The sequence below is a fragment of the Rhynchophorus ferrugineus genome, unplaced genomic scaffold (assembly GCF_030347505.1).
Source record: "Rhynchophorus ferrugineus isolate W39M unplaced genomic scaffold, kcgeb_rfMv2 rfM1, whole genome shotgun sequence".
NCBI lineage: Eukaryota > Metazoa > Arthropoda > Insecta > Coleoptera > Curculionidae > Rhynchophorus > Rhynchophorus ferrugineus.
Window position 1 is genome coordinate 19,064,619 of NW_027472580.1, and position 116,186 is coordinate 19,180,804.

A 116,186-nucleotide genomic window follows, 5' to 3' on the forward strand; every position below is an offset into this window, starting at 1 on the left:
CGTTCAAGCGAAGCAATGGCCTGAAAAGTGTTATAAGGACTCCGCTCCATCAGAAACCACAATAAAACGTTGGTTTGCTGACTTTAAACGTGATCGTAGAGACACGGATTAGGCAGAACACATTTTCAAAATAAAAATTTTCCAAATTTATGAATTTACATAAATTGTTCAGAATAAATTCACATCCGTTGAGAAACAGTACTATGAATGTCTATGTATACTCAATAAATTAATGTTACTAAATGAAAAACTTATTTTATGTGCAGAGATGTCAAAGCCACCGAACAATTAGGTTAGGTTGTTTAACAGTTGTTTACATATATACTTCGCATATTAGTCAATAGATATCGCTATCTGGTAAAATCATCAGCCCCTGGTGTTCGAATCGGTGACTATGACAGCAGTAGGAGGACCTACTTATCCTTTTGACCACTGAGCCTACCAAGATAATTAGAGCGCCTCAAAAGATGTATGGTGATTTTACTAACGTAAAAATGAAAAAGTTGAATTTAAATTATTGTAAAAAGAAAAATTATTCCAGTTAACAACAGTTGAATTACGCAATAAGCATGGGACTATAGAACAAGTGCACAGACCTGTAAACAAAATAAACACTGGCCTAAATGCCAAAAGGTATTGTTCGGCTGCTCTTCTAGATATATCTGAGGCTTTTGACAAAGTATGGCATACGGGCTTGCAGGTTAAACTAAAGAAACTTCTCCCTCATCCGGACTATCAGTTACTAAAATCGTATCTCACTGATATTTTATTGTAAATCAAGGCGATGAACATACCGAATTAAATCCCATATATTCAGGAGTTCTGCAAGGTAGTGTACAGGGTCCAGTACTGTATCTTCTGTATACGGCCGATCTTCCCACCACAAAAATAACTACTGTGGCAATATACGCAGACGACACAGCAATATTGGCATCCCATGAAGATCCGGCCACAGCATCAATATATCTACAAACCCACCTGGATCAAATACAATTACGGTTGAAGACATGGCACATTAAAGTCAATGAAATAAAATCCACCCATGTAACGTTTACCCTGCGTAGAAAAACATATCCACCTGTGAATATCAATCATCGTCAACTCCCCCAAGCAGAGCAAGTTAAATATCTTGGTTTGTACTTAGATCGACGCCTAACCTGGAAGAAGCACATACTCTATAAACAAAAACAACTTCGTCTGAAATTATATAAAATAAAGTGATACAACGCGATATTCCTCTAGAACCTACAACGAGTGTAATTCAAAGTGTTTGTGTGAAGTATTTCGAAAGATTGTCAGTCCATCCCAATGTAGTCGCTAATCAGCTAAATATGCGACATGATAGTGAAGTGCGTAGACTAAAACGTTTTACACCACCTGATCTGATTACTGGACATATATAAACTTTAGAATAAGCTTTAGAATAAGACTAATTAATTAAGATAATATTTTATACAGAAGATAGCTTAATGAAGTGATTTTCTGCATGCCATGTAAATATAATATAGACATAAGAAATACTTATTGCCTATAGGGCAGATTGTGGAATCACAAAGAGTAAAAAAAAATAAAAATTATTGCGTACATACATTTTCAAAATAAAACTTTTACAAGTTTATGAGTTTACATAAATTCCTCAGAATTAATTCACATCCATTGAAAAACACTGCAATGAACTATTTAATATTTGAATGATAACCGATAATTTTTTGTTCGATAAAAAACATGTAAATTTATATTATTGTTACATAATGTTTACTAAAAATACTTACCATAGATATCTTTGTCTAAAATGTTTAACGGCCAACAACCTACCTCACTAAATTCCTTCTTTGGTTTACACAATATTTTCAGATCGACTGTTAATATAAAAATTATGCCGGGGTCGTACTAAATCACGATGGTAATATCACACGAACGACACGCACACAAATACACACACACATTTTGCCGTCCTCCACCATGGGGGGACACGTCAGTCCCAGCTTTATCGATTCGTGCCCTGCCCCCTCCTGAAATCTACACAAAATACCCTCCGGAATTAAATCGGGTGGGACGCGAAAAGTGGCGGGGCGTATGAGTTGGGGAGGGGGAGCGGGAGACTGCCGACTCGTGAAGGGGCTCTGCGTGGGTGGGCACCGTCAAATTTTCCACCTGCTTAATCAATTCCGTATAGTTTCTTTTTTTAAATATACATATAAGCAAGGTGTAGACTACAGTTGAGCAAATTGAATTAAAATATTGGAATATCGAGCCAAATTGTTGACAAGGAATATTATTTTCACGGATAGAAAAAATCTAATACCTGACTAAATGACCAGGTGCACACAATCACAGAAATTATTGATAACCACTATGAAGGAAAAAAAATGCTCAGCTAGTTATTTTCTAGGACGTAGTCTTCGATAAAGTCTGATATAAGGGATAATGTAAAACTCCATAATATATTACTGAAGCAACATATTGAACTTTTAAATCAACAACATCTCAGCTAGGATATTTAGAGTTAAATAACAAGAAGCTTATTCAATAGTGAAAGAAACAAAAGAAAGTGTACCGTAAAGAAGTGTTTTGAGTACTGTTAATTACCTACTCTATACATAAAATATCTCACAAACCATAATATATTATTGAAGCAACATATTGAACTTTTAAACCACTACATCTCAGCTAGGATGTTTAGAGTTATACAACAAGAAGCTTATTCAATAGTGAAAGAAACAAAAGAAAGTGTACAGCAAAGAAGTGTTTTGAGTACTGTTAATTACCTACTTCATACATATAATATCTCACAAATAGAAAATTTGACTAAGGCTACATTTGCTCATAACACTGCAATACTTTCTTCTGGAGACAATAGCGTAAAAACATCCAGAAAACTGCAACACGCGAGTAATAATAAAAATGGACCCAGACATGGAGAATAAAATTCAAGGAGATTCAAGGAGGATTAGTGCATATTAAATTCATCTACAATGAAAGTGTCCATATACCACTTAATATAAATAATACTATTATTCCATGTAGTAACAACGCTAAGTACTTTGGGATTAATCTTGACGCAAAACTTGCATGGAAGAAGCTTCTTCAGTGAAAAAGAAAAGAAAAGGACTCGAATAAAAATACAAAAAATAATATCGGTTATTTGAACGAAAATCTAAATTATCCGTACATAATAAGGTGCTGCTATACAAGCAAATACAAAACCTATATCGATCTGTGGAATTCAGTTAAGAAGATGTTCTGCGGAAAGTATATCAACATAAGTCCAAAGAAGTAAAAAAAGAAATTAAGAAGATTGGCACCGAGACATGAGGAAGGACTCCACTTCATGATAACACCAAATCTGCAAGTCTTGGATAATACTGATCCAGGAGGCAGGCTCGATAGAACCAAATAATAAATTGTAAATTTGTGTTTGTTTAATATTTGTCATTATCTTAGGTAAGAACACAAAATCCGACAAGAAAAATTATCCCAGTCACGCCGGTTATCAGGCCGGGTGAGATCGGATAACTTCTGGAACGATTTTTAAGTTGGTCACTCGTCAGTTAGTACGACTGATGTAGAGGACCGTGGTTCGGAGGCCACGTAAAAGAGTAGATCCAGTCCAGATAAACCTTAATTGGTAAAAAGGAGACTGGTAAGTCAACGTATTGGCCTACAGATCCCTATAAAATCTCAGATTTAATTGACCTCTTCATAGTACAAAATGTGCTTGTAAATTATATAAACGTATAATAATCCTTTTTACCCTCAGTGATAGTAAACAATAAAAAATGCCCCCTAGATTGGACAATAGGTAAACTGATGGCTGCAGTTTTATACTATAGCTTGAATCAACTATTAATTCATGAAGCATAGAACCAAATTTCTCTGAACAAAATCCAATTGTCTCAACATCTCCAGCAAGCAGAGAATGTTAATGTAAATGTACCAATTTGGATCGACGTTTAACTTGGAAGAAACATATATTAGTGTATAAATCAATTCTGAAGCCTAATTGGACTGCATTATATATGCTATAGAAATGTGTAGTATTATTAGGAAAACCAACGTCTATCCAATAAAACAGCCAATTCAGGTCATCGAAATTTATGACGTCAGCACGTACCAATGTTGACACATTAACTTAAAACTTTGGTTTATAACGTTTGCGGATTTATAACCTCTAATTATTATCACAAATTTTTTGAAGAATTTTGGAGATATTTGAAAACAGGGTCGACCAGTATCAAAACAAATCAAATTTTATAGACTGAATAGAATGGGTCTCTTTTTAAGAAAGGTAAAATGAGAATGAAAAATCCGATCCGAGTTTAAAATACATTTTTTATATTCTACAAACTTCATTTCATAGTATATTCGACCTCATCTATGATGTACATTAGCTGTTTTATTGGAGCACTGTATTACGTCTCTAACAAACTAATTCTACTATAACAGGTATGATCCAAAGTAGCAAAAATGTAAAGTATTCGGAAAAGTGTCACTGCACCCCAGTGAGGATCAGGTATCGATGAGTAACCAGAAGTAAGTACTAAGTATCATTACGCAGCTTAAAACTGTATCTCAAATGTTTTATTTTATAGGCTTTTTTAGAAACTAGCTCTTTCGAATTACGATTTACTTGAAAATTAGTGCAAACATTCTTTGTCAAATATCCCTTTGCCCGGGAGCATGCATTTCGCAAACAATACTTAATTAGTATCACAATCAAGAGATTGAAAAAAAAATCTTGAAACCCCAATAAATATATATAATATAATTTATTGACTATATTATATTTGATTAAAAAATAATATTAAGGCTTATTTCTTTTATCTTTACGTGTATCAACATGTGACCGGTTCCAGGTATCAAAAAATAAAAAGATGTTTTAGCGTAGCTTCGTTATCTGTAATTAACTATAATGTTTTCTTATTTTTTATATTTTAAACTCTCCTTCTTATCAACGAGGATTTATCTGGACAGGACCTATAGTTTAACGTGGGCTCCGAACCACGGTCCTCGGCATTAAGCCTACCGACTGGCGAATGACCAACTTAGAAATCATCCGGTCTTACCCAGCCTAGTTACTGGCGACCGCGATCATTTTTCTTGTCAGATTTTGCGCTTTTACCTAAGAACAATCACAAACATTTAAAACAACTAAGACAAAATAAAATTTACGACCATGCCCCAGCAGATTCGAACCCGCGACTATCGCAATAGTAGGAGGACCGTCTTGCCGCCTTTATCACTGCGTCAGCCAAGACGGCGATTATAATTTTAATGAATTAAATGTTATTTAAAGTAAGATGTCAATAATTTTCAGCATACATAATTAAATCTTAGGTCCCCCGCTACTTTATATTGGTACATAATCTACCTGACCTATAAATTGTATATTTATCTTGATAACCATATGTTGCAAATTATCAGTTATTTCAAATAGAAACAGAAAGTTTTTGGTTGCGTATTGTAACTAGCTATGAAAAGTGGATTTACTACGACAATTGAGAAGCGCAAAGAGTTATGAGCTTGTCCAGAATGACTATCCACAACTCAATAAAGTGTAATAGTTAGTTACTATTGATATCTACTGACGTCGATTGAACAAATCGAACATAATTCTGAGAACAAATTATTTGGAATGTGGAACAATTTGTTTGATCTCTTTTCAGCTAATTTATTTCACATAGAAAATAGACAACGAAGTTATTTAAAAAAAAATCGAAAGAACATTAAAGCCTTTAAAACGATAAATCCATCAGTCTAAAGTTAAAAAAACAATATATAGTCTATTCAAAGTTTTTTTAGTAATGCGTCATGGATATTTGTGACGTCGAAACATTGCAATGTTGCCGCATCAACTCTGAGTTTTAGTTTGGGTTTGACATACAAAAAAATTCTAATCTAAATAAAATAATTGAACAAAAATGTTATCAAATATAATTTATTTTAACATTATTGTATATCTGAAAACTACAGTTAATTATATAGCCACAATGATCTATAGGTAAGAGTTAAAACCTCTTAACACGATATTAACTTTAAATCGTTTTGACGTCACAAATTTAGATGACATGCGTACAAAGTAACTACAAAGTAACTTTGGATAGACTGTATGTGGTTCGTTCTGCACTTTGTTTATGTTCGTTATTTTGCTATTTCTGTGGTTATATTTTGAGTTGTTTACTTATATTAGTGAAAACCTGATGAAATTCAGGAAAAAAACAACAAATCATTCGTATTTTATTGGCAATGAATATTATAGATCTTATGGGGACAAATTTATGGAGTTAAAAATGCTAGAAACCAATGATTATCTTAAAGTAAAGTAACCTGATCAATTATGGTATATATTACTATTACTGTAATAGCAGCCTACTGAAAAATTTAAAATGTTAGGTATATTTTATACTGTTATCTATGAGAAACCACAATTATAAATATACGATATATTTATTTTTGGCGGGATTCGAACTCGCGATTATTGCAACAGCAGGAGGGCCATTCTCAGCAGGAGCATTGACAACTGCAGCTACGAAACCTACAGGAACCACTATATACAGCCATGGATAATAATTTGAGGGAATATTTTTTACAAAAAGATTATTTAAATATTATGTATGTTCCATTTTATATTAAAATATTTTATATCACAGAATACCCAAATTAGTTATTTGAAGTAAGTGTGTAACTGAAATATATTAGTTAGTGAACCATTTTTCCAGAATAAAGTGTTACGAATCATCGTCGATGCCCCATATTACGTGTCCAACAAACTAATTCAGCGTGATTCGCCATAGGACCCATAACGAGTGTGATTCGGCGAGTTAGTGCGAAGTACTCTGAAAGACTATTAGTGCATCCTAATGCACTCGCTAAACAGTTAAATGGGCGCGATGACAGTGAAGTGCGTAGGCTCAAACGTAAACTGCCATAAGAATTGATTAATAGACATAGAGTGAGATTTAATAATCTCTAGAATAAGCTAAAATAGTTTTTAGAAGTTGGGATTATTATTTTAAAATATAAGTTAGAATAGCATCTAGAATAAGATTTAGATTATAAGTTGTACAGTAGATCACTAACTGAAGTGATCTACTACATGTCAGGATAGTTATATTATATAACGGAAATCATATAATAATATTTATTGCCCAGGGGCAGATTGTTGACGTTCTAGGAGATTAATAAAAAAAGTAAAGCATTTATTAAGCCAAGAATATAAGATAAATTTGATATAACAGAATTAACAATGTCATGATAAATCTGTAAAATTTTACAATGAAGATTTAATATGTCTTGTCAGAAATATTCAACGGAAAACAGATTTGCAGATTCACGAAGTTGACAGCGTAATATTTTTTATGCAATTCCGCTTCTGATGTTTCAATGTTAGTTAATAATAGAACATTTTCAAAGGATATTACAAAGTTACTGAATAGCCAAAATATTCTAATACTTTGCCAACCTAACAGAATTTTATTAAATTATACATATTATAACATAAAACATTGTTTACATTAAGAATATTTTTAATTTCTTTTTTTTTAATTTAGATTCAACAAAAGATAGAATTCGTAAAAGTTAATTCCTTTAAAGACGTAAACAACAAAAAAGGGCATATTACCAATTAACAACTAATTAGTTAAATGAAGACAATGATTATGGTTCAGCAATTGATTAAAAGATATGGAAAATACATCTCTCACCAGATGAACTAGAAACAGTCAAAAGTAACTAATTGGACAGAGGCCCTTGAGAGGATATGTTTGATGTTAAGGGATGACTTCAAGAAAGTAGATATTACTGTAGAAGAAACTTGCCGATCACTAGGGTGTAACTCCACTGTAACAGGTCAATTGGAAAGTCCCCGGCCTACCATAGTAAAATACATTTTTTTGGCAAAATATTTTTTTTAATCAACACAATTCCCATCAAGGGTGATACACTGATTATAGGGACCCTCCAACTTTTCGATACTATTTTTGTAGTACGATTTGTCTTTTGCTTCAAAATAGGCCTCAGTTTCGGCGATCACCTCTTCATTCGACGAAAATTTCTTCCCAGCCAGCATTCTTTTGAGATCTGAGAACAGGAAATAGTCGCTGGGGGCCAGATATGGGGAATACGGTGGATGAGAATGCAATTCGAAGCCCAATTCATAGATTTTAGCCATCGTTTTCACTGACTTGTGACACGGTGCATTGTCTTGGTGAAGCAGCACTTTCTTTTTCTGCACCACGTTTTTCGGTGATTTCGTCCTTCAAACAACCCAATAAAGTTATGTAATTGTTGCTGTTGATGGTGCCTCCTTTTTCAAGGTAGTCAATGAAAATTATTCCATGCGCATCCCAAAATACAGACGCCTTAACCTTGCCAGCCGACTGTTGCGTTTTACCACGCTTTGGAGTGGGTTTATCGTGTGCAGTCTGCTCGGATGACTGTGGATTGGACTTCAGAGTGAAATGATTTATCCATGTTTCATCCATTGTCACATATCGACGCAAAAACTCATATTAGGATTTATCATATTCAAACACTCCTCCAAATCATCAACTCGTCGCTGTTTTTGGTCAAAAATGAGCTCGCGCGGCACTTTCTCTGCGCAGAGCTTTCTCATACCCAAATATTCGTGAATGATATGATGTACACATTTAGTTGATTTGTTTAGAGTGTCTGCTATTTCATTCAATTTCAATTTACGGTCATTCAAACTCATTTTGTGGGTTTTTTAATGCTTTCGTCGGTAACCTCTTTTGGGCGTCCACTGCGATCACCGTCTTCGGTGCTCATTTAACCACGTCTAAACTTAGCATACCAATCATTGATTGTTGATTTTCCTGGGACAGTGTCAGAAAACTCGGCATCAAGCCAAGTTTTTGCTTCAACTGTATTTTTTTCCCTTCAGAAAGCAATATTTTATCAACACGTGAAATTCCTTTTTATCGACTTTTTTCACAATAACAAAAGTTGCTTCACTCAAAATGCTATAATTCACAAACTAATGATCCACAGTTGTCAAATTTATACACGCATCTTTTGAGGGTTAGGGCGAACTAAAAAATATGTGGATTTATTTCTAATAGCGCCATCTATGTGTCGGGCCGGGGACTTTTCAATTGACCTGATAGTTTGATGGTAGACAGGTTGTACTCAATATCTATATATTAATCGCTTAGCTTAAAATTTTGCCTCCCTTTTTCAAGAGAAAGGGGACACCTAGAGATGTGAAATTTGGCATAGTTAAAACTTATATCGAGGAATAATTTTTAGACTTAATATATTTTTGTAATATGCGCTACAAATAAATATATTCCAATAAAACGAAAAACGCCCAAATCAAGCACCCTGGAATAGCCGTCAGATCAGTGACACAAAATATATAAACAAACACGGTGGGTAGCCGCGCGGGCTAAGAGTTTAGCACCCCGACCATAGCGTACTATCTGTACTAGGATCGAATCTCGCTGGGGAAAGAAATTTTTTTTAAACAGTTTATGAAATAAAATAAAGTATAGTGTTCGTTAAAATTAAGCGAATGTTTGTTTTTTACATTTTATTATTAATCAAATTTATATAATTTTAAGCAGTGCTTTGTGTTACTTTCTGTTATTCCAGTATTGTTGGAATTATTAAAGTGTTATGGAAAGTTGGGATTAGAAACGATTAAGAATAATATAGTTACATAAAGTTATATTTTACATGTTTGCAGAGAAAACAAATTAATGTTTCGCTTTATCAGAACTAACTTTGAAACACTAATATTGCAAGTAATAAATATGTCAATTTGTGTTTCAGGAGTTAAAATGAATATTTGATAGAATATTAACAGTTATAAAATAGTTCCATAGATTTTTAATTGAGACGGATAGGACATAAGACAATCAGCTTGGTGTAATGTTAATGATAATAAATGAAGGACAATATGAAATGTTAAAAGAATATAGCCATTAATGTATACACGGAATTAATGACAAAATATTGAGAATTTAAAAGAGTATCTTAAATGGACGCATGCAATACATTGTTTAAGTTTCCTAATTTGACGCTAGGTGGCTCGAGGTATAAATTTGGTAGCAAAGCTGAAATTTGGCAATTTCTGCTTTCAGAAGGCTATCCTAAAATATAAGCAGGCATAGTAACATACAGATTCGATGACGATTGAGTAATTTTAAAGATAAATTGATAGTTTTTATGTATTGATAAAAAGATATATTTCTTTCCTATATATTTTATTTTATCTTTTTCCTTTTAAAATTTACTATGTTAATACAATTTTGAATAACTATAAAATCAATAAATTTAAACAAAAGGCAATAAACCTAGTTAAATTTGAATTCTAGTTTCAAATGATATTTTAGGTTAACTTGTGAATTCGGGAAAATATATTATACTCTTCAAGTATACGAATAATTTACAAGAACTATAACTTCGTTTTGTTATTGTAATGTTTATATATTGATAATTAATTGCTTGTTGTTTTGTCTCTTTTGCACGTATAATTTGCAAGAACTGGCAACGTTGTTAAAATTTATATATTTATGCTCATACCATGATTCTCCAGAATTATCTTGTTTTCGACAACCATTACTCTTGTTAAGTGATTTGTAGAAATCTACTGCTGGAGCCCACCAGATATTTTTGGATTTTTCTGGTGATGTTGCTCCGTCATGTACCGTTCCTCGACCATTTAAAAGTGGTGATTTTGAAATCAATAATAAGGAACGGATCGGAAATCCAAAAAGTTCGAACGTAATGATTGAATTGCAAAACTTATTGTACGAAAACCCAGCTAAAACTCCCCAAAAGCCCCATTAACAGCTTAGTAATTGATGAAACATCATTTAAACATCGCCGTTTTATTGATTGTCGGAAAAAAAAAAGTTTCTGTGACATACTGTCACTGGAGATGAAAATTGTATCTACTTCAACAATCCCCAAATCTATAAAACACCCTTTATAAAGTATAATTTGTTTTCGCAAGAAGACAGAAACGTACTATACACAAGGCAAGACCTGATAAAGTTCGACCACCTGTTGCAAAAATTCTGTGAATATCTACTTGAAAACGTTTAAATAGGAATATTTCTAAACCATTTGCAGTATTCTGCAGATCTTCCTTCATTTGATTTCACCTGTTCCCAATATATAATAATAGCACCATGATGTTTGAAGAAACTCGAAGACGCCAAAAGACGTGTCGTTTTAAAAACGGAATTTAAATGTTGCCAGAAATTTGGGAAAAAATAGTGACTAGCTATTTATATTTGCAACGACATGTTTTGCGATTTTATTTTAATAAATCGTATAGGTCTATTAGGAAGTATTATCATGTTATTACATGGTGGAATATGTTAAAACGCTAAATGCAAATAAAAACTAAAATAATATTACATATGTGTCAATGCAAATCTAAATAATTTATTACAAGCAGCTGACAATGTTTAGTCATGAACTATTTTATTCTTAACGACTTCTGCCAATTGTTCTCATATAATTTATTGGAATTTTTTAAGTAGCAATAATGTTAAATTAATAAGAATCTAAAAAATGTTTAAAAATAATACTAACCTTTAGATCAAATCGAACGAAAACCGGTTTCCATTATTTTAAACGGCTTAATATTTCGGTTGAAAACTTTTGATTACATTATTTTATTGCCTCCGCCTCCAAAGCTCCCTGTATACTCGGAAGCGATACCGACTATAAAATAGTTACAATTTAGTTCAATATAACTTTAACATGTCTAAATTAATTTTCAAGGTTATATTTAATACGATATAAAACAATCCAGCACTAAAATTGTTTTGCTGACTTTCTCTTTTTACGTCTATTTATGTAAATTTTATTTTGTTATGTAGACCTGAGTCATTGCTGAATTCGGTAACAAAAGTAATTGTCAGATACAACTTCACTGGTCGCCTATACATGGGGGTAATGACCACTTTACTTTTTTTCTATTGTTTGACTTTATCTGACTTATCGGAAACATATTCAATTAAAAAAAATAAATTAGCTTAGGGACAGTATCTTTTAGATGTTAAAACTATATTATATCCATTTTATATAAACATATGCAACAGTTTATTCATTAAAAAAAGGTACATATAGTTACTCCAGGTGGAAAAATATGTTATATAGATTTAATATATATTCAAAATATTTAATAAAGGATTAACAAAAATATAATGTTTATTTTAATTAAATGCCTTATCACTTTTTTAATTTTTTATGCCTTTTAGGCCATGATTGTTAAATTAAACATTTATTTCATAGTATTCCAATATATACTTCAATTATATACATTCTCGTTACACCAACGCTTAGTGGAGATTTTATTTTTAAATTTTTATTAAAATAGTTTTAAAAAGTGCGACGTTGATATTTATATACTTTTTTTAATTTAATTATCAAAAAATGTCTCTATATATCCTAATAGCTAAATAAAATTACTTCGTTCGGGTGACCTTGAGATAGTTCAGGGCTATAAATAAAAACCAATAGCATTACGATTTTAATTTCCCTTTATTACAGTAAAATTCAAAGATTACCCCGCAATCGCATAGACGAAGGAGTCACGGTGACCTAAGGACTTTATTTTTATTTACAAGTCATAGAATTAGTAAAATTATGTTATATGGTTACTATTTGACAGTAAAGGGATACTAAAATTTGTTTATTTCAAACATTTTCTTATAAAAAAATGAGGGAAATGACAATATTCAACATTTCATAGATCGAACTGTCGTGTGATAATCACGTGATGCGAAATTCAACCAATGTACAGTTCGGATGGGCATCCATAGGCGTACATCATGGGGTTATCCTGGTATTACAAATTGTTAACAAAGGAATGTAAATGTTTAAATATTACTGTCTTCGGTAATGTAAAAATCATATTAAACATAGTTTTTAGATCTTTTTTGGCAGTGCATTAAGGTTAATGTAATATTGTTTAACATGTAATGCAACCTTTGATACTACATTATTATAAATTATGTGGTATACATAAGTGTTATTATATAGTTTGAAAGTATCTTTAGTTTATATTGAAGACCAAATAAACTATTTTAATAATTGAGATAATCAAAAATTGGCTTTATATATATATAATTTTTATTCCTGGCTTTAATATTAATCTATTAATTGGAAAGAACAACTCTTTTATTACTTTATTGTAATAGACTGCTTAGATTCTCTCTGAAAATTAGAAGCCTGGAATGAGACTTTTTTTTTCGATTATTATTTACTTTTTGTTTCTAATTTATTTATTAACGCGCTACTACGCATACGCATTATCGCAATCTTCATTTGATTATGTTTTTATTAGCTAATTCTATGGATTTGTTTTCACATTCTTTTTAATTTCGTATCTATGACTGCCAAAGTTTAATTAAATTAAGAAAAAATATTAATTAATAGATATTAATCCCAGTAAATATCTGGTAATATACTGTATATTATTGTACCAAATTTAATTCGAAAACGTAATTAAAATTAAACTATGAATAAAATTTATTATATTCTAGAATATATAGTGACAATATCAACAAAATTACCAAGACAAAGTAATTTTAAAAACTCACATAATGGGAGAGAAATCTAAAACTTACCTAGTTAACACTAGCAGGGAATATGTTAAATTTAATTATATTATATAATAAGCGTCTACATTAGATATGAGAATTTGTAAGAAATAGATAATGATACTATTGCACACAATATTTCACACGTTTGAACTATGAGAAGTACCACTAGATGAAAAATAAAATTACAAGAGAAAATATATATAGCTTGAAGAATAGCTTGTAAACAAGCAAAATGTCGTACATAACCAAACTAAATTGAAATTTTATTCATATAATTTAAGTGAGCACGCGCTCATTTAGCCAATCATATTGCCAATCAATTTGCTCAGTTCCCTCTGGTCTGTATGGAGGTACTTTATAATTATGATTGTCTATAGGCAATACTGTAAGTCTCCTACCGTCAACACCCGTCTTAATCACTTCAGTAACCATGTTGGGTAAGACTTTGAACCATGTTAAGCCACTCTAGGCTAACTTAACTTACTCTTAAGCTAACTCTAACGCATAAAAAGAAGATTCAAAAATATAACAAATAATAATAGCAAATATTACTAGAACCTTTATAAAAAAATCCCCTTTCGACAGTGATTACAATGTTGAATAATAGTTATTATGTAAAAAATATAAAATTATGGATTTTCTTTATGCATTCAAATTGTAATTGTCTTGTACACATTACGTTATGTTATATTTATAATCATTAACAAATTATATTTAATCATAATAACTTTGGCGTCAAATAATAATATATTTATATTAATGTATTTAATTTGATAATTAATATCTTTAATATAAACATTTTCTTATCAACGCATGTGAACGAAGACTATTAAGTCTATTAAGTAGAGTAAATAAACATTAAGTATCCATTACTGAAATTACCATTCATCTTTGTTCATTATTTATTTAGTATTTTGATTTTGATTTTTTATGTATGTTTGTATACTATGCTAATAATACATGGCAAATAAATTCAGATAATAATGAATCTAACTATTTTTTATATTTTAAATTGTGTACTCCAAAAATATATTTAATGCATTTTACTTTGTTAGGTAGATTATCGGAATTGCCGAAAATCTTTTTTTTTCTGTTGGGTACGCCAATGTTGGGGCCCGTTATTGAGCGATTTTTTCTAGAAACCGTCCAGAATTATTCCACACCAAATCGCTGAGTAGCGCGGCCCATACCCATCAGTTAACTAACCTAAGTTTAATACGTGTTGTCGGAGCTCCGCTTTACCGGCATAATTCTTTAAATCAATTGTCTTTATAGGTGAATAATTATTGGTAAGATTATCACGATTATTCCTATATTCTCGAAAAAAAATGGTACTGCTAAGTCAGTAATTCTCAATTTTGTTTGACATAATGGCTACATTTTTAGATACGTATTAAAAATTTATTTGTATTAGATTTATATCTATATAGTCTGTTAACGAGTGGATTATCCTAATTTATATAATTTTTAATAGGTGTTTAGGTGAATAGTCATAATGGAGTTGGTGGTAAACAGTCCTAATGTTAAATATACTGACCAATTCATTGAAGCTAAATATGATTATCAATACACTAAAGGCGTGGAAAATGGCAAAACCGTTGTGGTAAGTAATTTCATTTTATATTATCAAAAGCTTTATCTACATTCTTGTTTAGGTCAATAATATAACAGAAAAGCTGGTATTCCGAACTGACCGTAAAATACCAAAATTGGGAGTTATGTTGGTGGGCTGGGGTGGCAACAACGGAACTACCTTTACGGCAGCTGTTTTAGCGAATAAAATGGGGCTATCCTGGCCTGTCAAGAAGGGAATCCAAAAGGCCAACTGGTAATAAGATTAACGAGCAGGTTTTGATTCTCCAATATATTTATAATTATAGATACATCAATCATCATATACATATAAATTAAGTTACTCATAAACTTTTTGGTAAATACATTGTTTCTTCCACAAAGTGAATCAATAGCTCTATTCTTTAATAAGGTTTGGCTCCGTTACTCAAGCTTCTACGGTTCGAATATCAGATGGCATCTTCATACCACTAGCACATCTGCTTCCGACGGTAAATCCAAACGATATTGCCATTGACGGGTGGGACATCAGCGGCATGAATCTGGCCGAGGCCACTGAAAGGGCTCAGGTGCTCGAACCTTCGCTTCAACAGCAACTCAAACCTTATTTGATCAATATGAAACCAAGAGCTGCTATATTTAATCAGGGATTTATTGCTGAAAATCAGGTTAATATCTTTGTGTTTTTACTGAACGTGGTGCCACATCTGCCAGCAGAGAGTGTTAAACGAGTTTTTTTTTATATACATATATTTACTATTTATAATTATATCCTCCCTATATTTTTGCCCAAATCAGTCTATACATAAACAACCTACATAGCGTTAGATCGTGTAGACAAATGTTTTTGAACTATTATTTAAAATTGTACGTGTAGCGAGTAGTTGAGTAACTAGACTCACATATTACCTTCATATTCTAAAATTGATAATTGAAAAAATTAATGAAAAAAAAAACGTTTGTCGGTAGTTAATAAATTATTAGTGAAGTACTACTCACTAGCGATCTATCGTTTGAAATATTGTTGTATATATTTTCTATTGAAAATCCTTTTTTGTAATTTAGAAATCAAGAGTAGACAATGCCCTATCCGGAACTAAACTAGAACAGATCGAGCAAATTATGAAGGATATCGACGATTTTAAGTCTTCTTCTAAAGTTGACAAAGTCATCGTATTGTGGACCGCGAATACCGAGAGATTCAGCAGTGTTTTAGAGGGAGTGAATGATACTGCTGAACACTTAAAGCGGGCTATTAAGAAAAATCATGAGGAAATTTCGCCATCAACTCTTTTCGCATACGCCGCAATTTCAAAAGGATGTACATACATCAATGGATCACCACAGAACACTTTTGTTCCGGGATTGATCGAGTATGCCGAGCAAAACAATGTTTTCATTGCAGGTGAGTTATCTGTCATGGTATACTATGTATATTAAGATAATTTTTTTCAATGCCTTTTCACTATCATTTTGTTAATACCAGGGGATGATTTCAAGTCTGGTCAGACAAAAATAAAGAGCTTGTTGGTTGATTTTATGGTCAGCGCTGGTATTAAACCAGTGAGTATTGTCAGCTACAATCACCTTGGGAATAATGATGGTCGAAATCTCAGTGCACCTGAACAGTTTAGGTCAAAAGAGGTATTGTATTGTCAATGGCAGTATGTATATCTAAAAATTAAATAAAAATATTTTGTAGATATCTAAAAGTAATGTTGTTGATGACATGGTCGAGTCCAATGGGATTTTGTATAAACCTGGGGAGAAACCAGATCATATTGTAGTTATAAAATATGTACCTTATGTTGGTAATGACCTTTTTTTTAAATACATTTTTAATTTAAGATTTTTATCAATAATATTGCTAATGTGCATTTTTAATATCAAGGTGATTCCAAAAGAGCAATGGATGAATATACATCAGAGATAATGATGGGTGGACTGAACACTATAGTAATTCATAATACCTGTGAAGATTCTTTGCTAGCAACACCCATTATTTTGGATTTGATTATTTTGGGAGAGTTATTTTCCAGAATTCAAATTAAAAGACAGGAATGGTCTGATGATCAGTTTACTGGGTTGCATCCTGTGTTGTCTGTCCTTAGTTACCTGTGTAAAGCACCATTGGTAAGTAAAATTTTAGTTAAAAATTGTTCATAATTTTAAACATTTCTCTTAAAGGTCCCGAATGGCACCCCAGTGGTAAATGCACTATTTAAACAGAGGTGCTGCATAGAGAATATCATGAGAGCTTGTGTAGGACTTCCTCCAGATACAAATATGACTTTGGAGCATAAAATACCATTCCTCATATCTTCAGCATTGCCGCCTAAAGCAAAAAAACGAAAATTGGAAAATGGAAAGTAAAATGTTGACAAATGCAAACACTTGAAAGTATCCTTTATGTCTTAGAAGTATTGATAATGTATTATTATTGGTTTTAAATTTTAAATTGACCTAATATGTTGTAGTTCTAATATTTATCTGAACGATAAAAAACACAGTAAGATAGTACAATAAGATATATTTGACCTATACATTTACTGTTCAATTATCAGCCATGATACAGGAATAAATGGTTTATTGATCAGGATCTCTCAAATATATTGCAAAAAATTATGTGATAATGTTTTTAAAAGAGTTTATTATACGTTTTTTTTTAATTTTAATACTATTATTCTTTCAAAAGTATAAAGGCTAACACAAATTAAGTATATATTTACAGCTAGTTACTTAATTGTTCAGGTTTATTTTGTCAAAGTTTATGTACTAAAAATATTTATATTAAATAAATGTTTTATTTTATTGTGTTTGATTTTTTGTTTTGCCTTATTTTTCAAGTTTGTTTAACTGCATCTGTAATCTTTGAGCACAGCAGTTTATTTGATAGCTAAAAAATAATTTTATGAAAAATAGTGCCTTAACCAGATCATGCGAAGTTATTTGGAGAAGTTAGTGTAGAGTGTTATTTGATCAGTATGAAACCAAGAATTATTGTTTCTAATCATATATTAATTGGTAGAAATATGGTTAATATCTTGGTATTTTTATTGAACATTTATCAACAAAGAGTGTTAACTAAGTTTATATTTGCGATATACTTTCTGTTTTTTTTTTCGCAAATTAATATTTTTGCGTAACCACAATTTACAAAACTATATTGTGTTATCAAAAATAAGTGCTTTGAATTGATACGACAAAAATTACTATTTTAAATGATTCATGATTTACTCGTTCTTACCCAATCACTCTACAAATTGCGACCTAAACTAATATTGCCGGCTTGGTGGCGCAGTGGTAAAGGCAACATGATTTCTAAATTGGTCACTCGCCAGTCGGTAGGCTTAATGCCGAGGACCGTGGCTTGGAGTCCACGTTAAACTGTAGGTCCAGTCCAGATAAACCCCTAGTTGGTAAAAGGAGACTATAATATATATAAAAAAATAAACTAATATTTAAATGTATTTAAAATAATATGTTTTTCAGTGATTAGAAAATTATTAGCGAAATACCGCCTGAAACATTGTTATCTATATTTTTAATACAATAGCGTTTTTTTATAATATGGACAATTGCTTCTAAAATCGATAAAACCATAGATAACAGAGACGTGATTTAGATACATTGAACGGATTCACATAATTACCATATGCTATTATGAACAATATAGTTTTCTATATTTTGTGACCACTATTTGTTGAAGAGTCCCATTTTGCTATTCCTTTAATTATTTTATTTTGGAGTCAGTTATCCTAATTTCATGTTAGGATAAATCAAATAAATGATATGATAACTAATGATTGTAGTTTAAGATCTTATGTACGCCAATTTGATGTCATTTTATGTGGTGAGAATTTTGCTATATAAATGCACTTGAACAGGTAATAAAAGTAAGTAATTTTCAAGAGCTAGTTGCATTGCATTGAAAGAAAATATATACAAAATGTCAAAGTAAAAACATACTATAAAGCATGATTTAGTTATTGTTTAGAGGACAATATTATAATTTATATATTTAATTGACAACTTAAGATTACACTTGACTTCAAATATCAGCTCCTGTACCGTAAGTACCTGTAATATCAGCTCCAAATGTCGGCTCAAATATATATAAAAGTGGCAAATGTTAGAACCGTACTTAGAATCATGGGGTATCTATTAATTTGTGTCTAGAAGAAAGAATGCTTTTAAACAAAACTATTAATAATAGAAATGTATAATTGGCGATTAAGGTACTTTTATATTTTAAAATTATACGATAAATATTTCTATTAAATTTCTATAAACATTTTTATTGTTTCATTAGTGTTAAAAATATCTTGTTTAAGTTTAATGTGTTAGATGTTATGGGTCAGGCGTTTAAAATTGTATATACATTTTTTCCACTTAATAGTTTATATGTAGTTCACAGTTTTAAAATAATTTTGGAGAGCAAATGAAAAAAGAAAATTAGGAATAGGCCGTTCCAGTTCGATGACATATATTCACAATATAGTAGTTGTATGTTAAATATATATTTTAGATCTAAACAATATAGCATGTGTATGATTGGTTGCCAATGTTGTAAAACTTCTAATTTAGACCATTTCGAAAATGTAAAATAAAGGACACGAAATCTAATTTTAACTTACCGAAACTCAAATTACGGCTGTCAATAGAGGTTTTCAGTTCCGCATAGATAAAAATGGCCAACAAAACATATAAAATAGTAAAAAATGACTTATTGGGTCGGTAAGTAATAAATAATACTGCTTTTATTTTCTTGTTTAATTCATAATTGTTGTTAAAATGTTAGCGAACTCTGTTTCTTGACAAAAAATTTAAAAAATAGTAATTAGGTAATTTAAGCCAAATTCTGTAATCGTATTTTTTCTCTTTTAAATAGATACATGGTGGCTAATAAAAATTTGAAACAGGGCGAGTTAATATTCAAGGAAAATCCATTGTTTTTGGGTCCGCAACTGAACGGCCCTTCAAGATGTTTTAAGTGTTTGAAAATTATTGTTTTATCAAGATGTTGTTATTGTTCAGGATGCGATACAGCATTGATGTGCACAAATAATTGCGAAGGTAAGAGTCGTTTTATATATTTTAAGTGAAGAAGATAATTATATTAAATTAATTTAGTAAATAAATAAAATACAGTTAGACTTATTGGAGATCGGAATTATATTATTTAAGTTTATGGTAGATTTATTTACTCTACTTATTTTGTTCTTTTATATGTCAATTTATTGACATTTTGTTATATATAATTGATACTTATTTATTTGGTTTATAGTTAACAGTATATGTAAAGACGCCTGTTAAACTAATAAGTGTTAAACTAATCAACTTGCGAAACAATAACATAAAATGAGGTTTTCTTTAAAGAATTATGTTTTTATAGAGAAGAATAGTTTCTCTACAGTTATAAATTCCGATTACTTTTTACACAGAGTGTGCATTGGATTTTCTATTGATAATTTTAGGAAAATTTCACAAACAAGCAGAATGTGATGCTTTAAAAGTTGCGCGCATTAAAGGACAAGTTATTATGGAAAACAGTTCTTTAATATTTCCTTTGAGATGCCTCCTGATGCGCAAATATGATCCAGGAACTTATTATCGCATTATGAGCCTGGAGCCCCATTTAGAAACTAGACGCGACACGCCCATTTGGAGGCGTCACAGGATCTCGGTGGAGAACGTCATGAAGGAGATGAATTTGTTATCGCCAGCTGACTTAAATCAGGAAATTGTTCAGAAACTATGTGGCATCCTAGACGTGAATACCTTTGAGGTACGCCCCCCTGCGTCTCAAAGCATATCCATCATCAAACCGGAAACGCAATGCTTGAGAGGATTGTACCTTGAAGCTGCGATGATGGCTCATGATTGTCTAGCAAACGCTCATCTTTCGGTTGATGACCATTTTGTGATGGGTGTATATGCCAGTGTAGATATTGAGGAGAATGAACCAATATATTTCAACTATGCTAACACATTACAGGTAATTAAGATTCTCGACGCTCTATAGGTGATATCCTAGTGAATGTTTGAACATGATGATTGTCTGATCATGATTATTTTTATTTTGGTGAAGGAGTTTATATTTAAATTATTCTTTTAAGATAGTGTTACGGTCTTTTCATTTTAAATATTTTACAATAATAAATATTTTAAAGCTTATTAAAATTTAATCTGTAGTTTTCACTAATATAGTTTAAAATTTGTTTTTGTATTAATAATGACGTTTTGGTGATGGTTTTTTTTCTCTTTTTAAGATAATCAATTTGCTATGGTTCTCAATTTTCTTATATACTGGTATGGTTTAATTATAGGTTATAGAATATTGACCCTTACTCAGTTTGTTTAATTTAATTTAAATTATTAGCATGTTAGCTTTTTAATTACGTTTTGGCGAAGGACATATTATTTAATTTTTATATTATTTTTTATTTTATTTAGGGTACTCAAGAACGTCAACGGCACCTGATAGAAGGAAAATATTTTCGTTGTAGGTGTAAAAGATGTCAAGATCCAACCGAATTAGGGACTGAAATTAGTACCCTCGTGTGCCATAAATGCAGGAAGGGAGTTTTGAGAATGAAAGAACTGCAAGACGATTTCAAAATATGGCAATGCAATCAGTGTCAGATGGTATTCAAAGATTTTCTTATTAATTTAGCCATCGAAGAAGCCAGAAGTAGAATCGATGATATCAGTGAGTCTAAACTCCATTAGCCGCATCAGCAGTAGTTTTTAATTGTATTTTAATGTAGGCCAGGGAAATCTTTATGATATGGAAAGCTTGCACAACAACCTGGCACTGACTTTTCATCCTAATCATTATTTAATGTTGGAATTAAAACAAAACATGGTAGCTCTTTACGCTAAACTTCCCCCTACTAAGAATAATTTGACCAAGAAAATCGATTTGTGTGGTCGTCTGCTTTCAGTGTTTACAAAATTAGAACCAGGAATTTCGAGGATACGAGGTAAAATTATCTTACTAAGTGATACTATTAGAAGCTTGAATGTATTCTAACATTATTTTCTCTTTAAAAGGGCATTTATTGAGAAAAATTGGTACAATATTTTAGGGTAAATGATGTGGCTTGGTGAATGGAGGTAAAACGAAATGAAACAGTGGTGTTTACATTATGTGACCGTTATTTATAGACAATATAGAATATTAAGGAAATACAAATAAATGAAAGGTATCGGCGCTGCGTATACCTGTTGACGAGGCTTGGGTAGTCGATGATGGCACGTCTGGTCAGATACTGGATGATCGAAAGTACCCTTCAATAACATCCCAGATAAACGTATCGGGGTTGCCAGATAATCGTTATCATTATATTATTGGCGCTGCTAGCACCCCGCTCGTGTTATATATTATCTGAGATATCCAATATCTGAGATTATATTTCTAGGTATCTTGTAGACAGTTATTCCACGATGTAAAATTCGACATGCCTCAAGGTCGCTACAATACTCCCCTGTCAGAATTTTACATATAATTCATAACAAAAAATATATAAAAATGTATAAATATATAAAAAATAAATATGCTATATATAGAAAGCGAATATATTTGAAACATTTGGATATGATAAAACAAAACTGATTTATACGGCTGACAAAACGAAATATACGGTACGGTGGTTGTGCGCTAGTACGGCTGTTGATATATTTCGGTTCTACAGATACCGTCGCTTCATTGTTGCTTTGGCACTTGAACGTGGTCTATGAACGACGTTGAAAACAAAATATTTTTCGAACAGGGCTCACGTAATCGACGCTGTGGAAAGTTTGATGGTTCGACGACGTGATAACTTATTTTCTTCGACGACGAGACGTAGGCAATTCTGGTACCAGGGTGAAGACATGACGAGTCTACGATGACTGTAATCCGTACCTAGCTTCTGAGACTGCTCTGTGACTAATCCGTAGTCACATACGTTACGGTAATCGAGAGAAAACAAATAACGACGGTATCCGACCGAAGCTGCCCAAAGCCTTTCAAATTAAAATGTCTACCAATATGACTGAGATTGCGAACGAAGGAAGACATCATGATTTAAAAATAGTGCCGAAAGAAATGTCTAGTCGAGATGCTGATGTCTAGTCTAGATGGTAATGTCAAAAGCTCTAAGAATTCAAAAGATTGCCAAAGAAATCAAATTTGAAAAAAAAAATTAAAATAATAAAATTAAATTTTAAGTTCAATGTTCCGGTACTAAAATAAAATTTAATGAGGAACAAATTTTTGAAAGAATGTAATGTTGAAGGAACAAAAGTAAAATCGAAAAAGAATCGTAATAAAAATATTAAAACCCAAAATGTGAAAAATACAAAATAGATGAAACGGATGGCACCGGTGTTACCTGGAGACGGTAATAGTGGCACGTCTAAACCAAACGATGGTCGGTTACTCAATGATTGGAAATGCCCTTCAATAACATCCCAGATAAACGTCTCGGGGTTGCCAGCTATTCGTTATCGTGTTCTAGTTGGTGCTGCTGGCCCCGTCCTTGTTCAACATCTGAGATTATATTTCAAAGTATTTTGTAGACCGTTATTCCACGATGTAAAATTCGACATGCCTCAAGGTCGCTACAATACTCCCCTGCCAGAATTTTACATACAAATATTTTAAACAACAAAAAAAAAAAAGATGCATGAAAAGAGTTTTAAACATTTGGATATGTTAAACCAAAACGGTTGTGGTTGGTACGGCTGTTGATATCTTTCGGTCCTACAGATACCTTTGCTTCATCGTCGCTTTGGCACTTGAATGTGGTCCATCGACGACGTTGACAACAAGATATTTTTCGGACAGGGCTCCCGTAATCGACGCTGTGGGAGGATCGATTGTTCGACGACGTGGTAGCTTATTTTCTTCGACGACGAGACGTTGGCAATTCTGGTACCTCGGCGAAGACATGACGAGTCTACGGTGACTGCAATCGGTACCTAGCTTCTGGAGCTGCTCTGTGACTAATCCGTAGTCACATACGTTACGGTAATTCAGAAAAAAACAAATAACGACGGTATCCGACCGAAGCTGCCCAAAGCCTTTCAAATCAAAATGTCTGCCATTATGACGGAGACGGCGAGCGAATGAAGACATTATGATGATTAAGATGCTGAGACGCTGATGATTAAGCAATGATGTAAAAATATCTATGGGTTCAAAAGATTGTGAAAGAACATTTTGACATGAATAAAATGAAAAGGAATATTGAAGGTAAAATCGAAAACGAATCGAATTAAAAATATTGAAAGTTTTGAAACAAAAAATAACGGCCACGTAAAATACACCATGTTGCACGTACCCTCCATTCACGAGTCCAAACCCAATTTTGCGAAAGATCACGTCGGGATCACCACTTTAGGGTAAATGATGTGGCTCGGTGAATGGTGGTAAAACGAAATGAAACAGTGGTGTTTACATTATGTGATCGTTATTTATTGGCTGTATAAAAAAAATCTGAGATTATATTTCTGGGTATTTTGTAGACCGTTATTCCAGGATGTAAAATTCGACATGCCTCAAGGTCGCTACTATATATTTTGATCAAAATATTTTTCATAATTTTCTACAAATTTTCCTATTGCCTATCCAATAAAATAGTTAAAGCACGTTATTAAATTTTATGACGTCAGCAATGTTGCCACCAATTTGACTTTTGGTTTCCAACTGTTGTTGGTTTTTAACCTTTAATTCTTATTACTAATGTTAAGAATTTTGTAGACATTTAGCAATATGGCGCACCAATACCAATCCAAATTGAATTTTGTATACTGATGCGGTTACATGTTCCGACACATCAGACAGCTTTCGGTTTCGTTTTAACTAGGGTAAAATGAAAAGGACAAATCCGCTTCGATATTAAAATTAACTTCACATGTTTACAAACCGCATTTAGGAGTATATTCGACGCCATCTGTGACGTGCATTGGCTGTTTTATTGGAAGGACTATATTTCTGGCAATATGGCGATACTGTGCCGAAAGAACGATGTTAGTTTGCCAGCAATCCAATCATCGGTCAATTTGTTTATTTCTTCAGTGTGGTAATCTTCAAGTGTTAAAGTGGTAAGTACGCTGCAACAGCGTATCCTGTCATGCAAGAGGATGACTGTTACCAGAGTTGGGTAAAATACATGTTTTGCTTTAATTAAAATATAATTTATAGAATACTATCTCGCATGTATTCAAAATACGAAATACACAATATTTTAAGTGGATTATTTGAAATATAAAATACAAAATACAGTATTTTTTTAAAGCACCATTTTGATGTTTGTGGTTGTTCATCATATTTTTTACTAGTACTGCTGTTTCCGTGGCAGGTTTTTTATAATTTGGCGCTAAGGCATGAATTGCGAGATGTTGAATTACTTTCTCTCATCTCGTCTCTCATCTGTTGTTATGCTTTCTGTCAACCAACGCCTTTTATAACTGGGAAGGTAGCATGACGCCAATATGGCTCCATTTATTTTAGGTACCATTTTAAAAAACTTATTAAATCTTCTTTCTAAGCTCTCTTTTAGTTCTAATATAATAACATTAAAACTCCTCAAATTACAATCTTGCAGCCGATCTAATCTGGTTCTAATACATATTAAGGCAGGCAGACGGGTGCCATAGTAATAATTGTTTTCCTGAAATTAATCTAATGAACGATATAATGATATTTCAATGAATTCCTTAAAGTATTCTAGTTCTTTGGCCGAGAAAGTGTTATAAACACGACTTATCAAGTAAGTAATTTTTCATAAGCTGTACTAGGGATGGCGAAAATATATATATATATATAGAAATATATTTAAATATATATAAGATATTTTCAAAAATTATCGATATTTTTGGCTGATATTTTTTTTTATATGCATCATTGAAATTTGTCAGGTCAAAACGTCCCAATGTTGCCGCATCAACTCTGAGTTTTAGTTCAGCTTGGCTTTGACATACAACAACATTCTAATCTAAATAAAATAACTGAACAAAAATGTTATCAAATATATTTAGTTTATTTTAACATTATAGTATATTAAATTCTTTTCCACACCACCCATGAGGTAAAGTTCTAGGCACATATTTCTAAGTAGTGGTATTCCTCTGGAGGCCTAATCCACCCAATTAACAATTATATATCAAAGTAATGCATTTTACTTCCATTCGACAGCATATTTACCTTTTTACGTTCTTGTGTCTTTCGATGGTGTGTTTACTTGTCAAGTCATCTTGATATCACTGTATTTTTTATTTCTTCCACTACCTGTGTACACAATTCTTGATAAAATTAATCACTGAATTCTGTCTAATGCATTTACCATATCTACAAAACATTTAGTATTCATTCTCTCCTCATACATTCTGATCTAATGCTCATGTTTAATTCCGAACAATTATAATCATATCTCTGTACACAAATCTTTCACGCCCTACAATACCATTTTCTACAATTATATTCTATTAATTAGGTGCAGACCTTTAGTTGTTTCCACTCTCATCACTCTGTCTCAGGAATTTCCATCATTTCACAGCATTATCACGTATCCTGAAAGTTTCCTTTAGTCACTTTCACTTTCCGAGTCACTGTCCAAGTCGATCACTAAACTGTTTATTTCCAATCTGTCTAAACATGTTCACGATCCACCATTTATCAATTAATTCCTCTGTATGTCTTATCGAGTTCATCCAAACCGAAGGTGTTATGGTTGACAATGCTTCCTTCCACATATCCAAACAGTTCTTGATGGAATATCCTTCTCGACCAGCATGTCTTTTATAATAAGACTTTGCTACCTCCCATATCAACTCGATTATATTTAATATACGGTTATAGGAAGGATAGGGGGAAGTCATAATACTATGTGACCATATCGTTCAGCCATCTCATCTACTGTATATCTTTTTTCGGGCTTATATCTAAAAAAGTAAATTGCAAAAAATGCAATGAAACATTTCATTTATATTTACCTAGTAACAATTGGAAATAGCAGGTTAATTGAAAAGTTCACGGCCTGACAAATAGATGGCGCTACTAGAATTAAATCCATATGTTTTTACTTAGCCCTAACCCTCAAAAGATGCATGTATAAATTTGATTGCTATCGGATCATTAGTTTGTGAATTATAGCATTTTGAGTGAAGCAACTTTTGTTATTGTGAAAAAAATGTAATATAATATTGCTTTTTGAAGGGAAAAAATATAGTTGAAGCAAACTTGGCTTGATACCGAGTTTCCGGACTGCCCCAGTAAACCATCGAAGATTGTTATGCTAAGTTTAAACGTGGTGAAATGAGCATCAAAGACGGTGAACGCAGTGGACGCCCAAAAAAAGTTGTTACCGATGAAAACATCAAAAAAATCGACAAAATTATTTTGAATGACCGTACATTGAAATTGAATGAAATAGCAGTCACTCTAAAGATATCAACTGAACGTGTACGTCATATCATTCACGAATATTTGGGTATGAGAAGGCTCTGTGCAAAGTGGCTGTCGCGTGAGCTCAGTTTTGACCAAAAACAACGACAAGTTGATGATTGGGAGCAGTGTTTGAAGATGATCAAGTGTAATAAACCCGAGTTATTGCGTCGATATGTGACAATGGATGAAACATGGCTCCATCATTTGACTCCGAAACCCAATCGCCAGTCATCCAAGTGGACTGCACATGGTTGGCAAGGTTATGGCGTCGGTATTTTGGGATGCGCATGGAATAATTTTCATTGACTACCTTAAAAAAGGAAGGAGCATCAACAGCGACTATTACATAGCGTTATTGGACCGTTTGAAGGACGAAATCGCCGATAAACAGCCGCATTTGAAGAAAAAGAAAGTGCTGCTTCACCAAGATAATGCACCCTGTCATAAGTAAGTGAAAACGATGGGAAAATACATGAATTGGGCTTGGAATAGCTTTCTCATCCACCGTATTCTCCAGATCTGGCCCCCAACGACTATTTCCTGTTCTCAGATCCCAAAGGAATGCTCGCTGGGAAGAAATGTTCGTCGAATGAAGAGGTGATCGACGAAACTGAGGCCTATTTTGAAGCCAAGGATAAATCGTACTACAAAAATGGTATCGAAACGTTGGAGGGTCACTATAACCAGTGTATCTCCCTTGAAGGCAATTATGAATGTGAATATGAAATGAATGAAAGTGAATATAAATAAAAAAAAATTTGCCAAAACATGTGCTTTACTATGGTAGGCCGGGGACTTTGCAATTGACCTGTTAGTTCAGTTCAGTCAAGCCGTAATCAATTTGTGATGAATGAAGTGATATTACGGAGCGATTTAAAATTTATCAAAACAGTCAAAGCGCTAAAATAACGTTTGCCGGTTTATAATCTGTAGTAATTATAACTAATATTTTGAATAATTTTGCGTACGTCTGACAACCGGACGACTTTGACAGGCTCATTCGTTTACGTGTTCGAATTAATCAGACAGCATTGTGTCTCTTTCTAACTAGAATAAAATGAGAAGGAAAATATTGTCTGAATCTAAAACTAATTTACAAATTTTGGTAGGCAATACATTAAACATATTGATGACGCATATACAATAAAAAACTTTGAATAGGCAATATGTATGTATTTTTTCGGTCGATATTTTTAGATATTAAAAAAAATTAAATGTACTAAAAAAAACTTTGAATATGCTATATCTATGTATTTTTTCAGTCGATATTTTTATATATATAAAAAAAAATTAAATGTATTTCTTAAACTTCATAAAAACTAGTCAATTATTTTTAATAAACCTTTTAAATTAGTACTTAATTTTGAAGGTTTAATGTATTTTGGTACTTAATTTGAAAATTTATCGATATTTTTTTTCTTCCATATATCGAAGACCGTTCTAAAATATTGGAAGCAATATATCGATATTTTCTAGAAATTTCTTCTCGGTGGCTGACACTTCTAAGCTGTATTATAGGATCGTAAAGAAGTTTCCATCTTGTGGGACACGGATATATTAACTGAAGTGTAAGACGGCCTTTTATGACTTTGGGCCGATTTGGGCCTACTGGGCATATTCATTAATAAAGTGCATTTAGCAATTGATGAATAGTGAATTTTCTTTGTAGTTGGCAAAATATTTAACGCATGGATGGCACATGTAAGGTACCTAGGCTCCCTCTCTAGTTACAAATTTTGTTATATTTACTGGTAACAAATATAACGCCATAAAACGTCACTAGGTCATAAAAAACGTCAGAGGTACTAGCGTTTTCATAAAGGTAAACATCTACAGTAAAGTCAAGCGCTAAATGGGACGCAGCTTGGTGAGGTGACGCAGTGAGTGTCACGGTAAGTGTACACAGAATAAAACCGCCAGACGCCGAAACCGCGCAAATACGATTGCGGTTCTCGCTTTGCATTAATGCTGTACACAGTAGTAGGCTTGATACAAAGGCAACTGATACTGAACTAATAACGACTGAACTGGAATTTAGAACTGAATCTGATTCGGAAGACGAATTCGAATCTGAAATGGTAATGTTTATCTCCCAGATGGTTAGTAAAAGGTAACTGAGAATTTATATCTAAAAGGAAAGATTCACGGAGAATTTTCTTTAATTAAATAATTTATTCCTCATGTAGTATACATGACTTGTATCGTACAAAACTTGTCGCGTCCACTCAGATTCGATTAATACTTCTTTCATTTTTAAACACCGACTTTAAGCGAAAAACTACGACAAGAATACTGCGTTTCTCAGGATCACGTTAGCGCCACGGCATGCTGCGAAGCTATATTGTGCGGTAGCTATCGTTCTTTAAACCCACAAAATCTCGCCGTGACTCACGATGCGTCACCTCACCAAGCTCTCCCCAAAAAAGGAGCTAAGTCATCACCTTCTGACTACAGACCTATCAGCCTACTAAGTTCCATTTCCAAGCTGGCTGAAAGAGCAATTCTTTATGCCCTCAATGATTTTACGAAGACAAACAATATCATTCCAGATGAACAATTCGGGTTCCGCGCTAAACATTCAGCCGTTCATCAGGCCCATCGGCTGGCCGCAAAAATCAACTGTGCTTTTAACCGACGTGAAAGACTTGGAGCGGTCTTCTTGGACCTAACCAAAGCCTTTGACAAGGTTTGGCACGAAGGCTTAGTGGCGAAATGCCTCCGATTAGGTCTACCTGATGACCTAACAGCTCTTATCAAATCATTTCTGTTAGGACGATCGTTCCAGGTGAAGATTAAAGATATTCTCTCTAGCCGGAAAACCATCGACGCAGGAGTTCCACAAGGCTCCCCACTGGCACCCGCTCTATTTAATATCTTTCTTTCAGATATCCCTAGGAGACCACAAGTTGAGGCTGCTTTTTACGCAGACGACACTGCTTACTTTGCTTCTTCAAGAGTAGCACCGCACATCCGAAGCAGACTCCAAAAACAACTCGATGAGACGGTCCAGTGGTTACATTTCTGGAGGTTGCAGGTCAACCCACAGAAAACCCAGGCCATCTTCTTCCACAAGAAGCGTTTTGCACCGAGCATTTCGCGTCTTAAAATCGAGAACGCCGAAATCCCATGGTCAGAAGAAGCCACCTATCTCGGTCTTGTCTTCGATCGCAAATTTAGGTGGAATTCCCACATTTAAAAGTCCCTCCATAAAGGTCAAGGTATTGTAAATTTGCTGTTCCCGCTTATCAACAGAGCCAGCAGGCTTCCTCTATCTATAAAATCTCTCCTGTACAAGATGCTGGTTCGATCAGTCGTTCTATACGGCTCCAGTGTCTATCTAAAATACGTCTCCCCCAGCTAGGTGGAACGTCTCCAAGTGTTTCAAAACAAAATTCTCAGGAGAATTATTAATGCCCCATGGTTCGCCAGGAACAATCAAATTCATAGAGAAACAGACGTCCCCCAAGTTCACGATTTTATATCCGAGGTTTATTCGAGATATTTCTCCACTCTTCGTCTTTCGGACAATAGATGTATTACCGAGCTGGCCGATATGTCAGGCCAATAACTCATTCAGCTCTTCGTAGCCTTATTCTATCACAGTCGACACTACCCCGTCGTGCTCTAACTCCTAATTGCCTCGACCTTCTCCGGCGAGCGATTAACTCATGTACCGCAAGCTGCGTGGTGTGATAACGACGCCACGTCCTTGCCTGGCCCTTGTGCCTCTTAACGGTGTTACCGGTTACGGACACCCTCCTTACTAACAGTAAGAAGTATCAGTTAGGGTCATTGGATCAGCTGATAGGGTGGGGTTTAGTGGGTAGCCCAGAGGCAGCCTCCACATAATCAGTCCAACTCGCTTATTCTTGCGGGTCTTCCCGACCAGGTATCCGTAACAGGATTCCCCTACCCGGTTCCAGGCCAAAAAAAAACAAAAACCTCACCAAGCTGAGTCCCATTTTACGCCTGGCCTAAGAGATTCATTCAGTTTTAGCAACTTTTAATACATATGGACAGGAATATAATTATAAAAATATGAATACTTTTTAAAATGTTTAAAAAATCAAATATCGATATTTGTATTTGCTGATATTTTCTGACATTTTTCATCACTTCATCATTCATCATTTCATCACCATAGGTTTCTAAAAGATTTTTATTTATTTAAAAATTCAATAATACTAGACGGAAATTTGTTATTAGTTAGTTATTGTTATTAGTCAGTTAGTTTAGGTTGTTTAATTGTTACTCGATCCTTCGCCTGTATTGTTGATTAAAATACACGCAACTACCTAATATATCGGCACTACTAGTTATCGACATTTAATACGAACATTGGTTAAAAAGTATCATCGTCAGTTTTTTTTGAGTTGGTTGAAGGAATTGGTGAATAACAGTATGATAACGTATCTGTTCATCTTAAAAAAAACATGTTAAAACAGTGGATTGAAGTAAAAATTGTTGCAACATCCAGCTTATTTGCTTGCTTTACAGATTTAGTTACTCCTGATTCTTGGCTTTCGTTATATCTAAAAAAAAATTAATACTCCAAAAAGAAATAAAGAGATTAAAGCGTAAGGAGAGTCTTCTGGAAAAAGATTTAGTGATGGAATGCATGCATTGTCAATATTAATTGAGTGAAATTATGTTGAAAGCAGAGTCATGAAAGTATAGCGTTCATAGCATCTCATAGCAACAATATTATTTACAACAAATCCTCAAAATTAATTCCCTTACTGATAATTTACCTAAAACCTATAAAATATTACTTTCTGAAATATTTCATGATATTTTTTTATTCATTTTATGATATAAAGATGACGGAAATAAAATTACTAACTTCCTATATTTTCAATTTCAAATGGATTTACCACATAAAAAATTCATCGTCAAAGAAGTTCAACAATTAATTAATTGTAGAAGAGTCCCTGGATTTGACTTAATAACTGGAAAATATTCCAAGAACTATCAGAGAAGGGGGTAAAATTATTAACATTCATATTCAATGCTATATTGCGCATTAATTATTTTCCTAGCATCTGGAAAATAGCTCAAATAATAATGATCCTCAAACCAGGGAAAACACCAGAATATGTCACCTCTTACCGGCATATAAGTTTATTATCGATATTCTCAAAAGTTTTTGAGAAACTGTACATTAAAAGGCTCATTTGTATAACAGAAAAATATAAAAATTATTCTGGAACACCAATTTGGGTATCGTAATAAGTATGGAATAATAGAACAAGTGCATAGACTTGTAAGCATAATAAATATGTACTAAAAGGCCAAATGATATTGTTCAGCTGCATTTCTAGACATATATCTTGCTTTGATAAAGTATGGCATATAGGATTGCAAGTTAAATTAAAGAAACTTCTGCCTCATCCGGATTATAAGCCACTAAAATCTTACCTCACAGATTGCCATTTTACCGTTTATCATACCGACTTACATGCAATATATTCAGGAGTTCTGCAGGTAGTGTACTGGGTTCAGTACTACATCATCTGTACCCAGCTGATCTAACTACAACAAAAATAACCACTGTGGCAACATACGCAGACGGCACGACAGTCTTAGCTTCTCATGAAGATCCAGCCATAGCGTCATTAACCAAAAAACATACCTAAATTAAATACAAATGTGGCTGAAAACATGGCGTATTAAAGCCAGCGAAACAAATCCTGTCATATAACTTTTACGCTCCGTAGAAGAACATGTCCACCAGTCTATATAAATAATTGTCAACTCCCGCAAGCAGAGGATGCTAAATATCTTGGTATGCACCTAGATCGACGCGTAACTTGGAGGAAAGATATATTCGCTAAACGGAAACAACTTGGTCTTAAACTTTACCAAATGTATTGGCTTATCGGGCGCAAATCCAAGTTATCGTTAGATAACAAGATATTACTATATAAAACTATACTCAAGCCTATTTGGAATCCAAGTATGGGGAACCGTTAACAAGTCTAATATACCCATCATACAACGGTTCCAAAATAAAGTGCCAATGTAGTCGCTAATCAGCTAAATATGCGAAATGACAGTGAAGTGCGTAGACTAAAACGTTTAACACCATCCGATCTGATTATTGGAGATATATAGACTTTAGAATAAGACTAATTAATTAAAATAGTATTTTATATAGGTGATCACTTAATGAAGTGATTTTCTACATTCCATATATATATATATATATATATATATATATATATATATATATATATATATATATATATATATATATATATATATGTATGTATATGCTTATTGCCCTCTGGGCAGATTGCGGAATTAATAAGAGTAATTAAAAAATTATGATGATATTAAGATTAGTTTCTCCTGTTTATTGATTTTTTTGTTCATTTTATATTAAATTTTAGCTTTAACAATGTACGAATTGCAGTCTGCGATAGTCGACTTATCAAACAAGGAATACAGGAACAAAGAACTATCAGATATTGAATTGTTAACCGAGCTGAAGAGAGCAGAGAAAATCCTGAAAGAATCCGCCAAGTACTTGCTCTATGAACCGACCAAAAGTCCAGAAGGACGCATGGCTTTGGTAGCTTTGCGAGAACTGAAATATTTGCGTGAATCCATTGAGAGTATCCAGAAGGATGTTAGCGTCAATTTGCTTAATAATAACCGTACGCACAATGAAGTAACAAAGAGATTGAAAGAAAAATTAATGGTAAATTCTGAAGAGAATGGGATAAATCACAACGAACAAATAATTGAAACAGTGGATGAGAAGGAAAACGTAAAAAAGAATGGAAAGAAACAGAAAAAGAAGAACAAAAAATTAGATAAATCTTGAAACGTACTTCTTGTTTTGTAGTCATAATTATTTAATAAATATTTGTTTCCGAGTGATTGTCTTAATTTTCCCCGAAGAGTTCGTTTGAGAGAAGATACTTTCACAGAATAAATATTTGTATTTTGTCCCATCATCTTGTAGAACAATATAAGTGTGTATAATGGTGTGTCAAATAAATAACAAATATTTTTCAAAAATAATATTTATTCTGGCTAGTGATCGCCCTGTGGTAGAAATTCGGCCATAATATATTAAATTAATCATGTTTGTTCCATAATAGAGTAAAAAGACTAATTAATAATGATATTTTACTAAAACTTGTTTTTACAGTATTTTCAATGTAAGATCAGAAATGTATTTGATACATAACATTAATTAAATTGAATAAATATCTGTATATTAAAATATATGCAAACTATCTCAAGAACTAACACTCACTAATATTTTTTAAATTGCATTTAATTAAATCTAATTTCTATTAAGTTGTAATCATCAACAAAGTATTAATTAGTTTAAATTACTACACCACTGAACATTACACCAAAGTATCTTAAATAAGTTTTTTTTCATACCTCGGTCGAAAGTACATACTTTACTCCCTGTTAGAAGTACACCCGCACCCTTTATAACGGCGGGAGACTACAACATAGAACATAACATAACTTTACTCTGACGAAAATAAGAGTCTAATATTGTGTTTTAGTCTTATTTCAGTCGATTTAACAAAACTTCTGAAAAAGAGACAACATGCAATATTTGTCTACATTCTATATTAAGTAGTTCCACAGATTAAATACTTTAAAATCTAAATATCTTTAAAAAACACATACATTTTTAGTGTTTCAACTGTCCAATCCATAGTGATTTCCAAGACCAAATTTTAAAAGTTATTATGAGGTGTGATTGTATTTTTAGTTTAATGTAGTTAAGCAATATCAAGAGGAAAGGATTTAAAGTTTACCTTCAATATATTAAGATAAGTTAGAACTCTAATAGATCCCATAAAATTGATGGCACTACACAAATATGGGAAGGCCTTATAGAAGAATTATAGATATTTTAATTTTGCCTAGAATAGAGTTCATAATTGTTTTTTTGTTGCTTTTTGTTTATATATATTTATATTATTTACACTTATGTATATTTGTGTAGGACTTTATTTTAATAAAGTGATTTTAAAAATTAAATTTGGATTTTTATTTAAATACTATTGTCGAATAAATGTGACATCACAAAATAATCAGGCGAAATGGCAGACCAATCAAAGGAAAGTATTTTCCTTACAGGTTTCTACATAACTATTTTAAACTAACCAATCAAATTCACGTTGTCAGCGCTGCCAGTGATTGAACTAAGCAACATTTTGCCCCACTACTTACCAATGGAGTTGCACACCCCTGGAATAGAAATTCTTATGTGTATTAATACTCGTATCTAGGGACTATTTATTCTGTCGTAAGAACAAATTGTTTACCGCTGTCATTAACGTCGCTACCATAGAGTAATAGAGATGCAACTCAATAGGGGACTCTGGCGCAAAGTTTTGCTTTGTCCAACATCCAGAGGGCGCCATAATGGGCCATTCTAGTAATTTGATTGGTCAATTTAAATCTCCATTATAAGCACGTGTAAGAAAAATATTTTACTGTGAAGATATTGATTGGCTCATTAGTAATGTTTGGCACGCACGTTTTTTTCTAAAATAAATTTATTAATTAAAATTCAATTAAATATAAATGTAATATACAAATAAATATATTTAATATCAAATATAAATATTACATATTTATATGTATATAAAACTTTGGTGCATTGCAAATCAAAACTATATCTTCCGTTTTTTTTCTTTTTCATATTTGTTTAATGCCATCAATTTAATAGGATCTATCAGAGTTGTCTTTTTGCTTTCTTATACTGAAAGCAAACTTTGAGTCTTTCCCTCTAATATTCTGTTCACCTGTTTTATTCAAAAGTATACAGCACACCTTGTTAGTACTTTTAATATTTTATCCAAAAAATCATCAGTTTAGAAATTAATGGTAATTAATGGCAATTATGAACATAAATGTGACTGACTCCTTCAATTTACCTTCTATATCATTTTGATTTTGATCGACTTCCTTGATTTGTACATATTCTGGGTTCGTGGTATTATTTTCGCCATCACTAAATTGAATCTAAATCGCCATCATAAAAAAAAAATCATATCAATATCAGGATCTTTTTCTATTTTTATATTATAAACCCCGAGGCGAAGCCGAGGCGCAGCAGGGCCGAAAATTCTGGTGTAATATACTATTCATCATCAAATACAACTTCAGAGTATAAGTATCAATCAGTATCATATCAATATCAGGATCTTTTTCTATTTTTATATTATAAACATAAGTATGGAATAATAAATGAAGTAATATATTAGGACGATAACGAACACAATTAAGTAATTTATTTTTTTCAATTTGGAAATATATTAAAGGAATGTATTTATAATCATTAAATTGACTATTGATTTTCCAAAACTTAGGTCTATAAAGTAAATAATAATAATACAAGGTTCAAAGAATAAAATATCATATAGTCACATATCTTATTGCATTAATCGTTAAAACACCTTAATATTCATTAATGTTTTGAAATGTTTACAAATGTATTGTTAACAATTCATAACTTCTTCTATAGGGTGGAGCAAAAGTCCCGCTACCACTGACGCAATTTCCGCTGGGTGGCAATAATGGAACTATTATTTTCAATAAATATTGTCACTATTTCTGCTCATTCTCAACATAATGGTTAAAGCGAAACTGATCTAAACGTCATATAACCAAGATAGCACATAATTAAAATGGTAGCGGGACTTTTGCAAATTATGTAATTTATTATGCTATCTGATCAAATGCTATTTTGAACATTTTGACTAAGTCGTTGTTCTGATGAAAAAATGTGTTGTAGTTCTTGGACAATAGTTCGCTTCACTGTTGAGTGAGTACAACCCCTATCAATTTCCGCATCCGCATTGCCCATAAAATAAATTTGTACAAATTGAGTATATATATCTGCCTGTGGTAACAGCGCTTTTAGTAAGTGATGCATTTGTTTTTGTAATAGGTCAATTGAAAAGTCCCCGGCCTGATACATAGGATAAATCCATGTTTTTTAGTTGGCCCTAATCCTCAAAAGATGCGTGTATAAATTTGACAGCTGTAGGATCATTATTTTGTGAATTATATTTTGACTGAAGCAACTTTTGTTATTGTGAAAAAATGGATAAAAAAGAATTTCGGGTGTTGATAAAATATTGCTTTTTGATGGGAAAAATACAATTGAATCAAAAACTTGGTTTGATGCTGAGTTTCCGGACACTGTCCCATGAAAATCAACCATCAAGGTGAACGCAGTGGACGCTCAAAAGAGGTTGTTACCAACGAAAACATTAAAAAAATCAACAAAATGATTTTCGATGACCGTAAATTGAAATTTAATGAAATAGCAGACACTCCAAAGATATCAACCGAACGTGTACATCATTTCATTCATGAATATTTGGGTATGAGAAAGCTCCGTGCAAAGTGGGTGCCGCTCGATTTCACTTTTAATCAAAAACAATGACGAGTTGATGATTCGGAGCAGTGTTTGAAGATGATCAAGCATAACAAACCCGAGTTTTTGCGTCGATATGTGAAAATGGATGAAACATGGCGACACGCGAACTTTTTTTTATCCATTTTTTTTCACAATAACAAAAGTTGCTTCACTCAAAATGCTATAATTCACAAACTAATGATCCGATAGCTGTCAAATTTTTACACGCATCCTTTAAGGGTTAGGGCTAACTAAAAAAAATATGGATTTAATTCTAGTAGCGCCATCCATGTGTCAGGCCGGGGACTTTTCAATTGACTTGTTATTAATACCGTATTCGCCTTGCTTGTCTATTAATGCAAGTACAACATAACAGTAGTAATTAATTAATTTGTAAATTAAGATTGTACTAAGGATATCTAATGTAATATGTAATTACTAAAAAAAAATAATCTTATGTAAGAACTGTCAAGACTTCCTTCGAAAAAATAAGACATTGTTTTGTCTTTTGTCATATTTTAAACACTACTTTTCACCAATTAGTGTTTTTTTGGACTAGACCTATTGCTTAACTGGGCTTCAAACCAAGGTCTTCGGCGTTACTACTGGCATGAGTGGGATCATTTTCCTTTTCGGCTTTTGGTACTTTTGCTCATCACAATTATAAACAATTCACAAACATAAATTTAGTTAGGTCAAGGACGCAGCGGGATTCGAACCCGCGATTATCGCAGCACTAATACGATCGTCCTGTCGCCTTGATCGCTGCACCAACCCAGCCAGCTACTTAAATTATTAGTCCGATAATACATGTGTTTTATATACCGGGTATTATAGTATTCACTTATTTAAAGTAAAAAAGCTTGAATGTTAGTAAATTGTCCGTTGAATTATTAAGATTGATTGAAACATTATTATCGTTTTATAAAACATGTTCATCTCAATCAGAATAATATTTAACAAACAACTGGTGATGGGAAGGGGCAATGCCTGGTAAATATAGCGAGTGGGCGCAACATGTGGCTGTACGTTGTCATGTTGCAAAATCATCTTGTCGTGTTTTTGTTTGTAACATATAACATCTTCGGAGCTAAGAAAAAATGTATTGTTTAAACCCAAAAAGTAAGTAACCTTAGTATATTATGCAGTAGAAATAATCATTTATATTCAACAAGTAACATTGGAAATTAAAATATTTTTTTACAACAGCCCTAAAGGATGAAAGTTCCGAAAATAGCATTAATATATTGATTTTAGTATTTTATCTTAAGGGGGTTTAAAGGGGTAAGTTTAGAAATTTCAAAAAAAAAACATTTAAAAAATGATTTTTCAAAATTGAAGATTTAGAGATGTACCTTTAAGCGTGTTTTTCTGGAAACTCCTTCTCTCGAGACGGTTTACTGATATCATCATGATACATTCTTCTATTGTATCAAAGTGAAAAAGTTGAATAATTTTTGTTTCACCAAATTATGGCTGTTCGAAGAAACAAGAAATTTTTTACCATTTTTTTGACGAATTTTTTAGAAATAGTAAAAATCCAAATTTTGGTATAGTTTCACATTTAGGAAAACGATTTTTTCAAGTTTCTATACTGGAATGCGCCTTTGATGCTATTTAAAGTAAAAAAAACCCATGGAGAAATATTAGGATTATATGTTGGATTATTGGTAATTTTTTACGATGAATTATTTCCGTTTTCACTTAAAAAATATAGTGTATATTTTATTCACATTAGTTATATAATAAATAGTGCAATATATTAGTCTTGCAATTTATTGCCTTCGAACTTGTATGGTCCTTCAAGATACACTTCAATCATCATTTTCAGTCGTTTTTATCAAAATCAACACTTTCAGATCGTTGAAACCAAAATCCAACCGACAATTGGAAATAATATGGTAGAATCATCATAAGTTTCTAAACGTGCTTGATGGGCTTTGACAATAAGAATCTTCAAATCAATTAATTGTAATGAATGTCGAAAATATGAATACTAAAAGGAAAACTGTTGTTTTTTGCAGAAGAATGTCAAGTCCTTCGAAATGGAGAGTTATATCAGGTTGTGTGGCATCGATATTTCAACTTAAACTCATTTTCATCAACAGATATCGCTGTTCAAAATACATGCAAGCCCCTAGTAATTTATAAATATTTCGCAATCAGCATACATTTTTTTCGAAATTTTGTGGTAAAAAATATTTTTAACAAAAAATTGAACCGACTTCAAAAAATAAACAAGGAAATCATTAAAAATCATAAATTAATCAAACTTAGATTTTTAAAACAATAAAACATTTTAAAATAAAATATGTACATTATAATCGTAAAAACTAAATAAAAATAAACACAAACCTTATTAAACCTATCTACTACACGTATGTTGTAATCTACTATTTACAAACAATTTAGCATGGATAATATCTACTTAAACTTATTTATCTCTTTAAAATATTATTTTAATTAACTATTACCAAGTGATCTCTTTGAAGTTGATGCGATATTAATTTAGAATTGTTTTGTTGGTAATTAAATTTTTTGTATATGTCACAAATATTATATTCACATATATTATTATTTTTGTATTGTTTGGGCTCGGCACCGACTTCATAGTGATCAGTTGGTGGTAGTTAAAATAATATTGTAAATAGATAAATAGGTTTAGCTAGATGTTATGCTAAATTGTTTGTATATTACTATTATAACAATTTTAATTTGAACATATATATGAGCATATTTAATACATGTGCGTATCCATTCAATATTTATTTAAATTTTGCAAATTGGATTCAATTATATACCAAATTGAATAGATTTTAGGAATAGTTGACCATTGATAGTAATAGTACAGATGGCTCGAATTCCTTTATGTGAGTATATCTAATCAAAATCACAGCTCGTTGGTCATGTAGTGATCCTACGGCATTAAAACTGAATAAAAAGTGTAAAAAGTGTTTAAAAATATCTAAAATATTATGTTAACTGAATTCAAGACAATTTATTCTAATTATATTATATTCTTCAAATGTACGTATAATTTTCAACAACTGGCAACGTTGCAAATTTGAATCCTTTTGCTCATGCCAGGATGCTGCAGAACTGACCTCTTGCAGGAAAATGGAGAGTAAACAAAAAATAAATATATAAATAATTAAATTAAATTAAATTAAATAAAACTTGCGCACCTATTGACCATTATATTGCGATTGTAATAATTGTCCTGAGCCCTGGCCTGACACATAGATGGCGCTACTAGAATAAAATCCATATATTTTTAAAAATAAAAAATGTGTTTTACCATGGTAGACCGGGGACTTTTCAATTGACTTTTTATGATCAAGGTTATTAAAATTTTATACTAATTTCTTTGTACCGTTATATGTTAATTTATGCATTTTAAACTGTCCATATTTTACGCTTTATATTTTATACTCTTTTTTTTTAAAACTATCTCGTTGTATTTGTATATTTGTAAGTATCCCTGCATTTTATTTATACACCACTTTTGTTTATTTGGGCATTTTATACTGTCTCTTACACTAATTATACTATATACTGTAACATTATATTGTATTAGGTCCTAAATAAATATATTTCTAAACTAAAATGATTCACGTTAAAATGCATTTGTTTGTTAGTCACATTATAATAGTGGATTATCATTGCTAATTGTTGCCGTTCTAGAATAGGAAGTGCATTATTGAAAAATAATACAGTTCGGTCTAAATGCAATAACTTTCTGACCGACTTCAATAATCGTTCTGTGAAAAACGACTAACATCTAAGCAAACGCCAATCAGAGCATCGATTTTCGAACAAATTAAGTAGAAAGCGCCAAGCTAATTATCAAACGGACAGTTGCATTGTCGTAACATAGAGTAAATTAATTTTAACCAGCATATTTTAACATAAATACCATAAATAATATTTTATATAGCACGAATATTCATAATTTTAAAAATAACCTGCAACAAATGCAATATTAAATAGTTATTAATGTCATTTATGACGTACCTTACATGACATAATTAGGCTAAATCGAATATATGTTTGTATTTTTTTTTTAAATCGACATATAAATCAACATGTGTTTGTTTGACAACACGACCTTCTCTGGATATAATTTAAGATAAATTTCGTTCGTATTTCGTAGAACATAATACATCCACGGCCACCTAAGATATATATCACGGTCAGTTTTGATGGTCAACAAACGACCGAACATTACCGGCTCCGTTCGAACCCGTCCGATCGTCTTATAGGCACCAAATTCAAAGTTTGGGTTTGTTGACTAGTCGCGCAATAAGTTTCGCGATTTTTGGAGCGGTGCTTTCGCTTCGTTAAGGATCAGCGCGAACAGTCTGCGGTGAAAAATCGTCCGGGAAATCTCGCGGCGATCGAGTGTGGCGTAGTTATTCGTAGATATTTTTTTTGTTTGACAGCGGCGAAAAGGAACTTTGTCGTCGAAACCTAGGTAAGACGAAGACTCGTATTTTTAGACGCGATGATCTAATATTTTGGTAACCTTTAAGAGATCGTATCGTCCGTACAGTACAAACAAATTAAACGTTTTATTAATAGATATCAAATTTGCCAATATTGTTTCGTTTTCGCTAACTTGAGAAATGACGGTGTTTTGTGTTTTTTTACTTTTTATTTGATCCGCGTTTAATGAATGAAAATAAAATTGTTAGTACATTGTATATAGCTCTAATTGTTCTAATTGTCGTTTATAATTCGTTGAAAGTTGTTTGGTTTTTGCGTCGTTAGCTCGAAGATTGTTGTTTTTTTCGAATATTCATCAAATATTTGTTAATATTTTTTAAAACCTAAGATTCTATTTTGAGGTCAATATTAACTGGTCAATTGAAAAGTCCCCGGCTTACCATAGTAAAACATATTTTTTTGGTTACTTTTTTTTATTCAACATAATTCCCTTCAAGGGTGCTACACTGATTATAGCGACCCTTCAACTTTTCGATACTATTTTTGTAGTACGATTTGTCCCTTGCTTCAAAATAGGCCTCAGTTTCGGCAATCACCTCTTCATTCGACGAAAATTTCTTCCCAGCGAACATTCTTTTGAGATCTGAGAACAGGAAATAGTCGCCGGGGGCCATATCTGGAGAATACGGTGGAGGAGAAAGCAATTTTAAGCACATTTCATGGATTTTTGCCATCGTTTACTGACTTGTGACATGATGCTTTCTTGGTGAAGCAGCACTTTCTTTTTCTTCAAATGCGGCTGTTTTTCGGCGATTTCGTCCTTCAAACGGTTCAATAACGCTATGTAATAGTCGCTGTTGATGGTCCTTCCTTTTTCAGGTAGTCAATTAACATTATTCCATCGCGTCCTAAAATACAGACGCCATAATCTTGCCAGCCGACTGTTCCGTTTTTCCATGCTTTAGAGCGGCTTCATCGTGTGCAGTCCACTCGGATGACTGTTGATTGGAATTCGGAGTGAAATGATGGAGCCATGTTTCATCCACTGTCACATATCGAGGCAAAAACTCGGGTTTATTAGGCTTGATCATTTTCAAACACAGCTCCGAATCACCAACTCGTCGTTGTTTTTGGTCAAAAGTGTACACGTTCAGTTGATATCTTTAAGTCTAATCCGCTATTTCACTCAATTTCAATTTACGATCATTCAAAATCATTTTGTGGATTTTTTATATATTTTTGTCGGTAACAACCTCTTTTGGGCGTCCACTGCGTTTACCGTCTTCGGTGGTCATTTCACCACGTCTAAAGTTAGCATGCCAATCCTTAATGGTTGATTTTCCTGGGGAAATGTCCGGAAACTCGGTATCAAGCCAAGTTTTTGCTACAACTGTATTTTTTTCCTTCAAAAAGCAATATTTTATTAACACGCGAAATTCTTCTTTATCCATTTTTTTTCACATAACAAAAGTTGTTTCACTAAAATGCTATAATTCACAAACTAATGATCCGACAGCTGTCAAATTTATACACGCATCTTTTGAGGATAACTAGAAAACATATGGATTTAATTCTAGTAGCGCCATCTATGTGTCAGGCCGGGGACTTTTCAATTAACCTGTTATAGGAAATAAGTTCAGGTACAACTGAGTCGCACATTATTCAATTACAATTTTTGACATCTTGCTATACATATTTTCTAGATTATTTTTCGAGCTTTTTGAGAAAACATGTCTGTTTATTGAACATACTCTGAATTAATTGGTTCTTATGGTCTGGTGTAGATATGTGATCATAAAATATAACTAGACGATAAACAAAAATTCGGTTTAAATTACCAGATTCTTATTTGCTAATATGCCCCTTCAACTATTCCTCGATTCAGTGGCGGCTTCTAAAAAAATTTTAAGGTGTTCTGCAATTTTCACAAAATAAACCTATTTTTTATAAATCAGTTCCTTCTTTTGTTATTTTCTGTTCGCAAATTTGGTCATTAAATTGTCTATATCGGAGATACATTGCTTCTCAATAGATAGCGTGGAATGAGTTGTTAAACTATCTTCGGCCATTGAATTTGATCAAAACATGATTTAGTGTTAAGAAACACTTTTCGGCCTTTGATGTTGTCATGGGCGTTGTTAATACCACGATTTATAATGATTGTCTAGGCTTCTTCAACGTGTCTCCTAGATGGTTTACCATTAAACCTTTTAGAAGAGGTAGTGCACCATTTAATGTTCTGCAATCATTTCTTGAATAAATAACTCACAGTTCAGTTCGTAATCGATCTTTATCAAGTGTGGGTAAAAGGAACATATGGAAGTGTGTTTATCTTCAGGAAATTGGTCGCAATTCTCTCAAAGGTATCCCAAAAAAAATTAATGCAACTACTAGATGCTTCTTAAAATAAAATCGATCTTTCGCACATTTTATTATTACATGACACAAGCAGAAATTCGGCGATCAAATTTACTGTTTTCCGGACGGTTGCGTTTATTTTCTGGTGGCTCAGGACTTATTATATCTGATGCTTCCGATACTAATGATGTTATCAATATTATTTCTACCTTTTATACTATATTTTATATTATGTTCCTTTTACACCTACTGTTTTTTGTACTACTGCAGTTGGTTGAAAAGGATATCTACGTGGGCATCACATGATGGATAAAAGTTAGCTAATTAAAAAAAAATTTTTTTTGCTCTTTTTGATCTCACAATCTGCCCTATCGGCTATGTTATATCTACATGGCATTTAGAAAATCACTTCATTAAGCGATTAGGTGGTGTTAAACGTTTTAGTCTACGCACTTCACTATCACGTCGCATTATTCACATATTTGTCGCTGGTTAGCGAGTATGTTGGGATGCACTGACAATCTTTCGAAGTACTTCATACAAACATGTTGAATTACGCTCGTTAAAGGTTCAAGAGGAATTAGTTAAAAATTAAAGATCGAATCATGTATGGCAAATAAAGGCTGCTCCACTACAGACTATATTGCTGGAGAATTGATCTTCTATTTCATCCATACACCCAATGAGATGGTTTCTATTTTCAGACATAACATTAATAGTCCGTATATTAAAGTTCCAGCGAGTTGGAGAGCTGTGGGGAATCCTTCTGCTAACAATTCTAACAATTTTGTTCAACGTTTCTACTCGTTGGGGTGAATTATTGGTTTGGATTCACTGGTCAATCTGGTCGGGATATTAAATTACTGAGTTCACGTTACTTCCGGCTCGCACTTCCATTGTAATTTTTTATCATTTATTATAAAAAGAATTCGCGAATGTTAAAAGCAATTTCCTTTTTGGTAGAAAATATTTAGTATTTTAGTGAGATTACATAATTGGGGCTCTGCACCACTGCAGCGCTAATACACCGGCCTCCATTGCCTCGATGGTTTTTTTACAGTTAAAGTTTTATCAACTTCAATTAGTTTAAAGTAATTTTTTAGTAAATTTGTATTTAAAGTTTATGTAGATGATCATTTCCATTGAATTGTTGGAATATCTAACAATAAATCGCTATAATAGTGGATTTTATATATAACCGAGTGTTGTTATATTGCAAAATCATTTTACGGCGTTTATATTTCTATAACGATATTGTTATTGTATCAATGAACGGCATAAATATAACTGATAGCGATATTTTATGCCGGTTTAGTTTGGTTTACGCTTGCGCTGGCTTATTTTCGAGCTTATTCTTCGATTTACGAAAGGGTTTTTTGTCAATTGTACCGAAAATTTTACTAAAACGCGTTCTAACTGTATCTCTTTCTTTTTAACAAAAGAGGTATGATTTTTGCTTCAAAACAACTGATATTTAAGTGTAACTTGTTTATAATGATAAGTAATCTTAATAGGAATATTAATTATTTATATAATACGTAGTAATTTAAATATTGCATCCTGCTGGTATCTAGCAATATTCATAAAACCGTTTTATTATTAACTACTAAAAAAGATTTATTTAATATCAGTTCGAGTCAACCATATAAGAAAATAAAAAACCAGAATATTTGCTTATGAAAGAATGTGTTTTATGCAATAACTTTTCAGTTTTTTTTTATGTTTGTACAGATCGACACAAATTCAAATATAAATTAAACTATTTGCAGACAAAACAAAAATAATTTTTCTGTATATAGAATTTCATATTTCTTTCCTAGTAATACAAGTGTGAAATAATAATATGAAACTATTATAGTAAGATATGGCATTTTTTAATATACGAGAGCTTTATGTGAAGTAATGGTAATTATTTCACTACAATATATATTAATCAACATATTTTCGATTATTTCCTATAACTTTCCCCCATCTTTCTGGAAACATTGCGATACAGTGTCAAGAAAAACGATGTTGCTTTAGCAGCGATCTATTAATTGATTTAGCACATCTTCAGCATTTTGAAATCGAATGCCAGATAAACCATGTCACATTGATTTTAATAATACTCCATATTAGGAATGTCGAAAAATATCGACATATATATACTTTTCACCGATATTTTTTTTTGCCCGATATATCGATATTTTTCTATATTTCCAAAGAAGTATCGATGCTTGTAAATGAGGGTATTGAAATTTTTGTTGCAAAGAAAAATATCGATATTAAAAACAAAGACTTTCGTAGAAAGTTATCGAACTTTTATTTTGGATTTTTTTCCCCGATTATTAAGTGAATTTTGCGTGGAAAAGTAGGATTGGAGTAGAAAAATATATGTCATGAAATATTTTATAAAACTTATTAAAGTGGTTGTAGTATTTTCAACGTTATTTATCTGATAAATATGTTATTTATATTTTTTTTTGATTGATGTTATGCAAGACCCAACATATTTACCTATTAAAATATGACACTGATGATAGTCTAGACTATATGAAAACGTTATTTTATATTTAATGGTATTAATTAGCTGTCATACATAAGTTGTCATTAATCTCTAAGATAAAAAATATACTGTGGATTTACAAAGATTTTAAACAAATTATATTGAACGGGAACTGCTGAACAATTGTTTATTATAATCATTAGCTTTCTGAAAATTTATTATGCTCCATCTGACTAGTTTTCAAGTGAGGTCCTCTTTTGATAGTATGTATTTGATGCAAGAAAAATAGAAAAATAAAATTGTAAAGTACAAAAATCCGTGAATCAGTGTTTTTCCTAGTAAAATTACTGTGACACTATCCTTTGTTGTCAATGAGCTTGACGATTTAATTTTTTCTGATATTTTGTCTAATTGCTTATTATATATTTACATTATGCATATTTTTTAATTCATACTTAATAAAAATCAACCGATTTGTAATCGTGATGAGGGCTAGATTTAGTTGTTTGAATTTTTAGGTTATATTTAATTTTTATTAAACATTAGGCTTGTTTGTCAATTAAGAAACTAATGTCGGGCATAAAAATGATGGAGGTTTCGTAATTTTAACGCGAGCTTTCTTAGTATCGGGATTATAATTAGTTGAAAGTACCTGTTGTGCAAGACTTATTAATAGTTTATTGTATACTCATGTTGATGGCTATGATCTGAAACAGACATCCTGGCAGATAGTTCAACCTGTATTTTTGGACCTTGAAAATTAATTTATTTTTAGATATTGTTATGTGTTATAATCAGAGCTTCTGCTTTTCGTTGTGTTAGCAGACGTTATTCGGTTTACAATTATAGTAATATAAAATCATCAGTTTTGCATTTTTCTAAAAAGTACAAGTGTGGTATTTTATCGAAAAAAATCTATTTAACATATTTTTTAATTATTATTTATTATTTAACATATTTATTTATAAGGGTTTCAGTATAGTTACCTATTGTGTAGAACTACCAATTACCATTTTTAGTTATTCAAAACATCAAACCTTAAATGCATCAAACTAGTGTTCGTACTATCGACTGAAAATAGTCGAAACAGTCGATAGTCGCAAAACAATTAAAACAATCGATAGTCAAAAAACTAGTGATTGAATAGAGTAATTACTATTGTCATATGCACGGTTTGACTATATTTTCCATTCGTGATATCAGACGAAAATGTAAGAAATTCTTCCCGTATAAATTGTGAGAGAGGAAAGGACGGAGATAATAGCTTGGATGAGTTAAATTTGAAATCAATTTAAATTGGTAATTGGCAGTGTCAATTAATGTTAAATTTTAGTGTTTCATCGTATTTAATTTTTATATTTAGAAAGCAATGAAGACATAATACAATAAATGTAATTGGTTGTTATATCTTATTCGAATGTTCTAATTTATTCCAAGTGTACTTAAAATGAGACGTAGATATACATACTCCTTCTCGTACTAATTTAAAAAAAGAAACGGAAAAAATAATTGCTGAATACTATTACGTTGCAATGTATAATTTTATTTTAAATAAAGTGGAATTATCGTGTTAATTTCTAAAGTTTTCAGTCTTTTATTAATGACATCTAATTGCAGATAGCAGAAGTTGAGGATTCTCTTTTAAAATATTCCCTAACCATATAAGGTTTCGCTGAACGCAGCATTCTACAGAAAATTTATAAAATAATAAAAATAGGTTATAAAAAAGATTTATCTGTCTTACCTGCTGATAAAGTAAGTCTTAATCAAAACGTTTCGCAACCATCATTCTTTTCTATACTTTTTAATAGCTATGAAAACAATTTGTTGAATCTTAAAGCAGAGTTTTACTATTAGAAAGTTTATTTATTAGAAATATTCAGTATAAATATTGAATATAGTTGATCGCCCCTTTACCGTTATTTTTTTTACTAAATTTAACAACTGTTACTGTAAAAAGTTCTTCAAATCGTTTCAAAATCTCTGGAACCTTTCGAATCAAAATTTAATTTTCAAGATCTTAGGAGAAACGTTTTTACAATCATAAGGCTTGAACAAAAATCGAAAGGAAAAAGTCAATCAATAAAAATATTAACTATTATTGTTATAAAAACAGTAAAAAGTATTTTATTATTTATCATTCACTATTTTTGCCCTATTACATTAATAATCTTATAAAATAACGCTCCAAAATGCTGCTATATTAATGTACAATATATTGTTATTTACAAGCAAACTACAAAAAAAACAAATATATGTTATTACATATAATTTTCTAATGTAAGCACAAATTCGGCACATTATTTTTAAGGTCGCGGCTAGGACGACAGAGCCAAAATGTTAAAAATCAGTCGAATGAAACTATTAGAATCGAATATAGTAACTAAAAGTACACGACTGAAACAGTCGATAGTAATTAGTAGTAAAATCAGTCGGACCAGAAATAGCGACTGAAAGTAGTGGACTGAAACAGTCGATAGTAAAAAGTAGTCAGTTACAATCGATAGTTTCCAACGCTAATTAACTAATTCACGGTCTTACATGCTAAAATCTTTGTTTGTTTTGTTACTGATATAGCAAGTTTTAACAATCACATCTTTAGAGTTTTTAATATAAACAGTAACAGTGGCATCATAGGTTTTACTATTGTGGATATTTATTAACAAATCGTATCTGTATTATCTCACATCTGATGTGATTTAAAAAGTTGCACTTGCATGCAGTTTTTTAACCAATCACTTTTAATCAAGAATCCGGCTAATTGATTGATTGTAAACGTAAATATGGATATATTGAATTAGTGTATATATTTTGATTTCTATATAATACGGAAAAAAATCCCGGATATTCCTGCAGGTCATTCCGTATACCGCAGAAAAACCTAGGAGAACTTGAAATTGGTTCTTCGCAATTAAAATATGAAGACGATGGTCAACAGGTGTGTAACTATTTTAAAATTTGGTGCATGTTCACCGGACAGCAAGCTGGGTTTACTAAATTTCCATGCTTTTGTGTCTATGGGTTAGCACAGACCGATCAAATCACTGGATCAAGAGTAGTTGGCCGTCAAGGGAGCTTAAAGTTGGTAAAAAGAACGTCCTCCGAGAAATCCTTGGTGCCTTCACATGATGTTATTTTGTATTGCACTGCATATAATTGGGATTGATGAAGCAATTTGGAAAATCACTTCCCAAAAATTAAGATTGTTTCAAATATATAGTTCCAAACTTCCAGGCTTCAGAAGCAATGCTAAAGAAGGTATTTTCATTGGACCAAATATTATAAGACTGACTGAGAAGAATCCTCAAAATGAAAAATGGATTGCGTTTAACGCGGTCATAGAGAAATAAACAATCATAAGAACCATAATTATAAACAAATCATCAAAATAATTCTGAGGACATTTCAAACTTTAACTTAACTTTGCTTAATAAGTTTACAAGTAAATTTTCTTCATTCTTATCTCGTATGCTTGCCGGAAAATTTGGGAGAAGTGAGTGAAGAGCAAGGTGAACGATTTCACAAGGACATGGAGAGATGCAGAAAAGATACCAAGAAAAGTGACATCTCTAAATAATATTAGGCAACTACAGACGAGCTAGTGAGACGTCCATCAGATAGTTCATAGATAAATAAACAATCCTAAGCACTATAATTATAAACAAATGGTCAAAATAATTGTGGGGACATTTCAAACTTTAATTTGCCTAATGAATTTACAAGAAAATTTACTTGATTCTCACTTCGAATACTTGGTGGAAAATTTGGGAGAAGTGAGTGAAGAGCAAGGTGAACGATTTTACAAGGACACGGAGAGATGGAGAAAAGATACTAAGAAAAGTGACATCTCTAAATAATATTAGGCTATTACAGACGAGCTAGTGAGACGTCCATCAGATAGTTCATAGAGAAATAAACAATCTCAAGAACCATATTTATAAACAAATCGTCAAAATAATTGTGGGGATATTTCAAACTTTAATTTGCCTAATGAATTTATAAGAAAATTTACTTCATTCTCACTTCGAATACTTGCTGGAAAATTTGGGAGACGTGAGTGAAGAGCAAGATGAACGATTTCACAAGGACATGGGGAGATGGAGAAAAGATACCAAGATAAATAACATCACTAAATAATATTAGGCTACTACAGACGAGCTAGTGAGACGTCCATCAAATAGTTCATAGAGAAATAAACAATCTTAAGAACCATAATTATAAACAAATCGTCAAAATAATTGTGGGGATATTTCAAACTTTAATTTGCCTAATGAATTTATAAGAAAATTTACTTCATTCTCACTTCGAATACTTGCTGGAAAATTTGGGAGACGTGAGTGAAGAGCAAGATGAACGATTTCACAAGGACATGGGGAGATGGAGAAAATATACCAAGATAAATAACATCTCTAAATAATATTAGGCTACTACAGACGAGCTAGTGAGACGTCCATTAAATAGTTCATAGAGAAATAAACAATCTTAAGAACCATAATTATAAACAAATCGTCAAAATAATTGTGGGTACATTTCAAACTTTAATTTGCCTAATGAATTTACAAGAAAATTTACTTCATTCTCACTTGGAATACTTGGTGGAAACTTTGGAAGAAGTGAGTGAAGAGCAAGGTGAACGATTTTACAAGGACACGGAGAGATGGAGAAACGATACCAAGAAAAATGACATCTCTAAATAATATTAGGCTATTACTGGACGTCTCAGAGAGTTCTTTCAGATTCTTTTCATAAGCGAAAATATACAAAGAACGGGCTTACTGGGAAGAAGAAAGGATTTTAGAATATGTATCGTTAATGAAAATAAAATATTTAACATAAAATAATATGTTTCAAGTATAATCTCATATGTTTTAACGTAATAATGTTTTAAAGTTTAACATAATTACTCAAAATTTTCAAGAAACGTGTCGTATAATGACAAAAAGGAAGTAATTAGAAATTAAAAAATTATTGAAAATATTTTTACCTAAAAAGAAACAGAATAAAGAGATTACCAAAAGCAAATTAAAGTCAAGAACTATAAGATGGTGAATTTAGGATTTTTAAAAAATGATGAAAAAATAAGTAAAGACCAAAGTTTTTCAAAAATGTCAAATTCTTAGTTGTCCTATTATGGTGGAGCTCGTTTTCTAAATTTATTAAATGGCTGTTTTTTTATATTTTTTATTTTTTTTAATATATTTTAAAGTCTCCTTTTACCAACTATGGGTTTACCTGGACTGGGCCTAAAGTTTAACGTGGGCTCCGAACCACGGTCCTCAGCATTAAGCCTACTGACTCGCGAGTGACCAACTTTAGAAATTATCCCAGAAGACATCCGGTCTTACCCAGCCTGGTTACTGGCGTGACTGGGATCATTTTCCGTGTCGGATTTTACACTCTTGCCTAGAACATTCACAAATTTTAAACAATCACAAACATAAATTTACGACCATGCCCCAGCAGAATTCAAACCCGCGGCTATCGCAACAGTAGGAGGACGGTCCCATCGCCTTTACCACTTCGCCACCAAGCCGGCAAATGGCTGTTTTATATAAGGTTGTATATAAATGATAGAAACAGAGAATTTTTATTCACAACTAAATATTTATGCAACTTAATATGATAAATGTAATAGAAAATGGCATAATTGCAACAGGAAATAATAAAATGTGTTTGCATTAAAGTTGTCTCAAATGCCACGAGATTAACCATATTAATTATAAATATTTTTGTACGAAAATAAAAAGTTACACAGATAAGGCTACTATGCAAAATAACATATTATTAGAATGCTTACAATGATATTTATGTGACCTTAGTATCAGTATTAACAAATAAAACCTTGTTATTTCGATATTAACATTCAATTTATTATTGTTTACGCCGCATATTATTATGACTTAAATATTCTAAAGCGTAAATGTTAATTTTTGGTATTGTAACATGCTTTGGTTTTATCAGTAAATTTTTTAAATGAGTAAATGCGTATCTCAAGTAGTACTAGAGTTAGTTGGCAATTTAAAAAAATACAATTTTTTATTATTAAGACTAACCAATTACTTTTGCGTTTAAAAATTCTTCTGTTCTTGCCTGGGAAGCAGTTCGTTTAGTGGAATAAGTGGTAATCAGAAGGTGCTATGTCGTGAGAACTGTGCGCTGCGTGTGGCAGAACTTCCCATTCGAACTTCAACAGTGTATCGTTCACAACTCTTGCAACGTGACCAAGCATTATAATGCAAGAGAATGACCTTGTGTGAACAATACTGAACAATATGGTAGAAAACTGCTGCAACAACTTTATTCGGTTTTGGCAGCTCGTAATAGATTACACCTTGTTGGTCCTACCATATACACAGCAGGATTTTATGACCATGAATACGACTAACTGAACTAACCCATGCTGCTATCGCATCTAAACGTCTGAAAAGAGTTGATTCATCAACTGATGAACTGTCTGAAGGTTCTTTGACCGGGCTTTGGTGATTTTTTTTTTGACCTTAATAATGATTTCCGCAAATAGATGTCGCCATTAATCATAATCCAATCCAAATGTGTTTCATTGATTCAAAAATATAAACAATTGCTAGCTTTCATTTATTAACTGTTGATGAAAAATTGAGCTATTACAGAGCATCAGAGAACAAAGAACTATCCAAACAGTAAGTTTAACTAATTGCACTTGCGTCAATTTTGTATATACGTTAACATACTATATTGCATCAATATTCTGTGAATATATATATATATATATATATATATATATATATATATATTTTTTTTTTTTTTGATTCTTTATTACTTTTTTACTAGTCGCTGCTCACTAACCTACAATTTATTTTTACAATAGCTTAACATAGATCTTGATATATATATCTGGGAGGACCCATGGGTTCTAACTTAGGTTCTAATCTAATAATGTTTATGTATTAACACTGTTATTTTTTTTATTAAATAAACTTAAACTAAACTATATTACTCAGTTTGGTTTAGTTTTATGAGTCTGTGTTCTGTTCTGGTGTTATTTAAGTGTCTTGGTGTAAGTAATCAGACCTATATTATCTGGGTGCGCCTATTATACTTCTTAGAACTTTTTTCGTGGAAGATTGAATTATATTTATATTATTTTCAATGGAATATATCCATAATTGAATTCCGTAGGTCCACATAAGTTTTAATATTTGCTTGTATAATAGTAATTCATTTTGTACTGATAGATGTGATTTTGTGTATTTCATTTACTTTTGAAAATGTTTCCTTTAGCTTTACTGTCACTCCGAGATACTTAGCGTTATTGTTACATAGAATGATGGTATGAAAAGGAATCTTTAGTTTGTAACTAAGCGTTGGAATCAGTGAATTTTGTGAGTTGTTATTATGAAGTTGAAAACGGAAATTTGTTAGTTGTTTACCTCCAGACTAATAGAATAAGTTGCTTATTGCTAATACATATTGCTATAGGTTACCTCTTGGATCAATTTGATATAAAAATTCAAGAAAAAGATTCGGTTTATGACAAGATGACTGTTTCAACATCTAGCATATTCGCCAGATTTTGATTCCTTTGACGCTTCGGTAAACTAGCATATCACAATAAAGTTTTTTATAATAAAGATGATAAAAGTCTTAAATTCGTTAGTTTTGGCCTAAAAGTGGTTAATTTGACGTCAAGGAAAAAAATGACTTGGAAGATCAAATAAATTTCAAAGCAATGAATTGTTGGATAAGGAACCAACAGATACTTAAAGAAGTCTTAGACTTACAGTCTCTTAGTTCAACTTCTCAACATGGTCTATCGAGATGGCATCGCCATCTTATCAGAAATATGGCAAAAAGTTGTAGAAGTGATAAAAATATTTTTAGTAATATATATTGTATCAATTCTTCTCAATAAATGCCTTTTTAATTGGGAAAATGATCATAATACATCGAGTTATACAACCTAATACTTATGATACAACCCTTGTATATTAAAAAAGGTAACTTATAAATACACTCTACTGTTTATGAATCATTACAGTTGTTATGTTAATATAAGAAATAATTAATCAACAACTTTGTGTATTATCCGTGACCAAATGAACCTCCTATTTTAACATTTTGCGTCTGTATTCTATAACAATAGTTAAACTGTTGTTGTGGCCTTTAAACTAGTAAAATAGTAAAAATTTCAGTTGCCTGGAACGTTATTATAATTATGATTTTTTATGGTGTATTATGTACTAGAGTTTTTCTATATCGTCTCAAATTGTTGTCTTAAAAGATAAGAACTTTGAAAATTTACATCATTCATATCATTCGGAAAAAGATAACAATAAGGTTGTGGTAGATTTTACCATAATAAAAAAAAGTTGACCTGATTAAATATCTGCAGTAAAAAATAACTGATCCCACTATAACATCAATTCGTTTTTGTGTTGATTTATTTCTTTCGATTTTATGGTCAATAAAACGAAACCATCTGTTATGGCATGAAGCAAATAATTCCGTAATTTTGATGAGCCCACGTAAGGATGACTAATAAGATGACACACATGAGATGTTGCGGCCGCAGTCTTAACCTTACAGGAATTAAGTGATAACTCGAATTTGAGACAACGACGCGGTCTCAAATAATAAAAATGTAGTGGTAACCGCAAGTGGTATTGATATTCCGAAAACAGTTATTGCACATGGGTATTATTAGACTGTTACTAATACCATTTTTATTATATTACATGACTGGGTAACTGAAAATATTGGGAAGAAGATATTGATATGTAGTATTTAATTTATATTGCGCTCTATAAAAATATAATTTTATCTTGATCTTGACAGTTAATTAATTTTATAACACAAATATGGAATATTGATTAGAATAACAATCCTGACTAGCGAAGGACAAATACTATTATTACTGTGATAAAAATTATAAGGCCTATAAATTATTTTCAAAGGTATATAGTGTAAGTATGTGTCATTTTGCCGAAGTGTGAACAAAGTTTCTTTCGGTGCGTTAATTTTACTTTTTTCTTCAATTTGATGGAAAAGGCGGCTGAAGGTCATCGAATACTGTGTGAAGTTTCTGGCAACCGTCCTCTATCGATGTCAATATGTGAATACTGGTTTTGAGATTTTTAAATTGGTGATTTTGACAGCGAACACAAAGAGCGTTCTGGACAGCCAAAAAAATTGGAAGACGAGGAATAAAACGCAACAAGAATAGGTAAAATTGTTCGCAGTAACACAAGAAACCATTTCCAATTGCTTGTTCCATATCATATTTTACATTTTGACTTCTCCGAAAAAAAAGTCCAGTGAGAGATTCAAACCTCATTCCAAGCAAATTGCTTACCATAATAATAATTCCGAGATTAGGCAATTAAATCACTATATTACAAATACATAATTTATAATTAATAATGTACTTGCATGTATTCTGATCATTTTTTGAAAAAGCGTTAATTGAGGAAAATGGTTTTTCTGCTTTGAATATATCATTTCGGTGTAGATAATGTATAGTTCCTGGACTAAACCATAACTTTTTGCGTTCGAGATTGTCATAGTAAACTTAATTTTCCTGCCCAGTCCGTAGAAAATGTTTGGTAGTCTATAGTAGTTTTAGTAGTTCTTTTAATTTTTTCCTATTGCATGTAAACATTTGATCAAAAGGCATATAAGCACCTAGTACTGAGTAATGCGGAATATAAAAATCGTGTATTTATATTTGTTGATACAATGATTTTAAATAATACCAAATTTAAATTACTATAACTACCACGAACTAGCCTTATCCGTACAATTACTTTTTAAAGTAGGCGGTCATTAGCTAGAACAGCTGTTTGATTTTGTTGTTGAACAGTTGTTTATATTGATAGTTAGCATTTTCACGACTAGATTTTGCAGGTCAAAATACATGTAAGAACTTAATACCAAGTAATACTGAATTTAACAATTGAACATTTGTATCTGTTAATACAATTATTTCAAATATTATAAAATGTAAATCATTATTGCTACTAAGAAAAGCGTGTACAAATATTTTTTTAAAAGTAGGCGTTGCTAACTAAAACATCTGTTTGGATTTGTTACGTTTGACACTTGATTTTGATAGGCGTGACAATTACCTTTCACTTTTGTTTTGTAATATTTTAAACATAAGCAATTGTTCTATTGGAATGGAAATGTTCGAGTTTATCTTAAGAAAATATAATTGCAATATTTTAATACAAGAATTTTCTTTCGCGTTGTGTGGGATTGTTTTTGTCATTTCTCTTTATTTTCACTTGCAGTTACTTATAGTCTATACAAAGTAGTAGTGAACTCAAGTTATCTCAATTTCAGACGTCAAAACGTCTCATTGTTACCGCATTTAACTTTGACTTTTAGTTTATTTCAGCTTTTATATTTTTCAACATTCTAATGAAAATAAAATAACGAAACAGAAATCTTAAAAAATATCATTTATTTTAACATTATTGTTCAATGTTCACTGCTACTTTGGATATACTATATGTCACTTATTATTTAAACATAATGTTATAAACCTACTGATTTTTTCAGGTATATATTTTCATTGTTTATTTAAATTTCATGGATAGTATATTTTTAACATAATCTATTAATTGTGTTATTATTACTCTTTAAGTGTTTTAGTTTTAATTTTAATAAGTTTTAGTGACCATGAGAGATACAGAAATGTTAATATTTATCCACCTCCTTTTCGAGTGCTGCATTTTTCTAGTTGCTTCTTCGTTATTATCTCCAATAGTTAGTATCGAAGTGTTATCAGAAAATATAGCCATAGTAACATTTTATATTTGTGGTATCTCACGTGTCTAGAGAAGCTAAAGAACGTAACCCAAAACACTGCCTTCCGGTACACTTCCTTTTCTTTCTTTCATTGTTGGATAAGTACTTCTTGTTTACAACGTTGACACGTTTATTTACTATTGAAAAAAATTACAAAAATGTACAATTTTTCTAGGTATTTCGTCTCACTAGTTACTAGCATTTTGTCCATATTTCTGGAAGTTTTTTGATGCCGGTATCGAATAATTCCTTGGGCAACTCGGACAGCCATGTGCGCACGAACTCCTCTACCTCGTCTTCGGTGTTCTTTGACCTCCGAGGGCATGCTTCAGTGGTCCAAACATGTGGTAGTCGCAGGGTGATAAAACCGGACTGTCTAATATGGACCTCCCACCCTAATTCCGATATTGTATCGAGTGTGAAACGCGCAGAGTGATGGCGCGCGTTATCCTCTTTCGTTTCGAGCGATAAGCGGGTTTCACGTGTGCTTTCAAAAGGTTATAGTAGTATACACCCTTAATAGTACGTTGGGTGTGCAGGTAATCGACGTATAGCACGCACCGCCGGTCCCAGAGCACCGTGCACAGATCCTTATCCGCGGACCTGGTTGTCTTCTCTTTGACTTGCGTCCCTTCCTCTTTCTTCCTCCAATCATTAGACGACATCTTGCTTTCGGGAATGTAATAGTGTAGCCATATCTCGTCTGTAGTGAAGATTCGTGTTAAAAAAACCGCCCCCCTCCGCCTCGTATCGCGTCAGCAAACGGCGACAAATTTTCAATCGCGTACAATTTTTACTCAAATTTCAGCAGTTTAGGAACCAATCGCGCCGTTATTTTGCGATATTGAAGGAGTTCGTGGATGATAGACTTTACACTACCAATAGTGATGCTGAGTTCAGTCGAAATGTCCAGAACATTCATCCTACAGTCCTCAAAAATGAGTTGTTCTAAGCGGCGAATGTTGCCTGGTGTGATGCTGGTGCGCGGTCGACGATCATGCGGCTTGTTCTCGACGGTTTCGGTTCGGTCATCCTTGGCCCATTTAAACACGGAAGTCTTCAGGCACTCACTACCGGACTGATTTCGTAAACGCAGAAAAATTTCCGTCTTTTTAATGCATTCCCACACTAAAAAACGAATGACAATACGTTGCGCTACGGCTGTCGACACTTAACGTTCAGTCATGGTCGTAGCACGCGCGTGAAACATGCCCGATGAAAACTATGCCACACTGTTCGTAAGGGACCCAGCTATTACATACTCAAGTCACGAGTTTCAAAACGCCATCTAAAGCGTTTGTCTCCATCATATTTCAACCACCATCGTACAATGGATATAACACATTTTTCAGGCCGAAATTGCTATAATGGTTTCTCCAGGGGAAGTTTCCACGGAAAAGACAACTACAATCATAATTAGGGCCCCTGAAATTATTGACAAGAAGGCACTCAAATGACAGCGACCTTTCTAATAATATATGTAAAATAAAACTGGATGTCTTTTGGAATGTTGGTCACTTTCCAGCTCGTCGGTTTAAGCCGAGAACCGTGGTTCGGATCCTACATTAAGCAGTAGATCCAGTCCAGATAAACCCTGGTTGATAAAAGAACGCCATAGAGTCTAACAAAAAATTAATTTCTGTATTTATTAGTTACGTTTAATTTTTTATAGTTTATTTTTAAGCACATGAAACGTATCGGAGAAAAGTATTTAAAGAATTTTATGCAGTTGTATATGATAAATAGTCCTGTGTAAAATATATGATTTGCTTTAATAAAAATACAAATTACAATATACTATCTCGCATGTATTTAAAAGACGACATACAAACTACTTTTAAGTCAAATAATTAGTCTAACCAGCATATTAATTAGGAAGAAAAATTAATCAGTCTTTCATGAATACTATAATTCTAAGTGTACTATAAGGCCAGCATATTAATCAGTAAAAAAAGAATGTTCTTCCATGAACACTCTTGATTATTAAATGTATTATGAAACAAACACTTCTTGTTGGGGCATCTTTCTACTCCTGATAAGTATCAAATCTCGTTTCTAAACTCTCTTTTAGTTGTGATGCAATAACAGTAAAATATCTCAAATTGCTATCCTGCAGCCGATCTAATCTGATTCTTACACTTATCAAAGTAGGCAGAAGTTTCCCACAGTAAGCATTGTTGACTTGAATATAACCTGAAGCTACAGAACTTTGTTTAAATATATCAATGAATTCCTCCAAATATTCTAGTTCTATGGTCGAGAAAGTGTTGGTTTTACCGTAGATAGATAGTTTGAGAAAAGGCTGGATCTATCACCCTTTTCTACCACCCGATTCGTTAATATTTCTAGAGAGGGAAATGTGTTACTTATACTGTGTTCGAACTAGGACTTTATTCGACCTTTTTTAACCTCTCCGTTCATTTACGAGTTCATTTACTATGTTCGAGATGAACGAGGGTTTATATTTAATTTTCTACAATTTTTTTTTGATTGACTAAATAGGTCGTAAATATAACTTTAACGTTAACTTAAACAAACAATAAAGATAGCATTGACATTTAACAGACAACAAATATAGTCTATTCAAAGTTTTTTTAGTAATGCGTCATGGATATTTGTGACGTAGAAACATTGCAATATTGCCGCATCAACTCTGAGTTTTAGTTCTAATCTAAATGAAATAATTGAACAAAAATGTTATCAAATATAATTCATTTTAACATTATAGTATATCTAAAAACTACAGTTAATTATACAGCCACAATAATTTATAGGTAAGAGTTAAAATCTCTTATCACTATTGCTCTCAAGAATTTTGCATACGTCTCTATAAGTCTTATAGACTCTGTTGCATTGCCACAAAGATTGCCGTATTCTATTTTGCTTATCGGGCGTTATTTTCTGTAGAAACACCACCTTTAACAAGATCCCCTTAGGTGTTTATACTCAAATGTATTTTGAAGTCATAAGTATTTGAAATACTAATTACATTTTTAAGAAGTAGCTGACAGAGAAATACAAAATATGTATTTGTATTAAAATCCTAAATAATTGAAATACTGCTCATCCCTGGTCATAAATGATCAGCAAAGGAAACATTACAAATAATAGAATATTATTATGACAAAGTTCAGTACATACATTAGAAATAGATTTTGTATGAGTAAAAGTTATGTGTTTTTACGGAACTGAGTAACAGCATATTATTGGACTATTTCCAAATGTGCTACGGATTGATGTTGCACAATTCGAAACACTTGCACATATTTCTAATAAAATTAAAAATCACAATCTCGGTCGACTATAAAATTGATTTGCAAGATTGTGTACGTGTATCTATTAATAAACTATTGATATTTCGTTACGAATCTTGCATTTTTTCATTGAACATGATTCGGTTCGGAACAGACACGGTCGGTTTTGATAGTTTTATATCCAGGTTAACGAGCAGGAAATTTTAATTAACATTCCCAACATGGACCTCGCTGAAATATCATCTAAAACATAACGATAACCCATATACATTAGATTTAAATAAATAATTATATAATAACAATAGCTTTATTTATGGGGACGTAAATAATGCCGGTAGGTACGCGATCGGAATTTTTGAATCGTTGATGATCGTGTTGGTTTCTTTCATCTGAAATAATATTTCATCCTTAATAAATATACTGCGCCTGTTTTATTGAGCTATTAACAATAACTAATTTCAGCTTGAAACCAGCAATTACTGACGTGACGTGACTTAAAAGGTAATTAAATATTTACGCTTAATAGGTATGAGTCATTACTAAGCCCATTAGAACGATTTTAATATTTGATCGAAATTATTTTTTAAGTTCGAAAAGCTACAATTAAGTTCTGCATTTTAAATTAATTCAAGAGGTTAATATTTGTCAGCGGGACTGACGATAATGGCAGCAGTACGATCCATAGAAAAAATAGAAATTTTACGGTATAGGCGACCTTGGGGAAATGTTTTGTTAAGTTCAATCAACGGTAGCGCTGCCATCGCAAATTGTGATTGGCTAGTTTAAATTCCTGGTGCCGCCACTAACACGGAACGTGATTGGTCGATCAAATTGTGTGAAGTCAGCATTTTCTATGGGCTTCCATTTTTTATTTTGTTGTTTGAAGGTTTTGGTATTTGTTTTTTTGTTTAGATCAAGAAATCTTCGTATTATAGAGTAATAATATAAAAATTGATAACAATGCGTCAGTGTAGTAAAGGATGTAGTGTACCGGGGTAAAAATCTACTATGGAAATTAGACATCGTTTCCCAAAGAATGATCTCGCTCCTTTCCAAAAATGGGTTGATCAAGTAAACAGTAGTAAGTTACCAGGATAAACCAAAATGAAAATATATCAACGTCATGGTGTCTGTCACGGACATTTTAGTGAAAAATTTAGAATTAGCTATATTTTTAATAAATTCCTCTTAATATCACTTTCTTCCTGATTTTCTTATGAGTATAAGAATGTATGATATCTAGTAGTGTATTTACATCAACGATATTAATTAATCTAATTAACCTAATGTAACTATTAAATTTGATGATCACTTTACATGAAATAATAGTTTTCCATATAGTATTATTGAGTAATTCAGTGTAAGCAAACTCTAATCATGGAGTATTATAAAAGACATTTTCGACATTCGTTAGTTCTGAAATTTGAAGGAACGTGCTACCGAACCGACCAAACATTTTTAGAAATTTATGATGATGCTGCTCTTTCATCTCCCATCTGCTGATTTTGGCTTCAACGATTTAAAAGTCATGATTTTCATGTCAGCGACAAAGAATAACCTGGATGAACAAAAAATTTGATGAAAAGGCGATGAATTACGACTTATTGAACAACAACTTAGCTCAAACGCTTAAACAAACGCGACGGGTTAGCAATTTTAATAAGTTTAAATACGATTAGAATGATCCTAAATGACTGAAAATAATAAAAAATTTTATTCTAAAAAATTCGGGTGGAATACTGGAAAAAGATGATACCGGATTACTTATATAAACGGAGCAAAACATGTGTTTACTGTTTGGTATAAATATACTGATTATTGTTCTATATTGTTCTAACATATGGGCTGAAATGTCCCTGGCGTAACAAGATTAAAATTAAATTAAATCAAAATTCAATCAAAATTCAAAATTCCCAAATAATCTTCATCAAGACCCAAACAATCAGCGCCGCTCTAACATTTCAGTACCATTATTACACGCACGATTTATCTTTTGTCTCAAAATAGGCCTGTAGCCTGTCACCACTGCTGCTGTGCACTCAGATGACGATCGTTTTGATTCCGGAGTGAAGTGATGGATCCCTTTTTCATCCATTGTCACACATGGAAGCAAAAATTCCCGTTTGTTACGTTTAAACATGGCCAAACCCTGCTCAGAATCATCAACACGTTCTTGTTTTTCGTCAACAGAAACAATACTTTGAACATAGTGTTCTCATAGTCAGATGCTCATGCAATATAAAACCAAAACGTTCTTTTGATATCTTTATGATGTTAACTAAGTCACGCAACTTCACTTTTCGATTATTCAAAACGATTTTGTGGATTTTTTTATGTTTTCTGGTGTTACCACCTTATTTGGGTGTTCACTGTGTTCTGCATCATGGATGCCCCCACAACCACGTTTGAAGTCAACGTTTTATTGTTCTTTTTGATCAAATATTGTATTTTTCCCTATCAAGAAGCAGTGTAAAATTAAAACACGAAATTGTTTTTGATTCATTATTATTATAGATTTTATTCTTAGTTTTAAAAATAAGAAATTATGGGGATTATGATGGACAAATAATGATCTGTAAATGCATCATACGCAGGAAGTTTTACCTTATCATTGTTTATTTAAATTAAAGAAAAGTGTTATTTAGTGTCGTTAAGTTGTCAATTTACTGGATATTTAGGGTGAACATACTTTATCAATAAAATGCGTGATGACGTTCGATTGAAGTTAGAAAAAGTCTTTGTTGGACAAAATTTGATTTTGGTTGGATGGTTTTGCAATAATAACAATTTCTTCAATAACTTTCAAGTAATTTTTTACCTGAGAAGTTGAACTACCTGCGTTATTCAGCTACCTGCATGATGATGATCGTCGTACAATTAGAAGAAGCAGTTAGAAATTGACAATTATGCCATTTTTGATAATAAAACCTTTCATTATAGGGTAATAGGGACAACTCTATAGGGATCTCTGGAGAAAAGTTTATTTAACAGTATCTATTAAAGTTCTATTTATTTTTGCTTAACTCAACCTCTATTCAATGAATCAAAAATATATTGTACACTTTATCATTATTTGTAATATTTTATCTTGAAAGCCGTTATGTATTGCACAACGGGAAGGTTTGAAATTTACATTTCCTAAAAGATAGATATTAAAGCTATTCTGATATCATTGATATGACGGAATTTGCAAATAAAATAAAATAGATATCTTTCAGATTTCTCAAAATATAATAAATAAACCTTCATGTCGTTGCAAAATGGGTCATGTGGGACTCTCTTCCATCCATATAATTAGTCTTACCTTGTTGGTCTACAGTCATATCAGAATAGAAACAAAAATTGCATTTATTTGCATACTTGTTGAAGGATATAGGTCAAGGTTTAGATCAAGAAATCTTCGTTTTACGTTGTGCATATTTTCTGTTTTACATTAATTATTATGGAGTAATAGTATAAAATTTGATAACAATGCGTCAATGTAGTAAAAGTTGTAGTGTACAGGGCTAAAAATCTACTACGGAAATTAGACATCGTTTTCCAAAGAATGATCTCGCTCCTTTCCAAAAATGGGTTGATCAAGTAAATAGTAGTAAGTTGCCTGGATAAACCAAAATGAAAATATATCAACGTCATGGTGTCTGTCACGGACATTTTCGTGAAAAATTTAGAATTAGCTATATTTTTAATAAATTCCTCTTAATATCACTTTCTTCCTGATTTTCTTATGAGCATAAGAATATATGATATCTAGTAGTGTATTTACATTAACGATATCAATTGGTGATCATTGAAAGCCGTTATGTATTGCACAACGGGAAGGTTTGAAATTTACATTTCCTAAAAGATAGATGTTAAAGCTATTCTGATATCATTGATATGACGGAATTTGCAAATAAAATAAAATAGATATCTTTAAGATTTCTCAAAATATAATAAATAAACCTTCATCTCTGGGACTCTCTTCCATCTATATAATTAGTCTTTTCTGGTTGGTCTACAGTTATATCAGAATACAAACAAAAATTGCATTTATTTGCATACTTGTTGAAGGATATATATTTCAAATTCCACGCGTTTTAATCAACAAATTTTGCAAATATCTTGGTTAAGTTGCCTTAAGTTAACCCCATAAAAATGGATTCCTCAATTGGGGTCACTTCGGTAATAATATTTTTAAAAAGCGATACAGGCAGCAATTGGCAAATATTTTAACGTCTTGCGTTAAAAATTAATATAGTGTAGTCATATTTATCTTCAATTTAATTTTGACATGTTCCGTTTGAACACATTTTAGGTTTATACTATGGGAAATATTTTAACTATAATCAATTTGTGGGGAACCAGGTGAAAAAGGGCTTCTATGTATGTAATTGTTGAAACAATGCTAAGTCTAGCTATAGTTTCACTAGAACCTGAAACTTTTTGAAGGGAAAACGATATCTTTGCTTTTTGATTTAGAATATTGATAATAACTAGTGTTGAGAACTATCGACTGTTTAGTAATTGACTAATTTTTACTATCGACTGTTTCAGTCGCTATTTACGGTTTGATTGATTGATTTTACTAATTTTTACCAGTGACTGTTTTCTACTGATTTTGCTAATATTTATATCGACTGTTTCAGTAGTACTTTTAGTTACTATTTTTGGTCCTACTTGTTTCATTCGACTGATTTTTAACGTTCTGGCTCTGTCGTCCTAGCCGCGATCTTGACAAATATGTACCCAATTTATGCTTACATAGATTTATATATAATATATGTAGTTTTATGATTTGTTTGGCAGTTTGCTTGTAAATAACAATATATTGTATATTAATATTATAGCATTTCGGTACGGTATTCTTCAAGATTGTTAATGTAATAGGGTAAAAAATTAAAATTGGGAATGATAAATTGTAAAATATTTTGAAAGCATCATTTCATTCAGATCATTTTTAATTATGTCATGTATTAGTTTTTTTTTCTATGATCAGGTATATATTTAATTTTTATATAGTTTTTATATAGTAGTATTCTATTGTATTGTTTATATTTATTATAGCATATTTTTAAAAAATAGCAATTAACGCATTAAAATACGATAAAACATTTGTGGGGTATTATTCCATTCCGTAGAAATATTCCACTCCATTTTACAGATCCACAGAATATTCAAATATTCAATAATTGAATTATAAATTGCATGTTATAGATAATTATTAGAATAGTATTCAGTAATTATTTTTTTCCTTCTCTTTTTTAAAGTTTGTATAAAAATATATTGAGAAAGCTCATATAAAATTAACTGTTCCAAGCAATTATCTCCGTCCTGTCCTCTCTCACAATTTATACAGGAAAGAATTCGTACATCTGCGTCTGATATCACGAATGGAAAAAAACAGTCGAACCGTACATTTGACTGAAAATAGTAATACTATTTTCAGTTGCTATTTCTTTGGCTGTTGACTGTTTCGGCTGTTTTGCGACTATCGATTGTTTTGACTGTTTTCAGTCGATAGTTCCCAACGCTAATAATAACTTAGTCGCAAAGACGTAGAAAAATGCGCTGACATGCACCAGAAAATCTCGCCTAAATAAATATACAAGGGCAGCATAAATATGAGACTAGCCAATCAAATTTCTTTGCGGGTCTTAGCATAACAATCCAAATAAACCATTAAAAAAGTTCTAAAAGGCAACTGCAGTGTCATGTTGATAGTGGACGTTGCATGACAGCTATGCATATTACATAACATTTTGTATTGTACAAATTTTTTTCTAAATTTCTAGACTCAACATATTTTAAACCAAAATACATTTAAAGCTGTTGATCTAGCTGTAGTTCAAATAGATGAAGAAATATTGAATGATAGTTGTTCACCGTTTTACTGAATATGTATTTGATATGTGCATCTTTGAATTCATGAACTCACAACCATGCGATAAGTTCTTGATATTAAGACAAAAACTATCAAAAATATCTCCGTTCATATTTTATTTTAATATGTCTTGATCCTATGCCTCGTAATCTTTTAACGTTGAATTTAATTGTATATACTAATATATATTTATTATTTATTACATTTATGCTATTTTATAGTTCCTTCTGTTATTAATATTCGTGAAAACACTATAATTGTTTATTTATATTGGAGAAATGAACATAATCAAATTTAATTCTTGATGATTTTACTTCACATTCTTCCCACGATAACAGATGATTGTAAGAAAAAATAAACGAGAGATCTCTTACATTCCTCTCTGGCGTATATGGTGTTGATTAGGTGAAAATGTCTGAAACCTTGAGGAAACGCCTTACTAGCAGCGACGGTATCTAATACGTTTCAGTGCTGCCAATCGAAATATTTATTTATTTAAATAAAATTTTAAACGGGCAGATGTTCCAATAATTCAATTATTTTCTTTTTAATGTCAGGTTATTAAATTGGTATAATCAGAAAACAAAATTTTAGAAAAATAAGCTTTAATATAATACCCCCTATAAGTGGAAAAACTTAGTTCACTCAGTTAATGTTAGTGTAATGTTTATTCATACAAAAATAATTAATAATACAAGTCTGCAAAAATGTAAGGGGTAATTTTTGTAATTTAAGCTTTTTAAGTTTTGTAACATAATATTTGCGTTTTTGGGTGTGCTGAACCAACATTTATTTGTTAGTATTGTCGATTGTACCTTCGTCAGTTAGTAGTCATTGTTTTGACTCACATTTCTACGGTATGGTCTGCATGTAATGGTTTTGGTAGTACATAATGTATTGTTTATATAACATGTCAATTGAAATGTCCCCGGCCTGATACATAGATGGTGTTACTAGAATTAAATCCATATGTTTTTCAGTTAGCCCTAACTCTCCAAAAGTTGCCTGTATAAATTTGACAGCTGTCGGATTATTAGTTTGAGAATTATAGCATTTTGAGTGAAGCAGCTTTTGTTATTGTGAAAAAATGGATGAAAAGGAATTTCGCGTGTTGATAAAATATTGCTTTTTGAGTGGAAAAAATTCAGTTGAACTATAAACTTGGCTTGATGTCCAGTTTCCGGACACTGCTCCAGGAAAATCAACCATCAAGGATTGGTATGCTAAGTTTAGATGTGGTAAAATGAGCACCGAAGACGGTGAATGTAGTGGACGCCCAAAATAGGTTGTTACCGACGAAAACAGAAATAGTAGACACCCTAAAGATATCAACTGAATGTGTACATCATATCATTCACGAATATTTCGGTATGAGAAAGCTCTGTGCAAAGTGGGTGCCACGAGAGCTCACTTTTAACCAAAAACAACGACTAGTTGATGATTCGGAGCAGTGTTTGATGATGATCGAGCATAATAAACCCGAGTTTTTGCGTCGATATGTGACAATGGATGAAACATGGCTCATCATTTCACTCCGAAGTCCAATCGACAGTCATGGACTGCACAAGATGAACCTGCCCCAAAGCTTAAATATGTGAATAATTTTCATTGACTTCCTTGAAAAAGGAAGGATCATATGGTCAAAATGAAAATTATTTTATGAGCATCCCAAAATACAGATGCCATAACCTTGCCAACCGACTCTGGCGTTTTCCTACGCTTTGGAGCAAGTTCACAGCTACTATTACATAGCGTTATTGGACCGTTTGAAGGACGAAATCATCGAAAAACGGCGGCATTTGAAGGAAAAGAAAATGCTGCTTCACCAAGACAATGCACCGTGTCACAAGTCACAAAAATCCATGAATTGGGCTTGAAATTGCTTCCTCATCCACCGTATTCTCCAGTTCTGGCCCGCAGCGACTATTTCCTGTTCTTAGATCTCAAAAGAATGCTCACTGGGAAGAAACTTTCGTCGAATGAAGAGGTTATCGCCGAAATTGAGGCCTATTTTGAAGCAAAGAACAAATCGTACTACAAAAATGGTATTGAAATGTTGGTTGAAGCTAAAATATCCTAACTACTATTAGAATTAATTGCATCTATACTTTAAAAAACACCCCTAGTCTATAAATTCTTGCCTTTTCTTCCCTTTTTTTGTAGTTGTACTGGTAAACTTAGCACAACAAAATAATTTAATATTAATTGAACCAGAAGCTTTTACAGTTTCCTTTGTAGTTAGTAGTGATTTATGATGCTAGATCTACAAAAATTCGCGATATCTCGTAAGACTAGTTAAACTTGTTGGGAGATCGGTCTCAAAACGGTTACTGTTCGATGTACTGTTACCTGACGAAGAAATAGTTGATGTCTATTTAAGGACATGACGTCGGTTCTAATTAGTATTCGGTATATGTAGCAACATTATAACGCTTTTATCTAGTGTCATTTGGAGCGAGCATTTACCTTATATATGTATTATACGAAGCGTAAATTTTTAAATAAGTGTTTTACGGGATTTTCAACTATAATTGGTAAAAGAAAAGAAGAAAATCCAACGCTTAATATCTTTATAAGCTCTTTTTTCCTATTTTAATTTTTTAAAATATGAATCACTAATCATCAGTACTCATCAGTATAGTAGTGAATTGATTTTAAAAATATTAAAAACTGCGTTATAATAAATATATATGTGCTATATAGTTTTTAAAAACAAAGTTTTTTCAATGATTCTTTCATTCAATTAAATGAAATCAAATTAATTAACAAGAAAAGAAGACCGATTGACGTTGAACTGGTAATAATTTAGTGAATAATTTAGTGAAGTGATTCCTTAGTGTAGTTAAATGGAGTAAAGTAAAGTGACAAATGGTGGATTGAATGTGCTAAAAGACTTCTATTAATTCATCTTCTATTCTAAAGACATTCGAATTAGTAACGTGAGCTTTGAAACTTGCACTTCAGGGTGTAATATCACCAGCTTACCGTTCAACAGCCGTTACTGCTTATTAACGGCTTGGTGGCGCAGTGGTAAACGCGACAGGACTACTTTCTCACCTACTCTTGCGATAGTCGCTGTTTCGAATCCTGCTGGAGCATGGTCGTAAATTCATGTTTGTGACTGTTTAATATTTGTAATTGTCCTAAGCAAGAATGCAAAATCCGACAAAAAAATGATCCCAATCACGCCAGTAACCAGGCTGGATAAGTCCGGATGTCTTCTGGGATGATTTCTAAGTTGGTTACTCGCCAGTCGGTAGGTTTAATGCAGAGGACCGTGGTTCGGAGCCCCGTATATATATATATATATATATATATATATATACGTTAAACTGTAGATCCAGCCAGCATATATATATATATATATATATATATATATATATATATATATATAATATATAAAACATATATGTATAATATATAAAACAGTCGTCACTTCTTTTCGTAAAATAGTTCTTAAAATAAAAGCTTTTGTGTATGAGACCTCTTATATTTCATAACCTATATATTATAAATTGTTAAAGATTAAATTAATTATTTATTTAATTTAATTATTTTTTAATAAAATTTATAATTTACTAATTATTATAAGATGATATGTAAATAAAAATATATATTGTAATAATATTGTAAATATGTATTGTATAGAAACAAAATATTATAGAAAAAAAATCGTTAACAAATGAGGAAACAGATGTAACCAAATGTTCTTATTGAGAGTATTGCGAAATAAACATCTAAATATAATTTTTATTTCATCACAGACATCGTCATCATGTTCGTCATCAATACTGTAAATTATTGCGTAATTAATATATATACACTATAAATATTAAAAGATCAAATATTTTATTAATAGAATTTAGCAACGTTAGATACTTAACTTTATTGTTTTGTAACATGTTAACATGTTCAAAAACATATAAACATATAACAATGTTCGAAAAGCATATAAGGGGGAAGATATAATTTATTTTAAAATTTCTTTAGTGGATCTTGATTACATTATATTATTCGAAATTAAAAAGTGTAATGTATACAATATTATAGTTTTACAGTTTATTGAAGTCAAACTGTTTTATGGAAAGATAATGAAGTACGCTAAGCATTAGAAATTAAAACTATTACAAAATTTCGTTAAATGCTACTTCATGTGTATTATTTTTTATATAAATTTATTGAAAATAATATTAACATATCAATAAAAAAATATCAGATAGTTCACAGCTTCACTAAAATTGGTTATTTTAACCATTTTAAATTAATTACATTAGAATCATGGCGTCTATTGTTTTATGATTTGGGTTGATTAATTTAATTATCTATAGTAAATAGTTCAAGCGTCTTCTTTCATTGGTGTGGGATTGAAGAATATTTGAAAAAGAATGTTGCTTGAAGACATTAGATGATTGAGATGGATTGCCTTGGATTCACTAAAATGATGTCTATGGATATAATAATTACAATCATTGTCAGTATTAACCTCAATATTCCATTGTTTCAACTTTTATTTCTCTATGTTTTTCATTTCGTTTTAGTTGTCGAATCGGAAATCCATCTGAAATTTTTCATTGATAATACATATATCACATCAAGTTTTGAGAGAGTTCTATCTTTTTTTCCGTAGAGATAATTGATAGTTGATGATTAAATACAACATTACGCAACATATTTTACGACAAGTTGGTTACTGCCAGCCTGGTTACTGGCGTGACTGGGATGAATTTCTTTGTCGAATTTTACTCTCTTGCCTAGAACATTCGCAAATTTTAAACAATCACAAACATAAATTTACGACCATGCCCCAGCAGGATTCGAACCCGCGGCTATTGCAACAGTAAGAGGACCGTCCCATCGCCTTTACCACATTTTCGTCAAGCCGTTTAATATATAGAAGAAAATAAATATTTAATTTAAATTTAATTTTCTAAATTTTTAGTAATTGCAATTAAAATTTAAGATATATTTTTACTACGTATAATGTTCATTTAGTACTTAAACAAATAGATAGATGCGATTTCTAGTCGTTGCTTTGTTCGGTGGCCGACACCGGCAATTTGTAACCATATATAATATTTTAACTACGCTGTTCCCCACTGAAAGGCCACTTCAAATGAGTCAAGAGTACCTCTGGCCATGTTTGGTATTGGTTATAGCAGACAATCGTCGTAACATGTAATAAAATGCTACAAAACCAGATCGCCTTGCTCCGTTCGGTACATTAAGCAGATACGCGTCGCTTTCATTGAGACGCCGTCGTGTGGAAGTCCCGCGCGTGACGTCACCGATCGAAAGCGGGTCTAGGTTATTGGTCGATGTTTAAAAACATCTTTTCGAAGAATTTCACGGAAACCGGCGATAAAATCTTTCGGAATCCGCTAATGTAAAGTAATAAACTGTTGCCGACTTACGGTAATGAACTTTACTTAAGGCGTTGTCTTCGCAAAATTCTTACCTATACCATCAAAGTTAATTAACACAGGGGCTGAAAAGTCCCGGGCTCAACATTTTCAGTTAGTATCAACCCTCGAAAGAAAGCTAAAGAAGACCAAAAATAATGTCATGTTTTAATTTTACACTGCTTCTTGATGGGAAAAATTTCGAAAAAATGACCGTTCATACTTGAAAAGTATTATAGTCCGCTCCATCAGAAACTACAATAAAACGTTGGTTTGCTAACTTCAAACGTGGTCGTAGATGGATAGGGACAGAAATGATGCCAGTGGACGTTCAATAGAGGTGGTAAGACCAAAAAAAAAACATCAAAAAATCCACAAAATCGTTTTGAATGATCGAAAAGTGAAGTTGCGTCAGTTAGCTGATATCGTAAAGATACCAAATGAACGTATTGGTTTTATATTGCATGAGCATTTGACTCCGAGAAAGCTCCGTTCAAAGTGGGTGCCGCGTTTGCTCACTGTTGACCAAAAACAAGAAAGTGTTTATGATTCTGAGCAGTGTTTGGCCATGTTTAAACGTAACAAATCTGATTTTTTGCGTCGATATGTGACAACGGATAAAACATGGATCCATCAATTCACTCCGGAATCAAAACGATTGCAATCTGAGTGGACAGCGACTGGTCACCAGGCCTATTTTGAGGCAAAAGATAAATCGTTCTATAAAAGTGGTATTGAAATCTTACAGCGGCACTGGAATGATAGTGTCGCTTTTGATGAATTGTTAATGAATAAAGATAATTTTAAAAAAACTGGTTTTCTTCGTTACGCCTCGGGCTATGTGTTCAGAGTGCATTTTTCTGATACAATATAATAGAATAGATAGAATTTAACTAAAAATACTTTACTACAGCAATATCGAGGCCATACTTGTTTCAAATCACTAATGATACGGGACAGGAAGAAATTAATAACACCATTTATGGCTTTGAAACAACAGATAAACCATTTTATACCATTTTTAAGCAGCCGCGAGATACAACGCCATCTAGTTATTGTTTTTCTTCGTTTCTTCACACTAAGAATTGGTTTTTGTATCGGCATGTATCATATATGTAACACCCTATCTCTATTTAAATATATCTAATAACTAACCTAATTTATATTTTAAAGAACGATTATTACGAAAATACATTTAAATTGCGAGAACGAAACTATTCGTCGTGTCTAAAGTCTTTTAGAAAACTAAATAGATTCGTAACAGAAATATGTACAACAGGCCTTCCTATAGAGATCTATTGAAATCAATCTTCTAACAGGCAATAGATTAATATATAATCAAGCAACAATGTCTCCACTACAGATATTCTAATGATATATTATGGATTAGTAACTTGTAATTAGTTTATAATGTGTGAAGTTTTGGAGAGTTATATCTATTTTTGAAGTATTAGGTATTTAAATGTTCCTCTGATATGTTATTTCTGACAATTTTGTCCTTTTAAATAGGCACTTATTGAGAAATGTTGTTAAAATATATATTAATCAATATATTTACCATTATTTTCTGCAAACTTTATCGAAAGCTTGAGCAACATCTAGAAATATTGCAGAAAAAACTTTATTTTCGTCTAGTGACTTTTCTATGATATTGGTGATACTGTGAATCTGATCGATCATCAACAAGTTTGTCTCAAGGAAGTGTTTGACTTGCCTATATTGAATGAAAATGTTGTTGCTATATTTTCAGGTGGCATTACAACCCTAACTATTGGAAATAACAACACTAAATCAACAGAAATATTACAAACAATTATTGGTGAAATACGATGCCGGACAGAAATACATCACTAACAAAAGGAATTAAGAATTAAGTCATATGATGTACAAAGCAGCTAGTAGTCACGTATGGAAATACATCTTGGAATGATCTTTGATGTTAAACTCAGGTTAAGGCTCAGGCCACATATACTGTGTGAATAATATGAAGAACTTAAGCTAATGCACAAGAAAATATAGATATTCAACCCTGTCAGTATATAATAAGCTTTTGCTTTGCCAACAAGCCTTGAAACCAGTATAGATTTGGCTGCACCAGAAATAGTGCATAGAAATATTATTCAAAGACTCCAAGACAAGATACTGTGAGGTATTGTTGATAAACGGCAATCTGCATAAGGACTTGAACAAAGAACCTGTCGATAACGTTATGAAGGAATATGACCAAGGACTTGCATAGAGGCTCTATTAGCACATCAATGTTGGGACCCAGCTTTTAGATATTGCTAGGCTTTGTCAGAAAATTAAAGAGAGTAAAACCATTTGATCTAGTTCAGTCACACCATAGGAATTCATAATCATCACAATAATTTGAATAAATAAATAGTTTCAAAGGAAACGAGAATGAAAGAAAGTTCATCCGCGGTCGGCATTTCCTGGTTTAATTCTTGTTATAAATCCAGCTATAAAAGAATAAAGTAAAATATAAATTTCATGGTAAATATAAAATATTTGGTTGCCTCATCGCTATTAATAAACCGGCACTGTAGAAATAACTTCTTACTAAAATAAAAGATGGACTTGACAAATGATATTTATAGTAGCATCATTAATTTCTTATCGAAGAAGCAAAAAAAACTTGGTATTAAAAAACACGTCTATTAATATTATTGTGATTAATAGAATTCGCGTTAAGCTTTCGATTATAATTAGAAAGGTTATCGAGTCTTAACTGGCACTAAACACTGTTTACTGACTAGCTGAGATCAAAGATGTTTATTAAATACTGATTAATTGTAATTTTGTCCATGCAAATAATGTAATGAAAACGATGGAAATTTATATGAAACTGTTCCTTTAATATGTCCAATATTCCAATTGTCTCTCAGACCAGATCAATTTTATAACATCAATAGAAACATAAATGATTCAATTTACTTCATTAAAATATATGTCATGTTGAAAAAATAACTAAGATATTCGAAATAAAGTACTAGTAGGAATTAGATTAATACAGTAGGCTAAACATTTTACTCATTTTGGTGAATTAAATGCGAAGAAAACCATAGTCGAGCGAATTTATGAAAATAACGTCGAGAATATGAGTATTAATATCAGAGGGAATACGTTTATGCAAAATTCATACCAATAAACATAAAAATACTCGAGGAATATATGGAATTATCTCTATAGTGTGATATAATATTTTTAACAAAAAAAAAAAATTTAACCAAAATTGACTTCAGAAAATAAATAAGAAACTCATTAAAAATTAAAAAGGATATTCAAACTTAGATTTTAAACACAAAAAAATATTTTAAAACAAAATGTGTACATAATAATCGTTGTAATAACTAAATAAAAATAAACTAAAATCTTATTATCACTTATCTACTACACGTATTTTATATTTTCACTATATACACACATTTTAGCTAAATACCTACCAAAACCTATTAATAATTATTAACAATTATTAACCTATTAACTATTATATCAATCTATTAACAATATTATTTTAACTATTACCAACTACTTTGAAGTTGGTGTCGAACCTAAACAGTTAATACAGACGTCAAGTCAATAAGTTAGATGACGTATTGTTTCAAAAAATATTATCAATGGCGACTGATATATGCAAAGTCATCCTCTAACATGGTAATCTATCTATACGCTATATCATATGTTTCAATAGTTGTAAATGTAAGGATACACTGTCGCATATCAAATAGGAAGTTAGTGATTAATAATGATAATAAGTGTTAAGGAAATATAAATAATTATGTGGTTTATAATAATAATAATGGCCCCAAGTGTCCCAAGATCGAATTGTAAAAATCAGTTTTAAATATAATATTAGATAATTTTTTTAAATATACATTTTAAAGTCTTCTTTTACCAACTATGGGTTTATCTGGACTGGGTCTAAAGTTTAACGTGGACTCCGAACCACGGTCCTCAGCATTAAGTCTACCGATTGGCAAGTGACCAACTTTAGAAATCATCCGATCTTACCCAGCCTGATTACTGGCGTGACTGGTATCATTTTCCTAGTCGGATTTTAAACTCTTGCCTAGGACAATCACAAATTTTAAACAATCACAAACATAAATTTAGGACCATGCCCCAGCAGGATTCGAACCCGCGGCTATTGCAACAGTAGGGGGACCGTCTTATCGCCTTTACCATTGCATTAAGCCGGCTACTGTGACATATTATAACTACTGAAGAAAAATGGATCTACTACTGTAATCTGAAGTCTTGAAAGGAAAATATATTCAATTATTTTATTTCGAATTTGTATTGTAAGTAAATGCTGAGATATTTGGACTAAAATTAAGTGTTAAATTTATTTTTATTTACCTTTTTAATTTTAAAAGTTTTTTTGTATAAAAATTCTTTCATATTGAATACTATAATACATAAGGTTAGGTTTTTATTACAAAGTTTATACTATAATGTTAACAATTTGAGATAAAAGAAACAATAAAAACTACCTCAAAATTCAGTTAAGTGAGAGTAGATATCCTGGAATTTTCTGGACAAATATGTAGTATTGAAATAATAAAACCTTCCGACGTGGCAGGTGACTGTTGTAAAACCTTGTTTATACCTGGGTTTGTTTGCAAGTTGATAGCGGAAGAATGGGAATAGGTATTTTTTGCAAAAATAATTATTTCCTTAAAATAAAATTTATTTAAAGAGACACATATACAGTCATAAATATATATGATTAAATTTTAGAAAATCGTTAAAGAAGCATTTGACACAGTGGGAAAGGAAATACTGTGGGTTATTTTTAGCGTTGGGAACTATCGAGTGAAAACAGTCGAAACATTCGATAGTCAAAAAACTAGCGAATCTGAAAATAGTAATTACTATTTTCAGTTGAATGCACGGTACGACTGTTTTGTTCAATTCGTGATGTGGAAGTTGTGATGTGATGAGACGAAGATGACCGAACCCTTTATGGCATAAATTGTGAAAGAGGAAAGGACGGAAATAATTGCTTGGATCAGTTAATTTTATATGTTCTTATATTTTCCAACGGTAGTATAAGCGAGACAGATGTTTTATGGATCTGTAAAAAGGACTGGATTTTTTCTATGAAATAATAAATAAATATAGGCGAGGCGATAATAAATATAGACAATACAATAGAACTTAAACAAAACCTAAAAACTTAAGATGTTCAATAACCATAAATACTAAGTGAAAATTAAACATATACCTAATCGTAGAAAAAAAAACTAATTCATGACATAATTAAAAATGGTCGCACAATAATTATTAGAGCTTTTTTAAATAAAGTAAATGCTTTGTTATTGAACAGAAATATTTTTAACAAAAATCGAGATAGTAATCGAAATATTACCTATTAATACCATAAAAACAGTCAAAAGTATTTTACTATTTATCATTCACAATTTTAATCTTTTTACCTTATTACATGAACAATCTTGAGAAATATCGTTCCAAAATGCTGCTATATTAATATATAATATATTGTTATTTACAAGCAAACTACCAAAAAAAAAAACCTAAAACTATATATATTACATATAAATCTATGTAAGCATAAATTGGGTACATTTTTGTCAAATTTGCGACTAGGACGACAGAGCCAGAATATTAAAAATCAGTCGAATGAAACTAGGAGAACCAAAAATAGTAACTAAAAGTACACAACTGAAATAGTCGATAGTAAATAGTAGTAAAATCATTCGATAGTCGATTTCTGTCGATAGTTTCCAACATTAGTTATTTTACAATACATAGAAGTGTAAGCAATACAATTGTAACAATAATTCGTGAAATATCCAGGATAAATACCAATAGCGTTATTGCAAACACCATGAAATGAAAAACCTTCAAATCCCAAGTAGGCCTAAGATATGTATGAGAAACGAATTTTTAGGCCTAACATTTTTGTGTAATATGCGCTACAAATAAATAAATTCTAATAAAAGGAAATACTCAATGATATAAACAAATATTTTAGGGTCTGGCCGACGTACTACCAGCTCCAACTCTTATACGGTAAATAATTCGTCGTTTGTACGATTGTACGTAAACCAACCAAACACGTGTAATTTTCGAAATGTAAATCTGGTGGAATGAATCTGTAAGGCCGAGATTGAAAAGGGGAATAAATAAGGAAGGATCGATGCAATTTTATTTAAAAATTTAGTTACAGAAAATATTCTTTCTTTTAATCAACCTGGTGTATTGTGAGAAATAATGACAATATAAATAGGATACGTTACTTCACAACTATCTCCGGATTTCGCGCATGTACTCTCCTGCATAGGAATAAACTATATTGCCTTACTTTTCCATCAAGTCAAAACAAGAAAAAAATCTAGAATATTGAGATCTTGTGTTAATTTAATAGTTCTATAGTAAAAATTAATAAATTGTTGTGTTATTCTTGGTGGTCTAACATACATTGGTTTTAAAATATGGAAGGTAAAATTGGTAAAGTTAAATTTTTAAAGGTTATAAAATCCAAGCAGCATGATTATTTATAGTGGGAATGTTAGCCGCCAAAATTATAACACATTATTTGCAACGACATCGAATAGGTATCAACATATGCCAAAATTTAATGATAACAAGAACGTAGAAGAAAATGATTCTTGTTGTGTTGGAAATAGTCGAGTCATTAATGAGGTTTGTCCATCAAGAATAGTAGCAAAAATTGTCTGGTAACTGGTAATAATTAGATATTTATTTTAAATATAATATATTTTAGTAATGATTTAAATATTATTTTATAGCTAAGATGTAGCTAGAATTTGTTGAGAGTGAAAGTCGAACAATGTGAAACTCAGAGAATCAGAAAAGAAGAAATTAGACAGCATTTTGCTAAGATTTAAGAACAGTGTACAGTGATACTATGAAATAATTAAATTTGCTAACAAAAGTAAACCTGTATCAAATAAAAGAAATATAAAACTATCAACGACACTCTAATGATCTAATGACAAGGAAAATAGAATGCATTATTGTATAAGAGTATAGGTAAATAAATTATTGTTTTGTAATTTAATGATGTATTGACCGAGTTTTCTTTCAGCTTAAAAATATGATAATCCATTCATTTTAGGCTATTAAATGCACAATATGTTAATCGAAAGCTTGAGGTAGTCAAACATTTATGGATCAAGAATACTAGCGAGCATAGCTGATCATATTAGGAGATTCTCAAGAGAATTTCACAGCTTTCATTTACAGTGGTGCTTTTTCGTCTGGTTTTAGCTATTTTATATTGGCTGGGTTTGATCTAAAGGATTTTGGTCTTTTTTATGGTAATGACTACTGTTATGGTTCTTGGAGTTTTTGTTAATTGTTCAAATATATAAAATATATATTATTATTTCGTCTTATTCAATATTTTTTTAAATAAAATGTGTTGTTTCCAAATTTTTACAATTTTTATCCTGAACCTATTTACTTGTTTATATTATATATTCCAATATATTTGATATTTATAATCTAATAATCACAATTAAAAAGATGTAAGTGAATAAAGCTGTATGTCCGCATGCGCCAAACTCGGATTATTCTCTGTTTTAAAATCAAATGGAGCTCAATAAGCGCGTGCATCAAATCCCGAGATAGTTGTGAAGTAACGTATCCTAACATTATTAATTTAAGACATCGTGGTCGAATTTCGACCACAGGGTGATCACTATTGACATAAATTACGATGATTAAAATAAAAATTTCCAGTTTCAACAACTTTCTATTAAGATAGTTGTGAAGTAACGTATCCTAACATTATTAATTTAACACATCGAATTTCGACCACAGGGTGATCACTATTGACATAAATTACGATGATTAAAATAAAAATTGCCAGTTTCAACAACTTTCTATTAAGATAGTTGTGAAGTAACGTATCCTAACATTATTAATTTAACACATCGAATTTCGACCACAGGGTGATCACTATTGACATAAATTACGATGATTAAAATAAAAATTCCCAGTTTCAACAACTTTCTATTAAGATAGTTGTGAAGTAACGTATCCTAACATTATTAATTTAACACATCGAATTTCGACCACAGGGTGATCACTATTGACATAAATTACGATGATTAAAATAAAAATTCCCAGTTTCAACAACTTTCTATTAAGATAGTTGTGAAGTAACGTATCCTAACATTATTAATTTAACACATCGAATTTCGACCACAGGGTGATCACTATTGACATAAATTACGATGATTAAAATAAAAATTGCCAGTTTCAACAACTTTCTATTAAGATAGTTGTGAAGTAACGTATCCTACCATTATTAATTTAACACATCGAATTTCGACCACAGGGTGATCACTATTGACATAAATTACGATGATTAAAGTAAAAATTCCCAGTTTCAACAACTTTCTATTAAGATAGTTGTGAAGTAACGTATCCTACCATTATTAATTTAACACATCGAATTTCGACCACAGGGTGATCACTATTGACATAAATTACGATGATTAAAGTAAAAATTCCCAGTTTCAACAACTTTCTATTAAGATAGTTGTGAAGTAACGTATCCTAACATTATTAATTTAACACATCGAATTTCGACCACAGGGTGATCACTATTGACATAAATTACGATGATTAAAATAAAAATTCCCAGTTTCAACAACTTTCTATTAAGATAGTTGTGAAGTAACGTATCCTAACATTATTAATTTAACACATCGAATTTCGACCACAGGGTGATCACTATTGACATAAATTACGATGATTAAAATAAAAATTCCCAGTTTCAACAACTTTCTATTAAGATAGTTGTGAAGTAACGTATCCTAACATTATTAATTTAACACATCGAATTTCGACCACAGGGTGATCACTATTGACATAAATTACGATGATTAAAATAAAAATTCCCAGTTTCAACAACTTTCTATTAAGATAGTTGTGAAGTAACGTATCCTAACGTTATTAATTTAACACATCGAATTTCGACCACAGGGTGATCACTATTGACATAAATTACGATCATTAAAATAAAAATTCCCAGTTTCCACAACTTTCTATTAAGATAGTTGTGAAGTAACGTATCCTAACGTTATTAATTTAACACATCGAATTTCGACCACAGGGTGATCACTATTGACATAAATTACGATGATTAAAATAAAAATTCCCAGTTTCAACAACTTTCTATTAAGATAGTTGTGAAGTAACGTATCCTAACGTTATTAATTTAACACATCGAATTTCGACCACAGGGTGATTACTATTGACATAAATTACGATGATTAAAATAAAAATTCCCAGTTTCCACAACTTTCTATTAAGATAGTTGTGAAGTAACGTATCCTAACGTTATTAATTTAACACATCGAATTTCGACCACAGGGTGATCACTATTGACATAAATTACGATGATTAAAATAAAAATTCCCAGTTTCCACAACTTTCTATTAAGATAGTTGTGAAGTAACGTATCCTACCATTATTAATTTAACACATCGAATTTCGACCACAGGGTGATCACTATTGACATAAATTACGATGATTAAAGTAAAAATTCCCAGTTTTCACAACTTTCTATTAAGATAGTTGTGAAGTAACGTATCCTACCATTATTAATTTAACACATCGAATTTCGACCACAGGGTGATCACTATTGACATAAATTACGATGATTAAAATAAAAATTCCCAGTTTCCACAACTTTCTATTAAGATAGTTGTGAAGTAACGTATCCTACCATTATTAATTTAACACATCGAATTTCGACCACAGGGTGATCACTATTGACATAAATTACGATGATTAAAATAAAAATTGCCAGTTTCCACAACTTTCTATTAAGATAGTTGTGAAGTAACGTATCCTAACGTTATTAATTTAACACATCGAATTTCGACCACAGGGTGATCACTATTGACATAAATTACGATGATTAAAATAAAAATTCCCAGTTTCCACAACTTTCTATTAAGATAGTTGTGAAGTAACGTATCCTACCATTATTAATTTAACACATCGAATTTCGACCACAGGGTGATCACTATTGACATAAATTACGATGATTAAAATAAAAATTCCCAGTTTCAACAACTTTCTATTAAGATAGTTGTGAAGTAACGTATCCTACCATTATTAATTTAACACATCGAATTTCGACCACAGGGTGATCACTATTGACATAAATTACGATGATTAAAATAAAAATTCCCAGTTTCAACAACTTTCTATTAAGATAGTTGTGAAGTAACGTATCCTACCATTATTAATTTAACACATCGAATTTCGACCACAGGGTGATCACTATTGACATAAATTACGATGATTAAAATAAAAATTCCCAGTTTCCACAACTTTCTATTAAGATAGTTGTGAAGTAACGTATCCTACCATTATTAATTTAACACATCGAATTTCGACCACAGGGTGATCACTATTGACATAAATTACGATGATTAAAATAAAAATTGCCAGTTTCCACAACTTTCTATTAAGATAGTTGTGAAGTAACGTATCCTACCATTATTAATTTAACACATCGAATTTCGACCACAGGGTGATCACTATTGACATAAATTACGATGATCAAAATAAAAATTCCCAGTTTCAACAACTTCCTTTTATAATGCAATATATCTTCGGCGTAAAACCATGGTGAAAAACTGTTTCTGGGTTGGCGTGTCTCACTCTGCTATCTGACCTATGCACGTTCCCGATTTAAATCACCGTGAAAAATCGATGTGCATTAAATTGGATCGTAGAGAAACTAAGGTGTGCCGCTACTCTAGTTAAAAGGTTCGTCTTGTTTTAAGGGCAAGGTCGTGCGAATTGCTTTTTGTAAAGGGCGATGCGACGATGCGCATCAAGAAAATTCTTTCGTTATTTGGGTCGACGTTACGATAACAATGGAACTAAAAGCTTCGTTTAATTTAGTAGATATATTAACGTGCGTTTTTATTAATAAATGGTGTAGATTCGAGGCTTTTGAAAAGCGTTTTGTTTTTTTTTATTGGTCGTAAGAAAGTTGAAGGTTGTATTAAAAATTAAAATGGATTATTTTTCTTAAATAAATTGTAGAGTCTCCTTTTTACCAATTAGTGTTTATCTGGACTTGACCTACTGTTTAACGTTGGCTCCGAACCACGGTCCTCGGCATTAAGCATACTGGTGGGTGATCAACTTCGAGATCATCTCAGAAGACATCCGGTCTTACCCAGCCTGGTTACTGGCTGACTGGGGTTATTTTTTCCTTGTCAGATTTTGCATTCTTGTCTAAGGACAATCACAAATGCTAAACAATAACAAACATACATTTACGACCATGCTACAGCAGGATCCGAACTCGCGACTATCTGAGCAGCATGAGGCTAGTCCAGCCGGCTATTTATGAATAGTTTGTAATTAGGTCCTTGAATTAGGCACTATACCAATATGAACAGATATACATTTGAATTATTTGGTTTTTTTTGGTATCATTTTGTTTCTCCTTACTATTTTCTGCAACTACTTACTCTCTATGTAAATTTTTTTCGATAAAATTCAGCTGATTTTCTTATTTAATTTTAGTTACTGTTCTTTTTGGGATCTATTCCATTGTGTAATCCAGTGTAACATGATATGGCGCATTGTCCGGCCATTATTGTATGGTTCCTCCAAGTTCTTTAACGGCTAGTTTTCAGGTCCAGGTCCATTTCTCTATATTGGTCGTCCTTGGAATTGGAAGGGGGATAATTCTGCTTTAGGAATAAATCCATTACGATTTCTCGCATGAAGAGTGGTATTATGATTAATAATTAATAGAACCTAGTCAAATGTTATTTTTACACTTATCAATTATTGTTGTCTTCACACTGTGTTTATTAGGGTGTTGTCATGAGTGACCCAATATTTCATTTTGGAGTATACATGTTTTGTCATTTAAAAGAAATATCTGGAAGTTCCATTTAACCCTCAGTTATTACATCAGTTATGTTTCTTGTTACCTTCTAATATTGTATGAAAGGATGATCTACATCCTTCAAGGATCTGCATATTCCTATGTTTTCTAAGGATACTTCTCAGGCTAACAATTTTCTCTCAAACGATTGCATATAATTATATTTAAATTGGAAAAACTATACCAGTTTATAATTCTTAAGTATTACTACTATCGTTTTGAAAATTTTTGTAGACATTTTGTAGACATGGCCTATCAGTACTACCCTTATTAATAAGGAATTATCATAAAATCAGGAGGAGAAATCTAAAAGAGAAAAGAGAAATTTAAAATATAATATAAACTGCATTTGGCCCTATATTCTACGTCACGTTATTTTTAGGTCAGCTATGATGTGCATTGGCTGTTTCATTGACAGTTCTTAGTTTAAAAGTTTAGGAGTTACGTTACGTTTTTCACGGAATCTAAAAACGAAACTTTAAACGCATTTTTTCCAAAACTATTATATCTCAATTCTACTTAACTGATTTATTTCAAGCTTGGTGCGAATGTTCTCTGTACATTCTTCTGTCATATCGAAGCAAAAAAATTGATTCTTACTATTTTAAAAAGATTTAGAAATGTTTCAAGGGAAAAATGGCAAAAAAAAACTTTCAGGCAGCCGTAATTTGGCGAAAAAACTTTTGTTCGGTTGAAGCGTTGTCTCTGACAATAATTTAAATTTTGCTGGCTTGATATGATAAGGAAAATGATCCCAGCCACGCCAGCATCCAGGCTGGATAAGAGCATATGTCTTCTGGCATGATTTCTAAGTTGGTCACTCTCCAGTCGGTAAGCTTAATGCCGAGTTTATATATATATATATATATATATATATATATATATATATATATATATATATATATATATATATATAGAAAGAATATTTAATTTAGACTAGAATAGTAGGCCCTATTAAATTAAAATCTAAGTAATCTGGTATAGTAAAGCCAGATTACTTATATTTTAATAATTTGATAATTATTAAATTATAATAATTTTGATAATTTGATAATTTGATAGACAGACTCTTGTGTAAAATTGTTAATACAAAAATGCACATTTGCAAAGTTTTATGCCAGCAATTATTTCTTTTTTTTAATACAATAAATGATCTGGAGATTTAAGGTAATATTTGAGAATTTCGATTGAACACTTTTTATAGCTACGTGTGAATGTAATTGATATCAATATATAGATAGGTATAATGAATATCAATAGTTGCGTACTGATGTACGCTGGTAATGGAGTGTTTACAAAATAAAAAGTAGTGTTCAGCAAACCGGTGCAAAAAGATCTATGAAACAGACAAGATAATATAAAGGAACACCTTTAAAACACTATTGGTTTAGATCAATCATCGGGTTCATCGATCATGAGCCGCATTACTTAACCAAGTTGTTTCCAGACCTGATATGGGATTTTGGGACGAAAACATGTTGAGAGAATACTACTTATTCGATCGTAATTCGCGAAACCTCTCTTCAGTTCTGATTCAAAATCTAATTCAATAAATTACCGTTTATGGTTAAAAATAGTAAAATAATTAATTGATTGTATATTTCGAAAACCAGAACCAATTTTAAAAAGCGGGCTGCTAATTTGGATTCAGCCACTCAATTTACCTTATAAATAACTTTTATTTGCTCAGGTCCAAAATCGTATATATATATATGTGTTACTAAAATATATTTTCGCAAATACGGAAATAAAAAAGGGTAAATAAAGAAACATTAACTAATTAAATTATTTATATATATAAATAATTTAATTTAAAAAAAGGCATATTCTTAAAGGGCTAAACTTTGAAAATATGAAAATAATTTTCTTTTAAATTTAGACTACAATAGTAGGCACTATTAAAATCTAAGTAATGTGGCATAGTAAAGCCAGTAAAAAGTTTTTGATAATTTGATAGACAGTCTCTCTTTTATGACGAGTTAAGAATATTAATATATTTATTCTGGGTTCGCATTTGTAATTGAGAGCGTCCATTCAAACTCGGCTTAATATAAACAATAATGGACCGGAAATATTCGGATTGAAGGACGAAAATAAATTGGCCAGTGGGTGTTTTATCGCCTAGAAAATAAATCTTGAGATCTGCTTTTTCTATCGTTTCGTTTTGGATAGGTTTCGTCAACGTGCGACCGGTTTAGTGGTTCGGACGCCGACTATATTATTTATCGCATTTTAAATCCGCGTGTTCGCTTGTGCGTCTACGTGTGTGTTGTATGTTCATTAAACCAGATTTTCCTTTGCAGATCGATCATCATGGCTAACCCGGAAAAATGCCTGCTGAACAGATGCTGCTGTTGCTATTCTTTGAGAACTGGTACCCTTGTAGCAGGAGTGGGGGCTATCGTAAGTATTTAGTCATGATAGCGAACATTTATTCTACTCAAGATCTTATATCGATTAACATTAATACAAACAGTGTGATAAAAATCATAAATCATAGAGAATATTGACGGCAAACTGCTATACATTAATCGTTGGAAAGTTTGTGTTTTAATTGCCAACAGAAGACGCCAACAGTCGCAGAAAATGAATACCGGAAGATCGGGATGTCGAAAAAATATCGATATTTTTGACCGATATATCGATATATCGATATTTTTTCTAGGAAATTAAATATACTATTTATAAATAACTTAATAAATTTTTAAAATTGGTACTTAATTTTAAACGGTGATTTAAATGTTTTATTGGTGATATCGGTATATTTTTTGCAAAATATATTTTATAGTTGTTCCAGTAAAATATCGATAATTTTTTTATCCGATATATTGAAATTTTTTAAAATATCGATATGCCGAAGTATCAATATTTCTCTCGGTCACCTTTTAGAAAGTATGGGTTTATCTGGACTGGCCTAAAGTTTAACGTGGGCTCCGAACCACGGTCCTCAGCATTAAGCCTACCGACTGGCGAGTGACCAACTTTAGAAATCATCCCAAAAGACATCCGGTCTTACCCAGCCTGGTTACTGGCGTGACTGGAATCATTTTCCTTGTCGGATTTTACACTCTTGCCTAGAACATTCACAAATTTTAAACAATCACAAATATAAATTTACGACCATGCCATAGCAGGATTCGAACCCGCGGCTATCGTAACAGTAGGAGGACCGTCCCATTGCCTTTACCACTGCGCCATCAAGCCGGCTTGTATTATTATTATTTTATTATAGCAAACTAATAAATTAATACTAATAAGCCATTTGATTTTATCCTAATTTGCTACCATTTTAAAATATCACAGTTGTTATTTTACAAAGGTTTTCACTTTGGGCTTTACATCTATATATGTAACAGATTTTAATGTGCCCTGAGTTTCATTAATAACTTGACTGGACTAAATTAAATTGTTTTACTGTCTTTATTCTTCTGACTAAGCCATCGTTATAAATATAGGAGCTGGAGAACCTTTCTACCTTCAGGTTTTTATACAGGTTGTCATTATCATTGTACCATGGATGATCAGCAATACCTCGTGGTACCTTCTTTTGGAATCTTTGTATAATATTTGTATTGCTTGGCCTGGTACAAGTCCAGTTTTGCGACACAACACCATAAGTTCAAGTTGGTTTCAAAACTTGTTGGTAAAGTGGAATCTTGTTATGTACTGACAGGGCTGAATATCTACCCAATAACCAGAATATTTCTTGTATTTCAGCATGAGTTCTTTACATATCTTACTTGTTGACTTATATATACTGGTTGATTTTATTGAAACTACTTGATTCTGTTATTGGATCAATATGTACTGATTTATTCTGATTAATTTTGTTAGCCACTTTCTTCTTCACCATTGTATTTCAGCAATAACTTTTTGTAAGTTTTCGGTTGATTCAGTGTTTATTTTTATCTCTAGTGGCTCCATTGTAGCAACAATAATTTGATTGAATGTAGGCTGGTGCCAAGTCTATGGTAGATAAAATCTTGAGAAACGTTTAAAAATATCGCGGAAGTGATAACTGTTGTGACCTATTATTACATTGTGGGCTTACATATTGCACATACAGCAATTTTTAAGTATTGCTAACAAAACCAAATAATAAATACGAAACTTCTACAATTTTTATTTTCGATTTTCAACATTTTTTTAGCATAACTATGTTATGTTAAAGGCCATTTACTTTTTAATCTTCCTTTGATATATATTTGTTATAAGTATATGATTTTACAGCTTAGTCGCCTATAACTTATACCAATTTCGATACGCCAAATTTTCTTCGCTGTATCCAAAAATTTTAAATTTATACCTATGTTTATCTACATTTATCCTATGCTATATTTACATTACACCTACCCTAAAGCGCTAATGTATCTTTATTTACCCTTTTTTTATTTCCGTATTTGCAAAAGTATATTTTAATAACACAGGTATATACGATTTTGGATCTGAGCAAGCAAAAGCTATTTATAAGGTAAATTGGGTGGCTGAGTCCACATTAGCAGCCCGTTTTTTAAAATCAATATACAATTAATTAATTATTTTACTATTTTTGACCATAAACGGAAATTTATTGATTTAAATTTTGATTCAGAACTGAAGAGAGGTTTCGTATACCAGGTCTGCCCATCTGGTTTTCTTCGTTCATTTTTATATATGACAGTTTTGGAAATAACTTGGTTAAGTAATACGAAGCCGGCCCATGGTCGATGAACCCGATGATTGATCTAAAACAATAGTGTTTTAAAGGTGTTCCTTTATAATATCTTGTCTGTTTCATAGATATTCTAGCACCGGTTTACTGAACACTACTTTTTATTTTGTAAACAATCTATTACCAGCGTACATTAGTACGCAACTGTTGATAATTGGTTTAACTCTAATTTATGTCTATTTATGTTGAATTTTATTTACACGTAGCTATGAAAAGTGTTCAATCGAAATTCTCAAATATTACCTTAAATCTCCAGATCATTTATTGTATTAAAAAATAGAAGTAACTGCTGGCATAAAACTTTGCAAATGTGCTTTTTTACATTAACAGTTGTACACAATTTGGGTAGTAAATGATGATATTGCGTCATTCACAGGTAAATCAAAATATATCCCCAGCTTTGTTAGGTGACATAAATCATACTGACGAATAAATTCGATTTAATTTTTCACTAGTGCTGCACTTCCTCGGGTATTTCGAGAGAAGCTGTTATTAAACACACTTTATATTACTTCATTTCAATTTTGAAACTCTCTCCATTATCATGCACTTATCTAAAAAGCAAACTATATATATATATATATATATATATATATATATATATATATATATATATATATATATATATATATATATACAAACTTATTTGGTCTCAGTTACGTCTTTAAGATTAGACTTTTAACTTAGAAGACAATATATATGTGTAGAGCCCAAATTCTAAGAAATGCCACTACGAAAAATATTTAAATATTCTAGGAAATATTATTAGAATACATCTAATTACAAAAATATTCCAAATACCCAGAATTTTTTCACTTTATGAATTCAGCTTTGTACTTCTCAACTATATGAGTACTTTAGTTTTCTATTTATAAGTTATTTTATTTTATTATAGTTATAGTTATATATAAGTTGTTTTTTCAATATTATAAGTTTGATATCAAAGCTTAAACACCAATTTTTAACTGCTGTAAATGCATATAAATCTTTATGAAAAATAAATATTTATTATAATATGACATATTATAAACAGACTTATTATACTATTTTTATTAATGTTAATAAGACCGTGAGCAGAATATTTGATATATGTTAAGATAACGCATTCTAAGTATGCAAATTTTATGTCATCTAAGTTAATACATTTAATAGGTTGTTCAATAATTCATATATTTGGTAAGATGGTCTTTAAAAATTCATGATACATTATATATTATATTGTTCTATAACGTTAAATGAAACGTTTTTTTGTCAAATTGTAGCTGATGGATACGAAAACTTAAGTAGATTTTAAAGTTATGGCGAATTCAATTACTGTAAATAAATATAGACAGTATGAAAATATTAATAAATAATAAATAAGATATTTCTGATGACTTACGCTAGGAAATGTGAGCCATATATTTTAAAAGAAATTCACGAAATATTAACTTTTCCTCTAGTGAACATATACCAGCATTAATCTGCTAACATCTTAGCATTCCATCTTCCTTAATCTTCCTATTCTATCTGTTTTATATCCTGGAGGAAGTGTTCACCTTGGTAGTCACATTTTATTGTGGAATAAGGGGTTGATAACAGGTCTATTGAAAAGTTCCTGGCCTGCCATAATAAAACACATTTTTTTGCAAAAATATATTTTTTATTCAGCATAATTCCCTTCAAGGGTGATACACTGATTATAGCGATCCTCCAATTTTTCGATACCATTTTTGTAGTACGATTTGTTCTTTGCCTTAAAATAGGCCTCAGTTTCGGCGATTACCTCTTCATTGGACGAAAATTTCTTCCCAGCGAGCATTCTTATGAAATCTGAGAACAGGAAATAGTCACTGGGCGCCAGATCTGGAGAATATGGTGGATGAGGAAGCAATTCGAAGCCCGATTCATGGATTTTTGCCATTGCTTTCACTGACTTGTGACACGATGCATTTTCTTGGTGAAGTAGAAATTTTTCTTCAAATGCGGCCGATTTTCGACGATCTCATCCATCAAATGAGCCAATAATGCTATGTATTAGTCGCTTTGATTGTTCTTCCTTTTTCAAGGTAGTCAATAAAAATTATTCCATGCGCATCCCAAAATATAGACGCCATAACCTTGCCAGCCGATTGTTGCGTTTTTCCACGCTTTGGAATGGGTTCATCGTGAGCAGTCCACTCGGATGATTATCGATTGGACTTCTGAGTGAAATGATGGAGTCATGTTTCATCCATTGTCACATATCGACGCAAAAACTCTGGTTTATTTCACTTGATCATCTTCAAACACTGCTCCGAATCACCAACTCGTCGTTGTTTTTGGTCAAAAGTGAGTTGGCGCGGCACCTACCTTGCACAGAGCTTTCTCATATGTACACGTTCAGTTAATATCTTTAGAGTGTTTGCTATTTCATTCAATTTCAAATTTACGGTCATTCAAAATCATTTTGTGGATTTTTTCGTATTCGGTGTTCATTTCATCACATCTAAACTTAGCATACCAATCCTTGATGGTTGATTTTCCTGGGGAAATGTCCGGAAACTCGGCATCAAAGCAAGTTTTTGCCTTAACTGTATTTTTTATCTTCAAAAAGCAATATTTTATTAACACTCAATATTCCTTTTTATCCATTTTTTCCACAATAAAATCTGTTTGACTCATGATGCTATAATTCACAAACAAATGATCCTACAGCTGTAAAATTTATACAAGCTTCTTTTGAGGTTTAGGGCTAACTATAACACATATGGACTTATTTCTAGTACCGCCATCTATGTGTCAGGCCAGAGACTTTTCTATTGATCTGTTATTTAACATTTGATTTACCACGTCAGTTATTTTTGGGTAATCTTTAACTTAATAATGGCTTTTGATACCTCTACTTTATCACAATATTTCAATATTCAGTCACTGTCTATTGTTCAACTCAGACGTAGCACCTCTCTCAGGTAAGACCGTTTAATTCAACAATATTTCGTGAAACCTACTTGGTCTAGACAATTCAGAAACAACTTCTAAAACAGCGCAAATTCTTCAGTTGTATTCTTTGTATTTAGATTAAGTCTAAAATTAGTCTCATGTTTTCATACGATTCTTTAAATTCACTGGACATGCAATAGGTAGAGCGGGATCTCGGCTGCCATCGTGCCATTAGCCACAACTGTTCTGGGCTCGCATACGTTTATGCTACGCATAAGTATTCTTGTCCTTTTTGAACTTGCTTGTTGATTTTGCATTACCATTCAAATATTGACCGTTATTTATTGACGTTATAAAATGAAATACAAATAGATAAAAGCACAAAGCAGCGCGGTCTTACCTGAGAGAGGTGGTACGTCTGAGTTGAACAATAGACAGCGACTGAATTAATTAAAATACCCTTCAATGATATCCGAGATCCACGTCTCGCGGTTGTCAGATCCTGGTTATCGTTTAAAGGTCGGCGTTTCTGGAACCCCGCGGCTGTTTATGTGTTTAGGGGTATTTTGGGGGTTGTTATTGTAAGTTGTAAAATTCGACATGCTTCAAGTTCGCTACAACACTATTATACAGTTAATGGAACTATCGTAAAATGCCTGAAGAAGTTAACAATTTTAGAGAAATATATTAAATACTTTCAAAGTTGCCTAAAAATTGCTGAAAATCAATGAAAACGAGAATCGCATCATTATATATCTAGTATTTTCTTCATATAATGGCGAAGTGTGGACTTTATATGTACACAACTAGGATTCAGTCTAAACCCCGCCTGATCTCGGGATCTGTCTCTTCACGAACTATTTCGTATCTCGATAGATTTTACAATATTTATATTTCCTTTTTTCAATATATCCTACTATGGTACTCTTTTCGATCCCCAAATTTGTATAAGCAGGACGTAAACTGGTTGAAATAGCGTTTTCTCATCGGCTTCGACTATCCATTTTAGGCTCGCCATTAAGAAATGAAGTTTTTGGAATGTTTAATCACTCCAAACCAGCAACTCCCGTGCTAAATCCTGTGGCTGGTCATGATTATAAAGTTGCATGGAGAATCTCATCACTTATTCGAGATGTTTGTCGCATGACTTTACAAAAGTTGCAGCTACATTTTGAATATTGTCGCTGGTTGGTTAGCTTTCATCGCTTAATCTCCTAAGCTTTTGGGATATGGCTTAATATGCACGTTTCTATGCAGAAACTTTCAAGTCGGCGACCTCATTGTAGTAGACTTCTCTTTCTAGCTTTAGTTTGACCTAACATTTTTGTTTAAACTGCGGTATTTCCCGACATCGATTAGTTTTGCTCGTTTTCGTTCTTCTAATATCTCTATACATTCCTCGAATATTCAGAGCTGTGTTTTATGACGTATTAAAGCAAATAATAAAAGATGTACTCATGTAACATTTACTCTATGTCGAAGAACATGCTCACCAATGAATATCAATTTCAATTTAGTAATTCATTTAAACATTAATGTGTACACATCTAATGCATTTATTATCAAAAGGTTTAAACTACAGCCGCAATAGTTAGTAGGTTAGAGCTAGGCAGGTTTTTTGTGTGGTGCCCCTGAGGGCCCATTGCATCTAATTAAAAATTGTATATCTCAATAATGTATTTTACTGTTACTAGAGAGAAATATACTATTGTAGGTTTAGTTCTTGTTTCCTTCGTAGCTGCGTTTTTTGCCAAGTCATTTTTGATATCGCAGTATCTTGCAAATAGATATTTCATTATAAAATACTATGACATGAACATGAACAAGACGATGAACTCACTGAATTATATGCAATACATTCAGGAGTTTTGCAAGGCAATGTACTGGGTCCGATACTGTATCTCCTATATACAGCCGATCTATCGACCACAAACGTCACTGGCATCACTGTGGCAATATATGCAGACAGCACAGGCGTCTCACCATCCCACGAAATCCATTAATAGCTCCAGATCTAGATAAAATACAACTGTGACTGAAAACGCAAAAAACGTATTAAAGCAAATGATAAAAAATCCACCCATGTAACATTTACTCTGTATAGAAGAACATGTCTACTAGTGAATGTCAATAATTGTCAACTCCCTCAAGCTGAGATTGCAATATATTTTGGTACAGATCTAGACCGACACCTAATCTAGAAGAAACACATACTTCACATACGTTGGCCTTCACATGCCAAACGAAGACATGTATTGGCTTATCGGGTGTAAATCCAAGCTTTCATTAGATAGCAACGTATCTCATTTTAATCAATACTTCAGTCTATTTGGTTATATGGAATCCGACTATGGTGTACTGACAGCAAGCGATATAACGCTATATCACTTTAGAACCTATAATTAGGGTAATTCTATACGTTTGTGTTAAATACTTTAAAAGAGTGTTAGTGCATCCCAGTGTGCTCGTTAAATATTAAAGGTGTAATGTCATATGAAGTATTATCATAGCCCACTGAGCAGATTATTGAACCATTGAGAGTAATAATTAAAAAAAGCATTATTAGTATAATAAAATGAATATTCTCTATTTACCAAATTTAGTATCCTTTGACTTTTGCCTTCATATGAAAATATATATAGAAAGCGACTTAAATAAACTTAAATTAGTTTTAAAAATGAAACAAAATATTTTCCATAAGGAAGTTTAAAGATATTTTAAAATTTTAAAATTATCAAAAAAACTTATTGAATAATCTATTATATAATTTATTTGATATACTAATACTATTTTTATTTGCAGATTTTATCAATATTTACAATCATTGTAATTGTCTTAAATATGCTCGGAATAATTAACGTACAAATTCGCATGATAGTCCTGGATTCCTTCTTAACCGAATTTGTCAGTAAGTATTCTAAAAATACTGTTTCTCACTCCTATTGCATATTTTTTTATTTATTTTCAGTTCAAATAATTTTAATCGTCAATCTCTGCGTGACTATTATATTATCCATACTTCTAATAGTTGGTACAATAAAGGTGAGGTTTTGTTTCTCAGTTTTAGATTAATATTAATGTATATATTGTTTTACATAAATATATATTGTATTTTTAGCGAAACGTGTATTTGCTGATGCCTTGGGTTCTATTGGGAGGAATGCTAGTCATTGGTCTTCTAGTTTCGGTGATTATAACCGCAGTAAACTTCTATTCCAATGATGATACTCTTAATGGAACATTGTGGCTGATTTTAGGACTTATAGCATTCTGTGAGTATTTAGAATAATTTGTTACAACACATCACTTAAAGGGGTATTCTAGTCTAGAAATCGATTGATTCTTTTTCATGTTTCAAAGTCTTTAGGGGTATTAAGATTATTTAGTTTGTAGTGATATGTAATTTGAATTTCGTGCACTTTTGGAGTTGCTAACTTCAAGGGGCTAGCTTCGCGACAGACCGTAGAGTTTTTTTAATAATAACAACAGTCGAGAAAAAGAGTCGAATATTTAGATAAATGAAAGTCCAAGTCCTTTGTCTTGTCCACATTGTTGTTGGTGTTACTGGTGGAGTATTAGTTTTAATTAAATAAACTATATCTCATAAGTTCTACTGAATCGATTTATTTCAAATTTGGCGCCAAGTATAATATCCGTAATTATAAACGAATAAACTTCGTGTTTACAATCTATTCAATAAAATAGTGAATTTACGTCATATAAATATTGTGACGTCAAAACGACGCACCGAGTTTTGCTGCATCAAATTTGGTTATAGTTTGTTTTGGCATTGACTTATAGCAAAATTCTAACATTAACACATACACCTCTAACGCATATATTTAACATTACAGTACAACTTATGCATATGTTATCGAATGACTTAAAACTACAATTAATAAGAGAGCTTTAACAGTTTGTCGGTAAGTGTGGTCTTTTACTATACTTATATTGAAATCTTTTCCGCAGCACCTACGAGTTAGAGCTCTAGACACATTTTTTAATGTAGTCGTATCTGCTAGACGCCTAATCCATCTTAACAATTCCAATTAACAGTTTTATGTTCGTGTAATGTATTTTACTCTTATTAGAGAGGTATTTACCTTTTTACGTTTAGTTCACGATTCATTTTGATGTCACTATATTTTTAGTTTCTTCTGCTATGTATGACCTGCGTACACCATTCTTGATAAAATTTATCACCGATTTCTCCATAATGCATTTGCCATATCCCTCCCGCATATTTTAACCAAATACTCATGTATATTCTGAATAATTAGACACATATCTAATGTACATAAATCCTTCACACTCTTAGCATACGATTTCCTACAATTATCGTATATTAATGATACACAAACCTTTAGGTAGTTGTTTCCAATCATATCACTCATATCACATAATCCCATATGCAGAATGTTTCACTCAAGTAATTAACCAGAGTGATTGATCATTTCCAATGTATCGAACGCTTTTTTACGATCATTTCTCAATTTTTTTTTTCAGTATGTGTGATCGAAGTCATCCCAAGCGAAGGCGCTATTAGCCTTTATTGTTTTCAGCATGAAGTACAATATATATGCAATGCATTATTAATAAATGTTATCACTGATAAAACCTAATTAATTGTTATTTCAACGTTTACATTTTTCCATCAACTTTAATTGTCTTAACACTCTTTTTATTTCATCTTTCCATGAGTGATCGTTGGTATATTGGTCCCATTCTCAAATATCCATGTTTCATCTAAATACACAAATTGAAATAATACGTTTTTTGATTTTATTATATGCTTTTAAAAATTGTATTCTTTTAAAAGCAACGTCAAATTCAACAAAAAACAATTTCCATTAGACCTTCTTGGATACTTTTCAGACTAACAGTTTTCTCTGAAATAATTGTATTAAACTATGTTTATATTAAAAAAACTACTCACTGTTTTTATATATTTCATAAGTTTGATCTCTGATAGTGCTAACACCAAGTTGATCTTGATTCGTCACCCGCTTCGTATGAAGACGTTTTCTTTTCAGTAAATCCAAGATTATGTTTTTCATTTTTTGAGATATTTCGGCGACAGTGTCCATATTAATATTCAGTGCAGCTGTAAGAAGCTAAAAATATTAAATAAAAATATATAATTTTTGCATGGTTCTTCATTAAACCAAACTGAGATATTTGATTTTTTATCTATTATTGGGTTAAACCTTTTTAACGGGAATTTTTCAAATACTTTGTGTATTGGTGGTAGCAGTGAATTAAGTGTGATATAAAATATTTAATTATTATTTTTTCAAGTTATAAGGTAGGGTACAATAAAAATGTACCGACTTTTGGGATACCTGTAGTAGAAAAGACTTATTGTACATTTTGTGTTAATGATTTGCTGTAATGCAGCTGTAAATTTTTGTATACAAAATTATATATACTTTGTTATAGGGTGTCGTATATTTCATTTTTCTTTGGCTAAAATGAGTTTTTTTAATCTACAGTCGCAAAGAGTAATAATTTTTAAGTTAGCAAAAATAACGCTACTTCATTTCTAGAAATCTATATATCTACTCTATTCGTTCAAATATATTATGCTATAAAGATTTTATTTTGGGTTAATTAATTTATTTATATTACATTATATTTATAGCGTTTTATGTTTATGCAATTTTAAGGAAAATCAACTTGATGAATATGTTTTTTTTTCTAGTTATTTACACCTACATGTGGCTGGTTACCTACAGTTTCTTCTACCAAATATGGAAGGAAGCTGGACGAGGAGCTTATACCAAAGATCCATTCAGAAGAGAGTGGTGAACGAAAATTAAATCAAACCTAAATCACTTTACATTTTTCGTTTTACATTATTCTGTTGTTGATTTAATATAGGTTTGATACTATATATGAAATGATCTGATTCAATTGATGTTATCAAATATATCTGTGACGCCTTTCAGTTTGCCATATTATTCAGTGTTCGAATTACTTAGTTTTAAATTATTTATATCAATTTTTTCATTGTTTTACTAAATAAAATACCTTTATTTTACTATATGATTGTTTTTTTTATATTTTGTAAATGTATTTATTTTCAATCATGAAGTATTGATAAGTATTTTTCTTATTTAAAATTGATTTAAGGGGATATTCTATTCTAGAAAATCGAAAAAAGTCGTTGTTTTTTCATATATTCAGAGATTATCCCCGTAAGAGTATGCCACTAAGAGGATTTTTCAAATTTTAAATTATTTTCAAAATTGCATTTTTCGAGACAGTTGACATGACATTTCAAGTTCTTCTACAGAATCGATTTACTTGACATTTATTTCGATTGAATCATATGAAATTATTACAAAATGTATATTTGGGCTATGTTTAAAACATTCGGAAATGTCAACAATAATGGTAACAAAGTTTGTTTCGAACAACCGTGATTCGTCAAAAATAATTTGCTTGACTTCTTTTAATTTGATAGAAGAAGAAACAATAATTTATTTTGAAACTAAATTTTGAAAAATCCTCTTATTTTTAGAGGGTATAGCTCCGAAAACAAGAAAAACAATCAGATTTATCAAATTTCTAAGCAAGATCACCTTTTTAAACAAACCGTAGAAGTAATATAATACTATTTTATAGCACTATTGTAAATACCATATTTTGACTCTAACGACCTTGAATATAAAGAATGAATGCACGTTTCCTATAAAAATAAAAATAGGTGTTATTAAGGACATGCCGCTTATATTAAAATTTATTTAATTTATTTAATACCTGAAGTAGCAATAATATTATCTACTGGATAATGTACGAATCAGCCATTGGTTTGACAATTATTGAATCGGTTATTTTTGAATATTCATACCAGAATAGTTTGCTTTGTATATGCAGAGTGGTTTATCCTCAGGAATCGATATTTGTCTTGTAGTTTCATTGTATTTAATAAAGTTACATTTAAACGTAGATTTTAGATAAAGAAAATTTATGATTTTACCATCGTTAAACAAATCACGAACAAATTCACACCATTACGGTGTGAACAGATTCCAAATAAAGTGAGATACTCGACCTAAAACAATTCGGAAAGCAGACAATTCAGAAGTGGCAATGTCAATTTGCTGATGATCACGTAACATCACATCTATCAAGTTGGAATTTGATAAGTTCCATTTGCCATTACTCCGTCACGATTCACAAGTTTGTGATGTCGAAACTTCGCAATGCTGCCGCATCAACTCTGAATTTTAATTCAGGTTGGACTTCGATATACAACAAAATTCTAATCTAAATAAAATAATTCAACAAAAATTTTATCAAATATAATTTATTGTAACATTATAATACATCTACAAAACTACAGTTAATTATTATACAGCGACAATAATTTATAGGTTAGAGTTATAATCTCATATCAAGAAAAGTTGGTTTCAAGAAATTTGCATACGTCTGGCAACTGGACGATTTTGACAGGCTAATTCGCTTACGTGCTCGAACTAATCAGACAGCATTGTGTCTCTTTTTAACAAGTATAAATTGCGGCAAGCAATACATTAAACATCTTGAAGACGTATGTACAAAAAACATTGAATAGACTATATGTATTCTAACATTCGAAAAGTAATTGCAATTGTTGCTATTATTGTACATGTGAAATATAATTTGCAATTTTGGTATTTTTAGTATAATTGGAATGTAATATATATTCTTGTTAACGAATAAATATTGTAATATTAATTGTAACACAAATCATAGTTTGTTTAAAAAATGAAAGAATTGTGGGCTGTTATATTATTTTCTAAATGTTTTCCTGCAGTTCATGAGCAGATGACAAAATATAATTTATTTCGTCTGAAGTTAAAGACGTAGTTGATTTCCCAGCTAATTCTTAAGTTTTTTTCTCAAGTATCATCTTCATTATTGGATTGTTTTTATTGCTTGGCAATATTTCTGCGAGTTCCTCTTCTATGAATTCATAGTCATTAGCCACTAAAACTTCAGCATCTGTTGATTGAAAATATTCAAAACCTCCATATATTTGATGCATACCTATTTTTTTATAGTCACTTCAACACTGTTGTGGTATTTGGTGACTTAGACGTGATGCATAACTTGTAAAATGTTAGTGACTTCGTATTCTTTGTCTGGCTATGCTGAGATATCGCCGACAATTCCGACACTAGGTTTTTTCAGCATGCATTTATAGTTGATGGTATTAAGTTAATAATAAACAAAAAAGTTAACAGTTTAAAACTTCTTTTAACTGTCAACGAAGGATATGCTTCCATGCATTGTTAGATACGACTAAAAGTGCGCCTCAAATAATGTCGTGTTAATGCTGCTATTATACCTGATCTAATAGTTTACAGAAGTTAAATTGTGTTGAGACGTAAACATTGTATTTTCACATTGGGGTCTATTAAATTTAAGGTCTCCGGATGTCGGGGTGCATTGTCAATAAGCAGAAGGACCTTAAATAATGGTGACTCTGAGGTCAAATTCTGTTTAACACTAGGCACAAAATAAAATAATTAGTAAACCAGTCTGTAAATGGCGTCAAAAGATTTTTCTGTTTTACCTGCTCATAAAATTAATCTTAACCAAAAAGTGTCGCGACTATCATTGTTTTCTGGTATTATGGTATTTCTTTACTGGTATTTCTGATATATTCAGACATAACCAAACAATTGTAATCTTTGGGGGTAAATGTGTCGGTGAACGGAGGTAGGTTTAAAATAAAACAGTGACGGTTACATGGAGTGAGTGTTATTTATTGACGTTATAAAATGAAATACAAATAGATAAAAGCAGAAAGCAGCGCGGTGTTACCTGCGAAAGGTGGAACGTCTGAGTTGAACAATAGACAATAGACATCGACGGAAATAATTAAAATACCCTTCAATGATATCCGAGATCCACGTCTCGCGGTTTTCAGATTCTGGTTATCGTTTAATAGCCGCTGTTTAATATAATTTTTCTGGGTATTTTGTGGACCGTTATATTAATTTCTAAAATTCGACATGCTTCAAGTTGGCTACAATACGATTATACTGGTAATGGAACCATCGTAAGATGCCTGAAGAAATTTTTTTTAGAACAATTTTAGAGAAATATATTAAAAACTTTCAAAGCTGCCTAAAAATTGCTGAAAATCAATAAAAACGAGAATCGCGCCATTATATATCTAGTACATTCTCCATATAATTTCGAAGTGTGGACTTTATATGTACACAACTAGGATTCCAATTCCAATTTCTAAACCCCGCCTGATCTCGGGATCTGCCCCTTCACGAACTAATTCGTACCTCGATAGATTTTACAATATTTATATCTCCTTTTTTCAATATATGCTACTATCGTACTCTTTTCGATCTCCAAATTTGTATGAACAGGACGTAAACTCGTTGAAGCAGTGTTTCGTCATCGGCTTTGATTGTCTATTTTCGACTCGCCATTAAGAAATGTAGTTTTTGGAATGTTAATCACTACCGGAGTTGCTAAATCCTATGGCTAGTCATGATTACAATGTTGCATGGAGAATCTCATCATTTATTTGAGATGCTCATCGCATGACTTTACAAAAGTAGCAGCTACATTTTGAATATTGTAGCTGGTTTATTAGCTTCCGTCGCTCAATCTCCATCTCCTAAGCGTTTGGTATAAGGCTTGATATACACGTTTCTTTGCCGAAACTTTCAAGTCGGCGAAATCATTGTAGTAGACTTCTCTTTCTAGATTTAGTTTGACCTGACATTCTTGTTTAAACTGCGGAAGTTCTCGACATCGTTTAGTTTTGCTCGTTTTCGGTCTTCTAATATCTGTATAAATTCTTCGAATATTTAGAACTGTGTTTTATAAAGGGCCTGAAAATATAATTTAGTGACACACTTAACAATTGTTTGAGTTTCAGTCCATTTGCTTTCCTTTTGCTTTAATATCTATATCGCTTAGGTGTTTCTCGTTGATACAGAGAATTTTCAATTGTTTTATATGATATTTAGTTTCAAGCTATTAGTTTTATGTATCAATATTATAAACATTTTATCATCTGAAATTACTAGAATTAATATTATTCCTATTCCTGGGCTTATAGGCTGATGATAAGATATACCACTTAGGGTTTCAGGTTAAATTATAGAAACTTAAAAAAAGAAAGAAATTCCCTCATCCACATTTTCAACTAAAATCTTACCTCGCATATCTACTTGCACTACTACAATGAAAACAGGACGATATACTCGACGAATTTCTACAGTTGATAAAAATTAATAAACTGATAAAATAGAACTGTGACTGACGTATTAAAACAAATAATGAAAGATCTACCCATTTAACTTTCAGTCTGTGTAGAAGAACATGCCCATCATGAACATTAACGTGTACCCATATAATGCATATATTATCAAAAGACTTATACTACTGCCACAATAATTTGTAGGTTAGAGTTGTTTTATCATATTTATATTTAACTCTTTTCCACACCACCTATGATAGGCACTTTTTTTGTGCAGTGGTGTTCCCTGAGGGCCAGTTCCATCTAGTTAACAATTGTATATCTAAGTAATGTATTTTACTATCACTAGAGAATATATTAATTTTTTACTTTTAGTTCTTTTTTCCTTCGTCGCTGTGTTTATTTTTCAAGTCATTTCTGATATCACAGTATCTTGCAAATAGATATTTCATTATAAAATACAATGACATGAACATGAACTAGACGATGGACTCACTGAATTATATGCAATAAATTAAGGAGTTTTGCTAGGCAATGTACTGTGTCCGTTACTATATCTCCTATATACAGCCGATCTACCGACCACAAACGTCACTGGCATCACTGTGGCAACATATGCAGACACACAGCCGTCTTACCATTCCATGAAAATATAATAATAGCATCAACGAACCTAGACCTAAATAAAACACAATTGTGACTGAAAATACGACGTATTAAAGCAAAATCTACAGTGTAACATTCACTCTGTGTAGAAGAACATGCCTACTAGTGAATATCAATAATTATCAACTCCCTCAAGCTGAGATTGCAAAATATTTTGGAACAAATCATGACCGAAACCTAATCTAGAAGAGACACATATTTCATACGCAGCCCAACGAAAATAACTTGGACTTAAACTATATCAAATGTATTGGCTTATCGGGCGTAAATCCACATTTTCATTAGATTGCAACGTATTCTCATACGAATCAATACTTCAGTCTATTTGGTCAATCTATTTGGTTATATGGAATCCGACTATGGGGTACTGATAGCAAGCGATACAACGCTGTATCCCTTTGGAACCTATAATGAGAGTAATTCTATATCTCTATGTTAAATACTTAAAAGGGTGTTAGTGCATCCCAGTGTGCTCGTTAAATATTAAAGTTGCGAAGTATTGTTATAGCCCACTGAGCAGATTATTGAATCAGTGAGAGTAATAATTTAAAAAGCATTATTACTATAATAAAATGAATCGTTTCGTGTGACTTTTGCCTTCATATGTATAGAAAACGACTTAAATATTGTTAAAATAGTTAAAAAATTTGAAACAAAATGTTTTCCATAAGGAAGTTCAGAGATATATCAAAATTTTAAAATTATCAAAAAAATTTATGGAATAACCTATTATATAATTTATTTGATATACTAATATTATTTTTATTTGCGGATTTTATCATTATTTACAATCATTGTAATTGTCTTAAATATGCTCGGAATAATTAATGTACAAATTCGCATGAGTCTTGGATTCCTTCTTAACCGAATTTGTCAGTAAGTATTCTAAAAATAATGTTTCTCACTCATATTACATTGTTTTTATTTATTTTCAGTTCAAATAATTTTAATCGTCAATCTCTGCGTGACTATTATATTATCCATACTTCTGATAGTTGGTACAATAAAGGTGAGGTTTTGTTTCTCAGTTTTAGATTAATAATAATGTATATATTGTTTTATATAAATATATATTGTATTTTTAGCGAAACGTGTATTTGCTGATGCCTTGGGTTCTATTGGGAGGAATGCTAGTCATTGGTCTTCTAGTTTCGGTGATTATAACCGCAGTAAACTTCTATTCCAATGATGATACTCTTAATGGAACATTGTGGCTGATTTTAGGACTTATAGTATTCTGTGAGTATTTAGGATAATTTGTTACAATACATCACTTAAAGGGGTATTCTAGTCTAGAAATCGATTGATTCTTTTTCATGTTTCAAAGTCTTTAGGGGTATTAAGATTATTTAGTTTGTAGTAATATGTAATTTGAATTTCGTGCACTTTTGGAGTTGCTAACTTCAAGGGGCTAGCTTCGCGACAGACCGTAGAGTCTTTTTAATAATAACAACAGTCGAGAAAAGGAGTCGAATATTTAGAAAAATGAAAGTTCAAGTCCTTTGTTTTGTCTACATTGTGTTATACATTGTTGTTGGTGTTGCTGTTGGAGTTTTAGTTTTAATAAAATAAAATATATCTCACAGGTTCTACTTAATCGATTTATGTGAAATCTGGCACCTTCTCTATACATTCTTTCTATTCTTCTACTTCGTTTTTACAATCTATTCAATAAAGCAGTGAATTTACGTCATCTTAATATTGTGACGTCAAAACGACGCATAGAATTTTGTTGCATCAACTTTGTTTTAGTTTGTTTTAGCATTGATTTCTAATAAAATTCCAATGTTAGTAAAATAATTAAACAAAAATAACGTTACCAAATATAATTTATTTTTACATTAACACATACATTTCTAACGCATATATTTAACATATAGTACAACTAATGCATATATTATCGAATGACTTAAAAGTACTATTAATTGGAGAGTTATAACAGTTTCAAGGTAATGGGGGTGTTTTAATATATTTACTTTGAACTCTTTGTAACTCTTATTTTGATATCACTATATTTATAATTTCATCTGTTATTACCTGCGTACACTTTTTGATAATATTAATCACCGAATTGTCCATAATGCATTTGCCATATCCCTCCTCGCCCATTTTAACCAAATAATCATGTATATTATGAACAATTACACACGTATCTAATGTACATAAATCCTTCACAATCTTAGAATACGATTTCCTACAATTATCGTATATTAATGATATACAAACCTTTAGGTAGTTCTTTCCACTCATATCATGTCTTAAATAATCAGCATTGAATCATAATCCCATATGCAGAAAGTTTCACTCAAGTGATTAACCAGACTGATTGATCATTTCCACGCTTGTTAACGATCATTTCTCAATTTTTTTTCAATATGTGTGATCGAGGTCATCCCAACCGAAGGCGCTACTAACCTGTCTTTTTTCCAGCACGAAGTACAATATATATGCAATGAATTATTAATAAATGTTACGACTAATAAAACCTAATTAATTGTTATTCCAACGTTTACATTTTGCCATCAACTTTAGTTGTCTTAACACTATTTTCATTTCATCTTTCCATGACTGACTGTTGGGGATATTTGTCTCATTCTGAAGTATCTATATCTCATCTAAATTCACAAATTGAAATAATATATTTTTTGATTTTATTATATGCTTTTAAAAATTGTATTCTTTCAACAAAGCCAAATTCAATAAAAAACAATTTCCATTAGACCTTCTTCGATGCTTTTCAGACTTACAGTTTCTTCTGAAATAATTATATTAAACTATGTTTATATTGAAAAAACTATTCACTGTTTTTATATATTCATAAGTTTGCTGATTGCACCAAACTGATCTTGATTCGCCACCCACTTCGTATGAAGACGGTTTTTTTTTCAGTAAATCCAAGATTATGTTTTTCATTTTCTGAGATATTTTAATAACCGTGTCCATACTAGTATTCAGTGCAGCTGTAAGAAGCTAAAATATTTCTATTATCTAATTTCTGTTTAAGGTATTACTAATTAGAGTAATAATAATTAGCGATTTGTAATTTATCGAAACAAGCAAAGCCTTAAGACAATGTTGGCCGGTTTATAACCTTTTATTACTATTATTTTGAAGAACTTTGCATACGTTTGAGGACCTGGTGCATTATATCTCTTTATAATTAGTATAAAATGAGAAGGAATATATTGTCTGGTTCTAAAACGAATTTAAAAATTGAGACAGGCAATACATTAAACCTACTGATGACGTATGTTTCTAGCAACTTAGGATAGGCCATAGATGAGGTTATAATCGTTGCAATTTATTTGATTGGTTATTTTAACTTCATTATAGCAATTCGTTGTTAACACTAGAGTGGGGTTCTCCTCATGTTTTGTTGCGAATCTATTAATTTCTTCTATGACACTTGAAATCCGAAAGGAACGGTGTAGTAATTGTACCCATAGTGTTTGGGATCATCCATAATATTTCCAAGACTCTATTCTGAAATACTTGTATTATTTTCATATTATTTCTAACTGATTATATCTTCTCCGAATAATTTAGATTTCCTTCCAAATAACTAATACATTTTTTGAATTCTTATTAGAGTCCTTTTCTTTTCTTTTTGGTATGTTCTTCCAACGGTTTGCATCAAGGTTTATCCCATGGCACTTTTTATCCGTAGTATGTCCGAAAACCTATTTATCTGTTAAATTTTTGCATGGTTCTTCATTAAACCAAACTGAGGTATTAGATTTTTTATCTATTATTGGGTTTAACCTTTTTAACGGGAATTTTTGAAATACTTTGTGTATTGGGGGTAGCAGTGGAATGAGCGTGTTATAAAATATTTAATTATTATTTTTTCAAGTTAAAGGGTAGGGTGCAATAAAAATTTACCGACTTTTGGGATACCTGTAGTAGAAAAGACTTATTGTACATTTTGTGTTAATGATTTGCTGTAATACAGCTGTAAATTATTGTATACAACATGATATATTTTTTATTATAGTGTGTCGTATATTTCATTTTTCTTTGGCTAGTATGAGTTTTTTTTATCTACAGTCGCAAAAAGTAATAATTTTTAAGTTAGTAAAAATAACGCTACCTTCTTTATAGAAATCTAGATGTGTACTTTATTCGTTCAAATACATTATGCTATAAAGATTTTATTTTGAGCCAATTAATTAATTTATATTATATTATATTTATATTGCTTTATGTCTATGCAATTTTAAGGAAAATCAACTTGATGAATATGTTTTTTTTCTAGTTATTTACACCTACATGTGGCTGGTTACCTACAGTTTCTTCTACCAAATATGGAAGGAAGCTGGACGAGGAGCTTATACCAAAGATCCATTCAGAAGAGAGTGGTGAACGAAAATTAAATCAAAGCCTAAATCACTTTATATTTTTAGATTTACATTATTCTGTTGCTGATTTAATATAGGTTTCATACTAAATATGAAATGATCTGATTCTATTGATGTTATCAGATATATCTGTGACGCCTTTCAGTTTGCCACATTATTCAGCATTTGAATTACTTAGTTTTAAATTATTTATATCAATTTTTTTTTATTGTTTTACTAAATAAAATACCTTTATTTTACTATATGATTGTTTTTTTATGTTTTGTAATTGTATTTATTTTCAACCATTAAGTATTGATAAGTGTTTTTCTTATTAAAAATTGATTTAAAGAGGTATTCTATTCTAGAAAATTGAAAAAAAAAATTTTTTCATATATTCAGAGATTATCCCCATTAGTAATTTTTCCGTGGGTCGGCGTCTAAAAACAAAACACTAAAGGCGTTTTTACCGAAATTGCATTTTTCCAGATAGTCGACATGACATTTCAAGTTCTTCTACAGAATCGTTTTACTTGACATTTATTTCGCTTGAGCCTTCTCTGTACGTTTTTCATCACACATCACATGAAACTATTACAATATGTGTATTTGGGTTATGTTTAAAACATTCGGAAATGTCAACAATAACGGTAAAAAAGTTTGTTTCGAACAGCCATAATTCGGCTTGACTTTTTTTATTTCGATAGGAGAAGGAAATAATAATTTATTTTGAAACTAAATTTTAAAAAATCCTCTTGAGCGCTTATTTTTAGGGGGTTTAGGTTTGAAAACAAGAAAAAATCGATTTATGAAATTTCTAAGTAGGATCACAATTGTAAACAAACCGTAAAAGTAATATAATAGTATTTTATAGTAGTTTAACTATTGCAAATACTATATTTTGACTCTAATGTCCTTGAATGTAAGAATGAATGCAAGTTTCCTATAAAAATAAAAATAGGTGTTATTAAGGAAATGCCGTTTATATTAGAATTTATTTAATTTATAGTGACTATAAAACAGGAAAGGGATACCTAAAGTAGCAAGAAGTTATCTTCTGAATACTGTACAAATTAACGTTGCCATATATATTCAGAGTGGTTTATCCTCAGGAAGGATTTGTCTTGTAGTTGCATTGTATTTAATAAAGTTTCATAATGTGGGTTTTAGATGAAGAAAGTCTACGATTTTACCATCGTTAAATAAATCACAAACGAATTCACACCATTACGGTGTGATTTTAACAGATTCCAAATGAAATGAGATACTCGACCTAAAACAATTCGGAAAGCAGACAATTCAGAAGTGGCAATGTCAATTTGATGATGATGACGATATGTTAAGGAACATCTCTAAAACACGTTTTAAAGATAATTCTTTTGAGTATAGTTTAACGTACAGTGTATGTAGTAACGTGAGTATTTCATGCGAAAATGACGATGTATTAGTTCTACATATACCTGGATTTAAAAAAAAAATCAAACCAAATATTATGACGAATATCACACGACTTTTAACGTTTCTAAGACTACACCCTCCAAAGTCTTTTCTCTCGAATAATGGATGTTAAAGATATTGAAATGAAACATCTTCAGATGATCACGTAACATCATATCTACCAACTTGGCATTGGATAAGTTCCTTTTGCCATTACCCCGTCACGATTATCCACTTATAGTCACAAATATGACAGAGACGAACTGTATGTTGTGTATATTGCAAGGCTATATGATGTCTAACATATATAGCCTATTCAAAGGTATTTTGTACGTACCTGTATACGTCATCCAAATTTGTGTCAACTCTGAGTGTTAGTTCAGTTGGGCTTCGATATACAACAAAATTCTAATCTAAATAAAATAATTGAATTTTTTTTATGAAATATAATTTATTTTAACATTATACTATATCTACAAAACTGCAGTTAATTATACAGCGCCAACAGTTTATAGGTTACAGTAATAACCTCATATCACTGTTGTTTTCAAGAATTTTGCATACATCTGGCAACTGGACGACTTTGACAGGCTCATTCGCTTACGTGCTCGTACTAATCAGACAGCATTGTGTCTCTTTTTAACAAGAATAAAATGAGAAGGAAAGTACTGCAAGATTCCGACACGAATTTACAAATTACAGCAGGCGATACATTAAAGATCTTGGTGACGTATGTACAAAAAACGTTGAATAGATTATATGTATTCTAACATTCGAAAAGTAATGACCATTGTTGTTATTTTTGTAAACGTGGAATATAATTTGCAATATTGGCATTTTTCGTATAATTTGAATGTAATATATAATTTTGTTAGAGATGAATATACAAATTTGTTACAAAAAATCCAAGTTTGTTAAAGGAAAATGTTGTTGGCTGTTTCATTGTTTTCTAAATGTTTGTTTGTTCTTCTTCATACGGTTGTTGTAAATCCTCTAGGCCATTATGAAATTTCATACTTTGTTCCAGTGACGGATCCAGCTGCAAAACCAAATCCTACAGTTAATGAGCAGATGACAAAATCTTATTTATTTCGTCTGAGGCTAAAGACGTAGTTAATTTTCCAGCTAATTCTCAAAATTAAAAAAAAGTTTGTTTCTGAAGTATCATCTTCATTATTGGATTATTTGTATTGCTTTCCAATATTTCAACGTGTTCCTCTTCCATAAATTCACAATCATTAGCGACTAAACCTTCAACATCTGTTGATTGGAAATTTTCAAAACCTCCATGTAGATGCATAACTTGTAAAATGTTAGTGATTTCGTATTCTTTGTGTGGCTATGCTGAGATATCGATAAAAACTTTCGTCACTAAGTTTTTTCCAGAGTGCATTTATAGGTGATGGTCTTAAGTCAGTATTCAACAAAAAGCCAACAGTTTCAAACTTCTGTTAACTGTCAACGAAGGATCCGCTTCCATGCATTATTATGCTGTAAATCGATTTCATGCGTCAAACGATTTCTCTCTCTTACCTGTTCATATAATAAATCTTAACCAAAAACTGTCGCGACCATCATTATTTTCTGGTATTATTTAATAGCTTAGAAAATAATTTTTCGAATATTAAAGCACAGATTTCCTATCAGAAAATGTATTTATTAGAAATAGTTGGTATACATATTGAGTGTAGTTTATCACCTCTTAATCGTCAATATTTTTTTACAAATTGTAAATGCTTCTGTAAAATCCTTGAAAATACAATTTCTGGAACCTTTCGAATCTAAATTTAATTTTAATAATTCTAGGAAAGAAGTTTTGACAATCAAAAGGTGTTAACAAATATCGAGAGGGTTTTAGATCGAACGAAAAGGTCAATCAAAAAAATATTAGCTATTATCGCCATAAATACACTCAAAATTATTTTACTATTTATGATTCACAATTTTAATCTTTTTGCCCTATAATTTCAATAATCTTGAAAAATAGTGTTCTAAAATGCTTATATATTGTTATAAAATATATTGTTATTTACGAGCAAATTACCAAAAAATCGCAAAACTATATATATTACATATAAATCTATGTAAGCATAAATTCGTCACATTTTTGTCAAGGTCGTGGCTAGGCCGGTAGGGCCAGAAGTATAAGACTGAAACCGTCACTAGTAAACAGTGGTAAAACTAGTCGTAAAAAAGTACTCAATTAATAAAGAGTTAATCGTCAATTTCAGTCGATAGTTCCCAACGCTAGTTTTTATCTATGTGGTCAACTATTTGAATTGAATATAACAACTCACAATATATTATATATCAAAAATTGTGACAAGATATTTTGTTATTATCTGACACAAATTTGGCTGTGAAAACAATATTAGATAATAATACATAAAAATTTTCATTGGATATTGGCAAAAACATTTTATCACTATTTAATGATTTCAACTACCAAGTTTGTTTCACTGACTTGATATAAGGACCTAAAAGGTTAAAATATTGGCGCATGCCGTTTAGAACTAATTTATTGGGGTAATAAAATATTATAAAAATTTGTAAACTCATTTTAGGTATATCGGAAGTTAAAAGAGTTTTTCTATTTAATACTGTATAAAATTGCGTTATTCTTGTTCTTTTTAAATAGTTATAAAACTTTGCCAGGTCGAATACAATATTTGTCAGGTACGTAAATTAGTCAAATACAATTATATTGGACCTTTTTATTGAATTCTTATTTACCGGTCGGGTATTTATACCAGTATACTATTCGTATTATATTCAGTGTGCTTTTTCCTGTTGGACTGATCACTGGTTCTTGCTTTATTTAACAGTTTCGTTTTAACATGGACATCAAAGAGGTATTTTCGTGTGCGTTAAAAGCTTGCCAAATATTAAAATTGGCCTGCCCTCGTATGGATGACGAAAGTAGAACTAAGACTGTGGCACAACTTATTTTACATCATCACGGTGCGACCTTAACAGATTACCAATATAAAGAGATATTGGACCTGACAGCTGATAATAATCAAAAGAAACGACGTCAATTCGACGGTGATGACGGTGATGATATGCCCAGAAAAATTCCTAAAACAGATTCTGATGAGGTTTTCTCTCGGGAGTCGAATAGTCAAGCCGAATACAATAATGTACTGGACCGGTATATCCACGTAAAAGAAAAGAAATCCTTGAAGATATACCGTTATGAAGACGATGATTACATGGATTTTAACATTTCTGATACGACGCCAACCCCCAAACCTGTCTTTTCCCAAGAAGTACGTATTGACGATATAGAGATGTTAGACCTGAGTGAAAAGCCGAAGTGTTTTGTGAAACCGTGCGTGTTCAGTAACGTAACGTGTAAAGACCTTCCAGATCCTACATCAGTTTTTAAACAAGCGGTGCTGAAACATTTTTACTTTCGGAAATCATTTAGTGCTGATTATCCCCCAGCGATAGTTAAAACAGCAACAGGTCTATGTTTTAGTGCAGCCAAAGCAATCAGTTTCATGGATAAATCAGTTTCAGCGGCTAAATATGGGAAGAAACCTGTCGCGAACAATGTCTGTTATGTGCCTTCACATCGTCACTACTGTTTTAATAATTGTTCTGATAACTATAACTACAAATATGACATAGACGAGTTGGTGTATATGATGAAGAAAAAGTGTGTAATTAGTCGTTAAATCTTAATAAGACTATTTATTATATGTATACTTCAAAAGTAATTAACATTGCTGTTATTTATTCCATAATTGGACATAATTTACTTTTTTATTTTTTTTTATATAATTGTGATATAATTTGCATTGTAATGCAATATGTTTTTATTAATTTTTAATGCAATTTTTTTGTTTTAATACATATCTGTGATTGTTTTTAATGAGTTATCATCGTTCAGTGGTTGAACGCTAATAAACTATTTTAATGTAATCGTATTGTAGTTATTATTCGATTTATTTTTATTTATAATAAATGCTTTAGACATTCACATACAATTGGTCGTAATTTGAGGAATAATAATCTGAATAAATATAGGTAATTTGAGGTCGTAACGTATTATGAGTAAGTAATCTCAATATTCGGTTAATTTATTAAAAAATAGAGATTTTCTTTTCGGATTTTCGCTATTGAATACAATATAAACCGACCTTTTTAGTTTTTGTTAGTAAAAACATAAATAAATTGGAAAATAATTACGAAATATAATTATACTTCATTTTTATAATTTGCTATTACGATTTTTTTTGTTATTAATACAATATAAGCTCATAATAGGTTACGAAAAATATTTTCTTATATATTCTATTATGAACGAATAATGCCAACTTTATATCTAGAATGTTCAATGATTCATTGAATAAATATTACTAGAAATAAGGATACATTGTTTAACAAATATCTTCGGATTTGGCACATGCGCACTATCCTACATAGAAAACCATAAAATAAAGCATAGAATTTGTATAGAAAAGAACAAACTGAATTGCATTCCTGTTCTAATAGCGGTACTTTCTTTTCGTGTCGATTGGAACGGTCGAGATCAATACAACAAACAAATCTAAAATATTTTGATTTTATGTTACATTAATAATTCTATAGTAAGAATAATTAAATTGCTGTATTATTCTTGGTGATTTAACATATATTGATTTTAAAATATGGACGAACAAGGGAAAAAAACAAAATTTATAACACATCATTTTCAACGACATCGAATAGGTATCATCATAGGCCAATTAATGATAACAAGAATAGAGACAGAGAAAATTATTCTTATTGTGTTGGAAGTAGTCAGGTCATTAACGAAGTTTGTCATCAACAATAGTAGTAAAAATTGTAGTAACTGGTAATAATTAGGCATTTATTTTAAACATAATATATTTTAGTAATGATTTAAATTTTATTTTATAGCCAAGATGTAGCTAGAATTTGTTTGTAGAAAGACGAAGAATGTGAAATTCAGAGACTCAGAGAAGAAAAAATTAGGTAGCATTTTGCTAAGATTTAAGAACAGTGTATAGTGATACTATAAAATAATTAAACTTGCTAACAAAAGTAGACCTGGATTAAATAAACAAAATATAAAACTCTTAACAACAATCTAATGATTTAATGACAATAAAAATACAATGTAGTATTATATAAGAGTATAGGTAAATAAATTATTGTTTTGTAAAAATAATTATGTATTTGTTGAGATATATTTCAGCGAATAGTTCAATCATCCATTCGTTTTAGGCTAGTAAATTAACAATATCTTAATTGATTAGGTTAAGTTCGAGGTAGTCAATTCATTAAAGGGGTTTGTAGATCAAGAATAGTGGCGATCATAATCTATCATCTTTGGAAATTTTTAGGAGAACTTCACTGCTTTCATATGTAGCTAGAATATATAGCTGTATGTTCTTTCTATGTCAAACGTCGATCGAAATGCATTCCCAGATATTTAACTTTGTCTGATTGCGATTTCACAAGGGTAGATTTTGTCTCATTTTGTCTTTGATACGCCACGTTTTCAACCACAATCGGACTTTGTTAAGATGAACTTGGAGGTTTCTTGTAGCTGATATTGGATCCTCGTGTGATGATTAAACCGCTGTATAGTCAACATATGTTGCAACGGTAGTGTTTCTTGGGGTCGCTACGTTATTGTATCGCTTATACAATTGATATAACAATGGGCCAAGAACACTGCCCTGCGAAACACCTGAATATATTGGGTGTAGGTCATTGTATTCGTACCCTGTTTGACAATAGAATATCTGTCTGTGAGGTACGATTTCAGCAGTTGAAAGTGCATTTGAGACAAAAACTTCTTCAATATAACATGCAGTTCAGTGTCCCGCACCTTGTAGAAATGCATCGGAGAAATATTTTTTATCGTTTAAGTTTTTGTTAATTTGGCTGATTAATCTATGTATTTGTTCTATTGTTCCGTGTTTCGTGAGATCACAGGTAACAGGCTTATAGGACGATAAGAGGATTGTGATAAGTTTAAGAATCATAATGATTTGAACCACTTTCCAAGTTCTAGGAAAGTAATTAAGTGTTAGCATGGCATTATATATGAATGTTATTAATTTGATGTACTTTCCTGGCAGCTCTTTTAAGTTTATTCCAGTTATTAGGTCAAAACCAGGAGCTTTTTTAGAATTGATTTTTTATGCGTTACTTCCTTAACAGTAAATTTCTCATATGGATTAAATACTGTCTTTAAATGTTTAGAGTAAACTTCCGCTTTATCTTCATCATTCCTAGCCCAGGTATTGTTGTCAATTTTAAAGGGTGGATTATGTTGTTACTTCCCAGAGATAATATTCCGTTGCATCAGTTGGCGTTAAGTTTTCTAAATAGTTTTGAATTCCTTGATTTTGTTACTTATTTATTAGCTCTTTCAGCTCTTTTGTGGTCTTCTGTTTTGAGGATTGGCATTATGAAGGGGGAATGTGCGGATTTTGACATATTTATCGTAAATATAATATCAATAGTTCGAAACAGTTCTACGAAATATATATTGGATTAAAAACTGGCGAAACTATGAAAAAATTGAAAAAATATGAAGATATGTTATGTATTACGGCCCTGGCTACATGCCTATTTATTTCTAAAACTACTTGGATGGGGATTCGTTCGGGAAGACGGGTTGGTCTGTTTTATAATAGACCCTCAGTGACGATTTCTATCGCTGTTTCTTTTCTTGAATAAATCAGCTTTTAAGAAAAATCATATTTATTTTGTTTATTGCCCATTCATAAAATATAACTTACCCAGTCGGTAGACTTCCAGACAGATTATGAGGTCTCTCTTTTGAATGAATTAAATTAACCGGAATGGAATTAATTATCAAGAAAAGAAGACAAGTTGATGCTGGATTGGCGTGCTTTGGTGTAGTTCATAGAAGAGGTCACAAGAAATAGATCGAGAGTGCTCAACGACCCATAGCCATAAAATATTCCAAATAAGAAACACACAAGCTTACGAAAACACCTCTAGTCCATGGATTACGGTTTAAGGTGTAAGGTCACCAAAGGCGGATTGAAGTTATAATTCATTAATGTAGGCTACTGGAATTTGGACAGAAGCCACCAACGAATTTTTATAACTATGAGCTGTCCAGACCAAATAACGACCACGTACATATCTGTAGGCATTCCCTTAGGAGAGAAGCGTTATGTAATACGGCGCTGACTATCCGGTCATTTATTTTAAAACTGCCTGAATGGTGAACGAGTGAGATGGGTTGGTCTGTTTACTAATGGATAAGAGCCTTCACTGTCGCTCTGTGTCGCCATTCAATAAATGGCCTCTTCTTTTTGTAAAATTAAACAGCTTTTATCTAAAATAATAGTATTTTTGTTAAATAACCCTTTACAAAATATAACTGTTATACATTGTGCTGC

The 116,186-nt window shown here is 31.5% G+C and overlaps 4 protein-coding genes and 1 long non-coding RNA gene across 10 annotated transcripts in view; 3 read left to right on the plus strand and 2 right to left on the minus strand.

Annotated features, from left to right (window-relative positions):
* LOC143204876 (zinc finger and BTB domain-containing protein 8A) overlaps nucleotides 1–11,834 on the minus strand; it is a 42,132-nt gene extending 30,298 nt beyond the window's left edge. Inside the window, exon 1 of the mRNA XM_076417779.1 lies at nucleotides 11,566–11,834. The gene's annotated coding sequence lies outside the window, so the exon portion shown is untranslated. The remainder of the gene's footprint in view (nucleotides 1–11,565) is intronic.
* A 2,897-nt stretch (nucleotides 11,835–14,731) lies between these two features.
* On the plus strand, nucleotides 14,732–17,971 carry Inos (Inositol-3-phosphate synthase). 3 transcript variants are annotated; one of them, XM_076417745.1, is made up of 10 exons: nucleotides 14,732–14,872; nucleotides 15,058–15,186; nucleotides 15,239–15,411; nucleotides 15,568–15,823; nucleotides 16,221–16,560; nucleotides 16,642–16,799; nucleotides 16,858–16,966; nucleotides 17,047–17,288; nucleotides 17,343–17,575; nucleotides 17,633–17,971. In XM_076417745.1, the coding sequence occupies exons 2-9, from the start codon at nucleotides 15,079–15,081 to the stop codon at nucleotides 17,526–17,528; spliced, it is 1,572 nt and encodes a 523-aa protein (XP_076273860.1). In that variant the 5' UTR covers nucleotides 14,732–14,872; nucleotides 15,058–15,078; the 3' UTR covers nucleotides 17,529–17,575; nucleotides 17,633–17,971. The 3 variants fall into 3 exon arrangements, with proteins under 3 accessions (XP_076273860.1, XP_076273853.1, XP_076273868.1); XM_076417738.1 differs by having other exon boundaries at nucleotides 17,343–17,971; XM_076417753.1 differs by having other exon boundaries at nucleotides 14,744–14,858; nucleotides 17,343–17,971.
* A 1,799-nt stretch (nucleotides 17,972–19,770) lies between these two features.
* LOC143204853 (SET domain-containing protein SmydA-8) lies at nucleotides 19,771–34,472 on the plus strand. Its single transcript, XM_076417729.1, has 6 exons — nucleotides 19,771–19,892; nucleotides 20,047–20,231; nucleotides 20,633–21,153; nucleotides 21,612–21,867; nucleotides 21,926–22,141; nucleotides 33,984–34,472. Exons 1-6 carry the CDS (start codon nucleotides 19,846–19,848, stop codon nucleotides 34,418–34,420), a joined length of 1,662 nt encoding a protein of 553 aa, XP_076273844.1. The 5' UTR covers nucleotides 19,771–19,845; the 3' UTR covers nucleotides 34,421–34,472.
* A 4,585-nt stretch (nucleotides 34,473–39,057) lies between these two features.
* Nucleotides 39,058–107,622, plus strand: LOC143204955 (uncharacterized). 4 transcript variants are annotated; one of them, XM_076417927.1, is made up of 6 exons: nucleotides 39,058–39,121; nucleotides 86,822–86,921; nucleotides 94,933–95,038; nucleotides 95,099–95,172; nucleotides 95,249–95,402; nucleotides 97,832–98,173. In XM_076417927.1, exons 2-6 carry the CDS (start codon nucleotides 86,832–86,834, stop codon nucleotides 97,936–97,938), a joined length of 531 nt encoding a protein of 176 aa, XP_076274042.1. In that variant the 5' UTR covers nucleotides 39,058–39,121; nucleotides 86,822–86,831; the 3' UTR covers nucleotides 97,939–98,173. The 4 variants fall into 4 exon arrangements, with proteins under 4 accessions (XP_076274042.1, XP_076274049.1, XP_076274027.1 ...); XM_076417934.1 differs by lacking the exons at nucleotides 39,058–39,121; nucleotides 95,099–95,172; nucleotides 95,249–95,402; nucleotides 97,832–98,173 and adding exons at nucleotides 42,260–42,473; nucleotides 103,951–104,024; nucleotides 104,101–104,254; nucleotides 107,271–107,622; XM_076417912.1 differs by lacking the exon at nucleotides 39,058–39,121 and adding an exon at nucleotides 42,260–42,473.
* Nucleotides 42,330–47,587, minus strand: LOC143204982 (uncharacterized). Its single transcript, XR_013007713.1, has 3 exons — nucleotides 46,466–47,587; nucleotides 44,064–46,409; nucleotides 42,330–43,299 (listed from the first exon to the last, which is right to left on the minus strand). It is a non-coding gene; the product is annotated as an uncharacterized LOC143204982 (long non-coding RNA).
* Nucleotides 107,623–116,186: the final 8,564 nt, after the last annotated feature.

What these genes read in the sequence shown, in the direction of transcription:
- Inos (XM_076417738.1), top strand. Translation starts at nt 15,079, where the DNA reads ATGGAGTTGGTGGTAAACAGTCCTAATGTTAAATATACTGACCAATTC. An exon ending in AAACAATGTTTTCATTGCAG is followed by an intron (nt 16,561 to 16,641) that starts GTGAGTTATCTG and finishes TGTTAATACCAG; the next exon opens with GGGATGATTTCAAGTCTGGT. An exon ending in AAAATATGTACCTTATGTTG is followed by an intron (nt 16,967 to 17,046) that starts GTAATGACCTTT and finishes TTTAATATCAAG; the next exon opens with GTGATTCCAAAAGAGCAATG.
- LOC143204853 (XM_076417729.1), top strand. Translation starts at nt 19,846, where the DNA reads ATGGCCAACAAAACATATAAAATAGTAAAAAATGACTTATTGGGTCG. An exon ending in ACTATGCTAACACATTACAG is followed by an intron (nt 21,154 to 21,611) that starts GTAATTAAGATT and finishes TATTTTATTTAG; the next exon opens with GGTACTCAAGAACGTCAACG. An exon ending in AAGTAGAATCGATGATATCA is followed by an intron (nt 21,868 to 21,925) that starts GTGAGTCTAAAC and finishes ATTTTAATGTAG; the next exon opens with GCCAGGGAAATCTTTATGAT.
- LOC143204955 (XM_076417927.1), top strand. Translation starts at nt 86,832, where the DNA reads ATGGCTAACCCGGAAAAATGCCTGCTGAACAGATGCTGCTGTTGCTAT. An exon ending in TAGCAGGAGTGGGGGCTATC is followed by an intron (nt 86,922 to 94,932) that starts GTAAGTATTTAG and finishes TTTTATTTGCAG; the next exon opens with ATTTTATCAATATTTACAAT. An exon ending in TAATAGTTGGTACAATAAAG is followed by an intron (nt 95,173 to 95,248) that starts GTGAGGTTTTGT and finishes TTGTATTTTTAG; the next exon opens with CGAAACGTGTATTTGCTGAT.